Source organism: Zootoca vivipara, chromosome 3, assembly GCF_965207765.1.
Source record: "Zootoca vivipara chromosome 3, rZooViv2.hap1.1, whole genome shotgun sequence".
Lineage (NCBI taxonomy): Eukaryota > Metazoa > Chordata > Lepidosauria > Squamata > Lacertidae > Zootoca > Zootoca vivipara.
The window spans coordinates 109,893,558-110,037,736 of record NC_142586.1 but is presented as its reverse complement, the minus strand read 5'-3'; the positions used below and the strand labels follow the sequence as shown (position 1 = coordinate 110,037,736).

At 43.0% G+C, this 144,179-nt stretch overlaps 2 protein-coding genes across 7 annotated transcripts; one reads left to right on the top strand and one right to left on the bottom strand.

Annotated features, from left to right (window-relative positions):
• Positions 1 to 34,437: 34,437 nt before the first annotated feature.
• Positions 34,438 to 83,349, top strand: FANCL (FA complementation group L). Of its 5 annotated transcripts, none has more exons than XM_088666875.1 (15): positions 34,593 to 34,744; positions 42,925 to 43,298; positions 43,630 to 43,688; positions 48,518 to 48,578; positions 50,436 to 50,492; positions 56,352 to 56,449; positions 59,075 to 59,171; positions 66,204 to 66,272; positions 76,365 to 76,515; positions 77,308 to 77,391; positions 79,690 to 79,735; positions 79,815 to 79,896; positions 80,858 to 80,974; positions 82,473 to 82,544; positions 82,872 to 83,349. In XM_088666875.1, exons 2-15 carry the CDS (start codon positions 43,182 to 43,184, stop codon positions 82,905 to 82,907), a joined length of 1,146 nt encoding a protein of 381 aa, XP_088523001.1. In that variant the 5' UTR covers positions 34,593 to 34,744; positions 42,925 to 43,181; the 3' UTR covers positions 82,908 to 83,349. The 5 variants fall into 5 exon arrangements, with proteins under 5 accessions (XP_034966820.2, XP_088523003.1, XP_088523001.1 ...); XM_088666876.1 differs by lacking the exon at positions 42,925 to 43,298 and adding an exon at positions 47,894 to 48,020 and having other exon boundaries at positions 34,665 to 34,744; XM_035110929.3 differs by lacking the exon at positions 42,925 to 43,298 and having other exon boundaries at positions 34,438 to 34,744.
• VRK2 (VRK serine/threonine kinase 2) lies at positions 82,800 to 142,008 on the bottom strand. Of its 2 annotated transcripts, XM_035110924.3 has the most exons (14): positions 141,742 to 142,008; positions 138,303 to 138,443; positions 131,500 to 131,555; positions 130,119 to 130,188; positions 129,710 to 129,797; positions 128,906 to 129,014; positions 126,825 to 126,917; positions 118,390 to 118,522; positions 104,295 to 104,415; positions 95,113 to 95,171; positions 93,081 to 93,262; positions 84,920 to 85,087; positions 83,979 to 84,044; positions 82,800 to 83,220 (listed from the first exon to the last, which is right to left on the bottom strand). In XM_035110924.3, exons 2-14 carry the CDS (start codon positions 138,436 to 138,438, stop codon positions 82,978 to 82,980), a joined length of 1,524 nt encoding a protein of 507 aa, XP_034966815.2. In that variant the 5' UTR covers positions 138,439 to 138,443; positions 141,742 to 142,008; the 3' UTR covers positions 82,800 to 82,977. The 2 variants fall into 2 exon arrangements, with proteins under 2 accessions (XP_034966815.2, XP_060129125.1); XM_060273142.2 differs by lacking the exon at positions 83,979 to 84,044.
• Positions 142,009 to 144,179: the final 2,171 nt, after the last annotated feature.

The following is a 144,179-nucleotide window of genomic DNA, read 5'->3' as shown; positions in this document are numbered from 1 at the left end:
TTAAACCTCTTTTGTTGACCACCAGCATTAAGCTTTCTATTTTTAAGTTCGGAATAGAGTAGTTGCTTTGGAAGACGATAATCAGGCATCTGCACATGACCAGTCCAATGACCAGTCTATGAAGATTGTGGCCTGGGAAGAGGGGTGTGATGTAGCCAAAGTAAAGGCATGTGACAACCAGAAGATTGCCAGGATGGGAAGCTGACTGGGCTGAAAAATGGTACCCCACCCCACCCCCCAGCACTGGAATAGATGGAGCAATGGTTCCATTTGAGGCAGCTTCAAATAAAGTCCAGCTTTCTGCCACAGGATGAAAGTTCCTGTATTACAACTGAGTCTTGACAGTAGAAGAACCCAAGCAATGACTGAGCGACTTGACACTTTATTACTGGAGAATCCTGTGAAAGTATTTCAAAGTCAGTTTGATGTCTTGGAAAGAGAGTCTCAGATTAAGAAATGTCAGCCTGGTGCAGATTGGGAAGAGGAGAGAATGATGGATCATGTTATGGAGTAGCCAAGATGGCCCAGGCCAACACCTATAAATGTCCCCTGATGGAGTGATGCAACACTCTATATCCTTGGAGTGGAGCGCCCATTATAGACACTTCTGAAACGTTGTGACAAGGAACCCAAAACTGACACTGGCACATAAATCCAAACTCAGCTGTTCTGGGAGAAGACTTTCCTCTATTTCTGGATTGCCCTGCTGGTCTCGTCTGATGTTGAAGAGGTGTGCTTATAGCAGCTAAGCAGAGTATGACATATATAGTGCCATTCACGCTAAAGTGGGAATGAATGAATCTGTCCATTTCGGTTTCTCTTAGTTTTTCATTTCTCCAGTCTTAAGTTCTCCATATTTCCACATTATTTTGTGTGTGTTTTAAAGAGGTCCATATTGCATTTCAATTGCAAATTCCTCCTGACATCTTTGTATACAAATTTGCCTAGTATGCACATTTTCCCTCCAAATAATGGATTTTTTGTTGTTATTTTTTCTAATACAGTAGAACCTCTACTTACAACTGCCCCAGGTTACAAATGCTTCAGGTTACTAACCTGGAAGAGTTACCTCGAGTTGAGTACTTTGCCCCAGGATGAGAATGGCAATCGTGTGCCTGCGGCGCAGCAGCAGCCAGAGGCTCCATTAGCGAAAGCATGCCTCTAGTTAAGAATAGTTTCAGGTTAAGAATGGACCTTCGGAACAAATTAACTTCATAACTAGAGGTACCACTGTATATGCATTTTTATCAACACCTTACCCCAGTACAGTATATGATTTTTGGTACACATAACTTGGCTGGAAAACTACATTGCAAAATTTGGAGAAGTGCAAATTTTTCAGTATGGCTGTGTTTCGGTAGAGTTGGAAGGGACCCCAAGGGTCATCTCGTCCAACCCCCTGCATTGCAGGCATCACAGCTAAATAATCCCTGACAGATGGCCACTCAACCTCTGCTTGAAAACCTCCAATGATGTCCACCACCTTCCAAGGTAGCCCATTCAACTGTCAAACAGCTCTGGACCATTGGCCATGTTGGTTGTGGCTGATGCAAGTTAAGAGTCCAACAGGTTCTACATCCTGACTTTATGCAAAAAGATTAAGGTAAAAAAAAATTCCCAAAAAAACCCCCCTGAGTGCGATTTTACCCACTGGAAGACTGGGCAGGTTATATTACAGAAGCTTATTATTTTGAATAGTTCGTGTTTAAAAGTTCTCTTTGATATGGCAGGATGTCGTTTGACATCCCCTGACCCCCCCTTCCTCTCATATAAGGGAAGAGCAGATCTAGAATATTAAGAACGAGCCCTTTGAAGCTTGCAGTTTCCCTAGAGTTCAACGGTATCCGAAACCGTAGTTCTAGATAAGTGTTCTTGCTTCAGGCTTTCGCAGACTTATTACAAGCGTAGGCAGGACTCGCTATTACTGCGGTGGAGTACCCATTAAAACTTCAAAGCGCACACTTAATCTGCATTTTGCCCGTTGTGTAGCACAGAGCACTTATTTGAAAAAGGAGGGATGAGAGATTCTCTTTCTTTCTTTCTCTCTCTCTTTTTATGAAACTTCCTCTGTTTTGTAGGCTGAATTCCAAGGAAGGGTCACGGATGACATTAAGGTTTTGCAACCATCAATAAAGAGCCCAGATTCTGATCTTTCTTGCTTACTCTGGGCTTTGGGAACGTATGAAATAGCAGCCCACATTAAGACTGTGGAGCATTGCCTTGGTGCTGCCGTAAGTGTATGCAGACAGTCCGCTTATGGATAGAGGAGCGGGTTCTTAAAGCAAATTGCTAGTAAGCTGAGACTGGGCGTGCCAAAAGAAATGGATCCAAGGGTAGTCATGTTGGCTATGTTCTAGCACCATGGACAGAGGCAAGGTTACCCGGAATACCAGTCGATGAGAATCACAAGAGAGGAGAGCGTTATTGCCCCCGTGCTTTACTTGTGAGCTTTCCTTAGGCATCTGGTCGGCCGCTGTGAGAACAGGATGCTCGGCTAGATGGCTCTTTGCCCTGATCCAGCAGCCAGGCACTTCTGATCTTCTTATTGGGTATTCAGAGCTCTTCTTCTTCTTTGGCGATCACTCATAACCGAGTAAGATTGTCTTCCATAAACACGGTTTTAACAGTGAGAACGTACGTGATTGTGGAGGCCAATTCTGGATCCACACATCCTTCCACAGTGGGGGCATAGGTTTCCGGGCAGGAGTTGATCATGGTGAGGGTTTGTCAAGCGTGCCTTCCTCTTAGCATGTTTCTCCCTTTCGTCCTGAGTTTGAGCGTCTTCAAAGCCCTTGACACCTTTGGTAAAGGCTGTTCTCCAACTGGAGCGCTCGCAGGCCAGTGTTTCCCAGTTGTCAGTGTTTATACTACATTTTTTAAGATTTGCCTTGAGAGAGCCTTTAAAACTCTTTTGTTGACCACTAGCATTAAGCTTTCTATTTTTAAGTTCATTGAAGATGATGGCATACACAATGTTAGAAGATGAGCAATTAAATAGTCCTGAGATGGCATGTTGGATATTTTTAAGTTCGGAATAGAGTAGTTGCTATGGAAGATGCTAATCAGGCATCCGTACAACTAGAGCAGTCCAACAAAGTTGATGTTGAAGAACCATTGCTTTGACACTGGTGATCTTCACTTCTTCCAGTACACTGGCATTAGTTCGCCTGTCTTCCCAAGTGAGACACAGTTGATGGAATCTTTTGAGGAGTTGGAGATGGCATTTATAAGTGGTCCATGTTTCACAAGCGCACACTATTCAGCGGTATACTGTCTTTGAACCTGAAGGCTCTTCTTAGCTTTGGTGGCTGCCTAACTGGAAAATAAGAAGAGTTCTTGTGGATCAGACCAAAGGCCCACACAGTCCACCATCTTGCTTCCAAAAGTGGCTAACAAGACTTCCAGAAAGAGAACTCATCACAATAGCTATGCTCTATCTCCACTGGTGGAGGCAGGACTCTGCTGAATACCAACTGCTGGGAATTACAAATGGAGAGTATGCAAGTCCTGCTTGCGTGCTTCAAGAAAGGTATCTCATTGGTTATTGTGAGAACGGGATGCTAGACTTGTCTGGAGGTTCATGATGGCTGGGATGGGGCCAGTAGAGTCGCTTGGCAAAAAAAAATGTATTGTTATCAATTGGGTGAGGCAGACTAGACTCCCCACAATCTCTACATTCAGTGAAGGGTCAGAGTTTGCGCAAACTCATAAATTCCACCTAAAGGGCTGGGAATAACACCGGCTAACTTCCTCATGAGGCCTGCCTGGCAATGGTGAAGAAACAATTAGGCCCTCAATAGGAGTCATCAAGCAGGCAAAAGGCTCTGACGAGCACAGAGGGAGGTTGCCAGGGTAACAGGGGACGTGATGTCACCACAGGAAGAGAGGGCGACCTTTTGCCACAGAGGTTTTGAGAGCAGGGGTTTCTGGGAAGAAGGAGAAGGAAGTGGCCAGAACTCCATGTGAGGACTGAAGGGCAGCAGCAATGCTGGCTGGCTGGAGCAGACTGTTGCAGAGAGGCATGGTTATGGCACATAGGATGCCTCCGAATCCATCACTGCGCTGCTGGGAAGGAGAAGCACCTATTGGGATGTAAATGCTGTGAACTTTCCCTCCACAAAACTCAGGTGTAAATATGTGTGAATAAAACCATATTTCTTAAAGACACTGGTTTCCACTGTGCCTCATTTTCACCATGAAAACACAAACCCTAGTTAAGTGCCGAGAGCCTTGGAATCTCTTGCCACCACTCAGCAGAGATAGGAGTGGCCCATAACAGTATCTAAGCTGAAATGCAAAGAGAATTTGGGGCCTCCTGCTCAAGTTAGCCATGTGGGGCAGCCTCAAACATCCAAGTCATTTCAATTACATGTGTGTAATACACAAGGACATATCGGAGAGAGTTTTATAACAAGTAACATCATTCATTCCAGTGTTCCATTGAGTTTGGGCTTCTTCCGCCTTGATCTCCTGGGGGCACCCAGAAATTGATACTGAAATCCAAAAGAAAGCCTGATGAAACAGCGTTTCCATTGTTCCATGCAACTGTCGTGATTTATCTTTTGAAGAACTCAAAGGCACCACCCCAAGCAAAATCCCAACAGCACGATGACTACAATAGAAACGTGTGCTTACTCAATCTGTTACTGCATCTTCTTTTAACGTGGATTTAATGTTTCAACTGGTATATTAAAGTGTTTCCATAGCTTTGTGCTGATTAGGTCATGTTTTGGTAATGTAAATGTTCTAAGTTTTGTACCAAATTTGTATATATTTTACTGAATTACATTGTATACATTGTAGCAGCCTTTGGCTATAAGCAATAAACTTGATACCGATGAAACATAGATGAACACGCACACATACAATGCGAAAAGTCAAAGTGAGGAAGGAGGAAGAATCTGAATCCTGTACCCTGATTTGTAACATTTTCGTTGGCTTAATAGAAGGCATTGCATCCATGTGGATTTTGACATATTATAATGAATCTGCATTGCTTATGAAAGCAATATTTTATTTTCTCTCAGACAGAAATGTTCTTCATCAGTTTTTAGCATGCATTTAACTCAAGGGGCAACAGTTAATCCTCGATCCAACGAGATGAAAAGCCCTGGTTTGTTTTGCACTCTCAAAAACTCCTATCTCATCATCGCCTGCCCCCGAACTCCTCTGCCGCTGCGGCCTAAAACAAAATTGTGATTTACAACTGTATTCCACGTTATCAGAAAATAACACTGTTGTATCCCAGGGAGCTAGACCCAGTTGTCATATACGGTTACCATTGTTTCTTTGGAAATAAATGACTTCTGGTTATCACTGGCCACTCTGACATGATAATGTAAAATCATATTCGGGGCTGTGGTGTTGAAGGCGATAACGCGTGCTGCTAAAGTTACAAAACCGGCAAAAAATAACAATAAGTCTCTCTTGGATTCCATGCACATTAACACATTCAGATTCTGGCCACAGCAAACTATTGATGGCATTTTTAGGGACATTTCAGGCATTACACAGCTGCCAGACCATCTTTCCCAAGGGATGTGTGCTGGTCAAGAAGGCCCAGCCAATCACAGTCTTCTGGCAACCAGAATTTGGTTTGGTTCAGCATTTCAATGCGGAAGGGCCTGATTCACACTTGCCGAATTAATTCACATACTGAAAGGCAGCTATCATTTGAAATCCACGCGTCTCTGAATTTTGTGGCACACTTGTGCAACCAAATAATGGGTGCAAAAAAAGCACCTATTAGTGGAAAGTATGAGTAAGAATGTATAGATTAGTGAAAACAAAATTCAAAGTGTGTTAGATCTGCGGAAATGGTTTGCAAAAAGGTGTACATTAGGCAAGATTGCATCCAAACTTTGTATTAGGAGAAATGCGCACCAGGATGACAAATGTTATTGAAGACTTTAATGATGACATTCTTACATTCTTATTACATGGAGATATATTAGTCTATTAGTGTGCATTTGTCCCCTTGGTTTTCAGTTATGCTTTGAAATATTGTTTTGACATATTTGTGGTATGTCTCTGTGTGTGGTTTTCTACTGTATTTTGTTGTATGCTCTGCATGTGAATCGTAAACCACTCTGGGAAATAAATATTCAAGAAGAGGGTGGATTGGATGACCTGAAAGACTTCTTCCAACTATTGTGCATCAAAGAAACAAATTCTAACAGAAATTTAATGGGCCCACTGACTCTACAGCCAACATCCAAATAACAGAAATTGCTTCTGGAGCTTCATATAAATAAATGCAGCAGGCCTAAAATGAGCAAATGGAATAGATCCAACCCCACCCACCCCCACCCCGAAATGTCTCCTATGCAAACCAATTTTGTTCTGCGCTTTACATATTTGCCTGCTGCTAATTAAATTGAGCTCTAATTCCAATTAAAATGCTGGTTTTCTTAAACAGACCACAGTAAAATGACAGTGCCGTGCAATTTGGTGAGTTCTTACGTGACTGTTGTAACAATGGTTTGCCTGGCTTTCTTCCTCCCTGCCTTCTCAAAAGCCAATGAAATCAATGGGATTTTACCACCCACTTGGGGTATTGCAAAACTATTGCATTCTCTATTGTTTTAATTCTCCCCTTCTACAACTGGGCAAAGTGTTTCAGTGGTACGGATGTTTTTAATAGATAGTTTTGTTGATTTTATTCTTGCATTCCATCTCGCTATATGTCTATGAAAGTGCAGCTTATAAAACTCCAAAATATAATAAAGGCCCTCCTTTCTTAACTCAACGATGTGAGGCTGGTTGTGATGGCTGCACAGTTGGCGTGTGTTGGCTTTCACTGGTGGCTGGAGGAGAAATCCATAGTTGGATCGAGATAGAAAGCTGATAATAACCCAAATTCCTCCAGGCCTGAAGAGTCAGGTGACACAAGAGAGCCAATTGGCAATTGACATCGTGTCACCTGGTGGTGACAGTCATTCTTTCAGGCTGTATTGCAGAGGGAGAGAAGGACTATGCCTTTTCTTCTTCTGAGAGACTAGCTGGTCTCCACAGCTACAGCTGTTCCATCAATTTACCTGAACTGTTCCCAATCCAGCTAGTCGATAATGGAGGTGGCTACCCTGTGGGCCATATGGAGCCTACTAAGAGGTTTGAGGTAGCCTGAGAGTACAGGTGAAATATACTCAAGAGTCGAGAGTGAATTTCATGCTCTTTATTCAGCTTGTAGTCGTCAAAGAAGAAGAGAAGAATCCCTCTTTTCCCAAAAACATCTGCTTATATACATTATTTACACAATGGGCCTTGCATGATTGGCTACTTCAGGGCTACACCTGTGGGCCAATCAGGTTGTGGATTGACTTCTGGCAGCAGCCTGATTGGCTGCTCCTGCAGGCCAATCAGGTTGCGGATTCACTTCTGCCAGCAGCCTGATTGGCTGCTCCTGCAGGCCAGTCAGGTTGCTGATTCACTTCCACCTGGAATTGGATTGGGTGGCTCCTGCGGACCAATCAGACTGCTGATTCTGGATCCTATTGTTCTAGGATTCAGCTCAGTACATAAAAACAGGTGTGATTTAACTATAGCTTTAACTTTAAACTATAGCTTTAACTATATATAACCATGTCCTGGGAGGGTCCCTCAGCACACAGGTGTAGCCTTCCCCTTCATCAGTTGGTATTCCTCTGGCAGCCCAACCAGCTGATTGGCATCCCTCCCTCCCTCCCTCCCTCCTTCCTTCCTTCCTTCCTTCCTTCCTCCCTCCCTTCCTCCCTCTTCTGCTCTCCATGGTCTACCTTTTAAATCCCAGGCAACCCATGTAGGTTTAAAGCATTGTTCCAATCCTTTCTCCTTCTCTGCCTCTTGCCTGCTGCCCATCAGCGCTTGCACACAACATCGTAATTTCCTTTGACCCTGGGTTACATGAGGGCCATACGTAGAATTGAATCACTGGTTCAACTCAAAAGTTTCCATCCCCTATGGGGAAGTGACATAGCTCAGTGGTGGTGTGTCTCTCTTGTATTGCAGAAAGTTCCATCTCCAGGTATGGCTAGGAGAGACTCCTGTCTGAAACCCTGAAGAATTCCTAGCCTGTGTCAACAATACTGTGATCTGACTAGGTAGAAGGCAGCTTCCTATGTTCCCATTTAGTTTTTCGCTGCACAGTTAAGTTCTGAAGAGCTCCTGAACTCCTTGGAAGTGGTCCCCTTCTGTGGAATGCTCTCCTGTCTGGAGACACATTTAGGTTCTTTCTTGTACATTTTAATTTTGCCAGTCCTTTAAACGTTATTTTATATTTTAAAAACATCTTTTCAATAGGACTGATATTATAATAGCATTGATTTTAGCCTCCTGGATTGTTTGCAGCATTGCTTTTGGTTTTGCATTGCTGACGGGTGAGTTTTGTCGGCTTAATCTTGTGCGTTCGAATAGTTAGCAGATAGCTAATAAATGCAATAAACCAATAGATGTGGAATATAGTTTTGTTCCAATGACCAATGATGATCTCCGATTTACATTTGTCTTCTGCAACGAATTCATTTAAAGCCCGCGATTAAAACCCTTATGTTCCTTCGTAATGCAAATATGTCAAACCTCCCCCCCCCAAAAAAAAACCATTGCAAAGAAAACATCGTGAGGCTGGTGCCTAGAAATGATCTCCGGTTGAATTCTCAGTTTGTGCGCTAATTGTATCGGGTACGATTTATGCAAAACCCTGGGATCGGAAGGCCAAAGCTTTCGCTTCTATAAATGCAACAACAGGGCTTCCCGGAAGATAGCCAGCTTTAGAAAAGGAGAAGAAGAATGTTTATGAGTGAGAAGGGGCCTTTGCTAGCAGGTCTAGCTGCATAAGAGACATCAGATGTTTCTGCTGAGGAAAACTTCCCTGGAAGGTTAAATAGGCCATATGCCATCTCTTTTATTTCAAAGATGAGATGGCTTTTGAAAGAAAAAAGAAAACCCTACCTGGCTCCTTAATGCGAGGTCTCGCCACGTGAAGCAATCTCTCCAACACCTTGCTGTTGCCACGTGGATACTCCTTCCTCCCCTCCCCTGGTCTTCTGTGCATGTCTGAAAGACTGATAAATTAGTTAACTTCCAGGGTAAAATGTTGATGCCCTCAAAGGGCCCAGCATTTATGCAGAAGAGGGCGAATCCATCGGTCTTTGTCCCACAGGTACCCCCCAAGTTAATTTCTCTGCTAAAAAGCAAAGATGTGTGGCTGTTTTCCCTCGATCAATATGTTGATGAAATGCCTTTGAAACGCCCGCAGATCAAGGACCCCCTTTTCTGGCTCCGAGACTTTTTTGAACCACCTCAATTCGCTGTTCTAGCCACCCTGGGATCTGAGTGGAAGGAGTTCTCAAAGGTGTCTTAGAAACCCTTCCTGCTGCTCCTTGTGTTCTTCCAGCAAGACTTTCTGAAGGTTTGAGATGAGAAGAAGAAAAGATCAAGAACCAAAAGTGTCTTTTTCTCCGTGGTTTTTAAAAATCTTCCTGGGCACCCCTTGCTTATAACTAAAATTAAGGGCTTGCAACAGCAGTTTACAGGAAGAAGAAAAAAAAAGCTTCTCCCTGTAAGGGAACCCACGGGGGAGAAATAAGCAAAGTTTTAGTCCTTCAGTTACTCCAATAATTTCTTTATGATGTTTGAATGTTGTGTGTTTCACCCATGCCATTCCTTAAAGGGCTATCTCCAAAGGACTGTCTCTCCCACGCCCACTGCTATCCTGCCTGGGACTAGATATAGGCTGGGGGGGGGGTATACTTTTGCTTTTGCCATCACCTAACAAAGTTTGGGCTTCCATAACTTGCTACAGGGCACTCTCAGTGGTGGCACCTCAACAGCAGAACACATTTCCCTCAGAGGTCAGAGTGGCACCAACATTGGTTTGCTTTGGGCGCCGTCCAAAAATATTTCCCTTTCTCCAGCCTTTTATTATTATTAAATAGCTTAGGCACTAGAATATGATAGCTGAAAGGTGGAGGATGCTGGGTCTTATACTGGGATGATTAATTGATTTTATGTCAATGAACTCTTTGAATGTTTTTACCCACCCTCCGCTCCTTTTATGATGAAGGGTGGGGTATGTTACAGGGGCCAGACACAGAGGTCTGGAGGGCCACATGTAACCCCACTCCTCAATCTATCAGGTACTTCAAGTTGTGTCCTAAAATCTTTCTGGATTATATGCTTGTTTTCATGGTTTAAGCTGCTGTGTTTTAGCCTGTTTTTAATTATTACTTTCTTGCTGTTGGGGGGGGGGGGTATTTGCTGCTGGTATTTTTGCTTTTGTGATTTATTAAACTTTTGCTTTTATCTTCTTCAATGTGGATTGCAATTTTTTTGTTTCTGTTTCTGTAAACCGTCCAGAAAGCCAGTGTAGTTTAGTAAAAAGTTAAGTGCAGTCAAAGGTGAGTATGGGGTTGCGGTGCTCATCTCACTTTCAGGCCGAGGGAGCCGGCATTTGTCCACAGACAGCTTTCCGGGTCATGTGGCCAGCATGACTAAACCACTTCTCGCACAACAGAACACCGTGACAGAAACCAGCGCGCACAAAAACACTGTTTACCTTCCTGCTGCAGCGGTACCTATTTATCTACTTGCTCTGGTGTGCTTTTGAACTGCTAGGTTGGCAGGAACTGGGACAGAGCAACGGGAGCTCACCATCGCAAGGATTAAAACCGCTCACCTTCTGATCAGCAAGCCCAACAGACTCACTGGTTTAGACCACAGCGCTACCCGTGTCCTACTTGTAGTTTAGTGTAGCATAGTGGTTAGAGTAATGGACTAGGACCTGGGAAGCCGGGGTTCAAATCTCCACTTAGCTATTAAACTCACAGGATGATGTTTGGCTAGTCACTGTCTCTCAGCCTAAGCTACCTTACAGGGTCATTGTGAGGGAAAAAATGGGAGGTGAAGAACCACGTGCGCCACTTTCAGCTCCACAGAGGGGGGAAAATCCAGCATACCCTTCAAAGTTTAGAGAGGGTAAAAAGAAAAAGAAAGGGGGGGGAGATTAAATAGTTCTTTCAAATGCTCTAAAACAAAATATATTGGGGAGCTTTTCCATCTTGAAATCCTACTTCAACCTTACCCTTCCTGACCATGGTACAAAGTCCTTACATGCCTTTGGAAACTTCCAGACCACGCCAAGCCAAACTGATTTTGTCATCTTACTCACGGAAGCTGGACTTTGTCAACATGTTGTGACCTGACCTTTCCTCTTCAGCAGCTAGAATGTCAGGGTTTTTTGCTTTGTTTGCTTGCTTGCTTGGGGATACTGCAGCAGATTAGCCAAGGAAAAGACTTAAACCACTTGTGTCATGGTTTTTAAGCCTATAATATCTCTGGATAAAGGAGCAGACATGTGCTGTTGCATTCACATTCTGCTTGAGGGCTTCCCGCAGACATCTGGATGGCCACTGTGAGAACAGAATGCTCTCCAGGAAGTTTGCAAGCTGGGCTTAAACTTTGGGACCAATAGGAGGGTCGTTCCCCCCAAGTCAGGGTGGGGAGGGTGATGCATTTCTTCCCTGCACCCTTCCCACCCTCCACCTTCCAACCCTCCACATTTACACTGGGTAAAGGTCTGTTAGAACAGCAAAGAGGGCCCCCCCAAAAAAAGCTAATTAAGGTATTGGACCAAATTTTTGGCAGCAGAGTCACAGCATATGGGGAGGGTAGTGTTGACCCTGCCTCCCTCTGCCATGTACCCTTCCTTCCCCCCCCCCTACTAAGTTTCCATATGGCAAATAGGCTTTCCAAGTGTCCTATTGGGTCCACTCTGGGGTGGTTGCTTGCTGCGGTGCTGCAGAGAAGAGTGGTGAGAGGGGACAGTGCAGACCAGATGGGGAGGTGTCTCAGTCCACATCCAGCTCGCAGGTTGGCAGTTCTCCACCGCTGGCTTACAGACAGTCCCTCTCTGCTGTTTCATGCAGGCCACTGGTTTGACAGCATCACATGCCGTCTCTGAAGAGCGCAGACCCACTTTGACATCATGGCTAACATAGTAAGACAATCGGAGATGTGAAATACTCAAAGCATGCTGGTCCACAACTTCTTGTTTCTGTGATGCAGAGAGAAACTCTGAAAGAAAAGTTTGTTTCCGCGGGAAAGCAGGAAAAGTCCATTGCAGCTTGATTTCCCACTTATTATTGGATGCTGTTGGCACATCCAAATCTGGGGATGAACCATCTAATTTCCGGTGATACGAAGAAGCGCCACTGCCAAGCTCATTTAATCTTTAGAAAAAGCAGGGTTTTATCGGCTTCACTAACAACTTCTTTTGGGGGGGGGCACAATATACTCACGTGGCTCGATTGTGCCAAACACCCGTCTCCTCTTGTTATGTACTAGACATCGTTTAACGGGAACAGCCAGCATCCAGCAGTGATGTTGGATAATCAATCGTGTCTTCAAGGATAAAAATAAGCCGGACAAAATCTACGGTTTCTTCTTGCTTCCAGTGTGTTTGGGAAACACTGTTAATGAAAAATGAGGCGGATGTCCCCATTGCACATTTTTGGATTACTGTTTGGTGCCATCAATCTGAAGCCTAATGAAACAAAGACCACCTACAGGGGAAGGATATTGTGTCCATCTGACAAACAGCATCCGGCTCACTAGCTGGTTGCAAAGATGCAAGCTGGCATCAGCTGAGAAATTTCCTGCTTCTCATCAGGCGTAGCAAGCAAAGTCCCAAACTTTCCCCCATCTCCTTCCTGCAGGGAATCCAAAAAGGGAAACTCAACTGTAGCACAAGAGTGGGGAAGCTATGGCCTCTCACATGTTGTTGGACTCCAACTCCCATAAGCCCCAACCAGATTGTCCGGTAGTCAGTGATGATGGGAGATGTAATCCAGATTCCCCATCTCTCTGCTCTACAGTCTCTGTGTGAAAGAAGGTCCAGAGAATGGGGCAGCTCTTTCTATGCTTGAGTGATGCTCAGTGTCGAAGGCCCAGAACTGGGAATGTCTCCTTTCTGAAACTCTGGAGAGCCACTGCCAGTGTAGAAAAAACTTTGTTAGATGGACCAAGGATCTGAAGCAGTGTTAGGTAACGGTAAAGGTACCCCTGACCGTTAGGTCCAGTCACGGACGACTCTGCGGTTGCACGCTCATCCTGCTCTATAGGCCGAGGGAGCCAGCGTTTGTCTGCAGACTGCTTCCGGGTCATGTGGCCAGCATGACTAAACCGCTTCTGGAGAACCAGAGCAGCGCACGGAAACACTGTTTACCTTCCCGGTGGAGCGGTACCTATTTATCTACTTGCATTTTGACATGCTTTCAAACTGCTAGGTGGGCAGGAGCAGGGCAGGGAGCTCACCCCATTGCGGGGATTTGAACCGCCGACCTTCTGATCGGCAAGCCCTAGGCTCTATGGTTTAACCCACAGCGCCCCCTGCCCCCCAAAGCAGTATTATTATTATTAATATTATTATTAATACCCCAGCCACTCTGTGAGGCTCCCAACAGAATATTAAACAGAATAAAACATCAAACATTAAAAACTTCCCTAAACAGGGCTGCCTTCAGATGTCTTCTAAAAGTCAGATACCCTGTTTCCCCCTTTTTAATACGTAGTCATAAAGTAAGCAGGGTTTTTAAGCATTTGAGAAATATAAGACATACCCCCAAAATAAGCCATACTTCCGCGCCGTGGAAACCAACCCCCACAGGCACTTCCACTCACAGAGTCACTCCATGCGACCGTCACTGCAGGAGCATGATCAGCTGTGAAGCGGTGCTCCAAGAGCGCTGCTTTACAGCTGATCGCGCTCCCGCCTTGCTGGCTGCATCCCCGCGCTCCGCCTTCTCGTCCACCGCCGTCCCTGCCACTTCCGTGCTTGCCGCCACCGCTGGGCTCACTGCTTCTTCCTTGCCTGGCCTGGCCAATGAGCTTGGAGTGCCCTGCAGCGACGGGCGGAGCGCCTGAGCTAGCGGCCTCCACCTGGCCCGGCCAAGGACGCCTGCCACCCCGCTACCCGGAACCGGTGGCTGCTGCAGCACCAAGCACTCAAGAGAGCCCAGAAGCGCCCTGAGCCAGCGCCCTGAGCTGTAAAAACCGTACCGGTAATAATAAAAAAAGACATCCCACCGAAAGTAAGCCACCCTGTGTTTTTTCGGAGGAAAAAGGTTATAAGACGGTGTCTTTAAAAAAGGGAAACACGGTAGTTGTTTATTTTCCTGACATCTGAAGGGAGGGCAACTTCCTATGTTCCTATTCATGTTTTCACTGCCAGGTTAAGTTCTGAAGACCTCACTACCTTCTCAGTAGTGGCTGTCCCTATGTTACTCTCTTGGTTTGCTGCTGTCGTTCCTGCTGAACTAAATGGGCCCTTAATGTGATCGAGCAGGGCTTTTCTCAAAACGATTGCTTTACAGATTAAGAGACAGGTTGTTGTTGTTGCTGTTTTTAAAATAAAGGTATGGATATTTCACAATGAAAGCTTCAGAAAGAGGTGGAAGTGAACCGCAGGTGGCTTGCCATCAAATCAGTTATTGTATATTGTATATAACTACTGTGGAAATTCTAATTTTACAGCAATTTTATAGCATTGTATTTTAGAAATACAATGCTTGTTGTTAAAAATAAATATCCTAAAATGCAGAACAGATGCCCATTACTGCATCTAATTAATATTCTAAGAAAGCTCAGTGAAACAGAAATGTTTTCATCAGTGATAACTGCAATATTCCTGGTGCACCAGGGACAAGTCAAGTAACTTGCCATTTTCAGCAGGGAGTTCATTTGCTTCTGCACCTTAGTAGCACTGCTAGAATTGCCAGAATATTACTGCTTGTAAGGGTATCTCCAGGTTACCTGTTTATTGAGCATTAACCCTGATACATTTTCAGGGAGATTTAATGAGCATTTGGTCTAATCTGCAGAAACGTCAGACAAAATTGCAGGAAAGCAAGTATTATCCCACACTTCCCAGTGCCTTTCCCCATCCCTCTCCATATCACAAAAACTCTGATATTTGGAACAAGGTGCTTTGTTGTACAAAACTTCCCAGGCTGCTGTAATTATGCAACCTGAATTTCTTGGTATATGACTGCATCCCATCCAAAAACAGTCTGGAAGCGCCTTGACTTTAACAGGGAGAAGAAGACAATGCGAAATTATGGTTCACATTATTTGGGTCTCTTGCCATCGCTAGACACGATGGCAAACTCTTTCTGCTGGCCATGTGACAAGACCACTGCTGTTTTAAGTTTTTGCCTGACACACCATGTTATAGCTGTTTAGAAATCTACTCATCACCCACACATTACTAGGTTGTGCATCAACGTTATGGTTTTCATAATCAGTTTTTTGTTTTTTTAAAGGTTCCTGACAGCCTCATCTCCAGCACATCCTACTGAACTGGTCCACCTGTATGAACAATACTTAGGATTTATGCTTAGCAGGTGCAGAATTGTTTGGGGCTTTCTCGGTGTTGGTGCCTGCTGCAGAGGAGATGCTGGGGTTACTACTGCTTATTGTAGACCCTGTATCATTCGCCAGTACACAAGGAACTTTCCGGCTGACTTTGACTGCCATACTATCTGTAAAACAAAAATGTAATTAAATTTTTAAGAGAGATCTTTACAGTGTGGCTCTCCACAACAGAACTGGCACCTCTCCATGTGATAGACACACTCCCACCAAAGTGCCAATTCCATCTACGAGAAGCGCGTGATTGGCAAATGAAACGTGCTTTAGATTTGTAATTGTACGTATTTGTTTCTTGAATTTATACCCTGTCCTTTATCATCAAATGATCCTGGGGTGGGTCACCATAAACACATAACAAATAAAACAAGATTAGAAGTCTCGATATACAACACAATAAGACGACTCCAACGCTCCACTGTTAATCAAAACGCCTGGCAGAAGAGGAAGGTTCTTAGTTGGCACTGAAAACTATTCAGTGTAGTATGGTGTGCTTGTTTATGAATGGGATTTATACCTTGCCATTCATCCTAAGGTCACAGGGCTACATCAAGGAAGATAACAACAAAGGGCCATATTCACCTAACTGGTCCCATGTAAGACGGTCACCTGCCAGGGATTCATAAGCTGTGATCCCTGCCTTGCAGGGGGTTGGAATAAATGACCCTTAGGGTCCCTTCCAACTCTACAGTTCCATTATTCTAAGAACTTCTGCTAGCAAAACAGGGCCAATTGTATTTGCTGGATTGATTTCCATTCCAGACATGGGATGAATAAGCAAACATTTCCACTCCTGTTTCTGTTGGAATCCTCCAACATCCTCAGCTATTCCTTTTAGATGATTTTTTTTTTGGGGGGGGGTAGTACTATCTTTATTGAATATTGGCTTTGAATGCTTGTTCAAGCGGATAGGGCATAAATACCCTGAAGGGGGCATTATTAAAGCAGGAACAGGAAACAAGCATCTTTGAGCATTTGATGACATGTAGTGAAAATATACTGGGGAGCTGAAATGGGCCCAGAACTTTGTACAGTAACTAAGTCCACCAACCTTTTGCATCAACCATATCAACTCTATCCCCATGGCATGCAAAGTATGCAGAAACCTAACGGTTTCTGAGTGAAACTTTGAATGGGGAGCCTTGTTCATTATGACGAACTTTTGTAAGTCAATGGAAAAAAAATGTTTGCTGGATTCTTGTTAATGTTCTATGTGTCCTTTTTCGGATAACTCTTGTGCCAAAAAAATGCCTCTGCTGTTTACATCGTGCACAATTTATATAACTCCTCAGCAATGTTACTAATCACTTTATGCATATTTATGGGTGGGGTGCAATTTGTATATGTCCGTGTGCCTGTATTTTTACAGCCTTACGTTGATTAAGCTTAGAAGACGAGGGACAAATAAGGAGGTAGAGTTGCCAATTACTGCAAGATGAAATCTATTATCGCTGTAACAACACCCCCACTTTCCACAATCATACCTTTATATTTTACCCATCTCTCATTTCCTTGTGGGGAAACTAAATAAGCTCAGCATATGTGTACTGAAAAGCTAGTGTCAATAGACCATTTAGAGCATGGGGTTGCCAAGCATGTAGGATGAATTAGGGAGAGGTACCAGAAGAAGCAGGGACCCAGGTGGCGCTGTGGGTTAATCCACAGAGTCTAGGGCTTGCTGATCAGAAGGTCGGCGGTTCGAATCCCTGCAACGGGGTGAGCTCCCGTTGCTTGGTCCCAGCTCCTGCCCACCTAGCAGTTTGAAAGCACTTCAAAGTGCAAGTAGATAAATAGGTACCGCTCCGGCGGGAAGGTAAACGGCGTTTCTGTGTGCTGCTCTGGTTCGCCAGAAGCAGCTTTGTCATGCTGGCCACATGACCCGGAAGCTGTCTGCGGACAAACGCTGGCTCCCTTGGCCTATAGAGCGAGATGAGCGCCGCAACCCCAGAGTCGGACACGACTGGACCTGATGGTCAGGGGCCCCTTTACCTTTACCTTTTTACCAGAAGAAGCAGGTATTAGGTGGAGAAATGTCCAAGCAAACCAGCCCATACAATGAGAGCAAAGAAAGAAAATTATGCCCGTTCCCATTTATCAGAACTATCTTCTGTTTTAGATGCCGTGCTCCCTGGGAAATGAGTGTTGTCCTTCCAAGTACACGAGATTAATTGGCAGTAATTGAACACAGTTTGGAGGCTAATTATGTAAAAATTGATATTAAAGAATACTACCAAATTGATGGAGTTTAGCAGTTCATATTTAGTTTTACAAATTACATGAGTTGAGAGGCAGCAGTAAGAAACAATAAAAATCCGCTGAGAGCTGCTAAAGCAAATTAAGGTTTACTAGTCCTTTGAAAGACAAATGATCCACGCGCTTGTAATGTAGGGAGGGCAGTAAAAATTGTTCCTGACATTTACTATAGATTTAAAATATCAAATGGTTGCAGATGCCATATGTTGAACACATTTCATTTTTTCCCCCTCCCCTTTGAGGGTAAATGCTGCTTTATTCCAAAGGACAGCAAGGAAGGAAGAAATCTGAGACAAGAACTTCTGGATCCACGTTTCTGTTGCTGCAGCAGAAATACCTTAAGATCACTGGTTTTCAAACCACGTGTCGAAGAAAGCTGGGGTTCCTCCAAAATTTATCGGGGGTTCTCCAACAAGAAGGTCAATAAGAAGAGAGAAGCATCTCTGAGGGAGGGACTTTGGCTCAGTGGCAAAACAGCAGCTCTCCATTTAGCTCTCCCAGCCTCAGTCTCCAACATCTCCCATTTTTAGAATGAGATAGGAGGTGACGAGAAAGAACACCAGATAAACATGGGCAGTCAGAGTCAATGTTAGCTGGCATAGATATTAAGTTCCATCTGTTTGACTTTTTTACCGTTTTTGCTTAGTTTTTTTTTAAAAAATAATAATTATTGTTGGCCTGTTTTAAACTTGTGCTTCTTTTTCTATACTCTTGCAAACCACCTGGGAATCAATGTTGATGGAGTGGAACATGATTACTGGCAAGTGCTCTCCCAGGTCTCAAGTGCCGTCATTTCCCACCATTCCCCTAATTCCTTGGAAAAAAACCAACTCCAACTCTCATCAGCCCTGGCCAGTATAAACTAGAGAGCCATAAGTTTGCCATCCATGAATTAAACTAAGGTACCATGCTATTATCTACCGTATAGGAGAGAGAAATTGAGAGAGGTGCTATCTCCTGCCATATGGAAAATGGATATTACTTATTTTTACAATAGCCTGACTTGGTGGCTAAAGAATAGAAGTTGTCAGGTGGGCTCATTCAGTGCATCCTATGCTCAGGCAGTTATATCCCCCCTACCTGTCCACATGTAAGGAATTGTGAGCTGCGGGAAGGTATGACATGGGTACAGCACAGTCACAGACTAAGATGAAGATTAATCCCATGAGCACAGCTCACACTGACCCCAAGGGCCATACTTAACAGAAACTCAATGAGGAAGTCCCCTTCATGGATCACTGCCTTGCCGTGGCGAAGGGGCTTAAATAACTTAGAGAAGTTATGTTTTGACCAAACGTGATCCACCTGGAGAAGGAATTGGCAAGCCACTCCAGTATCCCTGCCAAGAAAACTCTATGGACAAAGACAACAGGCATATAAAAGTTATGACGCTGGAGGATGAGCCCCTCAGGTCGGAAGGCGTCCAACATGCTACTGAGGAAGAGCAGAGGACAAGTACAAGTAGATTCAGAGCTGATGAAGCGGTTGGGCCAAAGCCGAAAGGTCGCTCAGTTGCGGATATGCCTGGAAGCGAAAGGAAAGTCTGATGCTGTAAAGAAAAATATTGCATAGGAACCTGGAATGTAAGAACCATGAACCCTGGTAAGCTGGATGTGGTGAAAAATGAGATGGCAAGAATAAATATTGACATCCTGGGCATCAGTGAACTAAAATGGAAGGGAATGGGTGAATTCAGTTCGGGTGACTATCATATCTACTACTGTGGGCAAGAATCCCGTAGAAGAAATGGAGTGGCCCTCATAGTCAACAAAAGAGTGGCAAAAGCTGTAATGGGATGCAATCTCAAAAATGACAGAATGATCTCGATACGAATCCAAGGCAGACCTTTTAACATCACAGTAATCCAAGTTTATGCACCAACTACCGGTGCTGAAGAAAGTGAAATTGACCAGTTCTATGAAGACTTCATGGATCAATGCCTTGTCGTGGCGAAGGGGCTTGAATAACTCAGAGAAGCTATGAGCTATGCCATGCAGGGCCACCCAAGATGGACAGGTCATAGTGGAGAGTTTTGACTAAACGTGATCCACCTGGAGAAGGAACTGGCAAGCCACTCCAGTATCCCTGCCAAGAAAACTCCATGGACAAAGACAACAGGCATATAAAAGTTATGACGCTGGAAGATGAGCCCCTCAGGTCGGAAGGCGTCCAACATGCTACTGAGGAAGAGCGGAGGACAAGTACAAGTAGATTCAGAGCTGATGAAGCGGCTGGGCCAAAGCCGAAAGGACGCTCAGTTGCGGATATGCCTGGAAGCGAAAGGAAAGTCCGATGCTGTAAAGAAAAATATTGCATAGGAACCTGGAATGTAAGAACCATGAGTGGAGGTAAGCTGGATGTGGTCAAAAATGAGATGACAAGAATAAATATCGACATCCTGGGCATCAGTGAACTAAAATGGAAGGGAATGGGTGAATTCAGTTCGGATGACTATCATATCTACTACTGTGGGCAAGAATCCTGTAGCAGAAATGGAGTGGCCCTCATAGTCAACAAAAGAGTGGCAAAAGCTGTAATGGGATGCAATCTCAAAAATGACAGAATGATCTCGATACGAATCCAAGGCAGACCTTTTAACATCACAGTAATCCAAGTTTATGCACCAACTACCGGTGCTGAAGAAAGTGAAATTGACCAATTCTATGAAGACCTACAACACCTTCTAGAAATGACACCAAAGAAGGATGTTCTTCTCATTACAGGGGACCGGAATGCTAAAGTAGGGAATCAAGAGATAAAAGGAACAACTGGCAAGTTTGGCCTTGGAGTTCAAAATGAAGCAGGGCAAAGGCTAATAGAGTTCTGTCAAGAGAACAAGCTGGTCATCACAAACACTCTATTCCAACAACACAAGAGACGACTCTACACATGGATATCACCAAATGGACAGCATCGAAATCAGATTGATTATATTCTCTGCAGCCAAAGATGGAGAAGCTCCATACAGTCAGCAAAAACAAGACCTGGAGCTGACTGTAACTCAGATCATCAGCTTCTTATAGCAAAATTCCAGCTTAAACTGAAGAAAGTAGGAAAAACCACTGGGCCAGTAAGATACAATCTGAATCAAATCCCTTATGAATACACAGTGGAAGTGAGGAACAGGTTTAAGGATTTAGATTTGGTGGACAGAGTGCCTGAAGAACTATGGATGGAGGCTCGTAACATTATACAGGAGGCAGCAATGAAAACCATCCCAAGGAAAAGGAAATGCAAGAAAGCAAAATGGCTGTCCAACGAGGCCTTACAAATAGCGGAGGAGAGGAGGCAAGCAAAATGCAAGGGAGATAGGGAAAGATACAGGAAACTGAATGCAGATTTCCAAACAATAGCAAGGAGAGACAAGAGGGTCTTCTTAAATGAGCAATGCAAAGAAATAGAAAACAATAGAATGGGGAAAACCAGAGATCTGTTCAAGAAAATTGGAGATATGAAACGAACATTTCGTACAAAGATTACCATAATAAAGGACAAAAGTGGTAAGGACCTAACAGAAGCAGAAGACATCAAGAAGAGGTGGCAAGAATACACAGAGGAATTATACCAGAAAGATATGGAGGTCTCGTACACCCCAGATAGTGTGGTTGCTGACCTTGAGCCAGACATCTTGGAGAATGAAGTCAAATGGGCCTTAGAAAGCATTGCTAATAACAAGGCCAGTGGAAGTGATGATATTCCAGCTGAACTATTTAAAATTTTAAAAGATGATGCTGTTAAGGTGCTACACCCAATATGCCAGCAAGTTTGGAAAATTCAGCAATGGCCAGAGGATTGGAGAAGATCAGTCTACATCCCAATTCCAAAGAAGGGCAGTGCCAAAGAATGCTCCAACTACCGCACAATTGCGCTCATTTCACACGCTAGCAAGGTTATGCTTAAAATTCTACAAGGCAGGCTTAGGCAGTATGTGGACCGAGAACTCCCAGAAGTGCAAGCTGGATTTCGAAGGGGCAGAGGAACCAGAGACCAAATAGCAAACATGCGCTGGATTATGGAGAAAGCTAGAGAGTTCCAGAAAAACGTCTACTTCTGCTTCATTGACTATGCAAAAGCCTTTGACTGTGTCGACCACAGCAAACTATGGCAAGTTCTTAAAGAAATGGGAGTGCCTGATCACCTCATCTGTCTCCTGAGAAATCTCTATGTGGGACAAGAAGCTACAGTTAGAACTGGATATGGAACAACTGGTTGGTTCAAAATTGGGAAAGGAGTACGACAAGGTTGTATATTGTCTCCCTGCTTATTTAACTTATATGCAGAATTCATCATGCGAAAGGCTGGACTAGATGAATCCCAAGCCGGAATTAAGATTGCCGGAAGAAATATCAACAACCTCAGATATGCAGATGACACAACCTTGATGGCAGAAAGTGAGGAGGAATTAAAAAACCTTTTAATGAGGGTGAAAGAGGAGAGCGCAAAATATGGTCTGAAGCTCAACATCAAAAAAAACAAGATCATGGCCACTGGTCCCATCACCTCCTGGCAAATAGAAGGGGAAGAAATGGAGGCAGTGAGAGATTTTACTTTCTTGGGCTCCTTGATCACTGCAGATGGTGACAGCAGTCACGAAATTAAAAGACGCCTGCTTCTTGGGAGAAAAGCAATGACAAACCTAGAGCATCTTAAAAAGCAGAGACATCACCTTGCCTACAAAGGTCCGTATAGTTAAAGCTATGGTTTTCCCAGTAGTGATGTATGGAAGTGAGAGCTGGACCATAAAGAAGGCTGATCGCCGAAGAATTGATGCTTTTGAATTGTGGTGCTGGAGGAGACTCTTGAGAGTCCCATGGACTGCAAGAAGATCAAACCTATCCATTCTTAAGGAAATCAGCCCTGAGTGCTCACTGGAAGGACAGATCGTGAAGCTGAGGCTCCAATACTTTGGCCACCTCATGAGAAGAGAAGAATCCTTGGAAAACACCTTGATGTTGGGAAAGATGGAGGGCACTAGGAGAAGTGGACGACAGAGGACGAGATGGTTGGACAGTGTTCTCGAAGCTACGAACATGAGTTTGACCAAACTGCGGGAGGCAGTGGAAGACAGGAGTGCCTGGCCATGGGGTCACGAAGAGTCGGACATGACTAAACGACTAAACAACAACAACAATGAGGAAGTGGTTGTCCCATTATGGCTCCGTTGAGCACATAAGGAGAGCTGGGTGAAAATAGCTTCTGGAATAGATCTCAAGTTACTGGTCAGTGCAGTTATTATGCAGGCAGGGGCACCAGCCAGTCCTGGGTCAGGAATCAAGTGGAAAACACTGGTGGACAGAGATAGGCACTTCAGCACCCTGGACAGAGCCAGGGAGCAGGTTGCTTGTTCGTAAGAATGTAAGAAGACTATGGTACTCTTGTGCGTGCATGCTTCCCCCAGGCATGTGGTTGGTCACTATGAGAACAGGGTGCTGGACTAGATGGGCCATTGGCCTGATCTAGCAGGCTTTTTGTGTTTTTATAAATATGTATCACAATACTCCTGCAGTGCAGGAGGTCAGACTTGATAATCCAACTCTACAATTCTAAGTCCCTAATCAAAAGGTAACACCGTTACATCACATCAAAGCATTTCATTGTGTTACAGAAACACATAATACAGCCATAATTCATCTACATGTACACTACATAAAACTGTACATTCGTGCTACACAAAATTAATCTAGTTCAGTTGGTAGTACATGAGATTCTTAATCTCAGGGTCATGGGTTTGAGCCCCACGTTGGGCAAAACATTCCTGCATTGCAGGGGGTTGGACTAGATGTCCGTCGTGGTCCACTCCAACTCTACAAATTCTATGATTCTATGATACAAAACCTCCATATACACCTCCCAAAACAATCTCCTTGCACCCACCACATCACTCCATTCACTCAATTCCTGCTTCAGTTAAACACTCCAACAATGAATAACTAACCAATAATTTGGTTCAGTAAACTTGCGCCACTGGCCCTCCTGATCTGCTTGGCCCTTCTCCTGATCTATCAGAGTCATGACTGAGGTAGACAGCACAATAGAGGTGTGTTGTGAGGTTTTTTGTACTTGTATTGATTTGTCTTCCGTGGATCCCTTGTAACTTAAGAGAATATTCTGGGCCCAGTATTTACTGGGTGCAATGAGGGCTATTGAGTCTAACCAGCGCACCATACAAACTGTTTGCATATATCTCTACAGGGGAAGATCCGTAACAGCAGACAAGCAAATCTGGAAGAAATGATCTAGGCCAGTGGTTCCCAACAGGTTGTCCGGGGACCCCCAGGGGTCCGCGAGCTATGCCAGAGGGGTCCGCAAGATGCTATTAGAATGAAAAATATATTAAATATATTTCGTATGATAACAGATTTTTTGTTTTGGCCGCTTCCTGCATGAGCAGAGTCTAGCGCAAAACTAGAATTAGATAGAGGCAGTAGTTCTGCTGTATGCCGTTAGGCGGCGCTTTACAGACACTACTGTTTTGCAAAGAGGCAGTGCCGCATTCTACTAACGCTCACCTCCTCAAGATGCTTTGCGCGCGTCAGCTTAATTTGTGCGCTACTGCGCAGGTACCCTGTCTTCTCCATTCCCCTCCCTCCTCCCTGGTGTGCGCTGCCTCTTTGCAAAACAGTAGTGTTTGTAAACAAAGCGTTGTTTTTCGCGGAAGCTACAGTTCACGTAGTTAAAAATGGACCGTTGGTTAAAAAGTGGTTCGTTAAAACGACAAAGGCCTACAGATGAAGAGGAAGATAATGCATTTGATGTTCAAGCAAGTAAGTCAGTGACTCTCGAACCGATCTTGTCAGTGTCCATTGAACCTAAATCGTCGGCGTCCCTTGAACCTAACCCTTCCAAGATCAGTGTTAAGCTTACTGGAAAAATTAGATTAGGAATTAGGAATTAGATTTAGGATTAGGAATTAATGGGGGTCCTTGTCACAATAGCGGCTCGATGAGGGGTCCTTGAGAAAATTTTGTTGGGAACCCCTGATCTAGGCTAAACAGTATGTGGACAAAGGGGATGTTCACTGAATGCAAATTGCATTCCATCCTTATTGTAGGTTTAGGAGTGCTTCCTACATCCAACAGTGTCCTCATATGGTGAGATTCCCTACCCACACCACCACCAGAAGCCAATGACATGTAGGGTGGGCACTGAAACTCACCATCTCACAGAGGGCGGTAGCCAAATAAATTAATTGCACTAGCAGAATAACTTCAGCTTGCAAAACGAAGTTTCCCTCCTCTCCTCCTCCTGGGCAAATCTGCCCCAGGTAGTTGTGAGAACTTCCCAAACAAATGTAGGGAGTGTGGATGGGAAGGGGGAGGAAGAAAGTCCCATCGCATAAGCAGAAGTTGTTCCGCTCTTCAAGGAGTTACTTAGTGATACTTTGGATGCAATGCAATGCTTTGTCATGTTTTTAAGTCCTCCTAGGGGGAAGGAGAGGAATAACATTTCTGTAGTTCAGTAAAGGTATGTATAGCTGAGAGGCTAAGCAAATGCCATGCCTACACAAGACTGTATATTCAGGCCTTTGCAAACTCCAGGTGATGCAAAACATGTCTGAAACTGTGGTGAGCTGCTGCCAGTCAGTGTGGACAACATGGAGCTAGATAGACAAATGGTGTGACTTTGTATAAGGCAGCTTCCCATGTTCCTTTCAGGGAGTATATTCACTATTACAGCCATGCCAAGCTTTGGTACTAGTGGAGGAATCATGTCTGAAAACTAATGGTATAGAAGAAAGATAATTGCTTTATTTAATAAAAGCCTCAGCGACATGCTTTTTAAATTAAAAAAGAAACAAATATTAGAAGTTTTAATAAAAGAATACAATGCACAGTTGAATAAAAGATCTGTTACGGGTAGACAATTTTTGCCTACTAAAGTAGCTGGAAATTTTACTGCTAGCAAAAACTGGATGATGGCTTTTACTGGCATGAGATGTAGGACAAAGAAAAACTAAGTAAGTTATAGGTCCCAGCACTCTAGGAAAAGTACATGTGCCATGTAAAAACTCAATGGATGCCGAGAGAGAAAGCAAAAGCCAAGTCTGACCAGATGGTAAAATTGGATGTTACTGAATGACGTCACAGAACAGACCGGTCTGTATAATGAAACCAAGCAAGCCAGAAGTTTTTTTAGAGTCCAGGAAGACATGAATAGAAGTGGTGCATGAAAGAAAAGCACTCTCCTTTGAGAATGCTTTTGAGGAGATCATGTCTAGACTCCAAATGTTAAGAGGCTTTTCCATTTTGAATTCAGACCGAAGACTTTGGCGAGCCAAGCTCTGGGGTAAATATGCTGCATTCTGTGCTTCCTTCCAACAACCACTTTAGTAAGGCAAATTAGGAGTGTATCTGAAAGGGGCACTTGGAGAATGTCGGTTGAGTCTATCAGTGTCTACCCATGCAAGGAGTCCAACCCAAACAGGGATGTATCCCTGAAGAACCTATAATGCCTGACAGAGATGTTCTCTAGCCAAAAAGGCAGGCAACATACAATTCTAGGGCTTGAACCTAGAACCTCATGGCTGAAAGTCAGACTTTGACTTGGACTATGTGTGTCCAGACTCCTCTTCACAGAAGGGGATACAGGTGAGGCATGCAACATTACGCCTTGTGATTGGTAGGCTGTTTGAAGCATCAGGATTGGCTAGGCCATAAGTTCTTGCCTGGTTAAGAGAAGTGTCATAGTCCTGGTGCCAGATATCATAGACCATTGGTCTGAAAGACTCAGTCTAGCTGACCAGGACCTTTGCCTGCTCCCGACAGGTAAATTACGCTAGTCCAAAGCGCACAACCAAAGAAAAAGCAGTAGAAAGTCAGGCAAGAGTTTGAGTCCAAGGACAATGAAATATACTCGGAGTCGAGAGTGAATTTCATGCTCTTTATTCAACTTGTAGTAGCAAAAGGAGAGGAAAAAAGGGACCCGGGTGGCGCTGTGGGTTAAACCACAGAGTCTAGGGCTTGCTGACCAGAAGGTCGGTGGTTCGAATCCCTGCAACGGGGTGAGCTCCTGTTGCTCGGTCCCAGCTCCTGCCCACCTAGCAGTTCGAAAGCACATCAAAGTGCAAGTAGATAAATAGGGACCGCTTCGGCGGGAAGGTAAACGGTGTCTCCGTGTGCTGCTCTGGTTCGCCAGAAGCAGCTTTGTCATGCTGGCCACATGACCTGGAAGCTGTCTGCGGACAAACGCCGGCTCCCTCAGCCTATAGAGCGATGAGCGCCGCAACCCCAGAGTCGGACATGACTGGACCTGATGGTCAGGGGCCCCTTTAACTTTATTCAGCTTCTAGTAGCAAAAGAAGAAGAAGGGAAGAGAATGGCTCTTTTCCCAAAACGCCTGCTTACATACATTATTTACACAATGGGCCTTGCGTGATTGGCTACTTCAGGGCTGCACCTGTAGGCCAATCTGGTTGCAGATTCACTTCTGCCAGCAGCCTGATTGGCTGCTCCTGCAGGCCAATCAGATTGCTGATTCACTTCCACCTGGAGCTGGATTGGGTGGCTCCTGCAAACCAATCAGACTGCTGCATTTTGGATCCTATTGTTCTGGGATTCAGCTCAGTACATAACAGACAACAAAGCAGGCCCTCACAAAAGAGCAACAGCAACTGCTGCCTAGCCTGCCATTAGCCTTTCCTGCTTCTTTAAATAGGACTGCTGGGAGTTCACTGGAACCAAACCCGGTACTCTGCAGTTGTCATGACAATGCGTCCCAAAGTGCAAGGCAGGGGGTGAATCTCGATAGCTGTAGGAGTTGTCAACCAAGTTGCACAACTGTGTGCTAAGACTTTGCTATAACTGCTTTTAGCTTCTGCTGAACTCTGCTCAACCCACATTCCCAGTTTGTTCCACTTTGGCTGTGTGAAGAGATCAGCTTGCAAGTCAGCAATATATCTAATAACAATAGTCTTATAGTGCAATAGCCACGTCGCTTTTGTCTAATCAGCAACCCAGCCCTTTCCATCCCAAGGTTTTTTCTATCAGGTTGCCCTTCTCAAAACATACCATCAGTATCTTCTTCTTCTTCTTCTTCTTCTTCTTCTTCTTCTTCTTCTTCTTCTTCTTCTTCTTCTTCTTCTTCTTCTTCTTCTTCTTCTTCTTCTTCTTCTTCTTTTCTTCATATTGTGGTTTAGTTAGAAGCCTCTTTATTTTTTAAGACTTATTTTACTGTAGCATTATCACAGCTTAATTTTCATGCAGTTTAATCACATTGGGTTATAAACTAAAATATCTCGGTACTTATGATAGCATCTAGTGGAACCTACCCATTTGCTCCTTTTAGTACCCCTGACTCATCATCTTACTCTATATTCATTCATCAGTGTTTTAACAACCATTCTAAAAAATGTGATGTGATAGATAATTTGTCTAAACATGCTTGGCTTTATTCTCATCCTCTCTCTCTCTCTCTCGTGTGTGTGTGTGTGTGTGTGTGTGTACAAAGCTTTTGGGGCAGCATGCTTACTAGGAAGTAAATCCCACTAAACTCAGTGGGGACCTACTTCAGAGTAGGAATCAACTGCAATTCTTTTCATTCTATAGCAGTTTCCAGCTTTGTAGTTCTTCCATTTATCCTGAAAACAACCCTAGGAGGTCGATTGTGCTTAGAGCCTGAGCTGTCCAAGACCACCCCCAGCTGAGAAGGGCTTTCTGGCTGAGCGAGGCCTGGAAAAAGAAAAAACTCCTACATCTAAAAAAAAGTGAACACACAATCCACCAGGGTCGCAGACTCCATCACACAATCCATTTTTTCCCTAAATAGATCTTCAGAGAGAGAGAGAGAGAGAGAAAATGCATTCAAAACACCATCATTTGAAATGCTGCCAGAGTCTCTCACCTCCTTCCATCAGACAAAGGGGAAAGGGATCATTTCTACCAGTTATCCACCCTACCCCACCCCACCCTCACTTTCAGGCTGAGTACAGGGAACAGCTCAAATCTAGGAGTTCCTCCACTGCCTTCTCTCCCTACTGATTCCCAGACATTATCTTCCTCTCTTTCTTGGGAAGGGTAATAGCTCAATGGTACAGCATGAGCTTTGCATGCAAAAAGTCCTAGGTCCAATATCCAGGATCTCCAGATAGCTTTCCAGGTCTGAAATCCCAGAGAGTCACTAGAGGTGTGGAAACTTTGGCCCTCCAGTTGTTGAGGGGCTGCGGCTCCCACCACCCCTGACCACTGGGGATCTCCCCTGAGCCATTTGAAGCTAGATCCCTAGATTATGATATTGGTTACTCATTGCTCGAACAGGTACCTGAGATGCACATGCCATAGAGAGAAATGGGGGAAAAACTAAACAAAACATTTGCAAGTGGATTCTATTTCTGTATTGATGATTCTTTGAAAAGCCTACGTAAGTATACAGACAAAGGAATTTAAAAGCTACCTGGAGAGTTCTGGCAAATGAAAGAATAAAACTTGAAGATTGGAATGCTGAATTTTAAACCTGGATGAGAGAAAATCACTTTAGTCTGATAACCGGATTACGTAGAACAAAAAAAGGAGAGAAAATTAAGAACTGAAGAGCATAAAATTAAGGTGGAATGCAATTTGAACAGTAAGTACATGATGCAGGCTTTTATATTCATCTCCCCCTCCCAGTGTCCAACTAATTAAAATTACAGTTAAAATGAAAGAGACCAAACTTGTAAATATCTTTTTGCTAATGATGTTGTCTTTTTAATCATCTTTGCATTCAAAGACTTTTCTTTATTCATTTAGAGCCTTACAAATCAAATATTGTTTTGCTCCATTTCTTAAAATGTTTTCTCTTAAGCTATGAATTTGGAATTTTTCTTTTGATTTTCTGAGTTTTTACAACTACCCTTGTGAAATCATGTATTGTATCAATTCATAGGATCTTATTTTTGCTGCAGAATATATTTTGTACATGATAATGGGATTTAATTCAAGCAACCTTATTCATTTAGGAAGGTCAATCCATCTGCTCATATTATTCATATTTAAGATGCACTTTACATAAAAATGCAACAATCACAACCCAGTACTTTATTTGATCTACATTTATCATATGTATATGCACAATATACAAAATAAACAATGATTACATAATGGAAATGTGTTGAAAAAACAATGCTGATATGCTACTGGCATACTGTAACATTATTAAGAATCATATCACACGAGTGAAGTAATGAATAGACAGAAACTCACTTCGGTTACAATGTTCCTTGCCCAACGTTTTCTCTAGGTATAGATTGGAGTGGGGAACCTTCTTTTAGCCCAAGAGTCATATCCCTGGGCTTCTGCTGAAGAAAGGGTGGGACAGAAAGGCAATAAATAAAATTATTTTTGTCACCCACACATTCCAGTTTCTGGTTTCTTAAACTGCAGTGCCCTGAACTGGACACAGTATGCAAGGTAACAGAATAGAGTGTTACCTTTACTTTTCATGATCTGGACCGGGTAGGCAACCTATGGCCCATGGGCCACAAGCGGCCCACAGGGGTCGTTTAACTGGCCCACGAGCCGCCCGCGAACGAAGCCGCCCGCTCGGTGAGTCCCCGCGCACTGCGCTAAACCGGTGCAGCAAGGTGCAGGGACTCACTTCCCCAGTGCAGGAAATTGCGTCTGCGCATGCTCAGACGCCAAAAATTGCGGCCAAACTCGCATGATCAGTCCCACGGAGGGACCAGGTGTGGTAAACCTTGCCGACCCCTGGACGCTATACAGTGGTACCTTAGTTGTCAAACTTAATCTGTTCCGGGAGTCCGTTTGACTCCTGGAACGGTTCGAAAACCGAGGTGCAGCTTCCGATTGGCTGTGGGAGCTTCCTGTACTCAACTGGAAGCCGCGGAAGCCGTGTCGGACGTTTGGCTTCTCAAAAAAAGTCCGCAAACCAGAACACTCACTTCCAGGTTTGCCGGCATTCGGGAAGTGATTTGTTCCGACAACTAAGCCGTTTGACAGCTAAGGTACCACTGTACTTCTGTTGATGCAACTTAGAATTGCATTAGCCTTAATAGGTGAACTAATACCAGTGTACTGGAAGAAGCAAAGGTCACCAGTGTCAAAGCAATGATTCATCAACATCAGCTTCATTGGACTGGACATATGCGGGTGCCAGATTATCGTCTTCCAAAGCAACTACTCTATTCCGAACTTAAAAATGGAAAGTGCAATGCTGCTGGTCAACAAAAGAGGTTTAAAGACTGTCTCAAGGCAAATCTATATATAAAAAAGGTAGTATAAACACTAAGAATTGGGAAACACTTGCCTGCAAGCGCTCCAATTGGAGAACAGCCTTTACCAAAGGTGTCATGGACTTTGAAGACGCTCGAGGGAGAAACGTGCTAAGAGGAAGGCATGCTTGGCAAATCCAAACCATGATCAACTCCCGCTCGGAAACCAATGTCCCCACTGTGGAAGGATGTGTGGATCCAGAATTGGCCTCCACACTTACGGACTCATGGTTAAAACCTTGTTTATGGAAGACAATCTTACTCCGCTACGAGTGATCGCCAAAGAAGAAGAATAGCAACCACATCAAACCTGCTGACACATGTCTGGCTTCTGGCCTCCTAATAAACCCAGATCCTGTTTACATGGGCTGCTATCAAGCCAAGTGCCACACATGCTTTTATTTGACAATTATCCCACTGCAAATGGACTTCCTTTCCCTCTTCCCTCCCTGCAGCCTCTTCCACCTGCTCCAGAGGACTGGGGGGGGTAACCACCAAAAGATTTGGAAGGTGCAGGCGACCTGCAGGGAAAGGAGAAAGAAAATCCCATTGTGCAGGGCAGAAGCCTTTGTGCTAATGAGACAATGCTATATGCCAAACTTGGGATACAATGCTATATGCCAAACTTGGCATTTATCTGTGTTGAAATTAATCTCGTTTGGCCCAGTTCTACATCCTATCTTGAATCTATTTTTAAAACACAAGAACGGAGAGATTTACGGGCAGTAGGGAAGCTTTATTTTTTATTTTAAAAAGATGCAGTTATGTGGTTTAGAAAGATCATACTGGGGATGAATTTTGAAGAAGGGTGGGAACAGGCAAACAGGAATTATGAGCCAAAGCTCTATTTTAGAGATTCAGACCACCCCCGCCAATCATTTCTGAAGGGGAAAACCTTCAGCGGACAGTCTGGAAAACCTCCAAGTATTTTCAAGGTTTGAAAGGGATTAACAGCATCCTTTTGGGCCTTCCAAATCAGTACAGCATATGGATTGATCTGGTCTTCCGGTGTTGTCAATGTCTGTAATGGGAATATTTTTTGTAATTCAAGATGTAAATGAGGCATTAGAGAACCTATGTACTTTATGTGTAGAAGATAACTGATTTATATGGTTGCTTTTGGACACCTGCCAGGAAGAAATAATTCTTGGGAGCCAAGATCGTGTTCTGCATATGTGCGCAGATGAAAAATTCAAGGCCACTTGATGTTATTTTTAGAGAAAGAGGTCCGAAAATTGGAATAGATAGCAGCATGCAGGCCTGTGCGTCCTCCATCATCCTTTGCTAGCACAGAAATTCTTACCGGAGACAGAGTTCAGCATCCCTGTGAATCCTAAAATATTTTTTAAAATGGAAAGAGCAAGCTTCTAGTCCCTATAGCTATGACAATTGGCTTAAAGATGTGTAGGCAACATCTGATGGAACCTCAGAAAGTGGGGAGCAGTGGATGTGGCTTAAGAGACCTTTGTGCCCGAGTTCAACCCAATGATTTTTTTTTTTTAAAAAACCCAACTAAATACCTGATCCTTTTCTGCCCTTTAATCTATTCCTTGAAGTGGGCTGTCTCACTCAGCCTAACTGGTCAGGAAATGGCCTTATATAGAGTCCGGCCAATTAGTCAATCTAGTTAATCTAGTCCGTATAGTCAATCTAGTCTGTATACTGTAGTTAAAGCTACCGTATGGTTTCCCCAGTAGTGATGTATGGAAGTGAGAGCTGGACCATCAAGAAGGCTGATCGCCGAAGAATTGATGCCTTTGAATTATGGTGTTGGCGGAGACTCTTGAGAGTCCCATGGACTGCAAGAAGATCAAACCTATCCATTCTGAAGGAAATCAGCCCTGAGTGCTCACTGGAAGGACAGATCGTGAAGCTGAGGCTCCAATACTTTGGCCACCTCATGAGAAGAGAAGAATCCTTGGAAAAGACCTTGATGTTGGGAAAGATGGAGGGCACTAGGAGAAGGGGACGACAGAGGACGAGATGGTTGGACAGTGTTCTTGAAGCTACCAACATGGGTCTGACCAAACTGTGGGAGGCAGTGGAAGACAGGAGTGCCTGGCGTGCTCTGGTCCATGGGGTCACGAAGAGCTGAACATGACTAAACGACTAAACAACAACAGTTAAACAAAGAAACATAATTCCCCAAATCTAGATTACGACAGGGTTGCCATATTTCAAACAGTGAAAATCCGGACAGAAAAGTTGGTGAGCTCTCCCCCCCTCCCCAAGTTGGCAAAGTTTTTAAGGGAAATCGCCAAAATGACATGGGGTTGCCTTACGTCCAGATTTTCCCAGACATTTTAGTGATTTTTGGCCAGACACTGCTTCCGACTGCAGTATTCTGGATATGTCTGGGAAATCCCAGATTTATGGCAACCCTAGATTACGGCTCTTCTACAGCCTTGGGGCCCCAACTGCAAAGGCCCTGCTATTTTAGGGCGAGATGTTTATATAAGTTGAATAGGCAATAACGGAGCCTGGAATCCTAACTCCACTTACCCAGGAGTAAGCCCCACTGAATTTAGAAGGGCTTATTTCTGAGTGGACATTTATGGCATTTACCCATTAGCTCAAAAGACTATCAGAGCAACTTGCAAAAATCAGTACTGAGGTCACTTCCCTCAAGCTCACAATCTGAAAAGACACCACCACACATGGAGAAAAAAGAATGAGAGGGAAAACCAAGTTCTTTAAATTACATTTCTGAAAATGCAGGTTAAATGGGCTTTGCCCTAGAGCAGCCTCTCCCCAAAAGCATTCTTCCAGGCCATAACTAGGAGCAATCAGAAGTTTCCAACCCTTAATAAATGTCAGTAATAATTTTTCTCTAATTAAACACATTAACTTCACCGTCCCAGCTAAGTCCAATAATTTTATCAACCATTCCTCCACAGTAGGTGGGGTTGGATATTTCCATCTTTGTGCATGTCATAATCAAGCCTGTGCATGTCTACTCTGAAGTAAGCCCCATTGAGTTCAATGGGTCCTACTCCCAGGTAAACTGTGTATATAAGTCGCCCTTAATTCAAGGCCTGCAGTTTTTACTGCAGTTAACTTGATGTTTTTCATAGGTTTGTGCGTGTATATACGGTAGTATTAACTTTCCCAATGTTTGTTTTGAAGGGATTGTTTTTTCTGTATGTTTTTAATTGTCCTCATTTTTCTCTGTAAAGCAGCCTTGAGTCCCTGTCGGGGGGGAAGGTGGGGTATAATAATAATAGTAATAATAGTAATAAAGGACTACACCGAAATACAGCGCGAGCCAATATTTAACTGTATTTAACTTCAGCCCCGCCAAACCGCAGGCGGAAACTTATTACAGTACAGTATATACTTGCCACAACTGACTCGAAAAAAGGCGTGGCTTACCTCCAGCCCCGCCCCTCCACTTTCCTCCATGCGCGCGTTCTGCCCAATCACAGTTAGCGGCGGGAGGCACGGGGCGGATTCAAAACGAAACTGATTTCATCCCTCCCTGATAGAACACAGAACGGCGCGCGCGATGGGCGTGACCATCTCTGACCCCGCCCTCGACTCCCTCCCGCCGCACTCTTGGCCTTTCTTTCGAGCTGAGAGGGAACGGGTGTGGAGCGCGCGACATTGTCAGTTGCTTCTCTCGGGGCCACGCGCATGCGCCGCGCCGAACCCTCCCTCCTCAAGGAGGGGGGGAGAGAGATTGCGCCTGCGCGGTTGTGGTCGAATGGTTCGGCGGCGGTAAAAAAAAAAAACGTTTGCGCGTGAGGAGAGGAAAAAGCGAGCGGGCGGGAAATAGTACCGGTAATAACAATAATGGCTGCTGGTGTTGGGTCGCTGCTGCGAGAGTGCCCGCTCCTCCTGCCCCAGAACCGGGAGAAGAGTGTCTATGAGGGCTTCGTCACCGCCCAGGTACTGAGACGCTGCATTCCCCCCCCCCCCGACACACACACGGGAAAACGTTTAAGGTGCAGCATTCGACCATAACTGTCAAGTTCTCCATTTTTTTATGGGAAATTCCCTTATGCTGAATAGGCTTCCTCGTGAGAAAAGGGAAAACTTGACAGCTATGCATTCGACCCGAGGAGACAAGTGGCAGGGATAGTGTGAACGACTTACTCGCTACTTTTCTCCTCACAACAACCCCGCGAGGTTGGCCGGGAGCTTCATGGCTGAGGGAGGATTCGAACCCGCGTCTCCCGCGGCATAGGTCGAGGGGAAGGCGGAAGAGCAGGCTTCGTAATAGGCTTAAAAGGTGGTGGTGGGGGGGAGCATTTCTCTGCCTGAGAGCCGCTGGTTTCTTCAGATTGGTGGTCGCGGATCCAAGGCAGGTCGCTATGGATCCCTGCATTAGAAGAATCACAGAATTGGAAGACGTATCCGAGGGCCATCTAGTCCAACCCCTTGCAGTGCAGGGTGGTGACCTGCCTAAAGACCCCAGCGCCCCATTTCCAAATTTACAGTTCTGATTCTGTGCAACAGGAGCAGCCCTCCCCCCCTCCAGCATGCGTGCCCAGGTACAAAGCGGATCTCAAAAAGTTGAAGGTACCTGGAACGTTCTGTGTTGTTATTATGGTTTAATGACATTGTTGCTTATTAAATTTATTAGTCTTTCTGGGGTGGAGGGGTTGCCGCAGCAGCTCAGAGCGACTTAAAATATTTTAAGTGAATGCATGCAAGACCAGCTCCCCCCCCCCAAAGCATCTGAATGCAAATCAGAAATAATAATCATTTAGGCTAGATAAACCAATAGCCTGATCTGGTATATGATGGTAGTGTAGCAGCACCTTTGGAACTCTCTGCCTGTTGACATTAGGCAGGTACTATACTGCCTTCAGAAACCTTTTCTGTTTTGGTGGGGCTGTGCAGACACATGATTTAGTGACATATCTATTTATTTAAATATGTTTTAGATGCTATATTGTTTTTGTTGTTTTACCAGTTTTAGAATGTTTTAAATATTTTTTATTTCATTTTTAAATGCATTTTTATGACAGAGGTTTTTGCCACCCTAGGTTCCTTTGGGAGGAAGGTTGGGATATAACTTAAATAAATACATACATTAGTACTACTGTACTGCTATGCCTTATTAGTTGCATCTCACAATCCAGTTTAACTCACAAATATTAGTAACCTTCACAGTACGGTATTAATAATGATGGGCTGGATGGACAAGTAGGCTTCCTATCACTAGAGTAGGAAAGAAGAGAGCTCTTGTTTAATTTTCAATTTACACTGGTACCTCTGGTTAAGAACTTAATTCGTTCCGGAGGTCCGTTCTTAACCTGAAACTGTTCTTAACCTGAGACGCCAGATTTAACTAATAGGGGACTCCTGCTGCTGCTACGCTGCCGAAGCATGATTTCTGTTCTCATCCTGAAGCAAAGTTCTTAACCCGAGGCACTATTTCTGGGTTAGGGAAGTCTGTAACCTGAAGCGTTTGTAACCTGAAGCGTTTGTAACCTGAGGTATTTATTTGTTATTATTTATGCTCCACCTTTTGGGAATGCAGATCCATTTCAGGCAGTTTACGAATACATTAAGCTACATTTTAAGTAACCGCAGTTAACAATGCTGTTGGTGTTAAAATGTAGTCTTCCCTGCCAAAAGGGTGGTTGCAGTTAAAAAGAACACACAAACATACACACAGTCATAAAGAGCATGGAGGGAAATGGATACAAGAGGGAAATTAGTCTGACGATGCCAGAACAAATAAATGAGCTGCAAAATAAGTTCTTTAACCAGTTGCTGCCAGGCTGACCTTCCTGATGGTCTTGACTGGATAAAAGTGCTGCAACTGACCCAGTGGACCTTGATCCCCTGGCCGGTGTTGGAGGCTATAGTATGCATCAGGGCAACTGGAACAGAGCCACCTTCTTTAAGAAAGATGCAACAGAATGAGATGGCAGAATGGACTATATCTCTTCAAACTGCATTAAAATTGGGGTGAGCTTTCTAGTTGAATTCAGTAGTAGATCACCAGGGGGTTTGGGTTGGGTGTTCATCAATATGCGGATGATACCCAGCTCTACCTCTCTTTTAAATCAGACCCAGTGAAGGCGGTGAAGGTCCTGTGGGAGTGTCTGGAGGCAGTTGGAGGATGGATGGCGGCTAACGGATTGAGGTTGAATCCTGACAAGACAGAAGTACTGTTCTTGGACAGGGGGCAGGCTGGTATGGAGGACTCCCTCATCCTGAATGGGGTACCTGTGCCCCTGAAGGACCAGGTGCGCAGCCTGGGAGTGATTTTGGACTCACAGCCGTACATGGAGGCGCAGGCTACTTCTGTGTCCAGAGCAGCTGTCTACCAGCTCCATCTGGTACGCAGGTTGAGACCCTACCTGCCCACAGACTGTCTTGCCAGAGTGGTGCATGCTCTAGTTATCTCCCGCTTGGACTACTGCAATGCACTCCATGTGGGGCTACCATTGAAGGTGACTCGGAAACTGCAATTAATCCAGAATGCGGAAGCTAGACTGGTGACTGGGAGTGGCTGCCAATACCATATAACACTGGTCCTGAAAGATCTTCATTGGCTTCCAGTACGTTTCCAAGCACAATTCAGAGTGTTGGTGCTGACCCTTAAAGCCCTAAATGGCCTCAGTCCTGTATACCTGAAGGAGCATCTCCACCCCCATTGTCCAGCCCGGACACTGAGGTCCAGTGCTGAGGGCCTTCTGGCAGTTCCCTCGCTGCGAGAAGCGAGGTTACAGGGAACCAGGCAGAGGGCCTTCTTGGTAGTGGCGCCTGCCCTGTGGAATGCCCTCCCAGCAGATGTCAAGGCAATAAGCAACTGTTTTACTTTTAAAAGACAACTGAAGGCAGTTTAAAAGTTGTTTAAAAGAAAACTGTTTAGGGAAGTTTTTAATGTTTGATGTTGTATTGTTTTTAATATTTGGTTGGAAGCCGCCCAGAGTGGCTAGGGAAACCCAGCCAGATGGGTGGGTTATAACTAACAATTATTATTATTATTATTATTATTATTATTATTATTATTATTATTGGCACAGGATTCCACCCTTAAAATCATTAATGCACTGGCAGCTGTATTATTTGAAACAGAACTTTCTCTGTGTTTTCTTGAGAAATTGTTTAAGCAAAGGTAGCTGGCTGCACACAAAGTGCTGTCGAATGTACAAAGAGAAGATAGGGGGAAAAGAAAGCAACACCCCTTCACCCCCAGTTAAAGCACAGTTATCAAAGCTATTGTATGTCTAGAATTTACAACATTTGCGTATGGCACCATATTTTCCTGTAGGAGATTTTCTTTTTAAAGGTGTTTTTTAAAGTACCTTTCAGTACTTTAATGAAACACTGAATCATAGTTATTTGACCTTTACAAAAGGTCAGAATTACATCTGCTTTTATTTTATAAAAAAGGCCATTTAAATGTAATAGAAGTGAGAGTTACAATATACCATGGAGGTAAAGGTTATGGGGTACATTAATTGTGTTTCTGTATTCTTCATTATGACAGTTTCTTGAAATGTCCGTTCCTTTGTGCAAATGCTGAAAATAATTAAAACTCTGATAAGTGCTTCTAAACTTAGTTAAAATACTTCCCTGATCAGAGATTTATGAACTGTGTTGTGGAGACTTGACACCTCCATTTGTTTCCCAGATTTGGCCAATAGCATCCTTTACAGTATTATGAAACTTAATTGAAAGAGTACAGTTACACCTTTAAGATGAACTGAAATTATTTTACTGAAACAGCATGAGCTTTTGTAGGCAATTACCTACTTCATCAGATGCTAGAGTGGAACTGATTAGAAATTAGTTCTTATTAGAAAGAAGATCCTTTCTGCCCATGACATTTCACACTGCTTTAGCCAAGACAAAATGTGTGCTCTGGGGAGTCCTGGTAACTTGCTAAAAAGTGAGTGCAAACTACAGGCCCTGACCAATGCAAGTCATGAATTTATTAACCAACTTTAGTTGATTTTCCAGTTAGAATGTTAGACCACATGGAACCACACAAGGTTCAAGAAGTGACAGAATTTTGTATAGCTACCGGTATTTCTATGTATGGACACTATTCTGCCCTCTTGAGAATGAATAGAGGAAGGGAGGCAAATATACCATCAGGGCCTCTGCCAGTCCCTCTGCCACAGGGCGAAGGAATATCACCTGCACTGTGAAAAAGAAGAAGAGGGCTGGGAGAGGGAGTTTGTGGTGTTTTTTTTTTTTACCATCTGCTGACCACTGGATGGGAGAATTGTAAGCCTCCCTGACTGCCGTGTCAAAAACCTAGTGTATCAAATAATAAATAAATAATATTTTCAACCTGCAGATGCTCTATTATAGGTCATTCAGTGGCCTATAGCTTTAGCACATCATAGGAAAATTAAAACAATAACTTTAGCTTCCATGCAAATTAATGTGTTTTCCCATTTGTGGAATAGCCTCCATGGAATTCTATATACTAAGAGTGAAGTCATTCTTCATGAATGGATCCAAATGTGGTCAAAATGGTACCTCCTATGTATAAGAGGAAGGTGTCAGAAGACTTGAGGGAACCCCATGGTATGCAGAACTAGAGAAAAGCTTCACAGGGCAGGGAGAGAACTCTAAAACAGTCCAGTAAAGGCTAAGCAAATGTAGAATGGTGCTGAAATACAGCATCCCAGAAGAGGGCGTGGCTGGCTGGCCGCATCCTTGAACAGTGAGGATTCTACATGTATTACTTGGATGCCCAGCATGGTTAGCATCCTAGGCATGTGCCTTAACCCTTTGCATCTTTTAGCTTCACTCCCCAGGTGATTGTGAAAAGCGGTAGGGCTTCATAAGCACATCAGAAGAAGCAAAACTTGGTGCATGCTAGCTGCCCTTGCTAATAGAAAAAATTGCCTTCAGTGACTGGAAGGTATAAGAATGCTGAGTAACAACATAAGGAAAGACCTGCCAGGAAGCTAACAGTACAGTGGAACCTCGGTTTATGAACACCTCGGTTTACAAATTTTCGGTTTATGAACGCCATGGACCCATCTGGAACGGATTAATTCACTTTCCATTACTTTCAATGGGAAAGTTCGCTTCAGTTTATGAACGCTTCAGTTTATGAACAGACTTCCGGAACCAATTATACCCATGCTTCGGGTTAAGTACGCTTCAGGTTGAGTATACCGCGGACCCATCTGGAACGGATTAATTCACTTTCCATTACTTTCAATGGGAAAGTTCTCTTCAGTTTATGAACGCTTCAGTTTATGAACAGACGACCGGAACCAATTGTGTTCATAAACCGAGGTTCCACTGTAACTGCAAGCATGCATATTGGTCAACTCTAATTGAATTCATTTTTCCAATTTAACAACTGAAGAAGAAGTACAGTAGATTAGGAAAAAACTAGAACATGGGACTTTTTATTTGGAGTTTCCCCCAAGTTTGCAATGAGTAAAATGCCTTTTAAGATTTTCGCTAGAATGTATAATATGAAGGGTTTTATGTAAGTCAATTTTCAGCATTAGAGAATAATAAATTCCATATCTACTATAGATATATATGTCATTCAAATCCATTACCTTTTCTGCACCTAAAGGGTGCTTCCATTTTCATAAGAGGCAAAAATGTCCTTGATTGCTTCTGAAGTGCTGTTTGTCTTTGGATAAACTTGGATCTAATTTAAGATATGCTGGAAGCAAGTGTCCTATGTCTGTCCTTTTGACCTGACTTCTTTCTTGGAAATGACCTTTTTACCTCTCCTCAAATCCATTGTGACAGGGCACCCTGCTACATACTCTGAAACAAGCAGCTCCTTGTCCTGCCTTGCTGGAGGATAAAATGGTCAGAAGGCACTGCAAGCCTATACAGTATATGTTTTTATGGGAGTAAGTTCCATTAAAGAGCATGGGTCTTCTGAGTAAGCCTATGTAGGATTGCTCTGTAATAGTGCAATCCTATTACTATGTCTGCTACTTAAGTATGAAGTAAGACTAACTTCAAGATATCCAAGTCTTCTGTAAATGTTAGTATTTATAATTCAAATTGCAGAAGAGCTAAACATATACTCCTAGCCCAGAACTTCCAGGCATACCGTAAGCAACTTAATCAATTAAATACTTCTCTTGTGGAAGCAATCATTTTGTAAAGGTATAGGATTGCAGCCTAAATTTCATAAACATACCAAATAGTACAATTTTATTTTAAAAACATTGAAAATTATGCAACTACAGTCATACCTCGGTTTAAGTATGCCTCGGTTTGAGTATTTTCAGTTTAAGTCCTCCGTGGACCTGTCTGGAACAGATTAATCCACTTTCCATTACTTTCAATGGGAAAGTTCGCTTCAGGTTAAGTACGGACTTCCGGAACCAATTACACTCATACCTCAGGTTAAGTACGCTTCAGGTTGAGTACTCCGCGGACCCGTCTGGAACGGATTAATCCACTTTCCATTACTTTCAATGGGAAAGTTCGCTTCAGGTTAAGTACGTTTCAATTTAAGAACTCCATGGACTGTCTAGAACGGATTAATCCACTTTCCATTACTTTCAATGGTCTTTAAGGTGCTACTGAAGGAATTTTTTTATTTTACTTCGACCCAGACCAACACGGCTACCTACCTGTAACCATTTCAATGGGAAAGTTCGCTTCAGGTTAAGTACAGACTTCCGGAACCAATTGTGTTTGTAAACCAAGGTACCAGTGTACTGCATATATTTCAGTTTCCACCAGCATTTCCATAGTCCCCCATTTTCATTTGTTTCCCTCTGTGACTTCAACATTTCCAGAATTTTTACATTTCTGTCAGTATAGTTTCTCATTCTGCTTGGCAAATTAAGAAATCTGGCTCCTGATCCACAGTGTGGACATCACTATGTTGTATTGTACATGCTTGAGTTCTCATCCTATAAGAATTCTGAATAATACAAGCCACTTAAAAAGGGAAAGGGGGAAAAAGAAGTGAAGCAGACTTGCAGAGAGATAAAAGAATGTGGGCTATGTTAAGATAGGGCCTTTCCACACAATGAGAGGCAAAATGTTTCCTAACCGCATCTCATCCGTTGTAAGATTTTTCTACAGTATTCAATCCGGCAATGGATTGATGATTGATGTCCCTTCAATGTGATGTGGGGCTCGGGAGGGAGAGAGAATAACTGCTACTATTTCTGTCTTCCGCCTTCACTTTCCAAAGAGTGTTATCTTGTGCAACTTCCAAAGAATTTAAGATTTTTGAACCCCAAACATTTAAAACCATGGGGCAGTCAGGGTTAGGAAGTAAATAAAAGAAGATCACACAGTGGTGCAAAAATGTGAAGTGTCTGTAATACTTGCACACCTGCATTTTCCACATCAACCACTTATTTATATACCGCTTATATGACAAATTTCTAAGTAGTTTTCAACTATAAAAAGTTAAAAAACACACACACTTAAAACCCCAGTTAAAACTGTAAAATCAGAAGTTCAATTCAGTGGACTGCTTATCTAAGCTGATGGGGCCTCCTGTTAACAGGGAAGGCATTCTATTGCTGCCAACCATGTTATGGTATGCCCTCCCTGTTGAAATATGAAAAAGCCTCCATCCGTTACCTCATGTAATTGTCAGGCCACAGCAAAACAAACCAAGTTCTATTAGATGATTGTAGTGCCCTTACCAGACAGTGAAGAGGAAGGCAGTTTTTCAGGTAATCTGGTCTACGGTTATTTAGGGCTTTATATGGAAGTACTGCAAGCTTAAAAGTGGCTTGATGGTTATAGGCAACCAGAGCAGATCCCTCAGCCCTGGTGTGACACGTGCCTGATAAAGAGCACCACTTAGCACCCAGGCTGCAGTATTCTGCATCAGCAGTAGTCTCCAGACCAACTGCAAATGAAGCCTCACACAGAGCACATTACAGTAGGCCAAATGTGAGGTTGCCAGTGCTTGTGTCACAGTGATCAAGATGCCCCTGTCTAGGAAAGGGTGCAGCTGACGTAGCAGCTGAAACTGATAAGTGCTCTTTGCCACAGACCACCTGGCCAAAAATAATTCCAAGAACATCCCTGAGCTGCATACCTGTTATTTTTCAGTGGGGGTGTAAGCCCATCTAGGTTCTCCAATTCTCCAATCTGGAAATCACTTAACCACAGTGCTTCTATCTTGGCAGGATTCAGCTTCAGTCTGTTTGACCCTCATCCACTTCACTACTGCACCCAGGCCCTAATTCAGCTCATTGTTTCTATAATGCATGTTCCCAGATATAAAATACTGCACTGAGTGCTTGGAAAATAAAACATCTGCACAACAAGAGCATGGTTTTGAGAGAAGATGGGTGATACAGTACAGATGATAAATAGATCAACAAATTAAGTGTGTGGAAAGGCACTGAGAACCTCATTAGATTGTGTTGAAACCATTCTGCAAATGGAAGAGCTTCTGTACATGGAAATGACTCCAGCAGAGACTCCCTGGAGGAGAGGAAATGCTGCAATTTTTGGTATCCTTGTTCCCCTGCATCACTTTCCACACTTGTTCTGGAAGGTACGCAACCCTCTGTTGCAGCTTTTAATATTGTATGCTTATTCTGGTTCATACTAGGTTTCCCTCATGGCTTGTTGTTGGTCAAGTTGCTCCTGCTGCTTTGTACTGACCTCTTATCCAACAGTAGCCACATTTCTTTTGGTATTTGGCCATATTTTTTCTATTATTTTATTGCCTGAGGCTTTGAGTTGTAAAATAGTAAAAAAAAAAAAATGTAAAAAAATAGGTCAAAGTCTACTTTTAAAAAATTCCTAGATATGCCTTAGCATTCCAACTGTGCTAAGTTGATATATTTGTAGATATTCTACCTAATGAGATGCTACTTTTCCAGGGCAGAGACTTTCACGTAAGGATATTGTTACCATCGGATCTTCAGTTGAAAAATGCCAGGTAAGGTGCATGATTTTTTAAATATATTTTTGCTATTTTGCAAGATAACCTTTTCATTTTTAATAATATGTCTTGTGTGAGAAGTAGTGATGGCTCTTACAGTTTGAAGAGATTTCCGGAGTATCAGCAATTTTAGTTGTTAAATGATTGTTGCTAATTAACTTTGACACCAGTAAGATTTAGTGGAACCAGTCAAGGAAGAGCATGGAAAAATGTAGGAAAATGAGCAAGTATTTTCTGATTCTGCAGACCACGGAACAACCACAGAAGAATGTAAAGTTGAATTTGGTCTGAAAGTAATCATATTGGGGTTACTCTTGTACAGTCAGCGACTTTTGCAAAGCTGAAATGTCTTAAGTGAACTAGCCAGGGAAATGGCATTGTAGGTCTAGTCAGTAAAGTACTGGGGCTTCAGTTGGTACCACCATAGCTGCCAAGTTTTCCCTTTTCTCGCGAGGAAGCCTATTCAGCATAAGGGAAAATCCCTTAAAAAAAGGGATAACTTGGCAGCTATGGGTACCACCCCCAACCAGTGGGGGACAGAGATGCTGTGGTGCACACACCTCCAGTAAAATATGGCTCATAACATATTCAGATGGCAACTATACTGACTTGCATGTCATGCAGATCCCGAATTAGGTGGGTTTGTGGTAACACATGCAAATGAGTGGGATTTTGTATATAGAAATTGTTTCACACCAACTGATCATCATAATGTGGGAGCTGCAGCATGCTTAAATTTAAAGTGGCTGTCATACATTTTGAACTGGTATGCATTAGATCAGAGATGTTACAGTTAGAGACAGGTGGGGGAGTGTGACGATTACAATTTTTCTCTTGAGGACACTCAGGTTTTGCATCATGGTTTGATTGAATATCATATTCCATGCATTTCAGGCAGAAACATGCACCCAGCACAGCTTGACTGATAATTCTTTGTGGGGTTTCCCCCCCCTTTACCTTGAGTATGAGATTTATCTCACTTTCTTGAATTATGTGGAGCTATGTTTATCATGGTACAACTTGTTCAGTTCTCTTCAGTGGAATAATTTGGATTACGTGGATTTATCCTGTAAAAGGGTTTACAGATGTTCTGCTTGGGGCAGGGATTGAACATGTGTGCAAGTATTGTTTCCATAGCTTTCACACCTGCAAATGTGTAGGGGCATACACCCTTCACTGCCTGCACTGTTGTAAACTCCTGTATCAGAAAAGCCTCTGATTCTGAAAAATCAGTGATTCTGAATGTGATTCCTCTCTCTGTGTGTGTGCATACCTTTGGCTTTTACATGGCTGAATGTAGTTTACTGCACAAAGGGTAAGAATCTGTTACTCTGCACACTTTAGTTTCTGGATCCACCCATTACTGACATGCCATCCTGGAAGTTCGTCCTTGAGAGAATGTGACCCTTGGATTGAAAAAGGTTTCCTCCCCTGCCCTATGTCAACTGTAGATTATGCTAATATTATTTCAGTCTGTCTGAGTTCATCTAGGGCTGTGGAAAATTTCAGAAAGCTAATTTGGCTTGCGGAAAGGTGTTAAGGTCTGTGCTTCTTTTATGATAAAACACAAGAACCTTAGTTTCTTGTTTCAGCACCTAAAGCATGCATTGCATGCTCTGAAACGTGCATTGCTCTTTGAGATGCAAAGGTTGAATGGAATTTGTGCTTCAATTCAATGAATATAATGGGAATAAAAGCTGATAGGAACGGTTGGTTACCCAGGTTATGAGGAAGGTTATGAACCCTTTAAGTGAAGCTGAATGGTCAGTAAACACTGGCTCTGTTTCTCTTTTTTAATTATGCCTTCCTAGATGTTTAAAATAAATTAAGTACTCATGTATGTTTATCTTAAAATGCTGGTTTGAGATACTGAATTCTGTGCAATCAGGCAACTCAAAGTTATTATATCAGTTAATACAAATAATGGTATAATACAAGCAACACATGGGCGACACACAATGATCTCCAAATCAATTATGCAATATTCAGTATATATTGTTTATCAAACCTCTGAGAAATATATATACGTATATAAGAAACTTACAAACTAACAATTCTGAAAACAACCAGTTGATATCTAATGCCAATACACTATTAAATGTTTAATGCCATCTGAATGTCCAGTTCTAATATGTTTTCCAGATGTAAAACTCAGTCTTTTGATATTCTTTTAAATAAGTTCATAGAGATACCAACACAGATAAGTTTGACGTTATTTCCAATACCATGAGGTGCTAATGATGTTGTAGACAGATGTTACTGAAGGTAAAAATGAAGAGAAGATGTAAATGAAGAGACAGGGTGCCGGCGTTTTCCTCCTGTTTCGGCCTGGCAGTCCTGTTATTTAGGGTCCCAGCTTTTGCCCCCAATGGGGCTCTTTGACTTGGTGTTTCCGCCAGCAAGTGGGCATTATCATGGCTATTATACTAGTTCCTGGTTTCTATGATTTTGTTTTATTAAGCTTGTTGCATTGTAATATTTTAATGTGAACCACCTTGGTATTTATATTTAAGATGAAAAGCAGTATAATAGTACTGTGCAAGATGCACACAAACATCCAGAGCAGGACTTTCCAAACTTTTCATGTTGGTGGCAAACTTTTTAGACATGCATCATTTCGCAATACAGTAATTCAGTTTTACTAGCAAACCGGAGGTTAAACTAACCCCTTTCCAACCCTCTAGCAAAGGGAATGGCGGAAAGCAGGGCTATTCTATTGGCTCAGCAGTTACATTTGACTTGTACTCTCTATAGGGAAATTGTTATCTCTGATCCACTTTTTATACATACAAGATTAAATATTTGTGCTTCTTTAATTTTTATATTTAACTTTTTATATTTATATATGGAACTCTATTCTATTCTATTTGTTAAATTTATATACAGTACCGTCCAGTAGCACCTTAGAGACCAACTAAGTTTGTTCTCGGTATAAGCTTTCGTGTGCACGTACACTTCTTTGTATCTGAAGGCAACACTGGGTGTTGAAATTTTGCACCCCCTAACAATTTTGTGCCCCGGGTTCAGGTTAAGAACGGACCTCTGGAACGAATTAAGTTTGTAACCCGAGGTACCACTGTATTGATCTTCCCAAGCCACTCAGAGCTTTTTGCTTGCTTATTTGCTTAAGAGCAGGGTTAAAGCTCTCAAATAAATAAATTACAAAAAAGGCAAATAGTTTTAGAGGAGACAAGAAGGAAGCATTTTTGCCCCTGTATTTTAAAAAAACTTCTGATTGTGGTTGGCGTAGTATATAATCTGACAAGCATTTCCATTTTAACAAAGTATGGATAGAAGCAAGCTAACAGAACATTCAACAGACTGAATAATCAAATGTTCTTTAACACCGTTCTCACCTAGTCTCTCACGTATGGTAGCCCATTCACTCCCCATCTCTTACTTTCACAGTACCACTTGTGAAAGGAAGTTAAAATATATAGTATCATTCCATGCTAAAATAAAATATAGTCCAAAATTGGGGGTCGTCTTATATACAGATGGTGAATGCACAGGGGTTGAAGAAAAAAAAACACTACGAAAGCTTCCACCACCAGAGACATACTTCAAGGGGGAGGCGGGTGCAGCTTCCTGCAAGCATTGCCGCCTCCTTTCCCCCTCCCCAGCAGCACACAGTGAGCTCTTTCTCAGGCGTGCACACACGGGCGCAGGTCTTTGTGCTGCGCCACAAACAGTGCAAGGTATAGGGTGGCAACTGGAGCCCTGTGGCTGCACCAACAACTCTATGAGAGAAGTGCAACCTGGGCCTGCTTCACCCCTTTGGTCGGCTTGCAGTGTCGGTGCCCTGGAGAAAGCCAAAAAAAGTTCAACAGGGTGATCGCCCCCCCCCCCGAAAGCTGAACAACTTCTATTTTTTTAAATTTTGGGTTAAAAAAAATAGGGGGTGTCTTATACGTGGGGGCGTCTTATACCCGGAAAAATACAGTACAGTGGTACCTCGGGTTACGAACACGATCTGTTCCGGGATGCAGTTCGTAAGCCGAAATGGTCGTAACCCGAAGCGCCATTTTGCACGTGCGCAAAGCGCAATTTCTGCGATTTTCACGCTTTGCACATGCGGCAAAAATACTTCCAGGTTTGCGGAGTTCGTAACCGAGGTGTTCGTAACCCGAGATGTTTGTAACCCGAGGTATGACTGTACTTCCATCTGAAGGTGAATATTGATTTTCATTTTTATCGTTCAGGATTAGAAGGACAAACAGCACTTTCAGTTTTATGGAGACTGGTTTTCTTCATGTTTTGTTGTAATGATGCTACGTTTTGCAACCTTGTGATCAGAGTCAGAATTGGAAATTACCTGCACCATGTATGGTAAATTTAGGTTATAGAATCAGGCTTTCTGAAATTATGTTGCAATCAGAAATGTGTTCTACAATGTACTACTACTTTGATTCTAACACTATCCACTCTTTTGAAGCGTAATAGAGGAAAGTGAAGCTCTCTCTCTCATGCATTAGCCAATTGAAAGTTTAAAAATCTTAGTATGTTATACTTCATACTTCAGTTAACATGCACCTTTATAAAGTGCACTGAGAAAATAGCAATTCCTATAAGATAATACAGCACTGTTCCAGAGAATATTAGGCATTTTTATAGAACACATTTGGTAAACATATACATTTGAAATTCATGTATTATGGTAGATGACATAACATACAAGAAACTAAAATTTCTTAAAATAAAGGATGTGTGTGTGTGTGTGTGTGTGTGTTTTATTTTCCTTTCCGTGTACATAAAACTACCAGAAAGCACTCATTTTAATGTTAGTCTTCCAGTTTACTTCATATGGATTATTTTATGTTTTGTAGGATACAGTGTAGCTGGTATTTGAAAAAGTTGTTGGATGGATACCAGCAAATTCTAAAACAGGTATGTTTGTGAAATGTGTTGCTGAACTTACTGAATACCAGTAGCTAGTGATGTTATAAATACTTGAGAAGGCCTGTAGCCTACAACCCATTTGCTTGCAAGTAAATATTTAGAGCGATTTTGTCATCTTGTGTAGGAATGCTTCAAAGTAAATGAATTTTTAGATCACAACAGAAGTGAGTGCTTATGACCCTGACCCTGAGTAGGGGAAGCTGAATCCCACAATGAAGTCTTTTTACCATCTACATGCAGCCGTTGGGAGAGATCATCAGGGGGTTTGGGCTGGGTGTTCATCAGTATGCGGATGATACCCAGCTCTACTTCTTTCAAATCAGAACCAGTGAAGGCGGTGAATGTCCTGTGTGAGTGCCTGGAGGCGGTTGGAGGATGGATGGTGGCTAACAAATTGAGATTGAATCCTGACAAGACAGAAGTACTGTTTGTGGGAGACAGAAGGCGGGCAGGTGTGGGGGACTCCCTGGTCCTGAATGGGGTAACTGTGCCCCTGAAGGACCAGGTGCGCAGCCTGGGAGTCATTTTGGACTCAAAGCTGTCCATGGAGGTGCAGGTCAATTCTGTATCCAGGGCAGCTGTTTATCAGCTCCATCAGGGTTACGCAGGCTGAAACCCTACCTGCCCGCTGACTGTCTCGCCAGAGTGGTGCATGCTCTAGTTATCTCTCGCTTGGACTACTGCAATGCGCTCTATGTACATTTGAAGGTGACCCGGAAACTACAATTAATCCAGAATGCGGCAGCTAGACTGGTGACTGGGAGCAGCCTCCGAGACCACATAACACCGGTCTTGAAAGACCTGCATTGGCTCCCAGTACGTTTCCGAACACAATTCAAAGTGTTGGTGCTGACCTTTAAAGCCCTAAACAGCCTCGGTCCAGTATACCTGAAGGAGCGTCTCCACCTCCATCGCTCTGCCTGGACACTGAGGTCCAGTGCCGAGAGCCTTCTGGCGTTTCCCTCGCTGTGAGAAGCCAAGTTACAGGGAACCAGGCAGAGGGCCTTCTCGGTAGTGGCACCCGCCCTGTGGAACGCCCTCCCACCAGATGTCAAAAAGAAAAACAACTACCAGACTTTTAGAGGACATCTGAAGGCAGCCCTGTTTAGGGAAGCTTTTAATCTTTAAGAAATTAGTATATTTTAATATTTCTGTTGGAAGCCGCCCAGAGTGGCTGGGGAAACCCAGCCAGATGGGCAGGGTATAAATAAATAAATAAATTATTATTATTATTATTATTATTATTATTATTATTATTATTATTATGGAGTGCTATTCCTTATTAGAGAGGGGGAAGAATGTGCTCCAAGCTTGGTTGACTGATAGTGTCTCTTTGAAAGATCTGGCATTCTGACTTAATGATGATGATGGGAGGACAATGTGGGAACAAAGTCATGGCTATGTAGCCATCTGCTTCACTAAATGTTTTCTTCATGGGAGGAAGGGCTGTAGCTCAGTGATAGAGCCTCTGCTTTGCATACAGAAGGTCCTAGGCATCTCCTGGTAGGCCTGGAAGAAGACCCCTCTCTGAAATCTTGGAGAGCCACTGCCAGACAATACTGAGCTAGGTGGACCAATGGTCTGACTTTGTACAAGGCATGTTGAGTGAGATACTTTCTAGGAAACACTTCAGAAGAGATTTGGGGAGTTGTGTGTAGAGATGATATTTCTCTCGAAATGTTGAAGCCATGGGAGCATTTTTTATTTCTCACTTTCTGCAAAATGGAGTCCTGTCTAGCTTTAACAGCTTTAACTCACATGCTATATGATTAAAAGCAGGCCAATGCAATAATATTAGCACAAAACATTACATGAAATAATTAACAAAAAGTAATTGTTTTTCAGCGGTTGCAGCATTCTTCGGATCTAGTCAGTTTCATGGTGGAGTTGAAGACTGTTTTGGTGAGGAACTATATTACAGAGAATTAGTGATCCTAATTTGTCTCCTTACTGTTTGCTTTTACTTACTTCTACAATAAGCAAGATACCCTATTTGCTAATCTTCCATAATAATTGCAGTTTTCTGGAATTGTGCTGGATCAGCAATTACTATTGCTTATGTAACCTCTTTTTACAAGTTACTAGTTAGAAACTGGGATATGATTTTCCAAATGCAACTGTTTTAAGATACAGTGGTACCTCTACTTACGAATTTAATGTGTTCCGAACGCACATTTGTAAGTTGAAAAAAATTGTAAGTTGAATCCCATAGGAATGCATTGGGAGAAAAAATTCGTAAGTAGAAGCAACCCTATATAAAAATTCGTAAGTAGAAAAAATCCTATCTAAACCGCATCAAAAATGGCAGATGGAGCTCCATTCGTAAGTAGAAACATTCGTAAGTAGAGTTATTCGTAAGTAGAGGTACCAATGTATGTACAAACTAACACATAACCATGTAAACAATAGCAGAACCATACATGGAGCATATTCAGTATAAAAAACTAATTACAGAGATGCAGTTACATATACAGTAGATCCTATAGACCCCAAACCACAATGATGAGTGACTCATGGGAGGGATGCTTATACAGTCGTACCTCGGGTTGCGAACACCTCGGGTTACGAACAACCCGGGTTGCGAACTGCGCAAACCCGGAAGTATTTTCGGCGCGCATGCGCAGAAGCGCCGCGCGCAAAGCGCCGTTTTCAGGTTACGAACTTTTCAGGTTACGAACTGCGATCCGGAACGGATCGCGTTCGTAACCCGAGGTACCACTGTATGACACTCTATTTCTATAATTTTTATTTTTTTTATAAAAAAAATGAGAACCAGTCTGCATCAAAATTGGCTGATTTGACTTTGCCCTGGACTATTTGTCTGTATCTAACTCAACACTCAGTTAAAACAATGTTCCATACATTTGCAAACCTCTGTTATTTTCATGGCCTTCAAATTTGTGGAAGATGGCTGTTTGAAGTAGAGAGCCTTTTTTGATTTGTGGAGACTCATACGTTTTGGAACCTTCTATTATTATTTTTAATAAACATTTTAATTAGATTTTCCAATTTAAATATCTAATCCATTTTCAAATTATACAAATTATGCAAATATCAATTAAACAATTAATCCAAATCCTCTGCCAAATTATACAAATTTGTCGACTTCCCATGCTTCAGACTCAGAAGGCCTAGCCCTAGAATCAAAGAATCATAGAGTTGGAAGAGACCACAAGGGCCATCCAGTCCAACCCCCTGCCGAGCAGGAAACACCATCAAAGCATTCTTGACATATGCCTGTCAAGCCTCTGCTTAAAGACCTCCAAAGAAGGAGACTCCACCACACTCCTTGGTAGCAAATTCCACTGCCGAACAGCTCTTACTGTCAGGAAGTTCTTCCTAATGTTTAGGTGGAATCTTCTTTCTTGTAATTTGAATCCCTTGCTCCGTGTCCGCTTTTCTGGAGCAGCAGAAAGCAACCTTTCTCCCTCATCTATATTATAGTCCTCCCTCTTATAGTCACTGCAATTCTTTTCAATATAGTCCACATCTTATTCCATAATCTATTATTATCTTCTTCTTTTCAAGTCACTGAGTTTTTCTGGCAAGCAAGATTAATCAAACCATATATGATTTTGTGTGAATTTATGCCATAATTCCCTTTTATAAATTTAGCACTGTCTCCTCGCATGCTGGTATCTTGCCAAGTCTATCCAGAAATCCAAAAATCCTTTTCACAGTTGGCAACCACAATCTTCAAATAATCCCAATAAATCAGATCTTAAAGCCTCTGTGATGATTTTCTCCAAGCTGCCACACAAAGCAGCCTTTTCAGGGGAGGTTTTGCCGAGTCACAACCGTATACACACATCTAATGTCATTATTTATGGCTCCCTCCCCCTTTGACTGCTGTTGCAGCTGGCTCTGTCTCTAAGATGGCGGAGGCTGTTTTTGTAACTGCGTCATATCTCAAACATTTCTTGACAAGTTTCCAACTGCTAATGAGCTTGCTTCTCTCAGATGTCCATAAATTTAGGGAATCTTTAGCCACATTCCAGGCAAGTCCCAAATTACAAAATTTAATTATTTATATTTTCAATTCACACAGTCTATATATTTAAAAAACCATATTACCGCAATACATTTCCAACATTCCGATCTCGCTTGCTTTATAAATGCTGTATATGGCTCTTCCAGAGGGAGGTTTGTTAAGTAAATAATAAAACACAATTATAGAGTTATAGCCTCTCGCCTTCTGCTCCGTCACATACCATTTCTTGCCTTGGTGGAAAAACATTCCTCAGTTATCTTGTTTTCTCAGTGGCTGTGCTTTGCAGAATAAATCTCCTTCCTTGTCTGAAGCATGTCCACAACTCATATCCAATTTCTCTCTTAAGTCATGGAGCCTGGTTAGCTCGTAAGAATCAGCGTCCAGGAGATCCAGACTCACACAGGGGCTTTCCATCCAGTGCCGCCAGCCCCTCCTTCCAAAGTTGAAGCTGGTGATGGGCATCTGCGGATGAGACTGCGTCTTCCCGTCCCCCCGGGGAAGATTTCGGGAGGCTGCGTACTCCCATTACAGCCTCGTTAATTACCCTGTGCAGGCCAGAGAGATGTTATTGTCAGCCATCTTCTACAGCGCTCAGGCGGAAGTCCATTTTGGAACCTTCTAAACACAGAGTGGAAAAAACAATGACAGAGGAAGCAGAGTTAGTGTGGCCATCCCCATTGTGCCCCTCATGTGTTTATTTCTTGGATTGGTAACCCCTGCATAGGGCTTGTTTGAATAGGCAGTATCTACCTTAGCTGAATATCAGATTAGAAGGGAAGAAAATGGTTACCTCTTAACTTCATTGCTGGCCATAAAGGAGGAGTATGAGGCAATGTGCATAGATTAATTTACCTGCCTATTTAAGTTCTTGGGTATGTCATGTGCAGCACAGTATTACTAGTGTAAGAATATCTCTTTATTGCTTATATATCCATCATAAAGGTGATTCCAGAGCTAAAAAATGAGAGGCATGCTTTATTTTGTTCTTATTTTACCATGACCATGGTTTCTGATTTATAACTTGCCAAACAGAAATGGAATAGGAACTGACCATTGCAAGGTGAAATCCAGTTGCAACTTCAAAAGAACCACAGTTTCATTCCTGTGAAAATGTTAAATTTCAGAACCTGGGAATTTGGATATTTTGGAGAAACCTGAGCTATTTTCAGCTGAATCTAAAGAGGCTCTCTATGACACTGTTTTTTAAAAAAGTACAATTGAGAGTACATACACACTTCGTTTGTTTGAACTTGCTTTTCTTCAAATATTTTTCCTGTTTGCTGATAATGTTTAGTGCTGAGGGCTTTTATAGACTATCATTTTTAGCACAGTGAATGTGCAGCAGTTATATACTTGTTGCTGAAGATCCAGATTCTTCTTGAGTAGCATATCATATTTTTCCAGCACTCAGGCAACAGTATTTTGTTGCAGGTTAAATGATACGCTTTTGTGCATTTCTTCTGCAAATGCTGTGCGAAATGATACTGCTACATGAGGGCACCTCTTGGATAGTGCTTCTGACTGTCTACTGATGAGCAGCATAATTCCCTTCATATCTGCACTATTTTATGACTTCTTATAATTTCTTTTAGAGGTTGATTGCTCTCTCATTGTGCCACTCAAGTGTGTACGTGCCTATGTAACCCTTTTAAGAAGAAAACTGCAGACACCAGCAAGGATTTCATGTTTCTTTCCCTCTCTCTGCAAAAATTCTACCATTTCATGATTTTTCTTCTTCTCTTTTTTACCCTAAGAGTGTGTCCTCCCCTTCCTGAGCTCTGAAGCACACAGATCTTTTTTTATTTTTCTGTTTAAAAAAGGCAAAACCCACAGCTAACCCATGCAGCAAGGCTATCATTTGCAATCCATTAGGTGTGGACAGGTGGTTGTTCTGCTGCCAGTAGATTGTGGCAAGGTGAAAGGCTGAGATTTATCACCTGATAAGCTCTTAGAACTTAGAAACTGCCATGATGCTTCTATCATACTACTCTTCATTTTTTAGGATGTTTCATATTAAACTTGTTGATAGCTCTGAGCTTCATTTTCTGAATCATACTGGAGTATATTTCCAGAAGGAACTTGGTCAGTGGTTGTGAATTTTCTAAATACGTATTTCCACTAGACATAGGTTTTATGTACCCCTTTCTCTTCACGATGTCCTTCTAGTTAGAGTGTTTGAGTGTTCCCATTTTTTTTAATCTCTGAGGCATGCTTCAAATTTGTATTCATATATGCATTGACAATGCCTGATTAAAAATGTGGAGAGATTTCTACCAAAGGGTTCAAAAGCAGTTTAATGGACCCAACCTTTATTAGTATGAGGACCCCCTTTTAACCGGGAAAAAAATGCAAACCCCCTCATTCCAATTGTTGCAATTTTAGGCTTCATTAATTGAGAACATACATAATGACAAAAAAAAATCTATTATGAATTTAATACGGTATAAAACCAATGTAGATCTATACAGAAGACAGCGCACACTGTGCTGTCAAATGAGCAATTATGATATGGTGCTATCTTGTACTTGTCTACTCAGAAGCAAGTCACAGTGAGTGCAAATTGGACTTACAGTGAGAGAAAGAAGTATTTGATCCCCTGCTAAATTTGCCCGTTTGCCCTCTGATGAAGAAATGACCAGTCCATAATTTTAATGGTAGGTTTATTGTAGCTGTGAGAGACAGAATAACAACAGGACAACCCCCAGAAACTCAGAAGATAAAAGTCAGAGATTGATGTGCATTAGTCGTAGAACAAATTGGCTCTTGAACGCCGCAAACCCGAAAGTAAGTGTTCTGATTTGCGAACATTTTTCAGAAGCCAAATGTCCGACACAGCTTCTGTTGCTTCTGATTGAGTGCAGGAAGCTCTTGCAGCCAATCAGAAGCCACACCTTGGTTTTCAAACTGTTTTGGGAGTCGAACGGACTCCCAGAATTGATTAAGTTTGAGAACCAAGGTACCACTGTATAGGGAATAATTTGTAAACTTCAGAAGACAAAATCTGTGTCGTGGTCCCCACCACATGTTTTGTGGAAACGGAAGGCACAAAGAATGAACAAAAGAGAGCAAATTGTGTAGTAACAAAATTTGGATGAGAAGAAAGAAACGGGGGGGGGGGTTCCTAGACTCTGGGTGCAAAGAGTACAAGAGTTATTGGGAGAAAAGGGGGAGGCTGATGGAGGGAAATAGTTTTCTTCGGGAGAGGCTGTTCAAGCAGAGTCTGTTCCTCAGTGCTCTTGGAGCAAGCCCTGTGGGAGTTGTGGTGTCAGCTGCTGCTACGGATATCTCCTCCATGAGGTGCTTGGAATCCACTGCTGGCAGACCTGAGCAAGCAGGCTGAGCCATGAGCTGAGGAGTGGAGAAGCAGGAAGGGACCAGTTCTGTGGTGCTGACAAGGCACTGCCAGCAAGGCTTGAGGTGTAGAGGAATCAAACCCTAGCAAGTAAGTGTCCATAGCCTTCACACACTTACCTCAGTGTAAGTTCCATCGAATACACTGAAACTTCTGGGTAAACGTGCATAAGATTGCATCCATAAGCCTTGCTGAAAACAAGGAAACTTGTTTTAGTTATGAGTGTCTTTTGAATAGACATATAGATTTGCATTGTTAGCCATGACTAACCTTAGCTGGATTGGGATTCGTCTGAATGTATACAATCAGAATGAATATATATCTATCTATCTCTATATCTCTCTTTATATATCTCTATCTATTTATTGTTTAACACTTAACACTTAACAAATGTATAAGATGCTATATTTTTCAACAGGAAGTTGCTTTGAAAAACACACAAGAAGTTCATGCGCCTCCGTCTCCACACTATTACTCTGGTGTCATCGGAGATATACAAACTTTGGGATGGAATAAGTATGTCATGTTTAATAATTGTGATCTTCAATAAACTGTTTAGTCAATTTAACATACAACTTCTGTTTAAATAGTTTTTGTTATTATAACTATCCTTTAATTAAGTTCTTAACTTAGATTTTTTGAAAGGCCTTAAGAAGAACCTACAGGTCAAATCTTGTTTACAATTGAAAGTCTCTTCTACAGAGTTTATGTAGTATGGAATTGGGATTCCCCTCAGGGTAGTTAAGGGTAACTGGTCTTTGACTCCATTCTTTTTTGCTGGTTTCCTCAAAAAGAAAAAAGAAAAGAAAGAACAATTTGAGAAAGTCAGAGCTTAATTATTTCCCCTCTTCCTTAATTATTATAGGGTAGACAGAGGAAGGGGATCTTCCAGAATAACAGGTGCAAAACACTACCCTAGTTTCACAGGAGTATTCACTTCATTCTTGGAGGAGGTATATCATGCCGTGCCTTCATAGAAGTTACAAGGCTTTATCTTCCTGCCTGTATCAATTGGCTGGGGAAGGGTGGCAACCTCCAAAGCAGTTCTGTGGAACCACAAAGGTAGCAAAATGCACATAGGAGAAAGCAAGGGGTAACCTCTGGAGCTCCTCTGGAGCTCCAAATCCATCTGTACAAGTAACATTTCTTAATGCCCTCCCATGGACAGAAATCACTTGTCTCAAACCTGGCTGACATAGAGAAAAACAACTTATGGTACAGAGCCCCCACAGAACCCCACCCTTCACACACCCCTCTTCATTTTCTATTGCAGAGATCCACACCTTGAATCCTTATCTGGAACCATGGAGTAATAGTTATGTATTGCATGTAGAAGGACTCTGTAGGTTGTATTCAACTAACTTTTACTTGGAGACAGAGTTAATGGACCTATGTCAGTCAGTTTATGCAGAATACAATTTCATTGATTACAACCCTACGAATGGAAGTGGAGGAAGTGGTGGACACTGCTTCTGCTCGGGTTGCCATATATCTGAAATTTCCTGGATATACCCGGAATACTGCAGTTGGAAGCAGTGTCTGGGCGGAAATTGGCAAAAGGTCCAGGGAAATCCGGGCGTATGGCAACCCATGTCGGCAGTGCCATTTTTGCCAATTTACTCGTAAGAGCATCTGGTTTGCATGCAGAAAATCTATAGTTCAGTCCCTGGTATTTTCAGGTTAAGCTGGGAGACAGCTATTTCAAACCCAGAGAGCTACTGCCAGCCATAGACAATACTGAGCTAGATGGACCAAGGTTATGACTTGGTATAAATATGGCAGCTTCCTATGCTCCTAACATTAACAGTAACTTTGAACTCAGCTGAAAGCAAAGCTTCTTCTTGCACCCAGTTCTGTTTGCATTTCTGTTTTGTCCTACTCTTTTACAGTGGAACTTCTGTATGCATAATCTGTAGTGTGACTTAAATCTTCTACCTGTTATCCATTGAAATTTCACATAACATGAAAGTGGTCTTGTTGCCACAATGCAAGATAATGCTTTCACAAAGATTACTAATCATATATAAATTGCGGTGCTGAATTTCCTATAGTACCTGTATTTATAATTTGTTGACCAGAACAAGACAATCCAAGCATGTAATATCGATCGTGGCCTGACTGCTAGCTAATGGATGAGCACTTATACGTTTTATTATGTGTTTTGTATTTTAAATATCAAATAACTTTATTTTAATATTTTGTAAGTCACTCTGAGACATTTTGTAAAAAGTGATGAACAAATATTACATATATTTAATAATTATAATTGTCAGCGGGACTCCCTACAGGGAGCCTCCCCCCCATCATCCTGACCAGCACTTCGCCCAGCGAGAGAGAGAGCAGCGGGTCAGGCAGGGGGGGAATGAGGAGTGGAGCAGAGTGGGGGAGGGAAGGCTCAGCGAGGTATCGGAGCCCCTGCACCGCTCAAGCCAACTAGTGGAGGAGGGACGACTCAGCGATGTATCAGAGCCCCTGCACTGCCATAGCCAACAAGTGGAAGAGGGAGCACAGCCACTTCCGGCGCCCAAATTGAGGCACACACCCAAACGCAGGTTTAGGGGGTGGCGTTTTGGGGTCCCCAAGCTATTATGCTGGCCCCGGAGCAGAAGGGCGCCATTGCCAGATTCTGCGAGTGAGTAGGAGGTCATGTTTTCTGCTATCTGCACTGTAAATAGTATGCACAATAAAACCCTTAAAGACAGAACGGACTGGAACGTCTTTACCCGGGAGTAGCCACAACAATCACCTGACAATAATGAAAAAAGTTCATTGAAGAAAGAAATCCAAGCACAAAAGTCTTCTACTTTAAGAAACTGCAAAAATGGATCAAATAGTTGACAGGAAGTTTAATGTGTAGATAAGTGGAGGCTGACAAGAACATGCTGTGTGTGCCAAAGGTTCCAGTGATGGAAATCTGAAACATAGTGCTCACTGACCACAGCGTGAGCTCTGACACATAATGTAAATAACTCAGAGATATATGACTGCATTAAGCAGCTGGCTGCTGTATTTCAGTGATAAATCTGCAACAGCAGAAAGGGCTGTCATACAGATTATTTCTGATTAATATATTTGTAACAGACTAATAGGGGTAAGGCATAAATGAAATTACACAAGAACTTGTTTCTTTTCTTCTTCCAGGGTTGTTTTTGTAGATCCTTGTTTTAGTACCATCAGGTTAAAAGCAGAAGATTCCTGTGGCCGGGAACATCTAATAACATTGAAATTAAATCCAAAGGTGAATGAATGTTTTTATGGTTTGGGGAATGGGGAAGTACATTTCTAGGACTTGTGCCTCAGATATATTTTTAGTAGTTGATCAGTTGAGTAATAATAAAATTGATATATGTTTAAGCAAAGTTAAGAATCGTTATTAAAGACAGATACCTTTGTGATGGATGTAATTGCAACCTGTAGAAGTTTCTGATAGAAAATAACTATCCAAAGTAAAAATTCTACATCAATGGTTTTGCCAGTAGAAACTATTTCATATCCTTCTGGCTTGGTGTGGGCTGTAAATGTATCCATTCGCTTCATCATTGGTCAGTTTTGAAGCCCTCTAAAGATAAGTCACCCAGCAGGCTTTGTATTAGCTGAATGTTTTCCATTGAATTTTAACTACCTAGAAGTGGCCTTCCCTTGAATAAGAAACAATTCCCTGCATATGGATTACCTGGCCACAATTGTGGCTCCCTGGCATGTGTGTGGAGCACAGGTTACAGATTCCACCCCACCCCCCACCCACCCACCCACCCCCGAAAAAAACTGCTGCTAGAAGATAAGGGCAGTAAGCAAACCACATTGACACAGTAAGATGGTTTGGAAGGAAAGAGGTCTAAATGACTCCTACGAAGCATTCTTCTGTAGCTGGCTCTGGCATGTAGTTATTTGTTTGCTTTTCATTTAAAACATTTCTGTGCTATTCTTTAGTTAACAAAACTCCCGGAGTGGTTTGCAACAGTCATAACAATATCGGATGAAAGAATATAAATTAACAATGGCAGAATATTTTTTTAAAATTCACACACACACACACACACACACACACACACACAGAGAGAGAGAGAGAGAGTGTTAAAAAAACACCAGCAACCAGTAAACATCAGATTAAAACCTGCTTGCATGCTGAAAAGACTGGGTAAATGAAATGTATTTGCCTGCTATTACTGAAGAGCTCAGCCTTACTGTTTGTTGTACTATGTATGCCGTAACAAATCTCCATGTTGTCTATATAGATGACAGATCAAGAAGAGGCTTGAGACAATAATGGCAAGGTTGAACTTGTGGTCCTTTATCAGCATATACACTATTCATTTTATTTTTTAATTTATTTTGTTAGAAAAGAAAAGAGACAATGACTGTTGTCTGCTCTAGAAGGGACTCTTCACCAGCTATGCTTAGTACCATGAGACTTCTGTAAAATGCAAATACCTGTTACTTTCTGTGAGTCAATCAAGTTATCCTCAGCACTAACAGATTTGACCTACTTAGAGTCTTGACAGAGGAAACCCCACACTTCCTGCACTGCCATCACTTGTAGTCACATCAGTGCTTATTAGCATTATTTGAGAATTAGCATTATTTGAGAACCCTCCACTTGACATATGCATAAAGAATCCTCTTTCTTGTATTTCACTCATCACCCTAGGGGGGAAATTGAATCCTAGTGGTACAGCCATGTAGATTCTGCTGGTAATCTATGTCCCCTTTTTTATAGGAATTCCCTCCCCAAGGATACCATCACCCTAAGCCCTCATGATGAGTCAATCCTAGGTTAGATTGTTGCAATCGTAGACAACATGAGTTGTGGGTTCAAGCCCTATATTGGCGAAAAAAGGATTCCTGTATCACGGGGTTGGACTAGATGATCCTCGTGGTCCCTTCCAACTCTACAATTCTGTGATTCTATAAGATTTCATAAGGAGCCTTTCAAGTTACCCACCATTGTCCTAGTGCTGAGGCCAGCCTCCTAATTTACTACAGCCCTTCTGACAAAGAACCTGTTCCTCTTCCTCCCACCTTTGGATATGTAATATTAATGCTTAAACCTTTCTTTCTTTCTTGAGCTGCTGTGTATTTACTTAACTTTCCTTTTTAACCTAATTCATGTCCATCTGACATCTGCTGATTTCTTTTCTCTCTATTTGGCACTGGGGCCCTTCTACCTCTACAAGCTTTTAACTTTAACATCAAAGTTTCTGGTTCAATTTAAATATCACCTGCATAATTGACTTCTTATTTCTGCAGCAACCTGTATGTCAGTATTTCCCTTTTGTAACAAATTGTATATTCTTAAATTCGAGACCCAATTTGTGTTCCTCCTAGATACTGTATGTGAACACTAATATGTAGGTTAGGTCACATGATTACACTCACCTCGAATTGGTAAAGGTAACCCTCCGGGGAGGGCATTCCACATGTCTGGTGCCAGTACTTAAAAGGCCATTTCTCCAGTCACCACCTCCCTCATGTTCAGACAGTGGGAGGATTTGAAGAAGGGCCTCTGATTATTACCTTAATACAGTGGTACATCAAGTTACAAAGGCCTCAGATTACAAACGCTTCAGGTTACAAACTCCACTAACCTGGAAGAGTTACCTCGAGTTGAGAACTTTGCCCCAGGATGAGAACAGAAATCATGTGCCGGTGGCGCAGCAGCAGCAAGAGGCCCCATTTGCGAAAGCATGCCTCTAGTTAAGAACAGTTTCAGGTTAAGAACGGACCTCTGGAACAAATTAAGTTCGTAACTAGAGTCACCACTGTAATTGAGCAGGCTTCTGTGAGAGAATATGATCCTGTAAATAGATGTTGGTAGGTTCAGGGCAATGGTAGGATTGTCATCTCGGTCAGGTGGAATTAGACCTGTTGCACCTTCAATTTAATCTGGTGACTCCAGTCCTCTGAGCCCAGTCTCTTTTAATTCATCTTACAACTCTCACTTTAAATCTTTAAATCAAAATTCTGATTTCTTTAAGTTTAATGAGATTACAGGGTGAATGCTAAAGCCTTCACTGCATCAGTTAAAATGTTCCTTGCAAAAAATAGTGTTCCCATTAAGTAAGATTCTTGCAGAAGCCAAGAGTGTTGCACATTCATAGCACTAATTCTTCATAGCTTTGTTTTATCTAAAGTGAGTATGTTGTTGGAAAATGAAGTAACTATTTTAGTTTTACTGTGCAATGACCAGATTATGCAAGTTGCCAGTTCTACCTAGTGGTCATCAATCAACTCTGTTTCACAAGATTATAGTGATGAAAGGATCAATTGTGTTTGTCCTTTTTAAAAATGTGTCTGGCATTTAAACTTGCCAAGGGAGAAAATTAATATATAAAACGTGTGCTTGGTGACACGGGATTTGATTTCTGGTAATATATGTAATAAATACACTGTGCAATGATGCTCATTCATATGTTATTTTTTATTTAAAGAACGTCAAGCAGAAAATGTTTGTGCATAGTCCACCAAAACTAAATTTATTTAATTCACATTTTTTAAAATTCTGCCATTGCAATCAATAGGACTTATGGTACTGAAAAGTGCAGAGTTTTGACTGGATCCTTCCTGATAGTATGCTAAAAGGTATGCAGGGGTTCTGCATTTTTGAAGAGCTGTTCTAGTAATCCTATATACATTGTTTTTTCTTAATAGGTGTTAGAAGGTTGTGTCCTTCCTGTCTTGGTGTAGATGTGATACTACCGATCTAATCATGATGGGGAGAGTACTACAGGCTTCTTTTCTCTCTCCTTCCTGTTCCTGTCTTTGTGAATTCTACTCTCTTCCATACTTGAGGGAGTTTTATAAAATATGCATGATGGAAGGAATATGGATAGAATTTTCTCTTCTTTCTCTTCTATAGTACTAGAAGTCTGTTTATATATACAATGAAATGGATAGGCAGAAGAATCAAGACGGACAAAAGAAAGCACTTCTTCTCATAACACATAATTAATTTATAGAATTTGTTCCCGCAAGATATAATGATGGACATTGGTTTAGATAGCTTTAAGTGAGGATTAGACATATTAATGAAGGATAAGATTATCAGTAGCTATTAGTCATGATGGCTAAGTGAAACCTCTCTGTTCAGAGGTAGTATATCGCTGAATATCAGCTACTGGGAGCAATAGTAGGAAACACCTACTGCCTCCTGTCCCGCTTGTGTGCTTCCTGGAATCCTCTTGTTGAGCACCATTGGAAGTAGATTGTAGGATTAGATGGACCATTGGTCTGATCCAGTAAGAGCTCCATTTATGTATTTATGTTCACCCCATTCTCTACTTTATGTTAGCAAATGCTAACCAAAGGCCTAAATCTCAGTGGAATGATAATCCTGTATCTGGATTGCACAGCATCAGATTTTATGAGAGTGGTGAAGTGATTGAATGTTCCTCCATACAAAAAGCATTTCCTGCACATGGACGAGAAGCTGGAACCCTCCCTAAAATTTAATTGATTGTGTGGACTCTGAAGTGGTATAGCCCAGACAAATGGATTAGTTCCTCAGTGAAAACCTAGGCCATAAAAAGGAGGGCTGGGATTTGGAGAAAGAAGTAGCCTATAGGTAACTTCCTGTCACCTTACCAAAGTTATTATTCTTGGTAGCAATTCAGCAAAGAAGTATTGACATGTTTGAATTCTTGGGGCTGGGGGCTCCGCTTAAACTCTGTTTTTAGGAGGCTACATGATTTGCTACCAAGAATGGAAGTCAGAGTGGAGGGCTTGTGGGCCCTTTTCCTCCTCTAATTCAAGCACTGATTGTAGGCACTGCATTATTTTAATAGACACCATATGAATGCCTTGAAAAAGGACTATCGACTAGTAATATTTGTTGAAAATGTCCATGCTTTTTTCATATCTAGTACAAAATAATATGTTACTATATGTAACAATCCAGGTTTTATTGAAGACTACAGTGAACTCCCCCCCCCCCCCCATTCAGATCCACGTTATTGGGCTTGGTTTAATTTTCTGAGTCCATCATTATGGCAATACGTTAAAAACATAAATAGAACTCATATTCTTAAAAGCATAGAGCAAGCCCACACCTTTCTTGATAAGTGAAAGAGAGTGGTGTAGTCAATCCTGTAAAAGGAAAGCAGAATGTTAACTGACATCGGGTTCTTTAAACTCAGAAGAATGATTGTGTTAGTTTCTTGGGCAATTCTTTGTATTTTGTCTTTAAAAGGCTGAAAATAAATGCAGATGTGCTTGAGCATGGGGTTGTGTGTGTTAGTAGGTATAAAACACATTTTTAAACCATTTAGGTCTTGCATCAATTTATCAAAATTGCAGGCATATGATGTTTAGAAAATCTGGAGTACTTAAGCATACAGTTAGGAGTACTTGTCTTTTGCACAACTGCAGTCCTAACCACAGGGTGTAAATCTCACTGATCATCTCAGTAAACATGCCTAGAATCACATACTTATTGTTATTCATTTTCCCCTTCCGTTGTGTGACGTTTTAAGAAACATATACCTAACTGGTACTGAGTCTAGACTAATTTTCACACTGACTCATTTCTATTCTATTCTAATATATTTTCTCTCTGATGCAGTAAAGGCTGAAAAGCTAATAGTCTGCACATCTCAACCCAAACTGCCCTCTATGGTCAATCAATTGTCAGGAAGTGGGATGACTTAATCCAGACATAGGCAACCTTGGCTCTCCAGATGTTTTGGAACTACAACTCCCATGATCCCTAGCTAACAGGGCCAGTGGTCAGGAATCATGGGAGTTGTAGTTCCAAAACATCTGGAGAGCCAAGTTTGCCTATGCCTGGATTAACCCAACACCTTCTGTCCTAAAGATAAGGTGTGTGGCGGAAGAAAATGGTGCATGCCTTCCCTTCTTCGGCTGCATTTCCCTAACCACTCCCTCTTCATTTTGTGACTTGTTCAAAAGTCATTAGTGTAACTGACTGAAAAGAGCATGATAAACTGACAAAGCATAAGAGCTTTTGCAAGCTATAAAAGTTTCCTTTAAAAATGGAAAGTACAGCGGGGGACATGAACCATGGTAGGCGTAATAAAATATAAGTGTAAATTTGAATACCAAGTAGCCAGAGAAATAAAAATAAATGTAAGTGTAGCATAGGTGAGGAGCAGGTGTGAGAATCAGTGAGAGATTACCAGAAGCGGATATAAAGTTATAGAGAAGCTAAACTTCATTACCATAAAAGCCAATTGGATGTGGTCTACTACTGAATTAAGTTTAGCAGGGACCATAGCATTAGAAAACAAAGTAGAAGGATAATACATTCAGAGTAGTAGATGGCAAGTATGCAGGATTAATGTTGGGTGGATTCATTTGGGAAGGTTTAAGTTGTATTTATATTTAACCTCACTTCCTCTTAACACCTCAAATGTTCGTGTTCTGCCTTTTAATCAAGAGTTTTATGAAGGTGGATTAGGGGAAAGGTAGTGGTCTTTTCATCAGTGCTTCTCTTTCAGTTTCAAACTTGGTTTTTTACATTGCGTTCAGTTGCATGTACAAGTCCATCTTATATCAGTAGGACTTGCATTATATAAATATGTATGTATGTATGTATGTATGTATGGTATGTATGTACAGTTCATGTGAGCACTGGAATCAGTGGAAATTGGAGCATTAACTTCTGTTATGCTGGATCAGTCACCTCTTGTTTTCTTCCCATAGGTTCCAGAACACTTTAGTTATGCATATGGCAGTGTTGTTAGGTTTATTAAGTTTAAAACTCATCTTGGGGCTCAACTTGTGACAGGTGGCCAGAAGATTTTTTGTGACAAGAAAATGTCCTACTTTGTCTTTGCATATATAGAAAGAGATTGTGTAAAATATTATATATAGGATGCACATAAGGCAGAAAGCCTTTTTCCTGTTAACATTCTGTGCTTCCCAGAGAGGTCTGCTTTGAAACCCCAGAATACCTGGTTTGTTCAAATTCTATTTACTCTCAGGGGTGGCCCATGTCTGCGCTGCCCCTTCTGAAGCCTTGTTTATTGGGGTTATGCAGCTTCTGTTTTCAGGTGAGATCTTGCAATAATCCTGTGAGATTTCACTGGAAGCCACTGCAGCCGATTCTCCAGCAGGGGGAGCACGCCTGTAGTGGAGCCTCTTGGATTCTGCTGCCTGAGGTGGCTGTCTCACTCTGTCTCATGGCCCTGTTTACCTTTGTCTTCAACTTTGCATTTATTTAAACTAACCTCAGCTATGTGTATGCTTACATTGCAAAAAAACAAACACCACTCATAAGGTGTAAAAATATTGAACTTCCACACTTCTGTCTCAGTATCCCACAGAACCACCAGATTGCCTTGTGGACTTACCAGTTCAGTTCACTTTCTCCTGGATTCCAGAGGTAAGCGGCCTTCCTCCTTTTCCCGGTTATAATGAACTTACCTGCTTAGCCTTCTGCAGGTACCTTGTCTAACATAAACTTGAGCTCTCTTCCTTTGTTCCATTTATGTGAAAAAAATAACATAATGAACATTTTATATTCTATGTAAACCACTTAGAGGCTAAGTGTGATTAAGCAGTATATAAATCCTGTTACATAAATAAATAAACAAACTTAATTTTGTATTTAGTATTAATAGGACAAAATCCAAAGAGTCAGTGGTCAATTTTTCTGCACTTCATAACAACAACAACAACAACAACAACAACTGTTGTTGTTTTTGTTGTTGTTATACCCCAACCATCTGACTGGGTTGCCCCAGCCACTCTGGGCAGCTTCCAATGAAGTATAAAGGAAAACATCAAACATTAAAAGCTTCCCAATACAGAGCTGCACGCCTGGCCCTTTAGGAGCACAGTTACCTCATTCTGGACTTGGGAGTCCCCCAATGCTGTCTACAGAAACAGTATGGGGGAAACCCCGGGTCCAGAATGGGGTACCTTCTGTCTACTTGGGACTCAACCTCAATTTGTTAACCACCACCCATCCACCGGGAAGTCTTGAGCTGTTTCAAATGCAATGTTCAATATTAATGAAGCTCAGCTGTCCAAAGAAAAGTCTTCAGATTCCATTGGCTGGCACAAGATCCTTGCATGCCAGGCTGTAGATGATTAATATTATTATTGCTATTATTTTAATTTAAATAGCTTCCTATCAATAAATATTCCCTGGGTGACTTCCAAGTAAACAATATATAATATGTAAAGCAAACAATGAAAGACAATGAGGAAAATTCTGTGCAACAGACAGCCATTATTTAACTGAATATACTGTTTAAACTATTCACATCACAACTCTGATATACACTCCGCCGCCGCCCCCCCTTGCACTGCTGTCCTATGCCATTTGGGACATGTGGGGGAACAAAAGAGTGCAACATCAGGGAAATGGAGGTGATGCAAAGAATACGAAGAGTTGAAATGCTAGTAATTACCTTCTCCAATGAGAGGAGGATATTATGAGCAATTTCCTTGAGATTCGTGGTGACTCAAAGGTTGAGGAATCAGACTGGATACTGGGGCTTCTGTAGTGGCTAAGCATCCTCTTCTGGCACTACTTACAGGCTGTATAAATTGAAAAGCAGACTATGTTTCGTACAGAGAAATTACTATGGTAAGGGGACCGAAGGCATGCAACCCTTCATAGGTCAACCTTGAGCCCCAAACTCTGTGGTTCCAGGCAGGCAACTAGGTTCTTTAGAAATTAGAACTCTTCAAAAATGATGAAAGGTCAAAAAATCACCAAGAAGTAAAAATGAAGAGTCATATTCCTGTAAGATCCCTGAGTAACCAAGGAAAAACAAACATGGGGAATAGACAAGGGCTCAGGGGAGGGGGGGAGGGTGACTAGCTGGGGTTGAAGCAACCTGTCCTGGAGATGAAGTTTGGAAACATTGCATTTCCAGGCAGATTGGAGAACATTTCTTGAGAACAAGCACTTAAGTCAGTTACCTAAGGGGAAGGGTTATATGAGACAAAAGGGAAATGGGCTGTGTCCAGCAGAAGGAAAGCATTGCAAGACATGCTGAATGAGTATAGATATGATGATAAAAGTTTCCCACCATAGGATGCAGAGGGTAGTCAGGATGGAACAGTGAGGGATCACTGTTCATCTAGATCGGGGATAAGGACCCTGGAAAAATGGGGTTAAGGAGCTCCAGCCAACATGCATACATATATTCAGACATAATTTTAATTGCATCCCATCTTTCCACAGTTCAACCCATGTGCAAGGCGTGGGTTGCACAGCATCTAGAAACACATAACAAAAGTAGTCACAAATAAGATATGATATGGGAAAGCTAAACAAGCTATGATACGGGAAAGCTAAACAAGAGAAAGACATAGCTCAGTCGATGAGTGTGTGATTTGAATGCAAAAAGTCCCAGTTTCAATCTTTGGCATCTCCAGGTGGGACTGGGGAAGACTCCTGTCTGTAATCCCAGAGAGTTGTTGCCAGCCAGTGTAGACAATATGGAGCTAAATAGTAGACTCAGTATAAGGCAGTTGGATGTTTCTAATAGTGAAATGACCATCATAATGCATTAGACATACAACATACAGAAATCACCTTGGGTTTAGGACTGCATAGCTTTTGTGAATTCAGACTGAAAGACAAATCAAATAATTGTCATTTCCATACTTTTCCATTTTTGTCATGGGGGCTTGAGCTTCGCTGAGAAATCCACCTTTTTTCTTTCTTAGGTGCAAGTGCAACACACTGACTGATACTAAAATTTTATCCCATGAGCAGCAATCTAAAGTGATTTCACAAATATTTTGATGTCTAAAGGTGCTGAAAATCTTTGAATTTGAATTCAATATAATTCTTTATATGGGGAGCTGGTATTTATGATGGCTGTAAAAAAATATTGTTACTAGGAATCATTTCATTCCTGTTAAATATAGAAACTTGACTACTATATATGATTTGTATAGAATTAATAGTTTGTCCTGTTCATGGGATGCCCCCCTCTGGTAAGAATGCAAAATACTTAATTTCCTAAAAGTTTCTCACATTGAAATCATTATTTTGCTTATTTTTTTAATGTAGTGCTGTCAGAGAACATGGTGCTTTACAGAGCAGAATAAGCTCTGTCATGCATGGCTGTGTGGTTTGTGAAAGTTCAGGGTGCACCAATTTGGAGAAGTATTACAAAAGGCCTGAAAAAAGCATCCATATTCAGTATCCTGCAAATTCCCCAGATGGGATTTTGGGCACCTTAGGTTATTTTATCAAGGGTGTGCAACCCTTTCATAATTTGAGGCATCTGTATTGTTCAGTGTTTTAGACAATGAGCACTGCTCCCATCCATGCTTACATCCCTCTTTCTGTTTCCATATTTTTCTTCTTCCCAAAAGTCAGTATTCTGTGGCTCCTGAGCATGCTCTATCCTCACTAATATGTTTTAGGGTTTTGTTTTTGTTTTCATTTTTGTACTTTTGCAAATCTTGGAGCTTTCCCGACCTGCTGATATTTCTGTCTCACGTGTGGGCTGTGCAGTCAGACAACCTGTCTACATATTGTTTTTCATCACTCACAAAGAGAGAGAAAACAGTGAAGTCTTTTGAAACCATCAACCAGGACATTAAGACTCAAGAGATAAGTCCCATTATGCTTACAATTCTATATTGGAATATCAAATTTGGAAAATGTTGCATTGAATGCCTCAATGCCTTCAACATGTGCTGTGTCAGGAAATTTGGGCACCGCAATGTAGGACAGAGTCTCCAACAAAAATGTGCTCTCCCAAGCCCACATTCCCAGCATGTTTGCACTCCTGTCTCAGTGATGTCTGCACTGGCTTAGTCATGTCCACAGAATGGAAGATGGCAAGATCCCCAAGGACATGCTCTACAGGGAGCTGGCTTTAGGCACTAGGTCTGTTGGCAGATCAACTCTGTTTTACAAAGATGTCTGCAAATGTGACGTGAAGGCTAGCAACGTCAGCCCGGTTGTGTGGGAATACCTTGCAGACAACCACAAGGCCTGGAGAAAGACAGTTGGGCCATGCATCCAGAGGAGGAATGACCTCTGGGGGGAGTGCAGAGAGAGGAAATGTCATGGTGGATCTGCAGCAGCACAACCGGATGCCTTTGTCTGCCCCAGCTGCAACAAAATATGCCTCTCCCGTATTGGTCTCTACAGCCACAGCAGACACTGCAAGCTTCCAACAGTTTGACTTCCCCCTCAAAGAAACACTCTTCCATTGTCTCCCAAGACAGACGGACGCCAACCAAACAACTGTACAGTATTGAAAACATTAAACTGCCAGGTTTTTTATGGTGATGCAATCTGCATCTGCATAAGAAAACTGCAAATGATTTTTTTCCTTGTCCAATATTATTCACAAGTACAAACAGCTGGATTTGCCCCTTGATTCTAAATGTCCAGGTGGATGGTTTTAAAATACTTAGCTGTTCTCTCTCTCTTTGTGAGTAATGGAAAACAATATGTAGACTGGTTGCCTTTTGTTCTAGATATTTTGGGTATTCAGCATGCATGTGCTAGTTCTTGATAGGTATTTACTTCTTACATCTGTAGGTCACCTTAATGAAAACATTGGCAAGACCCTTAACTCAAACAGTGCAAGTGTCACTGTTAGAATACCAGCACACTCTAGTTAAAGGGAATGTAAATAGATTTCAGGTACCATAATTGATTTCCCCCACTAACAGCTGTTTCCTATTTCATCTTCTAGTACTTTTGGACTTTAAGCTTGATGGTTGTCCCCCCCCCCCCAACTCTTTTTTTTAATATATATAATAATAGACATGGCTTTATGGCATCTGTATTAAAAATGGGTAATTTTCCTTATGGTCCCTGTCTTCCTGCTGGGTTGATAATGTTTTGATGTATTTTTCTTGTGCTCTGATGAGAGGTCTGCTGCTGCTGCTCTGACATATTCATTTGGATGAATAATTATAACGTGCACAATGTCAAGCTGAAGATGGTAGGGTTTTGTGCGTCATGACAAGCCTAGTAGCCAGTGCAGGTGTCTCACAGCATGATCAGTAGCAGCCAGTGTATTCTGGCTCAGAGGAGACATTTTAGAGTAGTCAGAAATCAGCACCAAGGGCAAGGCGGCTGCCATTGTTTCATGTGCCAAATAAACCAAGAGCTTCCCAATGACAAGTGCGAGTACATTTACTTACTTTAGATACATTATTATTTTTCTAGTTAGCCTGATAAATTTGCTCTCTACTCGGTTTTTGCCAAAATATGCAGTTAACTGCATATATTATTCAAGGGACCTTATATTAAAGCCCTCCCTTTTCCTCTGAATTTTTAGTTAAAGTACATATCCAGTAAAATATGCGATGCAGGATCTTCAAAATAAACCTGGTGTATTTCTAGCTTCTATTGCTAAGCCTGCAATGGAATTGTGGAATATTGAATCAATAAAACACACAAAGGCTTGGATGGTTGACAAGGGGAGTTTTTTTAAAAAAAGATTTCAGATCTGATGCTTTTTTTTCTTTCACTGGTGGATATATCGGAAGGATCGGGAGGGGTACTGAAGAGGGGGTTCAGCTTGAGTAAATGACAAATGGAAACCATTTTCCAGGCAAATCTGAAAGAATCATAAATTACTAGGAGAAGAGACCTAGCGGGTCATCCAATCCATACCCCTGCTGTGTCAGAACCTGTTCACTGCAGTGCATTTTTCTCATGTTTTTGTCTTAATCTTCCAATCAATGTAGTGGATATTGCCTAGCCTAGCAAGTCTTTCCCTCCATTATTTAGTTGAAAGGAATTTAAATTTCTTCTTAAGTTTTAATCATGAACACTTTCTCTTAAGTTCTGTAATTGGGAATCCAGAAGACGTACTGCAAATCACTGAAGCATCTAAAATCTGTGTATCTGTGTTGCAAGATGCAGTTTAAAACTTGCAAATGAATGTTGCCGGGATGAACAACTGCATCCCTTAAGCCATAACAGGTTTTTTTTTGGGGGGGGGGGGACCTTGAGGAAGCAAGAGGGAGAGAGCAAAAACTTTAGACACTCTGCTACATCATTTCCTCTAAATAGTGAATTCAGTCAAGTGCCTGATCAGTTTGGACGCAAACTGTGTGCTTCTCGGGTACTTGCTATGAATGCAGAAGCAACTAAGTTCGTAAATGAAAAGAAAATGAATTTTTAAAAGACCCCCAAAGCTACTTGACAAAAAGAGGCATGGGAGACGCTCTAAAGATACCAAGGTTGGAGGGAGACTGGAGTCTATTGATTGTCTGTAGTTGAGGTAAGGAATGTGAGAAAGAGTATTGAAAAACACCTCTCCCTGCCCCACAAAAGGAGGACAGTATCCTGAAGGGGGTTAGGCTTGGGAAGGACGCATGCCATGAGATTTAAAAACAAAATAAATGCCCCCTTTCACTGTCCTGCAATGTTTTCTTTTTCTCTTTCTCCATCTTTTTCTACTCACACCTCCAATGCTCTGGTGTGGAGCTGGCAATCTTCTAGCGCTATATAGCACAGCAGGAGTACAAGAAAAGTGTGAGGAGGTGGTCACACTTTTGAACTTCTCTGCAGAGAACTGCACAGAACATCTAGTTGCTTCAGGTAGAAAACCTGGGGTTGGAACAGGGCAAAAAGTGCTTTACATGTGAGTAACATGTGGATAGCACTAATTTCTAAATATGGATATTTGTTGAATCTCTGTGTGTGGAAAGAGCCAGATACTTAGTATCTTTCAAGAATTTTATTTTACCACCATGATCTGAGCCCAGCATTGGCCATCTGCCTATCACTTTGCCTTCCTCCACCTTGCAAGACAGCAGCACTCTTCTCTAACTGTTAGTTGTCTTGGGATATTAGAGATTAAGGTATGAATATACTCTGGCTTCTAGCGCCGGTGAGGTCACCAGGGGCCAGTACAAGATTGCACTTCCTGGCCCCATCAACTGTGTAGTGAAGGAGCAGCTGTTCCAGTGCTTGCTTATAAAATATTAGGTGCCTTATAATTGTAATAATTATTACTCATGTCATTTCTATACTGCTTTATACTTTTAAGGAAAAAATCTCAAACCGGTTTGCAACACATTAAGACATCAAATAAAACAATCCTGAATCACTGAAAAAAAGTCAAACATAAAGTACACATTTAAAGCAACATAATTAACAGGAAACTAATTGTCTTGAAGATTTCAAATAAGTGTTAAATAAGAAAAAATGGAAAGTGAAATGGTGCAGTTCGCTTTTCCTGCTCAGTTCCTGTTTGCAGTGGCTCAGCCACTCCTAAACTGAACATGGTCCTTAAGCATGCCTACATTTCAATAGATGCCAGGATTGGAGATCCAAGCCCAACACCCCACCCCTCTGTTCTGAACAGAGCAGAGGTGCAAAGAGCTTCTGGTCTTTGAGTGACGGTGGCTGATACAGATGCCCTTTCCCTGGGCACCAATGACACACCCTCAAATTTCCAAATTTGCCTTCTGGTTCCTAAAAGGCTCCATCTTACAGTACCCCGGAGATGGTGATGAAGGACAGGCAGATGTGTATTTCGAAGTTAAAATGCTTGCTTCCCTGTGTTAATAGAGGGCTGGGGGGAATTAAAAATGGGATATGCTTTTCTTTCAAACTCTGCAGGAATGTCTTTAAGTCCCAAACAGCACTACAGTCTGGAGCCCTTGAAAGAGCCCTCTTGTTGCGGGGCTGGAGATAATTAGCAACGTTTTGTTGTGGGTCCCTGCTTGTTCATATTCTTTTAAAAAAATGCAACTAAAAAAAAATCATCCCTGTTTATTTTGTATAAGTCAGCTTTATTTGCAGGTATAATAATAAATCAGTTGGTAGAATCCAAAGATGACGTTCTATATGCAGAATACATCTTCTGCTCCTGGAAAGGCTTTTAAGTTGCACTAGATCATTTTGTGAGAAAAGAGAAACTAATTCTGCTGGATGTTTGGGAATTGGTAGCATTATTTTCCTTTGGCTTGTACTATTGGGACTTACTCTGTGCTGCTTGTCGTTTTTAATACTGTATTTGGTGATTGGTCATTAGCATCACATTCGAAAGGGTCTGGGAGAATGTGATGGTAACAACCAATACCAAGAGGAAGGTCTACCAGGCTTGCAATACCAAGAGGAAGGTCTACCAGGCTTGCATATTGAGCTTTATGGAAATGAGAGATGGGCAGTGAGAGATGTTGAGCATCACATTGCAGGACAGAGCTCTCCCAAGCCCACGTCCCCAGCATATTCACACTTCTTTCTCAGCTATGTCTATGCAGGCTGGATCCGGTCCACAGATGGCAGGATCCCCAATGACATGATTTCTGCGGAGTTGGCTTCAGGCAGCATGCCTGTTGTCTGACCAACTCTGCATTACAAAGATTTATGAAGGCTGTGAACATTAACCCGCCTTGTGGGAATCGATTGCAGACAACCACAGCACCTGGGGACAAATCAGTCAGGTCATGTATCCACCGTAGTGACCAGAGGAGGAATGACCACAGGCTTGTGCATCTGCGCAACCGCATACTTTCATCTGCCCCAGCTGCAACAAAACATCTCTCTCCCCTGTTGGTCTCTACAGCAGCAGGAGCTGTAACTCTCCAACAGTTCGACTTAACCGTCAAAGGCACACACTTCCATTGTCTCTTGAGACAAATCGATGCCATCCGGTGACTCATACCAGAGTTTCACTGTAACTTGTCCACCTAAAATCATGAAGCGGCAGACTCACTCTATTCCTTTACCAAGTATCTTGTCACACTGTGAATCACAGATAAAAATGGAATCCATGCAAATTGCTTAAAGGGGAAATGTTCAGAAATAAACTGGTTGAAGTATAAAATGGATGATAAATTCCTCCATGATTTGCATGACAAAGTAATGCAGCTGATTTTGAGATAGAGATTTAGATATGCATATGGAAAGTCAGTTGGCGACATCAATGAAGCATGCAAATAAGATCAGATGAGCAGATCACTTTAAGAAAAGATTTGGCCACCTTTTAAGGCACATCATCGAAAAATTGCAATTAGTATTAAAATTAATTGGATTTCAAAATGTATCTGTGGATTCTAATCCCTTGATGTTTCTTTATTTCTACTGGAAACCCTTTGAATTCCCTAAAGATAAAGATAAAAATGATTATTAGAGGATTTATCTGTATGTGATGTAGGGAAATGTGAAAAATCAAAATGGAAAGCATCTGTTGCAAGTACCAGAAAATTATGCTATTAATTTAAGTGTCATCAGAGCACAAAAGATCACATTCCAAGACAGTGTGAAAATTATTAAAATACTGGAAATAATAGTACTTAAGATGAAGATATTATGCTCTAAGATCTGGTTAAGTGACTGACACTATTATATCACTTCAGGTATTATAAAAGTAACAAAATGCTTTTAAAGATAATAAGCGTTACATTTTGAGATTGGCAGTATTCACACTTTTCTGCTTAAGTGCTTTCTCACTTTAATATAATTTAATAACAGTAGGGGGAAAATCCAACATTTTCTTTCTGAAGCTCTGCCCTTCCTTTTTTCAATATTTTTCATGTAACAACAAAAAACAGCATCTAAGCAATTTTTGCAACACCCAAAACTTTATTTTTGCCTTTTGACACTATGGTTAAAAGACCTGTATTTGTTCTTTACTCTTAGAAGATATAATTTCAATTCATGATGCTTTAGAATTGAATACTACATAACTCTGTTAAAAATAATAATACCACACACCTAAAATACCTTGCTGCTCCATAATAAAATGTATATATACATGTATAAACTCTGACATTATACAATTTGGTGATATACGGGCTCTACCAGATGTCCCTGCTAATTCTGCCAAAAGACCCTGGGGTCTCCCAGAGTCTAATTTAAAAGTGTGTTGAATGTAACAGGAGAGCAACCACACAAGTTTCTCTCTTCCTCCTGAAATGTGAGTCAGCAGTTGGTTCTTAGCACACATTTCAGTTAGGTTCCCCACCCCACCCCAAAGCCCACATTATTGGCAGAAGATTATACTGGATACAGTTGTCATGGGATTCCTTTAATTGCAGCATATTTCTAGGCTTCCTGGTATTCTAAATCACTTGATGTTAATTGTGTTGTGCTGTATGGGTTAGAGGCCTTGCAGTGCAAACCAGAGGTAAATATCAGATGTTCTTGGTGGTTGTTTTTTCATTGACCACTGAATCCATTTGTTATGAGTTAAAAATGAATTTTAAAAATAGCTTTGAGAAATAAGCCATGTTTCCCCTGCTTTCAGCATGGAATACTTTGTATTGGAATCCCCCCCCCTTTTAATGGTTTGAAAGGTGACTCATAGCATACCTAAAAATGCAGCATTTGTGTGGCCTGTTCAAAAATCTAAAGTGTTTTTTGGGGAAATTCCAGTCTTTTCTCCCCCGCCACATATTTTACTGTTGGGTGTATGCTAGACTTTAAAATGTTGGAACAGGCTGTTATTAAAAAGCTATTCTGTATTGCTGTTGGTAAAGTGCCATCTATAAAATTTGTTACAATTTCCTTCTCTCTCAGAGCTCCTTATTAAGCATTCACAGTCAGTTCTTGGCAGCATTGGAATCATTGAAGGAGTTTTGGAATGCTCTAGATGAAATTGATGAGAAGACCTGGGTACTTGAGCCAGAAAATCCCACACGGAGTGCCACAATGCGAAGGATTGCCGTTGGTAAGAATAAAATGGACAACTTCATGTTGACTTCAGGTTAATGGAGATCACAGAAACGGAAATGCAAGACGTTTAAAATTATTAGTTTTCATGTGAAAATGTGGCTTTAAAACAGAACACATTGATTAATATCAGCTATTAAATCTGACATCGTTTCACGAACAGTGCAGTATCAAATCACAGTATGTCAGAATTTAGATTGCAAGTTCCTTGACTAACTTTCAAGTTCCATAGAATTCAGTAGGATTAAAGCAGAACTCTTTAGATCCCATCCCTTGGTTTTCAGATGGTTGCATGCAAATGTCACAGCAAGTGCTGTCACAGAAGACTCGTTGCATGCCTCTTTCAAGATTCTACCTGCCTTCCATAGCTTTTTTGAACATGTGAATTAAGAAGTATTTAACTTTTTTAAAAAAATTACACCTGCTATTTGAATAATTTGGTGGCATTTTAATTGATTTAAAGTAGTTTTAATCGATACCTCTGACCAATGAAGCAACTAGCTAATGTAAGCCTAATTATTTTTAAAAATGTTCTAAATAAGAAGTGGGAAAGCAAAGCATGTGAAATGGATAAAACAATTTGAAGCTAGTAACTTTTGCAGTAGCAGCAAATGTTAAAACTGAAGAAAAGGTCTGATGTATTGTTTTTTGAAATGGCCAGCACATGTTTTGGGCTCAAAGCCTAAACTAAGATTGCTCTTGCAGATTCCTTTTGTTTGTGTGAAGTTTACTTGAGTAAGGATGAAACTATATGTAGTTATAGCTCTGTTTATCTACATGTCTGTTCCAGGAAACAACATTTCAATTAATATAGATGTAGATCCCAGACACCCCACCATGCTTCCTGAGTGTTACTTTTTTGGAGCAGACCACGGTAGGATGACTCCTATTTAAAAATCCATTTTGTCAATCATAATAGATTTTCTGTCGCAGTGTATATCACTTTTTGCTTACCGCAGGTTAACTTTATACTAAATCGAGTCTACTTGTTTCAGGCAGACCAAGCTAGAATCACACCATTGACCTTAATTTTTTGAAAATTGTGTGTGTTGCTCAGAAAAACGTTGAAGATTCAATACATTACAAAACAATTTTACACTGTTTAATATATTGCCAGCCTGTTCTATAAGATGTATTTAGCTGCAAAAAATGCTACAGAGAGCTATACATGTGCTGTATGTCAGTTCTCAATCCATTGAAACAAGCTGCAGTAAAACCCTGGGAACTAAGGTTTGGCCAAAGGTAGATGGGTTTCTGGTGACTAATATGCCCTAAGATTTATTCAAAGCTGAGTTGTTTCCAGTTCTGTCATGACATCTCTGCTATGCCCATTTATTTGTTTAATGTTACATTGTGCAGTGGGTATGGTTTAGAGCAGGCATAGGCAACCTTGGCTCTCCAGATGTTTTGGAACTACAACTCCCATGATCCCTAGCTAACAGGGCCAGTGGTCGGGGATCATGGGAGTTGTAGTTCCAAAACGTCTGGAGAGCCAAGGTTGCCTATGCCTGGTTTAGAGGAAGCAGCCTCATAGGCTAATGGGAGAGGTCTGGCAAGCTGAATTTGGCCCATGGGCCAGAAGTTCCCTACCCCTGCTCTATCATGTCCCCCTTACTTGCCTTTTTTCTAAATTAAAAAGGCCTAAGTGATGTAATCTTTCCTCATAGGGGAGTTTGGGCTAGCTCCCCAATAATTTTGGCTGCACTATTCTGCCCCTCTTTTGAACTCTATTGTATCATTTTTTTAGATGCAGTAAATATAATTGTACACAATGTTCAAAGTGTAGTCACACAATAATATTTGTATAATGGCATTATGGAATTGGCAGTTTCATTTTCAGTCCCTCCCTTTCCTGAGCCACCAAATGGAATTTGCCTTTTCACAACAGTTGCATACCTTGAGCTGATTTTTTTCTTTGAGGCTGCAGTCACTGCCCCTATCAGCATATCTGTGAAATTAGGAGTTTTTACATCCGTGTGCATCGACTTGCACTTATTTAGTTTGAACTCCACTTGCCATTTTACTAGCCTGTTCAGCCAAATTGGAGAGCTACTTTAATAGTGAATAATTTACTGGTAATAGCATCCACAAACTTTTCCATCTCGTGACTCTTTCCCTCAAACTCTGCATCATTGTAAGCAAGTTAAAAAACAGAGGACCCTATATAGATCCATGGGCAATATCTGTTTAAAATCATTTATATCCAGATTTTAACCCTCAAGAAAATCATAGTGGTATACAATGAATGCTAGTGATGTGCTGGAAATGTTTTTTAGGTCGGGAGGGGGGGTTGTTTTTGTTCTTTTACCATTCTCTATTAAGCAATAAAAAAAAAGGTATTCAAAGGGGAGGACAAATTTCAGTAAAAATTTCATGGGTTTTCGTGAGTGTTCTTTCATTCTACAAATAAAATCTCCCATGGTCTCCACTCTGCAGGCTTCCTTAAAATCCCATGGCATCTATGATTGGGCTTTCTTGTAAATGCCATTCAGAAATGTAATAACTAAACATTTTATGTCTGTATACATTGTGTCTTGCATTGCAAGTTTACAGTGGTGCCTCGGGTTACAGACACTTCAGGTTACAGACTCTGCTTACGCAGAAATAGTACCTCAAGTTAAGAACTTTGCTTCAGGATGAGAACAGAAATTGTGCGGCAGCGGAAGGAGGCCCCATTAGCTAAAGTGGTACCTCAGGTTAAGAACAGTTTCAGGTTAAGAACGAACCTCTACAACGAATTAAGTTCTTCACCAGAGGTACCACTGTACTTAAAATCAACAGTGCAGGATACAAGGTGCCCAGTTACATGATGTGTTATATGCAGCACGCCTAACCTTGCAGTGCATGGACTTACACATCCAGTTGCCTTGTGAGCCAATATGCAGAAAAGTGGTGTATGCATAGAAAAATAAATACATGCCTGATAATTGAGAATTAATTCTCTGCTCATCAGGCAGCCTGGGGGTGCTATTGTTTTTATTATGACTGTGTTGTGCATTTTGTGTATTTATGATGTAAAACTGTGATATATAAATTTAATAAATAATAAAAAAACCAGCATAAAACTTTAGGATATAGCTGCCCTGCTCCTCCTCCAGTCCCCATTGTCCCCTTTGAAGGAAGTCTGGATGCTTTTGGGAGTAGTGCCAACACATATGATTTTTATTTTCAGTGGTAAATCCCTTGAAAGTAAAGTTGAACAGCAACATACACCTGTGGTAAGTGTGTTTGGTTGTAGACATTTAGTTCATAGCTTTGTTGGGAGTGTTGATACTTTATTTTCCTTCTTCTTTTCAGGGATCCAGAACTCAGTTTACTACAAAATTTGAAAGAGGTTTTAGAAATTGATTTTCCATCTCGAGAAGCTCTAGAAAAATCTGTAAGTTTCTCTGTGGTTATTACCGCATGTTCATATTTTGAATACTATGGCAAAAGGGAACTCTGTAGCATAACAAAATAACAGGAGCATTAATACATGTGATAAAGACATCCAAAATAAGCTTCACTTCATAAGTTTTAAAGATTTGTTAAAATGTTTACCTTGGCTCAGTAAGAGAGATTTGAAATATGACGGAGTACAAAAGGGGATATTTATTTATTTATTTATTTATTTATTATCTTTAAAATTTGTATACCGCCCTATACATGTAGATCTCAGTGCAGTTCACAATAAAAAAGAAACCAAATACAATTTACAATAAAGGGTCGTTGCATGATCGTCAAAAATTCATTGAGATTTATTCTTAATAAGGACATGATTAAAGCTCAAAACACATTGCACACCTAGTGATAATGTAATGATACTTCACTCTTAATTGGAAAATTTCCACATCAACGATTTTCCACAAGATGGTCACTAGTTCAAAGCCAATTGAAACGGACTACCTGGGGTAAACCAAGCTCTTCAGTCTGTTGGTATCTCATAATCTGCATTCTGGAGAAATATTCTTAATATTTGTGGGTTGGCACCATTAAGGACTACAGCTCCCATCATGCCTGACCATAGGCCATACTGGCTCATAGTTGGAGGCTGCAACACACTGGCCACCCCTGTTCTAACAAAAGACCATTTCACATTTCCCTCTGTGTGCGAGGAAAAGGGATAATTCCTGCTACCTACAGATAAATGTATTAAAAATAAAGGGTCAAAAAGCATTTTCTAATCAGTTGGGGGATGCCTTCAGTTGATAACAGTTTTATAGTCCTTAAAAAATGATCATAAATGGACTCTTGTACATTTTCTTATAAATAAGCCAACCGCAAATGTAATTGTTTAAAATGGGTGAACCAAGTTGACATTCTTTATTCTATGTGCTCGAGCTGTGTACCATGTTTTTCAGGACTTCTCTATGGATTGCGGAATCTGCTACGCTTACCGTCTTGATGGGACTATTCCAGACCAAGTCTGTGACGACCCCCGCTGTGGCCAGCCTTTCCATCAAGCTTGTTTATATGAGGTAGAGCAATTTATGGTAGCGCTCTAGGATTGTGGAATGGAAAATTGATGGGTGGGTGCATTCATACGGGCACTCTTTTGTGCTGTTATTGAAGAGGAGGCATTTTTTCCTACAGCGCCCACATCCGCAAAAAAATAAATAAATAAAATCTGAAGAATGCCTGTAGATCAGGGGTCAGCAAACTTTTCCAGCAGGGGGCCAGTCCACTGTCCCTCAGACCTTGTGGGGGGCTGGACTATATATATTTTTGGGGGGGTGAACGAATTCCTATGCCCCACAAATAATCCAGAGATGCATTTTAAATAAATGTAAAAACACGCTGATTCCCAGACTGTTTGCGGGCCGGATTTTGAAAGTGATTGGGCCGGATCCGGCCTCCAGCCTGTTTGCCTACCCATGCTGTAGATAGCACATTGAAGCTATTTGTACTTCTGATACAAAGCAATCTTACATGTTGTGTTTGATCACACATTATATGCCAGCCAGCATATAGGCATGTTTCACCACAGATGTGTGAAATTTCAAATTTTTGGATTAAGACTTACAGCACAGGAATGTTGTGCTGCAAAGGAATATGCAAAACATCACAGAGTTCCAGTTGGGGTTAAATTGAAATTGTAAAGTTATTGTGCCAAAACTGAATAGCCTGGAGCATATACTTGGTCTTGAGTAGTGTGTGCCAAAATGGAGGTTGAGAATAATAATAATAATAATAATAATAATAATAATAATAATAATAATAATAATTTATTATTTATACCCCGCCCATCTGGCCGGGTTCCCCCAGCCACTCTGGGCGGCTTCCAACAAAATATTAAAATACAGAAATCCATCAAACATTAAGATGCCTTCTCAAGGTCTGGTAATTGTTATTCTCTTTGACCTCTGGTGGGAGGGCATTCCACAGGGTGGGTGCCACTACCGAGAAGGCCCTCTGCCTGGTTCCCTGTAACTTGGCTTCTCGTAGCGAGGGAACCGCCAGAAGGCCCACGGCGCTGGATCTCAGTGTCCGGGCAGAACGATGGGGGTGGAGACGCTCCTTCAGGTATACTGGGCCGAGGCCATTTAGGGCTTTAAAGGTCAGCACCCACACTTTGAATTGTGCTCAGAAACATACTGGGATCCTTAAAAGATCCCTGTTGATTAGTTTACTGGTAGGGACAATACTTTTGTTCTCACCAGGACTAAGTGTTGCCAAATATCCTCAGCTTGGCATTTGGCAAATAGATTGGGGGCAGAATTAGATATTTCTGGAGCTCTTCTACTCAGACGATGGGGGCAGGTTTGTCTCCTAAAAATGAGGACAACCAGTTACCGGTACACCAAGCTTTGATTTCTCTGTCCTGCTAGTCAAAGGCTCATGCTGTGAGCAGCCACCTGGAGAGTGAGACTGGGCAACACGATTTAAGGCCTTGAATAGCAAGAGAGCTTGCTGTATTTGAGGCCTATTCTTTTGAGTCATCCTGGGACTTGCCTAATAAAATGTGTTTCTCTGTAGTGGCTGCGTGGACTTCCTTCCAGTCGGCAAAGTTTTAATGTCATATTTGGTGAATGTCCATATTGTAACAAGGTAAGGAAAGCAACGTAGTTGCCGGATAATTGGAACTGTTTCTGTATGAGCTTAAGTTAGGGTTTCAAAATACAATTGAAATTAGCTTGTCTTCTTTTAGGAGAGTTTACTGCAAAGTTACTGTCGTGCACATACTTAAATCTCAGAGATACCGGTGTCTCTTGATACAGAGCGGGGGGAAACAATTCCACTGTTTGAGTTAAAAATTAGGGGAGGAGGAATTATTCTTTGTAATAAATACCTTGGAAAATACTGTAAGCAAAATTCAAGTACTTTATTGATTTTTCAATCTGTAACAACTCACCTTGCTTTGAAAAACCATTCCAGCCAATAACACTGAAAACGTCTATGAAGAAAGTCTGAAGTGGAATTTCAGAAGCCTGTAACTATGTATATGTACAGTCTTAAGAATGCTAACACATTAGACATAATATCAAAGAAAATACACAGAAAGCAGTATTAAGAAGAAGAGGACAACGATGGTCATAGTGTATTGGTACAATTCTTCACGAACCCCAGACACTTCATGAAGTCCAGACGCCAAAGTGCTGCATATAGAGGAGCTATTCAAAGTCTGAAAATGTTCTGGTTGAAAGGCTTCAGAACACGTAACTCCTATGGATTTTTCCTCAATTTCCCGGAAGGTGCTGCAGATGGGTTGTGGTTCTCTACTTTTCTGAGAAGGAAGAAGAAAACAAATTTATCCATATCTTCAACAGAGATCAAATATATATATGTGTGTGTGTGTGTGTGTGTGTGTGACTTTTTGTACAATAATAATAATAAACTCATGGTACAAATATAATTGGCTAAGTGTAATAATTCACCGGACACATTTTTAATCTAACAGCTTTTCGATGTCCATTATCTCAGTTATTCTTTTCACAGACAGCCATGGGATGCAGGAGCTGAAGCCTGACCCAGCAGATTCCTAGCCCATTGCAAAAAAAGCCATACCATTGTCATACAAAGTAATCCTACTTGTTTGGATCTCTTTAAGACTGAATTTGTTTAGCCAGCTTCAGTAATAAAGCTGTATGCTGAGCATCAGAACTTCCAGATAAGGGAATGCCATCATAATTTTTTACAAGGCAAGTGGGGGGCGTTACACCTATTCAGTCAATCTTGCTACATTCAGCACTCCCACTATATCAGTATGTAAGTCCCTATGGTTTTACTTTTCCTCCAGCTTTCTCAGTGTTACATACCAACCTCTAGTTGAAACGAGTCAGGGTTATGAAACTTGCAGGACAATTAACAGCACTCCTCTGGATAATTCAGTGATTGAGCTGGGAAAGAAGGGCTCTGGTGGTCCTTGCGGTATCTTAGACCCAAGTTGCTCAGGGCTTCACATATCAATAGAACCATGAACCTGGCTCAGTAGCCTATGAGCATCACAGATGCTTCAAGCTGCCTGCTGAACTGAGCACTCACCTTGACTAACTCCCTCCTGTAAACATCGGTTGTGGCTCCAGCTGGCTTTCCTCCAGTCTCAGTGGGCTAGGAAGAACAAACAGAACTAACCAGTAATAAAAGCCTTTAGAGTAAGGCTGAAGTTGTTGGTGTTTTTTTTGGGGGGGGGGGAATACAACCAGCAGCTGGCCTTAAAGTAACACATTTCTTGCCTCGGGGAGAACATAGTTAATAGGAAGATCTATTAAGGTGACACAGGTGTATATGCAAGTTCGGGGCGAACGCCTTTGAAGTAACAGAATTGCAAGGGTCCTTGAGGGTCATCTTAATTCTGTTCCGCTTTTAGTGGAGATCTAAAGGGCTCAGGAGCAGGGGGTGCCCACAGAAGCTGTGCCGCCATCCCTGGGTTTACAAAGCCTTCATGTGTGGTGGCTGCTTTTCAGCCTTCCCCTCTCTCCCTCGTGCATAGCAGCATATGCATGGGCCAGGGCACAGAGTAAATGATTTTGCAGTTAACCCAGGTATGTGTGGAATACTTGCATTGGTATGGGCTTTAATGGGCAATAGCAAGTCAGACCCAGTTAGCAGGGGATAAAAAATCATTAACCTTTCTAAATTTCAGAAGACCTAGCAGTTAGAACATGAGAAGCTATACTACACTAACTGGTCATATTGGTTTAAATGAGTGTGAAAAGGGGAACATGTTAAGTTCTCAAGGGCCTGTACCATTTCAAAGTGGTGGAGCATCACAGCATCCATCAAAATCCTGCCCCCCCGCCCACCCACGACTTATGGGCAACATACATTGCAGGAAAAATAACCTTTGTTCAGCGGTTTCTCACCTGCGCTTAATATTTCCCAAGGTGTACAGGGAGTGGGGGGATGTACAGCTAGAAAAGCAGGACTTTTCCGCAAGCCAGGTAGAATTTAATGCAGCTATTTTATTTATTTTAAGAACTCACCGCTTCATTCTGAAGCTGCTTGCTCAGCCCAGCCAGCATCTGCTCGTCTTGTCCTTGGCTGCTTTTCATTCCCACAGCGGCTCTTCTACGATAGGAGAGGTCCTTGCTTTCGAACTCCTTTCCCTTCTCTTCTTTAACTTGCCTTGGCACTGGCTTTGGCAAATCAACCTGTTAAATGTGCAAGTTGAGTGACTCGTGCAGCTGCTACTCCTGCTTTACAGAATCTGTTCCATTGACTGCGGCTAGTGTGTGAAATGAATGGCTTCTGCGCAACTTCTAGCAAAAGCATCACTAATCTGCCAACACAAGGAACCGCCAACATTTAGCGCGAGTTGGAACTGCACAGGGCAGTCGTTTCGTTGAGCTCTTGAGCAGAGTGCTTGCACTTGTGCTATCCTAAGGGGCAACATTATTTATTGTGAAAATTTGTTCCAAGGATTCTTAAAGAACTCTTAGATGAATGTTATTAACCTTTACTGGATGCAAAACCAATAAGTCTCTGTCAATTAAGCTTGCATTAACTATATCTAAGTAAGTTGTTTTTATTGTGGTGATTCTAATTAATGTCAGTGCCTGGAATGAGAAAATAATCACTACTTATTCCATTAGTGAGGTGATCTGACCCGCCCTAAATGGGGCGACAAATTTCTCATCTTCCCCATAATGCTGATATACTTGCTCTCGGGGCACCCTGAAAGGTCATGCAGCCCCCCCTGCCCACCCGAGAAGCTGCATTTACATTAAAAATGTTGGCTCACTGATAAGAATATCGTTTGTCAAATTTCTAGGTTGCCCTCCCTGGGATTATTTTATTTTTAACTTGCAGCAATGACATGTAGTAGGGTGAACTGAGCAATACGGTGAGTGAGCTGCACTCTTCAAGCAACAACGGAAGTGTGGATTTCCCATGTCCATTCCTTTACAGGAGGAGAGGGCAAAAGGCAGACTGGGATCTGCTGGTCGATGGCTGGGTGATTTGTAATAAATAGGCAAAGGCTTCCAAATTTCAATAGCAACGAAAAGGCTTACCTCCCCCCCCCCCCAAAAGGAAAGAATCTGCAATAGTTGATATGCATTTATTCTTATATATTCAGGTTAAGGCAATGTACATCTTACGGCAGAGCTAGGGAACCTGTGGCCCTGCAGATGATGTTGAACTCCTGTCATCAACCTCACCAACCATGGTCCTTAATCCGGGCTGCTAGGAGTTGTACTCCAACAACATACGGAGGGGCACAGCTTCCCTGTACCTGGCTTATAAGGTGAACTGACCCATCCTATGATGGTGACTGTAATTTGTTTTAAATTCTTGTATTATACCTTGTAGCTTCGGATGAAGGGTAGATAATAAAGGGGGTGTGCATCTGAACCTGTACAGTCTATAGCCACAGTGACTAATAACCACTGACAGGCCTTCTCTAAGTTAATTTGTCCAATCCCCTTTCTATGGAGTTGTAGAGTTGGAAGGGACCCTGAGGGTCATCTAGTCCAACCCCCTGCAAGGCAGGAATTTCAACTAAAGCATCCATGAAAGATGGCCATCCAGCCAAAAAAACCTCCAAGGAAGGAGAGTCCACAAGTCCCGAGGGAGTCTGTTCCACTGTCAAACAGCTCTTACTGTCAGAAAGTTCTTCCTGATGTTTAGTCAGAATCTCCTTCCTTGTAACTTGAAGCCATTGGTTTGAGTCCTACCCTCCGAAGCAGAAGAAAACAAACTTGTTCCCTTTTCCATGTGGCAGCCCTTGAGCTATTTGAAGATGGCTATCATACCTCCTCTCAGTGTGCTCTTTTCCCAGGCTAAACATGCCCAGCTCCTTAAAGTGTTCCTCATAAAGCTTGGTTTCCAGACGCTTGATCATCTTGGTTGCTCGCTTCTGCACGCTTTAAAAACACCTGTGCCTGCATCCATCAGTACACCTTCTGGCATCAAGATGAATAGCCTGCTTCACAACAGACGTTTCAATATCTAAATAGCCAAAGTGACTAGGTGCCTTTTGCCACTATAATCGCATCCTTCAATCTTTGCCTGCTCCACACTGGGAATACAGAGCAGCCCTTGCACCACTTCTTCCTAATGCACAGGCGTCAATGGCAACAAGAAGGTATTGTTAAAGTACCCCTGGACGGTTAAGTCCAGTCAAAGGTGACTAAGGGGTGTAGCGCTCATCTTGTTTTTCAGGCCGAGGAAGCAGGTGTTTGTCCAGTTTTCTGGGTCAAGTGACCAACATGACGAAACCGCTACTGGCACACGGAGGACCGTGACGAGTGTCAGAGTGCACGGAAACGACATTTACCTTCCTGCGGCAGCGGTATCTATTTATCTACTTCCACTGGTGTGCTTTTGAATAGCAAGGGTTGGGAGAAGCTGGGACAGAGCAACGGGAGCTCACTCCATTGCACAGATTTGAACTGCCGACCTTCTGATCGGCAAGCCCAAGAGGCTCAGTGGTTTAGACCGCTTCCCCTAATGTATTATATCGCTACTTGAGATCAGGTATGTGGTCTCCCATTCATCCAGAGATGTGGTGGGATTTCTAGCTTTGTAGGTTGGAGTTTTGAACAGTTAACGGATAAATACTTCCAGTACAGGCTAATTTGGAGCCATTTTTAATCTGATCATGTGGCAATATATGCAAGATTATTCACTCCTCCCTCAGAATCCAAACTGATTATCGCCTTCACTGTATTCTGTATGGCTACTCCATTTTCACCTATACAATCATTAACTGAATTGGGGGTGAAGTACAATGCTTTTCCAACTCAAAAGCAGTTGAAGCTTTTCACAGAAAATGGACTTTCCTGCCTTTATTCCCTATTTGCCGATGGTTCACAACACGCTATATTTTAGAATACCCTCGAGTCAGAAACAGCTCTAAAATCTGAGACGATGCAAGGTATGCATTTCATGCTAATGAAAGAGGATATTTGAAATCTCCACAAAAAACTCAGAGGATGATGGGGACGAGGTTCAAGTCATCTGCAAACAGTACAGTTCTCTCCCTGACCTTGTTATTGGCCATTAAAAATACTTCTGCCTGTGTCTGAGGAACAGAAGCTGTGATAATTGACACTCCTCGCTCGTGGACTTTAAATGGGGTTATGCACTTGCAAATAGCAAATACTATTGCAGATCTCTCTTTTCTTGCAATCAAAGTTCAGCAACATCTAGTTTGACATCAATATCCAAGGTAAGTTTTAAGCTAAATACAAAACGTAATAGATTTCTGCGCTTTTGGAGGAAATGGAAGGGGGGGGGAGGAACTGCTTTGTCCAGCGGCCTATTAGAGTTTCAGGGGATACTCTCCATAACCCAGCCTGTACGAAAACTTAATCTTTCCAGAACCCTGGAATTGGGATGAATAGTCCTTTTTCTAAACATTCTTCTATGCCCCCCTACTTGTTTGCTTGCACAGGAGCTGGACACAGAGCAGGTGTGAGGGGTCCTGGCCAGTTCTCACTGCATAGCTCAGTTGGTTAGAGCCTGGTCCTGATAACGTCAAGGTTGCAGGTTCAATCCCTGGATGGGATACCTGTATATTCCTGCATTGCTGGAGGCTGGACTAGACTAGATGATCCTCAAGGTCCCTTCCAACTCTACAATTCTGATTCACCTGATTGGACAGAAAGCCTGTCCAGGAGAAATGAGAAACTGTTCACCTTCTGGCACCGTGCCCTTCTTGTCTAAACAAAATGGCTGTGTTACACTCATAGTCCCTAGCCCCAAAATGGGTCACAGTGTCCTGTTGGCATGTGCTATGACCTTTGTACGAGTCCAAAATTGGATGCTTCCCAGCCGTTGTTCTGCCTTCCAAAGCCGGATAAGGGAGGTACCGGTCTCTGACAGAGGTCTAAAGCCCTCCCATCTCCTTCCCAAAGCTGGACAAGTGCTAACTAGGCTTTGGGAAGGAGGCAGGAGGACTCTAGGACCCTGTCAGAGCTTTCATGCCTCCTTCCTGAGGCCCAGTGATTATTAGGATTTGGGATGGAGACAAGAAGGCTCCCCCTTGGCCTCCGCACCCTGTGCAGGGGAACCAGTCATGGTGCCCTAAATCCGCAACTTTATGATAAACAATGAATACACACCAGCAAGCCAAATCTGCTTGTGCTGGACCAACAACCTGGCTTTTCCTAAGGAAATGGAACACACAAGATCCATATCAAGATCTGGAGAAGAGAAGGTTAAGGGGTGATATGATAGCCATGTTCAAATATATAAAAGGATGTCATATAGAGGAGGGAAAAAGGATGTTTTCTGCTGCCCCAGAGAACTGGACACGGAGCAATGGATTCAAACTACAAGAAAGAAGATTCCACCTAAACATTAGGAAGAACTTCCTGACAGTAAGAGCTGTTCGGCAGTGGAATTTGCTACCAAGGAGTGTGGTGGAGTCTCTTTCTTTGGAGGTCTTTAAACAGAGGCTTGACAGGCGTATGTCAAGAATGCTTTGATGGTGTTTCCTGCTTGGCAGTGGGTTGGACTGGATGGCCCTTGTGGTCTCTTCCAACTCTATGATTCTATATCACAGAACTAGTTCATTGAGGAAAGATGGTGGGTTAGGCTTGTTTCTCTCGGGTAGCATCTCCCAATGTTGCCCGGCAAATTGCTTTCAAAGTGAACGGAAGTTTAAGAACATAAGAGTCTGCTGGACTGGGCCAGTGGTTTCCACCTAGACTAGCATCCTGGCAGCTCAAGTGCTTATGGGAACTCCAAGCAGGATCTGAACACAAGAGAACTGTACCCCTCCTGCATCTTCCAGCAGCTGGAATTCAAAAGCGTCCTCCCGCCGCCAACTGTGGAATTGTTAAGGTGACATCTGGGAAAAGAGGGTCAAGTTTGAAGAAGAAAAAACACTTCTGGATCACAACCACTGGCTAGGACCCCCCAAATACCACCAGCATCATAGTTCTAAGTCCATGTTCATTGTGTATCAATAAATCAAACAGCAACCACACAGCAAAGCAGTTTTGAAATGAAGGGAAATATCCAAAGTTTGCAAAATGGCTTGGTAAGGGGGAGTGGTCCACAGTTTGGGGGTGGGAGTCAAAATCCCAGGGCAGGCAAATTGTGCAAATTCCTAGGACTACTGAGAGCACTTTGAATTACAGCTGTTGCTGCTTTTTTTTATATAAAGTTCTAAATGGTTGTCTAAAGCAGAAGAGGTAACACAAGTCACTTCTTCAATCTAGCAGCAAAAATATATACAGCCCAACGCAAGTAGTTCTGACTGTAATAGGCAGTAGTTACTAGCTCTTAAATCTCCACATTTAAGAATGGGCGAGGGGAAATCAAATTGGCCGAACATCAGAAGTTTAGAGAGCAGATGCCTTTTGTGGGGGGGAAATGAAACTTACATATTTCAATTAACTTTAGAAAACTACAACTTGCAGAAACAGAGAGACACTGCTCAAATTAGCATAGATTAAATGGTGACCACAACAGCAAGCAAACTATTGTCAAAGAAATGGCTTTTTGCTTTGTTGTAAAAGTGATAAAAAAAAATACCAAAGTCTATAAAACTCTGGGGGGAGGGGGGAAGAGTCTTGGTAATTACCAAGATCAAAATCCAGTAGCTTTTTATTAAAGATGAACTTTTGTTCTGCTTTTCTACACAATGTAAATAGTGCTGACAATTGGGTTTGCAAAGGCATTCGCTACAATAAAATGTAATTGTATCATGAGAGAAAGGTGACAATCGGGAGATCATGAAAAAATTACATATTCTCACTGGTAGTTAATTAGCCATGCAAAAGCCCCTCAAACAGAGATTCTCTTCTATTAGGAATGATTACTATGCAGACCTACAGATGTCAATACTGGAGTCATTCAAATACTTCTTTCGCTACTAATTGAAGGTTGTAAAGCTCTGGTGCCAAGGTTTGGCTTCCAAAGAGCTAATTTATGACTAGGCGGCTATTTTATGTCTTCAGTTGCAGCAGCTACAGAACTCAGCAAATCAGAACCATCTGTGCGCCGGGATTTGAATCGCCATTCATCTCGCAGCCCATCAGTCGCATTAGTTTGCATCCCGCATTTTTTTTAGCTCATGTACCATTCTGACAGTCCAAAGTTCATGGGGAATATTAAAAATGAACCAACCCCTTGGCCCTGCCATATTGTGTCAGCAAAGGCTGCGGGCTCATATGGCTACTAACATCCCCGGCCGAAGCTCCTAATCAGGCCCTGTAAATACTTCTAATTACACCGGTCTAAGTTTATTAAAAACAAAGGGGCTTGTATTTATTTGGTGGTTAACTGTATATTGACAGGACTGGGAGGTGGAAAGGGAAGAGCGTGGGGCCTGTTGGCATTAAAGCGTTGTGCGTCTCAAAAAGCGAGCATGCGCCAACATTCAAGGAAAGCGGCTTCTTGAAGGCCAGAGCAAAAAGAAAGACCCAAGTAATTTTAGGGGAACAATGGTTGCATCAATAAAGGCAACTCTGCTTTTGATCCGTTATGAAGGGACAGCTGTCATCCAAAGCGGTCTCTTGTGAACAACTTTGGCACTATCCCACTGCACAGGAAGCAAAAAAAAAAATTTGCACAAGTCTTACTGTTTGGAGCCATGGTTCCCAATGTGGGGCACACACACCACAGGAGGGCAATTTGATTTTTAAGGGGGGGCAATCCAATAATAATAATAATTTATTATTTGTGCCCCACCCATCTGGCTGGGTTTCCCCAGCCACTCTGGGCTGCTTCCAACAAAGATTAAAAATACATTAAAATGTCACACATTAAAAACTTCCCTGAACAGGGCTGCCTTCAGATGTCTTCTAAATGTCAGGTAGTTGTTTATCTCTTTGACATCTGGTGGGAGGGTGTTCCACAGGGCGAGCGCCACTACCGAGAAGGCTCTCTGTCTGGTTCCCTGTAGCTTGCTTTCTCACAGTGAGGGAACCGCCAGAAGGCCCCCGGCGCTGGACCTCAGTGTCCGGGCAGAACGATGGGGATGGAGACACTCCTTCAGATATACTGGGCCGAGGCCATTTAGGGCTTTAAAGGTCAGCACCCACACTTTGAACTGTGCTCGGAAACGTACTGGGAGCCAATGTAGGTCTTTCAGGACCAGTGTTATATGGTCTTGGTGGCTGCTCCCAGTCACCAGTCTAGCTGCCGCGTTCTAGATTCAAACTACAAGAAAGAAGATTCCACCTAAACATTAGGAAGAACTTCCTGACAGTAAGAGCTGTTCGGCAGTGGAATTTGCTGCCAAGGAGTGTGGTGGAGTCTCCTTCTTTGGAGGTCTTTAAGCAGAGGCTTGACAGCCATCTGTCAGGAATGCTTTGATGGTGTTTCCTGCTTGGCAGGGGGTTGGACTGGATGGCCCTTGTGGTCTCTTCCAACTCTATGATTCTATGATTCTAGATTAGTTGTAGTTTCCGGGTCACCTTCAAAGGTAGTTAGTTCCACACAGAGTTATTAACAGTGAATGGCCTTTTAGGTTTCCTCCACATGAATAGAAGTCCACTTTTTGAATAATAAGAATTATATGTCACCAGGGGGGAGTGGGAGGCATCAGGATTTTAGAGATGCTTAGGTGGGGCATGGCCAAAAAACAGTTGGGAACCACTGGTTTGGAAGGAAGAAAAGAGCTGTGGGTCAAAAAGGAGTTAGGGCAGTTTCCCTCTTCTTGTAGGATGGCATCCAACCTCTGAACATAACCCTCAAATCTTTCCTTGGATATCGACAAACAAATCAGCCTTATTAGCACAAGGGCACCTGTAAGGGCACTTCATCTCCTTGCCTCAGCCCCCCCAAAACCTGTTCTGAGGGTCCCCAAAAAACTCTGGAGCCTATTGGGGGGCACAGGGATGTGTGGGGAGAGGAAGCCCCGTTGCATGGGATTATGTCTTTAGGTGCAACCCTAAACATGTACTTTAACATTTTACATCATCAGCTCCTTCCTTGAGTTGAGAAGGGGAGACTCCTTATATACTGAATCTCTAGCTCCACACATTAAGTTAGTGTTGCTTAAAAGAATAGTGACATTTCCTTTGTTGGCGATTAACTTCCAAAGAGTAGCATTTTTTTTTAAAAAAAAGTACCACTTCCACAAGCGTCACTTTCGCCCACATGTTAAATTTAGCTGTCAGTGAAACTATTCTTTGACATGTGTTCTATTTATCCAGCCTTGACCAAATCCAATGGCTATGTACTTACTTTCTTGTGTTTAGTAGCAGATTCATTCAGAGGTCTTTTGGCAGCTGTGAAATTCAGTGCTCCATTGCAACAGACTCCCTTGTGTTCCAGACCATCCAGGAAGATTTTCTTTAGTGCTTCATAATCGGGCTTTTCCTTGTACGCTAAATCAGATGCATTTTTCAAAAACCTGGCTATTTCACCTATAGAAACACAGCATTCAATTTGTTTGAGGTCAGGCATTTTGTAAGGACACAAGAGCTCTGCTGCATCGGACCAAAAGCCTCTCTGGCCTATGTGAAACTTTCCAAAGTGGCCAACCAGATGCTACTGAGAAACCCCCACTCTTTCCTTGGCCGAAGTACGCAGACATATATTAGCAAGTGTTGCTTCTTAAATGACTTGGAGGTCACCAGCTCTGTGATGGCCATGCCTAACTGCATTTGCGTAACCAGCTATTAAGGTGGCGGGCAACTGTGAAACCTTGTGAAAACTAGTGTTAACACTTAAACTTGGCAACGCAAACCGAAACAGGGGAAGCTGATGAGGCTATAATGCTATAAGCTAAGCACAATGACCTTAATGGACTTCTGAGTAGAAGAGTACTGCTGCTGCTGCTGCTGCTTTTAAGCAGTTATAACAGCTTCAAATACCAAATCCCTAGCCAGGTAATGAAGCGATGCAACCCTGAGTATAAATAGGATTGTAGTGTTAATCTTTCTGTGGAGTGCAGAAGAGTCTGTGCGAGGTCTGTGCGATATGCAAAGGACCTTGGAATGCAACCTAGGTTTCATAAGCTCAAGTAACGCAAGCATGCATCATAAACTCATTTTCAGACTTGTGCCAATAATGTTGCTCAAAGGAAAATCAAAAAAGGAAGCAGGCAGCATTCAGGGTTGATACAGAGCATTTGCGAGCATAAGATCCTGACAAAAGAGGAGCAGGCCAATGGACCATCTAGTCACGCATTCTGTTCTCCCAAGGGCCAACCAGATGCCTATTGGAACTCGCAAGCAGAATCTGAACTCAAGAGCAGTCTCCCTGGGGTTTCCTTTGTTGCAAAAGCATTCTTCTTCTCCCAGGCCTTTAACTAAAGAAACATCCTATGGCCTTTTAAACAGAAAGGGGGATATTGTTTTTGTTATGCATTTTTGAGTTTTTCATATTGTGATCTTTGGACGCATTTAATAAATAATAATTAATTATAATTAATAATAATATATCCTGAATCTTCCAACATTCAACTTCATTGGATGTTCATAGACATCTAGACATCTAGAATATTAGCCTAGCCTAGAGAAGTCCTGGTCACAGCCAAGGTACAGTGGTACCTCGGTTTACAAACACAATTGGTTCCAGAAGTCTGTACTTAACCTGAAGCGTACTTAACCTGGAGTGAACTTTCCCATTGAAAGTAATGGAAACTGGATTAATCTGTTACAGACGGGTCCGTGGAGTACTCAACATGAAGCGTACTTAACCCGAAGGAATGAGTGTAATTGGTTCCAGAAGTTCGTACTTAACCTGAAGCAAACTTTCCCATTGAAAGAAGTGGAAAGTGGATTAATCCATTCCAGACAGGTCCACGGAGTACTTAAACTGATACTCAAACCGAGGTATGACTGTAGTTATGTGTAAAGAAAACAAATGCTCACAATTTGCAATGTGGCCACGCAAAACTTCGCTTAAATGCCGTCTACAATATCCTTGTATTCTTTGTTGGCTACACCTTTCCTTCCCTGTTCCAGGTCAGAGGTGCTTCTGATGTGAGCCAAAGAAATTGCTGCTGCTGCTAAATTTGAGTAGTTTTGAATTCAAGCAGGTTCCTATGGAAGAGGGGTGCACAACCAGATGTTTCTGGACTACAAGTCCCATCAGCCCCAGCCAGAGATCAGGAATGATGGGAGTTGTAGTCCAGAAACATCTGGAGGGCGACAGCTTGTGTACCCCTGATCTGGAAGGTGGCAAGCCTTCTGACACTCCAATTCCAAACCATAACGGGCTTCAAAGGTTGATTTCTGAATCAGAATGTTGGTCAATTGGCTCAACTTACTACAATCTGTTCCCACGGGAGCCCATCTTGTCACTGAATCTGGGAGCTCGTCCAGGAGCCTGAAAAAGTGAGAAGGCACAGAATGTTAGATCAGAAGGCAGCAAAATCCGAAGGTTGTCAGCGACGAGATGGGGAGGCAAAGCAGATCAGCCTTCCTCTTGAAAGCTGGAGACTGCTGGAAATTCGGGAGACCTGTCGGCCAGCAAATCACTCCGTGAGTCTCTCTACCCACTGCGTTAACCCCCTTTGAACCGTGTGACTATAAGCACCACTATAGCCTGAGCAGAATTATGGCCAAGGAAAAGTCTTCTCTTTCCAGAGCTCTTGCCAAACGCTTTGCAGGGTGATGGAAGAAAGGAATCCCCTCGCAAACACAGACCACCCTGCCTCCATCCAGACTGTAAAGTCTTTCCCATGCCTCCATCCAACACCTTGACTTTACCCCCAAAGGCACACAGCTCCATTGTCTCCCAAGGCAGATTGAGGCCAACTACAAAGCATTTTGGTCAAGCAACGTTCCTATCACCCACACCACATATGGAAAGGCATAAGACTCTTGTATTTATCACACTTTGGGACGGCCTTCCCCAACCTTGTGCCCTGCAGATATTTTGGATGGCATAGCCATCAACAAACAAACAAATCTGATCTGATTTTCACGCTTACTCAAATCTGCTCACTATAATGTGTGAAATCTGTCATAGCCTTCTTGGCAAACAGATGGGATAATTTAGGGCTAGGCTCTCGCCTCTCATTTCTGTTGCGGAACAGAACTTCTTTTGTCCTGAATCCTGCACAATTTAGCGTCATCGGATGGCCCTGGGTTCTAGAAACATGAGGAGTGATGTGCGGTAAGCAAGCCTGCATGGAGATTTCCCCAGAGCTTTCTTTCCCAGTTTTTCTCCTGTTTCGTAAATTCATTCGTAACAACCAACGGAGGCCAGTATCAAATACTGTAGTAGACAAGCCTGGCAGTTTGCTTACTAAATGCAAGTAAAAGAAACATGGTAAATTAGATCACCCTCTAGGGCATCAGAAGATGTTCCGATGTAAACTTAAAAATCTCAGAGGCAAATTATGTTATTCAAATGGTCCTAATTTGCATAGGATGTGTTTTGTTTTCCCCAGATTGTAAGAGTGGGAGAAAAAACACCTCTCTATCCATTTGCACCACACCATACTAAACAGGTCTGGAAACACTGCTTTATATTGGGGGGGGGGGGAGGAATAATAACCAAATCCAGGGTGCTTCACAAAAAGCAAGAGCACATGCTCTGCTTTAAAGTTTAGCCCCTTGTCATAAAATATAAAGCTGTGCACACCAACACCTAAAGAGCCATGGCAATATTCAACTCATAGAATCATAGAGTTGGAAGAGACCACAAGGGCCATCCAGTCCAACCCCCTGCCAAGCAGGAAACACCATCAAAGCATTCCTGACAGATGGCTGTCAAGCCTCTGCTTCAAGACCGCCAAAGAAGGAGACTCCACCACACTCCTTGGTAGCAAATTCCACTGCCGAACAGCTCTTACTGTCAGGAAGTTCTTCCTAATGTTTAGGTGGAATCTTCTTTCTTGTAGTTTGAATCCATTGCTCCGTGTCCGCTTCTCTGGAGCAGCAGAAAACAACCTCTCTCCCTCCTCCATATGACATCCTTTTATATATTTGAACATGGCTATCATATCACCCCTTAACCTTCTCTTCTCCAGGCTAAACATACCCAGCTCCCTAAGCCGTTCCTCATAAGGCATCGTTTCCAGGCCTTTGACCATTTTGGTTGCCCTCCTCTGGACACGTTCCAGCTTGTCAGTATCCTTCTTGAACTGTGGTGCCCAGAACTGGACACAGTACTCCAGGCGAGGTCTGACCAGAGCAGAATACAGTGGTACTATTACTTCCCTTGATCTAGATGCTACTCGGTTTATGAACACAATTGGTTCTGGAAGTCTGTTCATAAACTGAAGCGTTCATAAACTGAAGCGAACTTTTCCATTGAAAGTAATGGAAAGTGGATTAATCTGTTCCAGACGGGTCCGCGGAGTACTTAAACTGAAGCGTTCATAAACTGAAGCATGGGTGTAATTGGTTCCGGAAGTCTGTTCATAAACTGAAGCGTTCATAAACTGAAGCGAACTTTCCCATTGAAAGTAATGGAAAATGAATTAATCCGTTCCAGATGGGTCTGCGGTGTTCATAAACCGAAAATTCATAAACCGAGGTGTTCATAAACCGAGGTTCCACTGTACTCCTATTGATGCAGCTCAGAATTGCATTGGCCTTTTTAGCTGCTGCATCACACTGCTGACTCATGTGAAGTTTGTGGTCTACCAAGACTCCTAGATCCTTTTCACATGAACTGCTCTCAAGCCAGGTGTCTCCCATCCTGTATTTGTGCCTTTCATTTTTTTTGCCCAAGTGCAGTACTTTACATTTCTCCTTGTTATAATTCATCTTGTTTGCTTTGGCTCAGTTGTCTAATCTGTTAAGGTCATTAACTCAAGCAGCAACGCAGTTAGTGTGTTTCACTAGTGAGGTCAGCCAACGCACATGGCACTCCCTCATACTGATGCTGCCCAGTGAGGGTTTTCAGCTCAGTCCTGTTGACTGATGAGCAATGTTTTGCCAAACCGGGGGTTAAGAATGTGGTGCCCTCCAGTTCCCATCATCCTTGACCATTGGGCAAGCTGGTTGGTGCTGATGGGAGCTACTAGGAGATTGGCAACACCTGGAGGCAGGGCCGTCTTACCCATAGGCACCAGGCGTGCAGGGCACCAGGGCTCTCAGGGGCGGCAGGCCAAGAGTCTGGGGAAGAGCCTGCCCATCGGTCGGAGCGCTGCGGTGGGCTCTTCTGCTGCAGGCAGCTCTGCACCGCGAGTTTGGGGGCAAGTGAGCTAGTGAGGTGCTGAGGCAGCCGGCCGGCCGACTCTGCCCTCCTGCACACCTGGGATTGCTGTAGGGTCATGGAAAGGCCCGCCCAGCGCATGTAGCTTACACCACGAGGCACCTGGCTTTGCTCAGACGCCAATGCTTTGGGCTGGTTTGTTGCACTGGGCTCCTCTGCTGCTTGCATTCGTTGCCCACCCCCAGGTGCCCGACAACTCTGGGGAAACTTTCCTAAAAAGAAGGTCAACAACTTTGGGGCATGTGCTTAAGACAGCCCTGCCTGGAGGGTGCAGCATTTGCTACCCCTGCCTTAGACAGAGGATCTTCCCAGTCCAGTTACCTGAAATTCTATAATGACATCATTGCTCATGGGGATAGCTCAGTTGGTTAGAGCATGATGCTGATAACGCCAAGGTTGCAGGTTCGATCAGCTGCATATTTCTGCATTGCAGGGGGTTGGACTAGCTGATCCCGAGGGTCCCTTCCAACGATTCATTACTGATAAAATATTGTGCTCTACCACTGAGCTACAACCCTTCCTTCAGCCACCACATTTTTGAAAATTAAAAAAGTGCAACACGCACACACAGTCGTGTATACAGATTTAGTTCGGAGTCTTGGGGAGGGGAAAAAAGAAGTATCATCCCTCCAAGGGGTTAATACTTGGCTGTAGAATTAATAAAGAAGCTTGATGGATTACATTGATCGGATACTGAATGGCACTAGGGGTGGTCTGTGAGGGACTCTAATGATCAGAAGTTCTAAAGCAGGGGGGGGGAAATAATATATATATTAAACAATACTGTACAAAGTCAACATTTACAGATGCAATCTGTATTATCTGCAGCCTGCAGGCTAACTCCCCCACCCCCGCTCTCTGCAGAGAGCCAGTGCCAAACTGAATGCACAGATTGATTTCTGCAGATCAGCTATCCCCATTGTGTACCTCTGTTGTGACTTGCCCTACTTAAAAGTTTGCTGCCTCCGCCACTCGCAGCACCTCCATCGCAGCGTTGCTGGTCTTTGGCGTGCCGAGCAACCGGCTATGTGGGGCCACAAGCAATTAGCTTCCTCAAGTCCCACCAGTAAGAGCAAAGGAGCAACAACAGGCAGTGCATTTAACCAGGGCTAATTACAGTACGCATGCTGGGTGGAGGAGGAGAAGGGCGAGGGGGAAAAGGGAAATGCTAAATGTTTGTGTTTCCCCCCCTCCCTATTCATGAAATGCTTTCCTGAAAGCACCCAAAAGAGATGAGGGAGGAAAAACACCCAATAAAATCATCTTCAAATATCCAAAGGACTGTCACATGGAAGAGGGAACAAGCTTGTTTTCTCCTGCTCTGGAGGGTAGGACTCGAATCCAACTCCATAATTCTTAAGGGGGCGGGAGGAGGAAGCAACAGCATTTAGACTGTGGCTCTCTGGACATTGCTGGGACTCCAGCTCCCATGAGCCTCAAGTGATGCTGGGAGTTGTAGTTCAGCAAACATCTTGAGGGCCACATCTCCCCCACCCTTAATTTCATGCAGTTTAACTGCTAGTCCTTGGTCCTGATCAAGCTGCAGAGATATTCATGGCCTTTATATCCGAGCTTGATCTCTGCGATCATCTGCAGGAGTGTCGTTGGCCGTTCCCCAGGTTGGCGAGATTTGTATGACAGTAAGTAACTAACCCCCCCTTCCCCAGTTATTGACCCAGAATTATGGGGTGCTCTGCCAACAGTGATTCAATGGCCGCTTTCTGTCTCTGCTTTTAAACGCTTGCTGTAAACTTTTCTATTCTGTCAGTCTTCTGCAGGCAATAAGGAACACACCTTTCTGCAACAGCTAGCTGATTTCTGATTTTTAACTTTTTATATGGTTTTACTGTGTGGTTTTATGCATAATTTGTTGCAAACGGCTTGGAGATTTTTGTATAACTACCTAACTATGCCCTTTGAGCCAATGGAACAAGTGAGCTACCTGCATAACTTTCTTCTGCTTTCCAGAGGGGCTGTTCAGCCACAACTTTTAACGTGATTTGCGCGGTGGTGGTGGGGAGATACGACTTTTCCCCCAAAGTTACAGGTGGGTTGGTCTAATGCAGTCGGAACAAAATAAAAAAATTCCTTCTAGTAGCAAATGCCAACAGTGCCCTTTAGCTCTCTATATTGGACAGACAGGCCAAACCCTACGCCAAAGTAGGTAACAGTAAAGGGACCCCTGACCATTAGGTCCAGTTGTGACCGACTCTGGGGTTGTGGCGCTCATCTCGCGTTATTGGCCGAGGGAGCCGGCGTACAGCTTCCAGGTCCTGTGGCCAGCATGACTAAGCCACTTCTGGCGAACTAGAGCAGCACACGCAAATGTCGTTTACCTTCCTGCTGTAGCGGTACCTATTTATCCACTTGCACTTTGACGTGCTTTCGAACTGCTAGGTTGGCAGGAGCTGGGACTGAGCAACAGGAGCTCACCCCGTCGCGGGGATTCGAACTGCTGACCTTCTGATTGACAAGCCCTAGGCTCTGTGGTTTAACCCACAGCATCACCCACGTCCCTACACCAAAGGATAAATAGACATAAATCTGACATCAGGAATCACAAGACAGAGATACCAGTAAGAGAACACTTCATTCTCCCAGGACATTCTATACAAGATCTCTTAAGTAGCTGTCTTATTACAAAAGAATTTCAGAAATAGATTGGAAAGAGAAGTTGCTGAAAATAGATTGGAAAGAGACGTTGCTGAATTGCAACTTATTACCAAACTTAAAACCATGGAGAGACCTGGTCTGAATAGAGACATTGGATTCTGATCTCATTATACATGATAAAGCCATCTCACCCCTTGCTTTTTCCTGTAAGACCAAGTGCAGTCATTAACAGTCGTCAACAGGTTTACCACACCTATCAGTCTATCACCTATTCCCACCACCCTTCTGAGTAATACCGTTCCCCACCCTCTCACTATATTTAAGGGTCTGGTGACTTCTGTTTCAGTGTATCTGAAGAAGTGTGCATGCACACAAAAACTCATACCAATGACAAACTTAGTTGGTGTCTAAGGTGCTACTGGAAGGATCCCCCCCCCAAGTTTAGTTTATGGACAAATTTTAAAAATGCTTTCAGGCAACAAGGTCCCCTTGATTCTTAACCCTTAAAATGTCCTGGGCTGGTACATATACAGGCTGAAATCGTAGCCATATAGGAAACAGTAGTAAATATGAGAGACACAGAGAGAAAGAGACAAATTTCACAGAGTCTTCTCTTCACTTTGCCCAGTTCCGCCTCCTTAAAGATCATATGGAGGGATTTATGTAATTCCACGCGTAAGAATAAACCCGACTTTTGGCAGCAAAGTAACCAAAATCCCACACCAAAAAAAACCAACAGAATTGAGCAGGCTGGATCAAATTTAATCAAATCAAGCCGGCGTGCCACTGTGATACACTGCACAGCATGCTGGGACTAGGCAAACCTGGGTTCGAATCCTCATTCTGCTATGAACAGCTGACTTAGATTACACTGGGACATGGCCTGTTCATCTTTGCAGGGCTGTTGTGAAAGCAACATGTGAGCCAGCCAGCCAGCCATGGCTGGAGAAAAGAGTGGGGTTTATATAGGCAATTTGTACACCTCAATCAATTTCTATCTGAAAGAAAGGCTTTCAGGAAGAATGATTTCATTTGGCAAATGCCAAATGTGAGGGCAGATGTAGAAATCAACCATATGTAGAGTCCAGCCTAGCCCTGCATACTTCAATGGTGCTAGTTTTCCAGGTCGAACCTTGCACCAGATTTTTACGTTTTTAAAAACAAGCGTTTAAAAAGCATTTTAAAAAAAACAAAACCCAAGCTGGAAGAGACTGACGAATTTGTCAGTTTCAGTTCCTCGTTTTTTCCCCCAATTTTAAATTCAAGATTATTATCATCATTAGTCCTAACCAACATTTGGCAGCATTTCTCCCAATATGCATTTTTTTTAAAAAAAATCAAGACTTTTTACTATTTTAGCTTCATAATAGTTAAAATAGCAACCTGGTAAGAATTATGAAATAACATAAATAAATAAATAAAAGGGGTAAGATAAAGCAACACAACACACACACACACACCCCAAGGTACAGAGCCAATACTTCATAAAATAAAATACATTCTCAAGAGACTACAGTGATTTAGATGTTACAACGCAAACCAACCTGATAAAGAAAAATACAAAGCAAATGTTGTGAATATCAAAAAAGGGTCATGTTTCATTGGAACTTGCCATCCCCATGATTGGCCTGCCATGTAAGTTAGAAACGACTACCAAATAGAGGCAAAATCCATAGCTTTATCTGCACCTCAAGATACTCTTAATTTATAAGTCAATTTTTCCAGTAATGAGAATAAACATTAGATATTTGGTTCAAAAAAGTTATTTTTTAAAAAAAAGCCCCGAGAAATCCTTCCAGCATTGTGATGTGGTCAAATGAGCAGCTACGAAAAGCAACGACTGTAAGTGGTTTACATAATTAAATCCACATATTTGCTCTGAATGCAATTTTGCCTAACGTGCACATTTTTGCAAGTGCATTGCTGGAAATTAAAAACATTAGCAACTAGTCCAACATATTGTTCTCACAGTGGCCAACCAGATTTTTATTCTTAGTACGTATTTATTTATACCCCGCCTTTTCCCCTGAATATTACATGTGTGTGTGGGGGTGCGCTGTTGTGTTCAGATCCTGCTAGCAGGCTTCCCACTGAAATATCTGTTTGGCCACTTTGAGAACAGGATGCTGGACTAGATGGGCCTGATCCAGAATGGGTTGCCTGTGTTTCAATTTGCATGTTGTTGCGGGAAGGGCATATCAGGGAGCTGCTGGAAATTGAACCTGCAGCCTCATACATGCCAAGTTTGTTAGGATCGTCCTACTCATGTGCAGGACCCTGTCAGAGACACATGCCCAACTGGCATGTTCTCTCCCTCCTGGTCGGTTGTTCGGGAGCTTCAAAAGCTTTCTCCAGCCCAAACATCACAGCGACTGATAACAAAAGGCATCAGCATGCTTAGGCGTCCTGCAGAGTATTTGCAGTTCACGTAACAGAACTCAGTAGCACAACATTCTGGCTAATCTACTTTCATTTACATATAATACACTCGGAGCATTCTGCCTTAGCTCCTTCCTCTTTCTCATCAGACAGCAAAAAGAAACAAACAAAGGACAGTAGTCCCACATTCCGGAACACGGTAGTACAAAAAATCCTGTCTCCGTCACTTCCCACTATGTGGAATGAAAACGTACACCGTCATGTGATAGACAACAATCCCATGACTGCAAACACGGAGCAGGAATCCTAACAGAACGATTGATAACAAATCACTGTCATCTGCCTGCTAGCCAGAGCAAGACTCAGGACAGACTGGCCCATATCCACCCAGTGGTGGAGCAACAGCTACAGCTCTGATCATAAACTCATTTAGACTGTCAGCTGTCCATTGAAATAGACAATGCAAGAAAGAGGTGACCCTCACCAGCCTGCAATAAGGAATGTACCTTAATCCCCCCATCTCCTGCAGCTGCTCCTCATTCCTGGAACTGTGTGTGGTTATGTAAAGAAAAGGCACTTTTCATATACTGAAAATTAAATAAGGTTGCAGTCTTAAGCATGGTTACTTGAAAGTTAAATTAGTCAAAATCACATTAAGAGTTACTCCGGAAAATGCATGTTTAGCAGTGTGGGGAGGGAGCATTTGTTAACATAAAGTGCTCTGATATTTGTCTTTTGGAAATCTAGCAATGGGAGAATGTTCACCCCACTCGCCAGAAATGCATACCCACCCACCCGCCCTTGTGGCCATCACTGTTCTCTGGTTTCTTGATCATTTGAGAGCTATTTTGCAGAATTGTAGACTTGGAAAAGGACCACAAGGGTCATCCAGTCCAACCCCCTGTAATGCCAGAATCTTTTTGCCCAACGTGGTTTTTCAACCCAGGACCCTGAGATTAAGACTTGTGGAATTGTTGAAGGAAATATCTATCTCTTTAAGTTAGGAACATTGGAGCAGGTACCTCAATGTTGTCTGCACTGAATGGCAACAGCTCTCCTCCCGGGGTTTCAGACAGGGGACGTTCCCTTACCTGGAGATGCCAGAGTTCGAACCCAGAACCTTCTGCACACAAAGCAAATGCCCCTGCGATCCTTCCCTTCAAGCTTCCCTCCCCATTTTACAGATGCAACAATTTCACCATCATAACCTGCCCTGAGCTTTGGAGGGAGGTGAGAATACCCCAAAATACGTGTTAAATATATCATGCTTCTGTTTTTTGTTTTTACTTTGCTTTTGCATCCCGGACGGCATCAAGGTTCCTCAAATTCCGCTCCCAGGGCAGATTCCCACACATCCACTGGAGCATGCAGAAGCCAAGAATTTCAAGGTCTCCTCGTCTGGATGGAGCTAAAAGGAGAGAGAAAGGGAGGGAGAGAAGGAATGTAAAGAGCACTTTTAAAAGGTGGGGATGGAAAGAGACAGGGGGTGATGTTCAATTGGTCCCCCTTATTTGTGAGGGAGGGAAAGGGAGAACTGGAAACTGCGGTAACTTGAATCTGCAGTTCGATGCAGCAGAGCAACAGGCAGAATTGTGTCCTGTTTGTTCAGCTGCCCCACGAACTCCGGGCGGCCCCAAATTTTGGCTGCGGCCCACAGACAGGCAAGGATTTGTTGCTGCTGAGAGAGGAGAGAGGGAGAGGGTCAGTTTCCTCACCTCTTCAGACTCCATCCTTCCCTTTAGCTTGGCCTGTCACATGAACTTGATCCCCGTGGCCTCTGACATGCTCCAGACAGCCCATAACCCAGCACCGACACTTTCTCCAAGAGCCAGGCAGTAAAACAAAGAAATAAATGTCTGCTGCTAAATTGCTAACACATGTTTCGGGAAGTCCATGGGGTCCACACTGGTCATGTGGAGACCCTTCGAGAGCAGACTAAACAGAGATGGCCTTCCCTGCTCCAGCAAGCAAGAGGCGTCTGGCGGGTGGAAGGCAAGGCAACAGTGCGCTCTAGTGGGCAGACGAACTCCGGCAAGATGCGCAGGGAAGTTCCCTCGTATCGGCTGAAATCATAAAGCCCACTTGGCTCTTCGAGCGAAACTGTCAAAATTCAAACCTGGGTTTCATTTCCAAAGCCTCGAACGCAAACAGTTTCAAGGGGCACAGTCAACTGTGGCTGACCTAAGTGGCAAGTTGAATTAAACATATGCATGCAACACCTCCCCCTTTTTTCCCTAGCAACATTAAACCCAAAACACGTATTTGCAGGCAGATAGCTGAAAATCGCATGACAGAACGGTTATTCCCAAGGGCAGAGGTCATGTGCACAGAAGAAAAGAGTCAGGCACACAGTGTAATCTGAGATGCCCGACATCCATGGCCATTTTAAGCTTCATTCTCAAACAAATATTGCGGGAGCAAAAGCAGAATTCTGCATATTTGGAGCTTGCTCTTGAATTTAGGGCACATTCAGGCATACTGTTTGTTGAACGTTCACCCAGGTCTGTCTTCAGGGAGAGTAGATGACGTCGGCTATTTTACGAAAATTCATCCCAATTTCTTCGAGGGGCAGTTAGGTGATGTTGCATCCAAGCAAGTTTTGCTTCTCGGTGCATTCTCCTATCACTTCTTGCAAAAGGTCTGATCTTTGGGGAAGGGAGGAGGTGGTTTGTTGTACAAGACCTCTCAATGAACTATGATTGTGAGATCTGAATTTGCCAGGACATTGACTTAATCCCAGCTAAAAACAGCAACAGTCTGGAAGCACCCATATAATAGAAAGAGGGAGGGGGGAGGTTGGGGAGAGAATATAATAATAATAATAATAATAATAATAATAATAATAATAATAATAATAATAATAATTTATTATTTATACCCCGCCCATCTGGCCGGGTTCCCCCAGCCACTCTGGGCGGCTTCCAAAAAAACAGAAATTCTAAAATACAGAAATCCATCAAACATTAAAAGCTTCCCTAAACAGGGAAAACTAGCCACGAATGCTTTGACAAAATCCATTATTAAGAATTGTGCATTTGCACTGAATTTCAGTGCAAATTTCAGTTTCAGTTATTTTGACGGTGCAATGCGTTCCCGACCTCTCTATTTGCATCCTGCTCTTAGAACAGGAGAGCTCGTGTTCAGGGAGGGATACAGGAGAGTACCAGAGACGGATGACGACCCTCAGAGGATGTGGCTGTTAACCCAACAGGTTCTGTATTATGAACTTTCATTACAGGAATTCCAACAGAGACCCCCTCAGCACTCTTTTTAATTATAAGAGTTGACTTCTTGGAAGTCCAGTTCTATGAGACCACTGTCCCTGTTATCCCCCCCCCCTACTCTCTCACGCACCTCTCTCTGATATGATGAAAGCACATAAATTCTTAACATGTTCTCTCTATATTAACTGCTGCTAGACTATCGGATTATGAAAGGCCCTTCCATCTAGCTGGATGCCATTTTATCCCCTGGGGGTCATTTCTATCCTACGCCAGCCTCGACTGTGTCCGAAATCCAAAGGCTTGGCGCGTCTTGTATAAAAGCCAGCCGGCCTCGTCTTTTAACACTTGCCATACTGTTGTCGTTTCTCGAGCCGTAGTCGCCGTAATTAAAATACAGTAGGGCAAAATATTTCCATTCAAGTTAATGCAGCACTCCTCCCTACACACACACACACACAAACACACACACACACACACACACACACACACACACACACACACACACAGAGAGAGAGATTTTCCTGCCTCACAAACCAATTATGTTGGTTCCTTCATCATTCTCACTCCGCTTTCTCCAAAAATGCTGCTCTGGTACCTATTTTGTCTTTCCCAGAGGAACGACAGCTAAATCCTCTGGATGAAAGTTGTCAGAATTATAATGATCCAGTTCTCCCCCACCTATGCATGTGTGTCTGTGTGTTTCAGTTTTTTATTAAAGTTTAAAATCTTTTACATATGAATTCCAACTTTCAAATGTCTGTGAACTTTAACTTCCTGCCTTTCCCTCCATGCTGTTCTTAACCCCATCCCATTTACAAATGGCATTCTAATAAACATTTTCCCCCAAGACATATTTTTATTTCAAATATTATCATTTTCCTTCCACTCCTCCTATTTCAAATCCTGCTCATGATTTCCTCTGATATTTTTTTCCAGATATTCCAAAAAAGGGCTTCCATTTCTTCATAAATAGTCTGTCCTATTGGTTTCTTAATTTTCTGTTAGTTTCACCAGCCCCGCATAGTCCATTAACTTTAAAATCCATTCTTCCATGCTGCTGCTGCTATTTATTATTATTATTATTATTATTATTATTATTATTATTATTATTATTATTTGTATACCACCCTTCATCCGTAGATCTCAGGGTGGTTCACAACATACAAATATTCCTCCTCTACCCCCAACTGAAGATGCAATTTGATACGAAGCCAGGAGGAAACATTAAGCCATTTAGAATCCCGTAGCTAAATTATTGCAACCCTTCTTCAGGAGAAAAAGACCCCAGAGACACAATTTTCCTCCACTTCAGCACACGATGTACCTATACCCAAGCTGCTTTGAAATCTTTTTTTTTAAAAAAAAAAATAAGATTCCCCACGATGCATTTGGCTTTGCGGTTTTTAAATGTATTTAGAACTTGCACGTTTGAGACATTTGGGAAGCTGGCGTGTTTTCTGTGCTCTCTGTTCCCTGACAGAGAGGAAGAGGGTCACCATTCGTTTTATTCACTCTAGTCCTTGTGTGCATTAGTGAGCACACACACAAAATAAATAAGTATGCAAACTGCCAAAGATGAGAGGGCGAGAGGAAATTATTAAGGATGCCTTGAGACAAGTAAGCTGAACAAGTACCAAAGAGGAAGTTTTAATGCATGGCATTTATCAGCTTCCTTGTGTTATTTGTCAGCCTGCTTCCTTGAATAAAACCTACCTGGTCTTCATTTAAAAGTAAATAACAAAAAGTCACAATTTCTAAGTAAATCATTTCATAATGCATTGATCCATACCCCCACATCAAAATCCACACAATTTTTATACAAAGGTGCACATATTTCTTTTGCGCTGCATTTCTCCTCAAATCAGATTGTGAGGGCAGAATATTTATACTGTTTTAAAAGAAATATTGGCAAATTATTATGCTGTTACTGGGTGGGAAAGGTTGGTTAAAAATCCAAGAGACAGTGTTACTGAGCACTTCCTGTCAATTTCAAAAAGGATAAATTTCATTGAGGATCGTGTTGCTTCATTTTTAAGATGTCATAAACAAAGTGACAATTCTGATAATTTCATTTCTAGAAAATCCAACACTTCCTCTCTATAATCCGTCACTTTTACAGGCCTATATTTTTCCCAACGAGAAACCCAACTCTCATTTAGAATCAGATTAAGTTCAATTTCTCTGTGGACAAACCAGAACTATGGGGGGGGGGGAGGGAGTAGGCATTTGAAAATTGTTTTGCTCGTTAACGACATAATTCTTCAGTGACCGTTCTAAGCCAAGCCAAATAAATTTGTGTGGGGTGGAAGAAGTCCAGGAACAGGAAATGGCACGCACCAAGTAAATGTCCATAAATTGGCACATTTTACAGCCGATGCATACGCAAAATCAGATCACGCTGAAGAGGAGAATAGCAAGCTTTACAGAAGCGTCACTACTGGGCAGAGTTTTCTTTTGTTTGACAGCCGTGGCCAAATCATATCTGTGATGTGTAATTTCTAGAAGAATGAAACAAGAGCTGTGCTGAGAGGTATTGGCGGAGGATGGCAATGGCTGTGGGAACTTAAGACACCAAGGTTTAGTAGTCTAATGGTTTCCTAGGAAGGAACAGAGCTTTAAGGAGTGACAACGCATGCGCTTCGATGACCTCCCTGCAAATGCAGAATCTGGCCATGGGAAAAGGGGATGTGGTAAAACCTTTTCCAATGGGGGGCCTTGCAGTTGTGACATTCCTTCCCCCAGGAGACGTGCATGGTCCCAGCAGCCTCAGTTTTCAAGGGAAAACTTTTAGAAGTTTTTATTTCAACTGCATTTTATTAAATGCTGTGCTCCAGGTTAACCTTGACCACTTCGTTTTAAAAGGGGCGTAACGTGGGTTTTAATTTGATGGTACTATGCGCCACATCCTGTTTGTTTGTTTTGTTTTAAACCTCTTGGTAAATAAAATAAAGAATCAGCATCTTGAAAATCTCAGCTTTAAGGGTTCCAGTACCAAAAGCTATAAAAAAATAAAAGGTTTCAATAATAATAATAATTCATTATTCATACCCCGCCCATCTGGCTGGGTTTCCCCAGCCACTCTGGGCTGCTTCCAACAAAATATTAAAATGGTCCGTTTAACATTAAAAGCTTCCCTAAACAGGGCTGCCTTCAGATGTCTTCTAAAAGTCTGGTAGGTGTTTTTCTCTTTGACATCTGGTGGGAGGGCATTCCACAGGGCGGGTGCCACTACCGACAAGGCCCTCTGCCTGGTTCCCTGTAACTTGGCTTCTTGCAACGAGGGAACCACCAGAAGACCCTCGGCGCTGTACCTCAGTGTCCGGGCTGAACGATGGGGGTGGAGACGCTCCTTCAGGTATACTGGGCCGAGGCAGTTTAGGACTTTAAAGGTCAGCACCAACACTTTGAATTGTGCTTGGAAACATACAATGTGTGCTGATATCCTGGTGATCTGGGTTTTTTTTTATGGTGGTGGTTCTTCAGTGCCGCACATAATTCTTTGTGTGTATTTCCTTATCCTGAATAATTATTCTTCTGTAAGCCTCAAAGGGCAAACATGCTTCATTTGCATAATTAATAGAAATGGCACTAATTTTATTTTGATTTAACCCACAACCGCCAAAGCATGGAGTACCCCCATTGTTCTATTTTCATGGATACATGACTCTGCCTTAGGAGAGGGATTGGGGTAGCTGGATTATTTTTAAAAAAAAAAAAAAAACACCAGCAACTACAATGTTTGATCTATTTAACCTACTACTGCCCCCAATGACTCTGCAATGCTCTAAAGCAGGGTTTTTCCAATACCTGCCCCCTGGACTCTTTAACCCCGGATGCCAAGAATTGAACTCAAGACCTCATGTGATTTCCTTCCCGAGCTCTAGCCTCCTCCAATTCATGGTCCTCTGAAGCCTGATGTTGGCAACAGTCTTAACAACAGAGATTCTACTAGGGTGCTCAAAACCACTCTGGGTTTATTTCTAAAGGAAGAATACATCGGAAAGGGGAGAGGAGTTGGGAGAGACATGCAGGGTTTTTTTTTTGTTAAATATTAGCTAAAAATACAACAAATATGTACTCCAAGGTTTTCAAACTGCAGGAGAGATTCCTGGAGTTCCTCAAAAACTGATCAAATGCCCTTGATTTAACAAATGATCAGTAATCTTAGTCCAAAACCCAGCCACATCCTTTCTGGTGGGGACTGGTCATTCAGAATGCATTCTTATGTTTTCTACTTTTAGTGTCTTTTTATGATTTTCCATTTTATACATTTCAATAATTTTACAATCATTTTTTTTTTTACATTTCAAAACTTGACTTCCTTCCCCCTCTTTCTGCAGTTCCTTAAATTTATTCTTCATATTTTCTGCATATCCAAATTAACTTAATTTGCTCATTTATTCATCTACTTTAAATACACACCCTTATAAACTGCAGGTTATTACAGTCATCCTGCCAGTATTCTTATCTGTTTACAGTTCATTTGTAAATATTCAATAAACCATTTCCATCCTTTTATAAAAAGTTGGTTATCTTGATTTCTTCTTTTTTTTAAACAAAATAAAAAAAATTCATTCCAGCAGCACCTTAAAGACCAACTAAGTTTTTATTTTGGTATGAGCTTTCGTGTGCATGCACACTTCTTCAGATTTCTGCATATTCCACAAGTTTTCGTATCTATTCTTCTTGTCCTGGGACTTCCTTCTTCTTTCCATTTTTGGGCAAGTAACATTATTGCTGCTGTAGCAGCATACATGAATAGATTTCTATAGAGTTTGGGCAGTTCTGTCTCTATGATTCCCAAAAGTAATTCTATTCAGAAAAGTTTTCAGCATGCATTTTACAAGCTGAAATGGAATGCGCCTGCTGAATCTTTTATAGGCAAGAAACTGGCCCAATGACCATTTAAAAGCTCCATTTCTCGTTGTTATCAGATGAGTCTCACAAGCTTGGCGAATCATCATGCCACTTTAAACCACTGTGAAGGAATCCCGGGCATTACAGTTTGTTAAGGGTGCTGAGAGTTGTTAGGAGATGGCTAAACGGAACCATAACTCCCAGACTGGTTTCCCAGTCCATCCCCTTTCCTGGGGGACTCTGGGAACTGTAGCTCTGAGAGGGGAATAGGAGTCTCTCCCAGGTGGCGCTGTGGGTTAATCCACTGAGCCTAGGGCTTGCTGATCAGAAGGTCGGCGGTTCGAATCCCTGCAACGGGGTGAGCTCCCGTTGCTTGGTCCCAGCTCCTGCCAACCTAGCAGTTCGAAAGCACATTAAAATGCAAGTAGATAAATAGGGACCGCTACAGCGGGAAGGTAAATGGCGTTTCCATGTGCTGCTCTGGTTCGCCAGAAGTGGCTTTGTCATGCTGGCCACATGACCTGGAAGCTATACGCCGGCTCCCTCGGCCAATAATGCGAGATGAGCGCGCAACCCCAGAGTCGGTCACGACTGGACCTAATGGTCAGGGGTCCCTTTACCTTTTAACCAGGCATAGGCAAACTCGGCCCTCCAGATGTTTTGGGACTACAACTCCCATCATCCCTGACCACTGGTCCCTGTTGGCTAGGGATGGTGGGAGTTGTAGTCCTCACAGTGCTTTAAATTTATGCTTCAGGTCCAACAACGCATCTCTCATCACACACACCAGCCTCTCTGCCTATTTAAAGCCTCGTGCCTGAGAATGCCCCGGTATCACTGCAAAAACGCTTGTGCAGAAGTGCTTCCGCATCGCTTTGTCGAATTAATAAAAAGCATATTGAGATGAAGATTCCCACCTCTCTTAGGAAAGGAATGAATCTCTTAGCATCAGCTGTGTAATTTACTTGTTAAAAGCAATTGGGCAGGAAACAGCACCTGAACTCTTCCTCCCCACCCCACCCGACCCCACAGCCAGCCAAGCCAGCCACCCCCTTACAGATAAACACACTGGAACAAATTTAATTCAGACAGTTCATATTCCTCTTATGTTCATCAATGGTGGCAAATTAAAACCAGTCTCATGCACTCCGCGTGCAGGGCCCAGAGTATTTAAAAGAAGCTCGATATGTTAAGCGCAGTATATCTCCAGAGAAATTAGGTATTGACTGCATGCCTCAGTGAGTAGAAAATCTGCAAAAATCCATTTGCCACATTGATCCAAATATTACTTTTTAACACTACTAACAATGTAACAAATTTTTAAGAGGTATGCTTGACGCAGGTATAATTCTCTTTAATTATCAAGGAACAAGCAAGGAAGGCAACACTATTTGCACAACACGGCTTTCGGGAAAGAAAACGAATGCTCCATAAGATCTGGGCAGATTCTGGGATTAAAATTGGGGGGGGGGAGAAAAAGAGACCCAAGCCAATCGTACGGTTGCTTAGACCATTGGTTTCAAGCACAAAGAATTGAATTTGGAGGAAATAGGAGCCCCCAATGCCGAATGTTTATCGCTCATATAGCATTTTTATGGCTTTACAGCTATTTTATCACTTCTGCCGCAAGGTGGGCTGTGATTCTGTTTAAGACCGAGACACAAACAACCCCAGTTCTGCATGCAGAGCAGGGGGGATTTTAAGGAACACAGAAAATCCGTCTGAGGCAGAGCCAGTCCCTGAAGCCTCCTAGCTCACCTGTGTTGACTGACAGCAGGGCTTCAGACAGGGGACTTCCCTGGAGATCCCAGGGATTAAATCTGGGTCCTTTCCTATGCAATTCACATGATCTACTGCTGAGCTGCAGACACCACCCCACACACTCTGCACGTGGTTTAGGAGCAGCCAGTGATGCAATGCAGGCAAGGGGTGCAGTGGCAGGGAAGCCCATGTGCGTGTTCAGAGATACGGCACTGCACCCAGAACGGTTACATCTTAGAACCCCTTTTGGTCCTCCTTTCTATTACAGTCTATCATCATCGCGAATGGACTTGGATGCATTTCGAGACAAACTGGGCCACTTACAAAGCACCTTGGACTAAGGCATGCAGTTTTCCAAAATGCCAAACAGGGGGTCTAAACTGGACCTTGTGATTGATGCACGCTCCTAGTTTCTAGGCCTCCTAGAATTGTACATTCGGAGAGGACCCTGAGGGTCATCCAGCCCAACCCTCTGCACGGCAGGAATCTCTGAAGCATCCATGATTGGTGACCACCCAACCTCTGCTTAAAAAACTCCAAGGAAGGGAGAGTCCACCACCTCCCAAGGGAGTCCATTCCACTGTTGAATAGCTCTTACTGTCAGAAAGTTTGGAATGAATCTCCTTTTTTGTAACTTGAACCCCAGAGTTGGCTGGGGAAACCCAGCCAGGTGAGCGTGGTATAATAATAATAATAATAATAATAATAATAATAATAATAATAATAAGGTAAGGGACCCCTGACCATTAGGTCCAGTCATGATCGACTCTGGGGTTGCGGCGCTCATCTTGAGTTATTAGCCGAGAGCACCGGCGTACAGCTTCCGGGTCATGTGGCCAGCATGACTAAGCCGCTTCTGGCAAACCAGAGCAGCACACGGAAATGATGTTTACCTTCCCGCCGGAGCGGTACCTATTTATCTACTTGCACTTTGAGGTGCTTTCGAACTGCTAGGTTGGCAGGAGCTGGGACTGAGCAACGGGAGCTCACCCCGTGGCAGGCATTCGAACCGCCGACCTTCTGATCGGCAAGCCCTAGGCTCTGTGGTTTAACCATTTTATTAATGGATGGATTATTATTATTATTATTATTATTATTATTATTATTAATCCATCGGATCAAGTCCTCATGAGCACAGAAATGTCTGCTCTCTTCATCAACTCACTTCCCCTTGGCCAAAAATAATTACCCCCACATATGCAAAAACAAACAAACAAACCCATAACCCATAGGGGTGGAGCACATTACACAAATGCATTCAGGCTGAGCAACTACAACTCATCACATAATTCAGCTATTTGAGTGGAGTAACTATTTCCTATTCCCTTGAACCAGGGAAATAGTGAGCGCTCAAGCGCCATCCATTCAGGAGCCGTTTTTCACCTGATAATTCCTTTCATAGACTAAAGCAGGTGCCTTTTACAGAACAGGCCGTGCCTGCCTGTCGCACAGCATCAGTGGACTTAACAGATTTCCACCCTCCTCATCCCACTGCACAGGCCAGAAAAATGCTTGCCCATTATGGCCCCTTTCCTCCTGAAATGCTTCCAGCAGGTCAAACAGTGCAATTGTCTCAGCACCAGAGAGGCGCAAGAGCCCCATTTCATTCTTCCTAATGACCAGCGTTAAATGACTGCAGGTCTTAACAGTGCTGGCAAATTATCAAGGCCCTCTACATTACATGGTCAATGGTCCTTTTAATAGAAAAAGCAATAACGTATAGCTGTTTGTGCCAAGTAAAACTCGTTAGAAAGTATTAGTTTAAGATAACAGTTCAGCAGCTATTAACGACCACAAATGTTTGCCGACGCGCACGTTCCCTCTTCTGGTGGGCAGAAGGTAGGGTGGGAGGAAAGAGAGAGAAAGAAAGAAAAGGCCTGCCCCTTTCCCCTAAGTATGGACATTATTGTTTATACAAAGCCATCAATGTATATGAGGCTTGAAGGAGGAACCTTGGAGAATGGGCAACAGCTCAGTGGCCAAGGGCATCTTTCGAATGCAGGGTCGATGCCCGGTTATCACCAGCTACAAAGTTTGCAGATAAAAAAAGCTGGGAAAGATCGAGAGAGCTGCTAAAGTACACAGTACTGGCATATATCAGTAATCTAACTTATGTGCCACATTTCTCTAAAAGGAGCTTACAAGAGGGAGAGAGGGAAGACAGGGGCAAGGCCAACAGCAGAATACAAGGCATGGGTAGGATCTGGCCCAATCGCCCTCTAAATCCACCCCACGTACGGTCCGGGAATCGGCGTGCTTTTACATGAGTAGAATGTGTCCTTTTATTTAAAATGCATCTCTGGGTTATTTGTGGGGCATAGGAATTCTTTCATCCCCCCCCCCAAAAAAATAGTCCCCCCCCCCAAGGTCTGAGGGACAGTGAACCAGCCCCCTGCTGGAAAAGTTTGCTGGAAAAGTTTACAAGGCAAATGCACCAACACTGACTTAAGTCCTTAAAAGCCCCAAACAGCTTTGGCCCTGTATACCTGAAGGAGCGTCTCCACCCATATCATCCAGCCCGGACACTGAGGTCCAGCTCCGAGGGCCTTCTGGCGGTTCCCTCACTCCGAGAAGTGAAGCTCCAGGGAGCCAGGCAGAGGGCCTTCTTGGTAGTGGTGCATGCCCTGTGGAGCATCTTTCCATCAGATGTCAAGGAGAGATGTAACTATACAACTTTCCGAAGACATCTGAAGGCAGCCCTGCATTGGGAAGTTTTTAATGTATGGTGTTTTGTTGTTCTTTTATATTCAGTTCAAAGCTGCCCAGAGTGGCTGGGGAAACCAAGTCACATGGGCAATGTTGCTTATCTCCAACTTTCATCATCCCTGACCATGCTTGTAGAGGCTGATTGAAATTAGACCCCAACAACATCTATAAGAGCAGGAGGTAAAGGTAAAGGGACCCCTGACCATTAGGTCCAGTTGTGACCGACTCTGGGGTTGCGCGCTCATCTCGCATTATTGGCCGAGGGAGCCGACGTATAGCTTCCAGGTCATGTGGCCAGCATGACAAAGCCGCTTCTGGCAAACCAGAGCAGCACATGGAAACGCCGTTTACCTTCCCGCTATAGCGGTTCCTATTTATCTACTTGCATTTTGATGTGCTTTCGAACTGCTAGGTTGGCAGGAGCTGGGACCAAGCAACGGGAGCTCACCCCGTCACAGGGATTCGAACCACCGACCTTCTGATGAGCAAGCCCTAGGCTCAGTGGTTTAGCCCACAGCGCCACCTGGGTCCCATGAGAGCAGGAGAGTTTCTCCTAAAGGTTCCCTGAAGATCAGAAGACACAGAAGATCAGGGCCTTTAGTGTGGTTGCCCCTGTTCTGTGGAACGGCATTCCTGTCGCTATTCAACAGATGCCTGCTATCCACACTTACCAGAAACAACTGAAGACATTTCTGTTCCGGCAACCTTTCCCAGCCATGTGAACAGGTCTCTGCCAGGGGTGTTAACTCAGCAGAACTGCTTTAAAATTTATCCGATATTACTTCCTATGTTTGTTCCCAATTTTTTCTTAGCTGCTTCTGTTGAATTCTGTGCATTGCCCCAAGGCATTTGTGGAAGGCAATATGGTAACATCTGGAAAGCACATGTTTGCTACCCACAGATTTTGGGTGGGGGGAATCAAATTTAAAAGCTTTATAGAAGAGGCAGGGGTTTTTTTTGGGGGGGGTTGAAGCTGGTAGGAGAAAGAAAGGAGGAATCTTATTGGCAAGTTGGGAAGAAATTTGAGACAGAACTCCTAAAGAGCACCTACTCCCCTCCCCCAAAAAAGTCTCAAGTTAAACAGTAGTCAAAGTTTGGCAATAATCACTTTTATTTTTTCCACACTAGCATAACATTAGAATTGACTTTGTGTCTTGCTGACATAGCAACTAAGAAAGTCGCGTTGCATTGACCCTCATCGATTGCAAGCAATGCAGCCATTGGGGGGACGGACAGGCTCGCCCAAGTGCCATATGTTTTCGATATTGACCTTTTTCTCTTTTTCTATGGCTCTTTGGGCCGGCTATTGAATTTGGACTGCAGTGTAATAAACAGCTGAGGTTTAATTAATGGTAAATGAATACAAGACACAGGTTATGACTTTAACTAATTAGGGAATTGTTGAATTAAGTCTGCCTTGGAATGCAAGGCAGTGCAATCAATATCCAATAAAAGGACTATGTATGTAATTTACCTGCAAATGTGTTTCCAATACCGTCAAAGTGAGTTTAAATAAGTAAGATATATGAAAGGCTACTGTGGGGGGGGGCGTGAGGGAGCAGGGGCGGGCAAGAATTTTTTAAAAAGTTAACACTTCACATAGCTTGCAAAATAACGAGAAAAGATGATGAGCTTTAGGAAGTTTAATCAGAAACGAGGAGAGCCGTCTTGCCGAGAGCACGGCATAATATAGTTGGAAAGGGGCAAAGTGATCACTGACTTCGGCCAACAGGTGGCCTGTAGGTAGGAGGATTCCTGTGTGTTTTGGTATGAGTAGTAAAATAAGACAAGGTAGAGATGAAGCCGCAAGGTTTAATCTCTGCTGAATTAATTTAGCTTGCACTCAGTTACAGACCAGTCCCCTTTTTTTGTGTGTGGATTTTCCCTACAAATGCACAAATATTCCACGGGTAAATTGTACACGTTTTGTAGGCATTCTTCCCATATAGCAAAATGCATAATTATTATTAATTTTTTGCATTCTTTTAGGGACCAAAGGTGCACTGCAAAATCTAGAGGTGCACATAATTCAGAAATGGGGAATCTCCCCAACCCCACCCCCAGCTGAAGGGCCACATTCCATTCTGGATAACCTTCCAGAGGCACATACGAATGATGGGCAGGGCCAGAGACAAAAGAATGTGTAGTCCTGAATTTAAACTTCACCTTATACAGTCGGCTAGTTTCTACACACAGTCATCCCGCCACCTCTCTATTCTCACATCCAGACAAGCAAGAATCATCATCAGAGATTAAGGACACACACTAGGCAAATTTATTCAGGAATGGTGTCAATCAAGGCCAGTGAGGGGCGTGGCCTGAAGAGAGGCTCAATGGCCAAGACAGAGAGGCCTGGAGGGTTGGGGGGGGGGATGCCCGAGATTCTCCTTTCCACGCATCTAAATCTGCAAGTAAGTCCAGTGATGTCAAAACAGATTCATCTGCTGTAAAAAGCAGACTGAAAGAGTGAGAGTTCCACTCTACTACTGATCTGATTGTACAGCTTCACAGTGCACGACATCAAAGTTTACTTAAAGGCAGTAATTTCCTTTCTTTAAAAAAAAAAGGGAAAAAAGAAGTTCTCTTCGCCTTGCAGCATTATTCAAAATTCACTGTTCTGTATCATGCTTTCTCCCTTGCTACACTACAGATTGCCACACTGACTTAGGGGGACAGGAAGTCGCCACACAGAGCCCCATAAACCCACGGCTGCTCCAAGTGTGCTTCACACCAGCCCAATTACTCATTTCTCCTCCCCGAAATGTGTTTGAAGGGGTGAAGGAAGACTGAGGGAGGAGGGAGGTGGGGGGGGGGAGAGGGAGAGAGCAGCCTACCTACTCCCTTGTGGGCATCCAAGCTGGTAAACTCTATGGTCCCATTATGGCCCTTCTTAGGATTTTCCCGATACTCTTTGTGGTTCCCATCGGGACAATATCTGTAGGCGAGTCCATAATCAGCAAGATAAACCTGGAAGACAAGAGGAGAGAAATGAATGATGTTTTCGTCCTCTGGAAAAAAGTATAACCTTTCTAATTAAGCTGGAGGAAAACGGTGGCTTGAGGAGACTCTCAGATCTGCATTTTATTAAGCCAAATGGCATCTCAGGATAAAATATGTCCATTGAGGGGCTGTTAAGAGCTACCCTCGCCCTCCTGAATTGCGTGCCTCTTCCATACCCATTCTTATTTCAGAGCAGAAAGGAATTTTTTGTCTGTTTTGCTCCTAAGCTATCTTCTCTCCAGGTGGGCCTCCAGACATCATAAAGTGCAATATGTCTTTTATCTGTCTCCATGCTGCTTATGGGACCCCGTCTCCTCCTTACTAAACACACTCACACACGCAGGCACGACAGATCTTGTCTTTCAACAGCAAGCCCCTTCGACAAGTTCATAACAGCCGTGCTTACAGAAAAAGGACAGAAGGAAGAGGAAAGTTTTTCACAAACACCAAGCGTATGCCATACTAATTTTTCCTTCTGGTGGGGGGGACAAAAAGTCTCCAGGAGAGAACATCTCTCTGTAGTTGGAACAGAAGCTCTTGAAAGTTTTCCAACAGCCACACACAACCCCCACCCCCCGCAAATAAACCTGAAAAGGAAGGCCCCCAGGTTGTCAGTTTTGCCATGTCTGAATTTGGCAGAAATAAGGAAAGAATGGTAACCCTCTAGGGGTGATGTCACAAGCAAACCCAGCTATGGTCTCAGCACTTGCTGAGCACTTGTTTAATGAACTTTCACACAGAGCATGCCAACTTGACTTGGTAACCTCTATGTTTGATTACTGCAATGCATTATACATGGGGGCTGCCTCTGAAGACTGTTTGGAAACTTCAGCTGGTGCAGAAGTTGGCTGCTAGGTTGCTCACTGGGGCAAGATGGTGTGAGCATATTACACCAATCCTGGCCCAAATGCACTGGCTGCCAAGTAGCTTCCAGGCCCAATTCAAATAGCTGCTTTTGCCCGGAAAAGCCTTAAATGTCTCTGGACTGCAATACCTCAAAGACCGCCTCTCTCCATATGAACCTACCCGAACCTTGAGATCATCCTCTGATGAGGCCCTCCCTTTGTGTGTCTTCTCCATGTGAGGTCCAGAGGGCGGCAACATGGGAAGGGACATTATCTTGCGGTGGATCTCCATTTGTGGAATGCTCCGAACAGGGAGGCTTACCTGGCACCTTAATTACGTAACTTGAAGTACCAGGCGAAAACATTCCTCTTCTCCCAGTCCTTTGGCTAATTAAAGAATCAATGCCCTTTTAAATTTGAGGAGGTATTGTCTTTGTCTCTTATAAGGTAATGTATTTTTGTGTTTTTATTTGGTAAACTGGCACATGATCTTTGGGTGAAGGGTGCTATAGAATTTTAAATAATAATAACAGTAATAAGATCAGTCTACATCCCAATCCCAAAGAAGGGCAGTGCCAAAGAATGCTCCAACTACCGCACAATTGCCCTCATTTCACACGCTAGCAAGGTTATGCTCAAAATTCTACAAGGCAGGCTTAGGCAGTATGTGGACCGAGAACTCCCAGAAGTGCAAGCTGGATTTCGAAGGGGCAGAGGAACCAGAGAACAAATTGCAAACATGCGCTGGATTATGGAGAAAGCTAGAGAGTTCCAGAAAAACGTCTACTTCTGCTTCATTGACTATGCAAAAGCCTTTGACTGTGTCAACCACAGCAAACTATGGCAAGTTCTTAAAGAAATGAGAGTGCCTGATCACCTCATCTGTCTCCGGAGAAATCTCTATGTGGGACAAGAAGCTACAGTTAGAACTGGATATGGAACAACTCCATGCAAAAATGGAGGGAGGGGGCAGGGCCACCGCAAAGGAAAAGGAGGCCATGATCAACCAGAACGTCCCGGGGATCGACCAGTCGATCTCAATCGACCTGTTGGACAGCACTGCTGTACATCACAGGGTTTGGGGAACTTCTGGTCCACAGGCCCCATCTGACCTGCCAGAGCTCCTCCAGAGCATGGAGTACAGTGGCCAAATTATTCAAACGGGGTTGTAGCTGGCGAACCAGCCAGAACTATTTAAAGAAAGGCAATCCTCACCGCCGAGGCCACCTGAGCCTCCTGGGACAGTGTTGAATCCAGGAGCACCTGCAAGATGCAGACCTGCTCCTTTCAAGGGAGTTCAACTTCCCACCTACCGGACAGGCTACCCCTTGCGCTAGACTAAACATGAAAAGAAACAAATTATGGAGTTACAGCACCACCGAAGGAACAGCCCAAAGTATTCGGAGAATAAGCACCTTTTAGAAGCTTGATAGAATAAGTGGACATTAAGCCTAGGGCTTGCTGACGATCAGAAGTCTGGTGGTTCGAAACCCCGTGACAGGTGGCTTGGCCCCTGCTCCTGCCAACCTAGCAGTTCAAAAGCGCATCAAGTGCAAGTAGATATTTAGGTACCGCTCCGGCGGCAAGGTAAACGGTGTTTCCGTGTGCTGCTCTGGTTTCGCCAGAAGCGGCTTAGTCATGCTGGCCACACGACCCAGAAGCTGTCTGCGGACAAATGCCGGCTCCCTTGGCCTATAGAGCGAGATGAGCGTGCAACCCCAGAGTTGTCCGTGACTGGACCTAATGGTCAGGGGTCTCTTTACCTTAAGCAGCAGCAGCAGCAGCAGCCACTGCCCTTAAGGCTATGCTCCCGACCAACACCTTTGAAGCATCACCAGCGTTAAGAAAACCACTGCATTAATTTGCAAGCTGCTAAGTTGGAGAAACTACTTTCCGCATCACTCTCTTTAACTAGTTTTGTGATGTCCTGGCAGGCAAATCCCTGCCCGGGGGGTGGGGGGGTGGGGGGTGGGAGGATATGAACAGCACCAGCCTGACCTTGCTCTTAATTTAATTATATTGCTCTTGATGGGTTTCTTTCTTTTCCGTCTCCCTTTTTCTTTTCTCTTTTTCTACAGGAAAAAAAAAGGCAGCCAGGCTATCTGGTAGCTGATTCTATTAAAATTACTGACTCCTGTTTGTGCTCCCGGCAGATTTAGAGTCTTGGGATGGCTGGTCTGTGTCTTAGGGGGGGGGGCGTTTCTTGCTGCTGCATTTTCTGTGCCTATTTGGAGCGTGTCACCGGGACTGCAGCTTTCTGTTCCTGCAGGGGCAACAGCTTTTAAAGATTATACTGATTATATTTCTCACCTGACGACCTGTACAAACTGCAATACAAAGATTAAAGACTGGAGGCGGCGTTTGGAAATCTGGGACAAGGCATAAAAGTTTTGTCAGGTTGACCGACTCTTATTTCCTCCCGTATCCTCCAGCAGATTCATGCTGCTTGCTACCCAACCTAGCCGAGCTAGAAAGACAATAATGCGTCAACTCACTGTGACGGAAGAGGCGACTTAAGTGGAACTGGCTGGCATTCCCATGTCATTGAGTTTAGCAATGTAAGAGGCAGCCTTACCCAAATATTGCCTCCATCTAGGCACAGAAAGCTATCCTTTATTTTATTATTTGGAAATCACGAACTGTGGCTAGCCAACTGCAATTCTGACACTGCTTAAATGCGGGGGAGAGGGCACACACTTTAGAGCAGGGGACAGCAAACTTGTTCAGCAGGGGGCCAGTCCACTGTCCCTCAAACCTGGGGGGGGGGTTGACTATATTTTGGAGGGGGGGGTGAACGAATTCCTATGCCCCACAAATAACCCAGTAATGCATTTTAAATAAAAGAGCACATTCTACTCATGTAAAAAACACGGTGATTCCCAGATTGTCCGTGGGCCGGATTGAGAAGGCGATTAGACGGGATCTGGGCCCCGGGCCTTAGTTTGCCTACCCATGCTTTAGAGCACTCTCCAAAGTAGTTTAAGCAACTTTTAATGGGACAGAAAGGATGCCATAAAATAAAACTCTGAAAGAAGAAAGATTCCACCAACCCTACGACAAAAAGTCATAGATGTAACGAGACAGGGAGAGAGAATTTTGGTCAGAAGCGAGGAAGCCCTTCCTCAGTGTAAGAGCGATTTGGTCAAGGAAAGCGGCAGCTCAGGCAATTGAGGAACCACATTCCTTGAATATTTCCGAGGAAATGCTGAATGAGCAACTGCGGTGGATGTTTCAAGTATTTTATTCATTCATCAATTCAGATTTCAATTAAATCTTATTGTAATTATCTGATGGCTCAAGGCATAAAGCACTTGCTTCACACCCGATCCTTAGCGGCTACACGGAACTGAAAAATACATAGAGGTCCGAGGAGAGCTTCGAATGCTGTTGCCAGGGCAAAAAGCTCAGCACCCTCTCCTGATGCACTGCAACAACCCTCAAAGCGTTAAGAGGCTTATTGATAAAAAAGAGAGGCTCTTTTGCCCTGAAGATTCACTCAATGGCCTAACTAACGCTTCCCTGCAAGTGAATGAAATCAGCAGCAAGCTGACCTTCCGGAGGTCAGCAGATTCCGATCATCTTACAATTCCCAACACATCATTTAGGAGGTCAAAGGAAAAGAAGAGAGCTGGTTTTATTTGGTTGCCTTTCTCACTCCCATACATGTAAACAAATTGCTGTTGTTGTTGTGTGTGTTCTGCATTGCCTATAACGCTGGGAACATTTCAGACAAAAACAATTATAAAACACTTCTATATAAGTTACATAGGATATGATTGGAAGTTGCTGTTATTTTATGCATTGTTTGTATTTTTTTTCCTTTTCTCCTTATTGTGTCCTTTTTCTGTTTTTTGGCCTTTTCATTTTTATCATAGAGATGAAAAACATGTAACAAATTGCTTCCCTGCTTTCTTTTTTTGATTTTTGTATGTAAATATATGTATGTTTTTAACAATTGAAATAAATAAAAAACATTTTTTTAAAAAACAAGTAAACAAATAATTACTTGCTTTACACACACCCCATTGCTGTTGTTGTGTGTGTGTTCTGCATTGCCTATAACGCTGGGAACATTTCAGACAAAAACAATTATAAAACACTATAATACATATATATATATATATATATAAAAGCAGATATTCTGGAATGTACATTTCCAGCAGAAATAACTAAAATTCCAACACAAACTTTCTTAGTTATTCCAAAAATTTTAACATACCACTTGACTGTAAAACACGAAAGAAAGAAAAAGCCCTCAAGGCAATTGTAAGAAAGCTTTTCTTAAACCTGGTTTGGAATTAACTACGTCTTAGTGCTCAGTTGGTTAGAGCACAGAGCTGATAGCGCCAAGGTTGCAGGCTCGATCCCTGTATGGGGCAGCCACATATTCCTGCATTGCACGGGGTTGGACTGGATGATCCTCAGGGTACCTTCCAACTCTACGATTCTAGGATTCTATTACCCTTGCCTGCCAGGATGGAGACTTCTGGCTACCATGGGGCCTGCTGCCTCCCCCCTGCATTTTTGCATCTGGCCTCACTTATCCATAGCATGCTGTCCTATGAAAGAATCTGGCCCTTAGGATTTTCCCTTCCTCACCCTGGGGTTTAGTGTAATTTCTGAACCTGCAAAGCCGGCAAACCAGAGTCTAAAGTCATGCACTTAACTGTTGCCTTGTTTGGGAGCCTTTAGGCAGTGCACACAAATATAGGCACTAAATGACAACATCAAAAGGAGGTTCAACTCCAACAGAATTATCACAGACTAAGGATCCCAAAGAGCAATCCCGGTCAGAATTAAACTCCAATAAATTATACTAAACACAACCTAGAATCATAAAACTGTAGAGTCTGGTTGTCTAGCCCAACTCCTTGCAGTTTAGGAATCACAGCTAAAGAAACCTTCACAAGCAGGGAACTTAATGTTAGAAAAGCATCACAACTATAGAAAGAAGATATTGAGGGGAAGGCATTACAAACACAGAATGTATTTCATCCTTTCATATACAGTGGTACCTTGGTTCTCAAACTTAATCTTTTCCGGAAGTCCGTTCCAATACCAAGGCGTGCTTTCCCATAGAAAGTAATGCAAAATGGATTAATCTGTCCCAGACTTTTAAAAACAACCCCTAAAACAGCAATTTAACATGAATTTTACTATCTAATGAGACCACTGATCCATAAAATGAAAGCAATAAACAATGTATTGCAGTTACACAACCAATGATTTGGTAGCTGAACTGGGTTCCACAGTCACACACAAAAAAGTGTGTCAAAAACAAAAATGCAAAATAAATAGCAAAAACAGACAGGCCTCAGCGTAGCCCTCAAAACGGAAGTGTGGCACTCAAATTGGAAGCGTAACAGTCAAAACGGAGCTTGTTCGGCTTCCAAAAAAAGTTCGCAAACCAGAACACTTACTTCCGGGTTTGCAGTGTTTGGGTTCCAATTTGTTCGAATACCAAGGTGTTTGAGAACCAAGGTACAACTGTATATTGTTTTAGTCAAGAGAGCTGCCACATAAAACCCAGCGATATATATTGCTTTGTTAGCTCAGCAATAAATCTGGATCAACAGTATATTAGCAGGCCAACTTAATTAGGCCGCAGAACTCAACGACGGCATTATTAGCAGCAAAGCGGCAATCAACTGCGCTGCAAGATGCCACACCTGATCACTCCAAAGCATTGCGTCCCTGGGGCGCAAGGAGTTCTCATCCACTTCAGTGGCATTTGCAGACAGGGAGTCTCATCCAACTGGCCTGTGCATGGACACAAAGGCCAAGGTGTGCATAGGGAGCTGAACAAAGGATTTCAAGCTGCAGGGACCACTTTGAATGCAAGTCCTCACAGTGTGTGCAAAGCTGCACCCAAGCCTTTAGCGTGCATGCGCTACACTGCTTTAGCGTGCATGCGCTACACTTCAAAAACACATCCGCCTACTGCGCTTTCAACTCTTAAAACGTTTCCTTATGATTATATATAAACCGTCTTAAGTTAAAACAAAAAGAGAGAGAAGGCACTGCTGTTTACTCGTAGTGCAGTCACAATTTTATTTGTTTGTTCCATAAAATCTACATACTGCTCGATTATAAAAGAACCTCAAGGCGGTTTTACAGAAAGAAAAGATAACGTAACAAAACCATCACTAAGAAAAACGAGTTAAAAGGAGCAACAGACTAACAAAACAGGTTAAAGCTCACATCGGCTTTCTAAGCATCTGAGTAGGTTTGCTGTCTAAATGAAAGTGTTTTATGCAGCTGCCAAAGAAAAGAGTACAGCGAAGGAGCCTGACAGATATCCATAGGCAGGGAGTTCCAAAGTTCAGGTGCTGCCACACTAAAAGATCAAGTTCTTAGTAACGCAGAATGGGATCAAAACAGAGATTGTGCTAGGGTTATGTTTTTAAGGGGTATTTTTTTGTTTCAATTAAAGAAAAGCAGCTCTGATTTTGACCCAATATATGTAAAAATATATTTTAAAAATTGGAAACAAGATGTTCAGGTAGGCGAAGGATAGATGCCGAGATGAGTCCCCTCCCTTTCTGCTCCCGTTTCTAATGCCAGCAACTGCAGCAGCGCCAATCCCGCCAATCCAAGCAGTTGAGTGCGCTTGTATGGGGTAAGGCCAGGGAAAAGGCAGCGTTTGCACCCACCCCAGTACTGGGATGGCCCAAAATGCTACATTTTCCTTGTAAAGAACAGGTAGGGGGCCTCAGCCCTGGGTTGCTTAAGTGCCAAGACTGGGCATCCCTCAGCCTTCCCTTTTAAAGATCACTCCCTATAGCACAGACAGAGAGTTTTATAGCCTGATTAGATTGAACGATAAAGCTGCAGGTGCTGGTGGAAGGGTCGTTGGCGAAGGAGGCTGCCTCAATGGTGATACACCTGTCTTGCATGCAGAAGGCCCCCGGGTTCAATGCTGGCATCTACAGGTAGGACTGGGGGGAGCCCCCAGTCGCAAACCCTGGAGAGCGGCTTTTGGCCAGTGCAGACTATACGGATCTAGCTGGAACATTGGACTGAATCACAATAAGGTCATACTCAGGTCATTTCCTGTCATTTAGCTGGCTGGATCTGGCCCGTGGAACAAATGCCGGCGACTCTACAGAGCCATGCGATTCCCCACAGCAAAACAAATGAACTAGAATCATAGAATCGTAGAGTTGGAAGAGACCACAAGGGCCATCCAGTCCAACCCCCTGCCGAGCAGGAAACACCATCAAAGTATTCTTGAAATATGCCTGTCAAGCCTCTGCTTAAAGACCTCCAAAGAAGGAGACTCTACCACACTCCTTGTTAGCAAATTCCACTATAGCACACACCCCAACAAAACAAACCATGAACTATAGCAATGGACTATAGCACACACCCCAACAAAACAAATTTAACAATGAAGCAGGTGGGGGGGGGAATGTGATGCTTACCTCATGTGGATTTCTGTAGCCCAAAAGCAAATTTCCTGCTTTAATGTCCCCATGAACATATTCATGTTCATGTATGTATTCCAAAGCATCCAGCTAGTGGAGGAGAGGGGAAAAGACAAATTACAAAGGAAACGAGGAGTCATGCTGATATTAGGCCAGTAGGTCAGCCAGTTTTAGTCGGAAAGCAATAAGCTAAAGAGGAAAAGCAGGCCATTTTCTTAACTCAGGATGAAAAGTGGGGGGGTGAGGGAGGCATTGAAATTTTGATCTTAAACCAGTGATGGGCAACCTTTTGAGCTTGGTGTGTCAAAATTCGCCAAAAAACCGGGCATAACTCGAGTGGTGTGTCACTTCTAGAAAAAACCCATAATTTCACGATATTTATAGTTTAAATAACAAAAATGTATAATTGAAATATATAACTATATTTAATAAACTAAAAACTAATTATTTAACCAAACCAAACCAAAAAACCCTTATTTATCACAAAGTGCCCAGAGTTGTTGAGCTTTTTTGGGGGGGGCTGCTGACCAAAGTTTTGGAGGGTTTTTTTGGGGGGGATGCAAAAGTTGCTTTGCTTTTGGGGGGTGCCCCAAAGCTGCTGCGCTTTTTTTGGGGGGGGGAAGAGAACAGAAATAAATGCCAAGTAATACCTTCGCTGAAACTAATACGCAGCACCGACATAGTCTGCCAAAGCGCCAAAAACCCAGCACAGAACGGGTTAAAAAACGAACGCTGTTACACCCAATCATAGTCTGCCAAAGCGCCAGAAAAAAACAGCACAGAAAGGGTTGAAAAACCAATCTCTGGCTACCAGCAACAACAACAACAACAAAAAAGGATCCGGGTTTTAACAGCGGAGACAAGCTGTAGCGGAGGAGACAAGCTGTAGGAGGAGCGGGAGAACAAATGGGGGAAAACAACAACAACAACAACAGCGTGAATGGGCCGAGGGGGCGCGTGCCAGCAGTGAGGGCTCTGTGTGTCACGTCTGACACGAGTGTCATAGGTTCGCCATCACTGTCTTAAACCCATCTACAGTGGTATCTTGGGTCACAAACACTTCGGGTTGCAGACTCCGCTAACCCGGAAGGAGTACCTCGGGTTAAAAACTTTACCTCAGGATGAGAACAGAAATTGCGAGCCGGCGGCATAGTGGCAGCGGGAGCCCCCATTAGCTAAAGTGGTACATCAGGTTAAGAATGGTTTCAGGTTAAGAATGGACCTCCGAAATGAATTAAGTTCGTAACCAGAGGTACCACTGTATGAGGTTCATGGCTGAGGACAGCCTCCCCAGCTACCACAATACACAAGCTCCCCAATATCAATGAGTAAATAACAAGTGATGAAAAAAAATGCATCTCAGTAACTCGTATCAACTTTATTCAATTAAATCTGCCTATGGAAAAAGACCCAGGTGGCGCTGTGGTTAAACCACTGAGCCTAGGGCTTGCTGATCAGAAGGTCGGCAGTTCGAATCCGTGTGACGGGGTGAGCTCCCGTTGCTTGGTCCCAGCTCCTGCCAACCTAGCAGTTCGAAAGCACATCAAAATGCAAGTAGATAAATAGGAACTGCTATAGCGGGAAGGAAAACGGCGTTTCCATGTGCTGCTCTGGTTTGCCAGAAGCGGCTTTGTCATGCTGGCCACATGACCTGGAAGCTATACGCCGGCTCCCTCGGCCAATAATGTGAGATGAGCGCGCAACCCCAGAGTCGGTCACGACTGGACCTAATGGTCAGGGGTCCCTTTACCTTTACTTTATGGAAAAAGAAAGCAATGCGCTGTATTCAATGCTACCCCTGATTAAAGAAGGCCCATTAACGTTGACAGGCATGGCTAACTTGGGTTAACATCAATGGGTACAACTTGGTTGGATACAACCCAATATTTCTGAAGCAATATGTAATTCCTTTAACAATAACTTATGAAAACGGTACAGCAATCTGCATCTGGATAACGTTGCAGAACTTCCCCATCAGAGTTAACCATCAGGTTAACAGTACACAAGCATCGGTTAGAGACTGTTTAGACAACACACATTTCCTTCAAGCTTCGCACTGCTAAGGGCCCAATACCCACCATGCGGACTCCAATCTGTAGAACCGTTCCCTTGCTGAACTTCCGCCCTCCTCTTTCAAAGATGCTTTGCAGGTCCTCTCCTAACCTTTCCATCACCATAAATCTGTAACTATATAAAACACACACAGAGAGAGACATAAGCATAGGATTGTCATGGCTTGTTGCCTTGTATTATAAGCAACAAAATGTATTATTCTTTTTGTATCTTTATTTATGTGCCACTTAATGTTAAAATAGGCTTCTACGAAGTATAAAAGCCCCTTACACTGGCATTAAAATATAAGCACCCACAATAAAACAATCCTATTAAAACCATACAGCAATTCAAACCAGGGACTCAGGCCGAGAGATCAAGGGAAATCCTGTGTACACAGGTCCATGTACTAGGACTGCACTAAACTGCCTTTTAGCAGATTAGATCACTGGACTAATGCTCTAGTTCAGTGGTGGCCAAACTTGGCCCTCCAGCTGTTTTTGGACTACAACTCCCATCATCCATAGCTAACAGGACCAGTGGCCGGAGGTGGTGGGAATTGTAGTCCCCAAAACAGCTGTAGGGCCAAGTGTGGCCACCACTGCTCTAGTTGGTAGTTGGGCTACCCAAGACCCTTCTAATCTGAGAGGCCAGGGGGACAGTAGCTAGGAACTTCAGGCTGCAAACCATGAGGTCTACGAATGACCTAAACAGCTTCCTCCTCCTTTGGAGGAAATGGACAACTTAACTCCCCACCCTCAAAAATGCTAATTCTTATTCACGTACATTGTGTGTGTGTATGTGTGTGTGTGTGCGTGTGTTTTCCTTACCTTTTGCCATTATGTTCAGTCTGGCCAGCTCCCCAGAAGAAAGGAATTCCTAAAAATGTCAGTCGTTTCAGCTTCATCCACTTCTTGACTGGCAAAAATGTAAAGAATGTAAATTTTTTTTAAAAAGAAGTTTCTTTTTTTTATATGAAAAAATATGCTTGCTTGTTTAAAGTTTTTTAAAGAAACAGTTGGGCTTAAGGTTTTTATTTATTATTTATTCTATTTATACACTGCCCTTCCTCAAAAGATCCCACATGTTTTGAAACTGTTAGTAGACAATAACAGCAAGAAAACAATACATGCAACTACATTTGCGGAAGAGAACAACCGTGTGCTTCTGTATTTGGAAAAGCGTTATTGCACAGTAAGAAGTGTGTAAATGCTTCGACTCGTCCGCCACTCCACTTACTATGCTCTTGTTTTGCAGCTCGCTGGTAGAATTTCAGTTCAGAAAACAATGGTCCGTTTTCAAGGTATTCCTGCATTAAAAAACAAAGAAGCAAATGCATTGAACACATCCTGTTAACGAGATGTCACTCAAAACTAGGGCTGGGTGATATCTGTTTCTCAACATCATTGTATATCACTACCTAAACATCACAATGTCTTGAGAGTTCAACAAGGGTTGGAGGCACCCCAAAAAAATTTTTTAAAAAACCTCAGGCCACAAAGCTTCATACAGTTACACATTTTAGGCCAGGCATGTCCAACTTCCAAGAGACTGCGATCTACTCCCACTATAAATAAAATGGCAGTGATCTACCCATTGAATTGACCAGAGTTGTTAAGCTTTTTCTTTTTGTGGAGGCTTCATCAAAGTTGTTGAGCTTTTTTAAAAAATTAACCTCACAGGATCGTTGGAAAGAAAAAGGGAAGGCTGGTGGTTGTCCTTAGAAGGAGGATGTGATAAAGTTGTGTAAAATGAATAAAGAGGATAGATAATGGGTTGTATCCAGTGCAGGACTTTCCTATCCTCTGCCCATGTACCCCCAGAGTCTATCCTAGGGGGACCCCCCCTCCCAGCCCACTGGAGCAGATTCTGAGGGGGCATGTTTAAGGAAGAGGAAGTTCTCTTGTGGACACAGGTCTCCTTCCCTCCAAACCCTCTCAGGTGTTGAGATAAGTAGAGGAGGGACTCTTGGCAATTCCACTGTGCCCCAATCAGGGTGGTGGGGTGGCCCAGGAGGGGGCATTCCTCGTGTCAGCTCCTAGGTTGTGGAACTACACACTCCCCGCCCCGTGTACCTGGCACCTCCATTCTTGCAGATTCCATCGTAACTGTAAAACTAGAGTAAGAATTATTACTCCAGTACGGATGAAAATCAATACTAGAAGGTACATCAGGAAATTATGCTGTGCTGTTAGGGGCAGGGCCTATAGACATTCTGAAATTGCATTGAAAACGAGGCAAAAGTAATAATAGAAGCCTCATATGTAGGGAAAGCAACATTTATTAGTTGTTCTGTGGTGCTTTCCCCATGTTTTTGCAGTATTGCCACCTGGAGGAGCACTCCAGGGACAAAACAAGCAAACAAACCCTGGAATGCTTGTGGTATGCAATGTTACAGGATTTTAGCAGGAAGTTACAGGGCAGGAGACAAAGCAGTCTGTCTACCCCCAAGATATTTGCAGGCGTAAACATTACTGAAAGCACAATCAAGTATAACCGCCCCAATATCACCGTGAACGCAAATCACCACAAATGCATAACAAAAGGGAAATACAGAGAGTTACAGTAACTTTCAGCCCTTTGCCAAGGAAGTTGATATTTAAAAAGGTATGAAAATTACCACTTTAATGACATGATCTGCAGTGTCTTCTACGGGAACATCAAGGCGAGGGGAAGCTGCAGGACAGAATGTGGGTGGAAAGAGAGAGAGAGAGGTGGGTTACGGATGAATTGATCTCTCTAGCTATGAACAGAATTTAAACTAAGAATCAACAGAAACAATATGACAAGTCCCATATAGACCATACAAACAACACCATTTATTTAAATGCTTCTCTAAACAGATTAATAACTAAACACCTCTGGGCAATATGCACAAATAATTTAAAGAACTCGAATAGTATCATAAAATCAAAAACATAGTAACAATAACAATAACAATGAAAATATCTTCTCACTGCATAACAAGAACCTCATGTAGACCTCTACCCGTTTTCTTCCTTACTTCAATTACTGCTACAGTGATGCCTCGCAAGACGAAATTAATTCATTCCGTGAGTGGTTTCGTATTGCGATAATTTTGTCTTGCAAAGCACGGTTTCCCATAGGAATGGGGGGGGGAAGAGATTGCCAAAAAAAATCGTCTTGCAAAGCATGGCCATAGAAAAATTAGTCTTGCGAGTCACCAAAAAAAACGCGAACCCCTTTCGTCTTGTGAGTTTTGCGTTGTGCGAGGCATTCGTCTTGCGAGGTACCACGCCCGTTTCATCAGATGAGACAATGAGGCCAATAAATAAATAAAAATCTGCAACTTGCTCCAAAGCCATCCAGTGAACAAGTGGCTGAGCAAAGACCGGAACCCAAGTCCCCACAAATTCTAGGAGGAAGAGCAGGACTGGGCAGAAGTGGGGAAGGCTCTCCACCCCATGCAGCATGGCAATATGACAAACTGCATCTGCCAAAATTCCCTATTTAGCTCCGACTGCACTGCAGGAATGAACTGCCATGGGCAACCATCGATTTCCAAATGACTTTGGGGTCTTCTTCCCCACCCCCCACCCCCAATGTGGTTCTTCTCTAGGTTCTGTGGAGCAGAACAGGGAACAACTGCACTACTTGTACCCCCATTTTTCCACCCAAAGACGGGCAATGAGGCATTAAGGCAGTGGGTTGGGGTGGCTAATCTGCGGCACTCCATATGTTGCGACCTGAATCATCCCTAACTATTGGCCATTATGGCTGGGGATGATTGGAGTTGGAGCTCAGCAACAACCTGATGGCCAAAGGTTAAATACCTCTGCTGTAGGTCCTGCTAAACTAGGGGTGGAGATACCCTGTGGCCATCCAGATGTTGCTGGCCATGCTGGACTGGGGGATTGATTAATAATAATATTTTATTTATATCATCCATAACCGGGCTCAGGGCGGCTGACATCAAAATAGAAATACATCAAAACATAAAATTCAGCAATTGACTGAAATACAGCTTAAAATCGGATTAAAATCAAATTAAGATCAGAAGGCAACCGGCAAATTATGACTATAGGGGTTGGAAACCTTAGGTACTCACCAGGCTCAGCTATTTATATGAGCCGGTGAGAGGAGTTAGAGAGGCCTCATATATATAGGGTCTTGTAGGAGGAGAGGGGTCAGACTGGGCCCCAACCAAAGGCCTGGTGGAACAGCTTCGTCTTACAGGCCCTGCGGAAGGATGTCAAGTCTGCAGGACCCTGGTCTCTTACGGCAGGGCGTTCCACCAGGCTGGGGCCAAGGCCGAAAAGGCCCTGGCACTGGGTGAGGCCAATCTAACCTCCTTGAGGCCCAGGACCTCCAAGATGTTACTGTTTGCGGGCCGTAAGGTCCTCCGCAGGGCATATGGGAATTGGAGTCCAATGACACCCAGAAGGGCCACACCATGGGCATCACACTAAGGGCAATGCTAAAAAGGAACTGGTCCTCGAGTGAAGTTGGAGACTAAGGCCAAATTTACATGAAACTGATGCATACCGTTAAGTGCTTCTGTCCTTATGCAAATATTATAATTAAAATTAACTTTAAAGACTTAATTATCTTAAGAATAGGAGACTTTCAAATATCTTTATTAAAATGTAACTGGGACCGAACTGATCAAGAAAGAGACAGAACTATTGAGTTAAAGCCTTTAACTATAATTAATAAAGCCAAAATTACAACCTTACAACCAATCATTATTTGAAATACTGTAAAAAGAAGAAACTTATCTGTTAAAGGAAGAAAAACAGATTGTTGAGGAATAATGATTTCTTCAATAAAATTAAAATGAACTGAAGATAATTGAAGATAGTATCATTGATTTTGAATGATTAGCACCTTCCAAACAAACCCAATTGAACTGGACTTTACCAATAACTTTGCACGAGGCCTTACGTCTGATAATTTTATTTTATGAACTGAAAACTGAAAGAAAGGAAAAGGAAAAATCAGCTGGTTAAGAACACTGAAGAAGATGAGATAGCAGCAATAGAAACTCAAACCTTTTGCTCCAGTAAAATAAGGATAAAAAGACAAATAATCTGCAACTGAAACTCTTCTCACTTTTTCTGTCTTATTCTTCACATACTTTCTTTCCCAACTTTTAAAGTTAAATTGACACTCTCTCTTTACAATTCATGATGAAATCATTAAAGATTACATGACTTAATGTTAAAGGCCTAAATCACATAATATCATAATTGTATATATGATTATATTATATTATATTATATTATATTATATTATATGCAGGGATATCTGCTTCTTTTGTTTTAATTGTTCAGAATATTTATAACTCTATATAACCTTTTAAAGCAGAAGTTAGATGGCCATCTGTCATGGATGCTTTAGCTGAGATTCATACATTGCAAGGGGTTGGACTAGATGACCCTTGGGGTCCCCTTCCACCTCTACGATTCTACGATTCTATAATATATATATATATATATTATTATATGCTTGAGCGAGCACATATGCAGGAAAGGCAATTTGGCAGGTAAACTGGTCCTATGCTGTCAAGGGCTTTCTCTTCTAATAGTAACGCACTGAGCTTGACCTGGTAACAAATCAGCAACGAGCAGAGAACCCCGGGCAGAAACGCTATGCGCTGGCAGGATCCAAATGCAGTTTCCAGGTCAAGTGCAAAGGAAGCCTCACAACAACAGAGTGCACTGCGGCGAGCCAACCTTAAAAGCCGCCAATGCCTGAACTGATGTGGTCCAGAAATGGTCAAAGCTGTCATACCAGGCACAGAAGGTAAGAGGCGCTTCCAGCCACTGAGATTACCTGCGCCTCCACGGATAAAATGAATGCTCAAATGTTGTATGGATGCCGCAGGTTAGGAACATGGCCGAAGATTCCCTAACATGAGTCACAGGTGGTCTACCTTGACTGCCTTACCACCACTCACTGACTCGCTCCCACAACTCCAGTTTCCTTCCACCTCTAGCTACACCTTCCTATCCTGCTAGAATGCAACCCGTGTGATTTCCCAAGTGTTAGGCTTTGGGAGAAGCTTGGAACACCTCTTTTTTACATCTGCCTTCCAGATGTTCTGCACTACAGTACAAGTCCTGTCAGCCCTAGCTAGAACACGCTGGCTGGGATTAATGGGAGTTGCAGTGCAAAACCCCTCTGAAGAACAAGCTCGTGAGAGGTGGTGTAATGGAAGTAGGATCTGATCCTACTATACAAATGCGATTAACCAGCTTGCAAGCAGCTGAGTGCTACAGCGTAAGCTGCCTCCCTCCCTTCCACATGGCTTAAGAAGCTGGTCACCCCTATCCGACAACCTCTGGAGAACAACTTCAATGCTAATGGTCATGTATGTACATATGTACAAACACAGGTCCTTTACACCAGTGGTCCTCAACCTTGGGCCTCCAGATGTTTTGAGACTACAATTCCCATCATCCCTGACCACTGATCCTGCTAGCTAGGGATCATGGGAGTTGTAGGCCAAAAACATCTGGAGGCCCAAGGTTGAGGACCACTGCTTTACACAGTAAGTTAACCCTTAGGTTTATTTCTCCTTCACTTGAATGAAAATCCTTTAACTCTACATGAAATCAAAGATAGAACTGAACTTTCTGGAGATGCTAGGGATTGAACCTGTGACCTTCTGCATGCAAAGCTGACGCTCTACTAGTGAGCTACAGCCTTTCCACAAACGAAACCCGTATGCATCAGCTATTCGACCCACCTAAACCTGAACTGCCTCTTGCTACTGGTCTCGCTCTGCTCTCCTATCTAGAGAGACTGAGCCCAGGATGTTCTGCATGCAGAGCATGTTCTTTGCCACTGAGCTATGGCGCTCCCCCACAGCTTTATTAGTTTTAATAAGCAAGCAGCAACATTGGAGCACATTTCTGGAGGAAATTGCCATTCTCCGCCTCCCCGCTCACTGACAGCCTGGCACCACAGCACCCAGAAGTCCGACAAAGTTAACTTGCTGGTTTGGTCTGCCAGCTGGAAACTGCCAGCTTTCACTTCCAGCGGTTCATTTTGGTGGCAATCGTCTCTTGGAATATAATGGAGAAAAGTGTCTGCCATAGATCTTAGGGAGCCGGTTTTGCAGGCAAAGTTTGCACACTGGGGGAGAGCAAAAAAGCTATGCCTATTGGCAATTAAATAGAATTCCCCAACTCCTGTCCACAGCTGATCTCACTGCTGCTGCTGGAGGTTTTGGCAACAGATGCTCATTTTGCGAACACTGATGGCCTCAAGAAACGAGTGTTCCTCAGAAATTATTCTTCTTCTGGGTTTACATACTGGAGTGTTTCTCAAACTTAGGTCCCCAGCTGTTGTTGGACTATAACTCCCATCGTCCCTAGCTAGCAGGTCTACTGGTCAAGAACGATGGGAGTTGCAGTGCAACAACAGCTGGGGACCCAAGTTTGAGAAACACTGCAGTAACATCACAATAACCATGCTAGGAAGGCATATTTCAGAACCAGAAAGTTTTTAAAAATGGCAAAGGTTTCAAACTCAACTTAAATATGGTCCAGTAGACCTTTGTCTTTCTAAAACCACGACATTGTGAAAGTCTTAACATGCACGAAAGACATTAACTGAAGCTCATTCTGTGGATAAGCGTTTTACTTAAGCTTGAGGCCTGCAGAGCTCAGGGGAAATATTATGTTACTTTTGAGAGAAGATCTATACAGACAGAGCTATCTGATATCAAGGCTGTAATTGTCTAGTAACGTCTTCTCTCATGGGCTTCGGGGGATTCCTTCTGCTCTCCCCATAGGTCTATGTTTCTGTGCACCCATCTTCTTCACTGTCTCCTTCGTGCATGTAATCAAGTCAGATCCTGGCTGCAAAATCTCTCACAGCCACAAAACAGTCAGTCTTTCAGCGTGACATGATTATTTGGGCGCATCCAGACAGATGCCAATGATGAAGTGAAATTCAATCTATTGTTATTGGCATCTGTCGGCCTTGAGAGACAATGGAGTGTGCCTATGGGTGTGAAGCCAAACTGCTGCATTAGCAGCACTGGAGTGACCTCCTCCCCAGGCTGGGCAGTGTGTATGGAGGCCCTGGGCTGCCCAGATGACCCCTCCCGGCCTTGCTGATGTGATCCAAAGGAAAGCAGAGAAATATGTTAGGCACTAGCTTGGCTGCAGGAGTTGCTGGAAGGAGGCGTACAAGGCACCATCCAACCTTCTTAGGGATTTCATTCCAGTGTTTACTCCTTAGCCAGGGGTCGGCAACCTAAGGCCCATGGGCCACAAGCGGTCCACGGGGGTCATTTTACTGGCCCAGGAGCCACCCCCAAACAGAGCCACCCGCTCGGCGAGTCCCCGCGTGCTGCGCTAAACTAGCACGGCACGGCGCAGGGACTGCTTTCACGGCATCGGAAATCGCGTCTGCATAGATGACGGAAATTGTGGGCGCTCACGCCCGGCCGCAATTCAGCCCACAGAGGGGATTTCGCGGCAGTGAGCTGGCCCAGGGAAGGTAAGCCTTGCCAACCCCTGCTTTAAGCCTTTTCTACTCCTGAAGTTATCCCACAAGGTGGAAGCGATTTCATTTGGCCACTGTCTCTTAGGCTCGTTGTTCCTTATTCAGTTAAACAACAGCACGGCTGCAAGCCAATGGGTTAGAAAGAGGAACCTGCATAAATCTTTGCTATTAGGTGGATTACGGACAATCCAGAAGGATATGTTTCCCTTAAATTGGCACCGAGTTGTGGCACTGGCTGTGTTGTGGAATTGGCACCTAGACCCTGTTGAAACTGGCATGCCACCTTCTGAACGGGCACGGGGACAGGACAGCAGATGGCCAGGAGCTGAGATGTGTCTGAAGACACCATGCATAGCCCAGTTAAGCTTCCAGTGCCAGGACAGACATCCAGAAATCCCAAAGCAATTCACTTTTGCTCCTAAAGGTTAATGTCAGCTCTGAAAGTCAAACACTGGTTTCTGAAGCTGTGGAAGTCAGGAATATCACCAGTGTTGCTATTTAGGGTAGTAGTCGTGAGCACCCAGAAATTACATATTACCAGCATCTGTGCTGGCTTAAAAATTGTATGGGAATAATTTAGAGATGGGAATAGGGTAATCTAGGATAGCCTTCCTCAGCCTGGTGTCCTTCATATTTTTTGGACTACAGCTTCCATCAGGCACAGTCAGTGCTCAGAGATAACGTAAGTTGTCACCCAAAATGTCTGGAGGGTACCAGGTTGGGAAAGGCTGATTTAGGAGCACAGTTCTCATGTACCCCCAACTGTGCCTTATGGTTATAAAGTTGTGTATGAAAGCAACACAGAGATTGAACTAGTTAAGAGATGAAGCCAACAGAGAGATTGAAGAACTAACTATTATAAGGAAGGAAAACAAACACCCAGAAATCACCAACAGCAAAGGCAGTACATTGCAACGACTCAGGTGATGATCTATACTTTACCTAGGTAGATTAGGCCAAATCCTCCCTGGCCAATCATACGCCCTAGTCTCCACTCTCTTTTTTCGGTATCTTTCAGTATTACCCCTTCTTGAAGAGGAGTGGGGAGCTTGCTTTTTCCTTGCCGTTTAGGAGGCATCACACCTGAATGGGAGAAAAGAAGGAATGCAGTCACGCATGAAAAGTTCTTTCATCTATACATTATTTACTGAATGCCCCACTCTACCCAGTGCTCGAAATTAGCCAAGCGCCAGGCACATTTTGCACCTGGATTTCAACCACTTGCGACCAAGTAATGGCACCTGGTATCTCCACTATCTGGGGAGATCATTGGATCTGGACTGTTTTCACATACTAATACCCTTTCCTGTAGAATTCTATCAGTTATATTTTATCTGTACAATTGGAATGAATTTCTAGAACCAAATTGCTCCCCCCCATCACGGAATTTGTTGTTGTTTAGTCGTATCCAACTCTTCGTGACCCCATGGACCAGAGCACGCCAGGCACTCCTGTCTTCCACTGCCTCCTGCAGTTTGGTCAGACTCATGTTGGCAGCTTTGAGAACACTGTCCAACCATTTTTTCCTCTGTCATCCCCTTTTCCTTGTGCCCTCCATCTTTCCCAACATCAGGGTCTTTTCCACGGAGTCTTCTCTTCTCATGAGGTGGCCAAAGTATTGGAGCCTCAGCTTCACGATCTGTCCTTCCAGTGAGCACTCAGGGCTGATTTCCTTATATAAATGTGGGCTGTCTGTAGATCAAGTGACTTATCTTATTTAAGTTCTCAAAGCTCTTAACCTAGCTCAGGGTTGTCATCTGAACTAGCCACATGTTTAACTGAGAATCAATCACAGTCAGTCCACCATTTGAAAAATAAGACTTTAGAGCAGTCTTGCCCCAAAATGGAAACTAGACATTCCATTTTGGCAACTGCAACCTTGACTTAAGGAGCCAGACAATAACGCTTATTCAATGGAGCATTCGCGAATTGTTAATTTGTTGATATAATGTTCATGGACATTTATTAACTCTTTTTAATAGAATTGTCATTGTAGTCCAACTATTGTTATCTATTGCTGTTTACTGCTCATGTTATGTGTTGTAAGCAGCTTATATGTGTATGATCATGATTTCCTATTTGGCCCAGACTGCATTTTTTTTCTTTTTTAAAATTTGTTAGTTGCTTTACCTTGCAAAGTGACTTAAAACAAACCAAACAGACAGACAAAATCCTGACACAAATACATTAAAACCAAGAGGAGAAAGAAACACATTTAAAAATAAAATTTTAAAAATCCCATCCCCTTATGCATATCTACTCAACACAACAAAACTTACTCCCAACTAAGGACATAACCACATCATGCATTTAGAGCACATTCAATGCACATTCAATGCACATGACTTCACCCAAGGAATCCTGGGCACTGTGGTTTGCTAAGAGTACTGGGAATTGTAGCTCCGCGAGGGAACTACAGTTCCCATGGTTCTTTGGGGGAAGTCATGTGCTTTAAATGTGTGGCGTGGATCTGCCCTAAGTGAGTATAGGACTGCAGTTGCAGTCATTTTTTAAAAACAAAACAAAACGAGCATCTCCCCACTCAACTCCCAGGAATCTTTGCAATACATGAGCCACACCTACCTGCACGCTACTACCGGTAGCAAACTCAATTCTCCAAGTGAGCACTGCCACTCCTGCACAAAAGGGATGCACCACAGAACCTATGGAGGGAGGAGACTAAATTTTGCAGAGAATCCCAGCCCTAAAAAGGAGTGAGAAGAAAACTCAAAAGGGAACCGCCCAAAGCAGCTGAAAGAGCATGCCTAGTGGATGCAGAATATCTGTCTTTTCCTAAGGGAGGGGGGGAAAGTGGGGAGGAATGGAATGGAGTACCCTGGAAGGGGCTGGCTGGCTGGCTGAAACCACCACTCCACTGCTGCAATATTTCACTCCAGCTTCCACTTCCCAAAAATCTCAGCAATTCTTTTGCATTATAAAAATAATAATACAGTGGTACCTCGGTTTATGAACACAATTGGTTCCGGAAGTCTGTTCATAAACTGAAGCGTTCATAAACTGAAGCGAACTTTCCCATTGAAAGTAATGGAAAGTGGATTAATCCGTTCCAGACAGTCCGCGGAGTAACCGTTCATAAACTGAAGCGAACTTTTCCATTGAAAGTAATGGAAAGTGGATTAATCCGTTCCAGACGGGTCCGCGAAGTACTTAAACTGAAGCGTTCATAAACTGAAACATGGGTGTAATTGGTTCCGGAAGTCTGTTCATAAACTGAAGCGTTCATAAACTGAAGCGAACTTTCCCATTAAAAGTAATGGAAAGTGAATTAATCCGTTCCAGATGGGTCCGTGGCGTTCATAAACCGAAAATTCATAAACCGAGGTGTTCATAAACCGAGGTTCCACTGTAATCTAAATTTGCAAAGAGCCTGAGGACAGGAGGGTGGGAAGAGGACCACAGAGTCCATTATTTCTTTGATGAAGCTGAGGAAAGACATTGCCAAGCTTGGGGTGGGGAGCTTGTGCCCCACCAGATACTGCTGCCCTCCCAACTCCCACCCACCAGCCTCAGCTGGAACAGCCAATTTGCCAGGGCTTCCTCTTTCACTGGAGAGTCCCCCCCCCTAAAAAATAAATATTTATTTGGCTTTTCATATTCATGTTTTACAATCACACCCAAGATACAGCACAAAAACAAGATTCCAAAGAACCCCCTGGACTTCCAGGGGTGGACTAGACGACTCCTGGGGGTCCCTTCCGACCAGGGCCGGATTTAGGTCTGATGAGGCCCTCAGCTATTGAAGGTAATGGGGCCCTTTATATGTCCAGCTGTCCTCTGTCAGCAACAAATTGTAGCTGTTTTGTGTGTGTGTGTTGAATATATGCTCTATGGTAATTTATGGACCTAATAGGTATCTAAAGCCATTTGCACGTAACAAAATATGTATTTTATCCAAGTAATTGCTGAATTGAAATACAATTAGGAAGAAGTATATTAACAGTGAAATAATTATTAAGCTCCAACTTAAAATAATTGGGGGCCCATAACTTACATCATAGGAGCCTACACAACACAAAACCTGTACTGTATGTAGGTTTTATTTTATTTGGTTTTTTTCTCTTATATATTGGAAATGCACATCTAGGGTGTTTTTTTTTCCTTTAATTTTTTTGGGGGCCCCAAGAGAGTGGGGCCCTAAACTATAGCTTGTTTAGCATATTAAGTAAATCCGGCAGTGCTTCCGACGCTACCATTCTATGGTTTTGGGGGGGGGGTTGCGGTCCTGCCTCCCCCTGCCCTGGCCTAGCTCAAACTTTCAAGTCACCCCAAACTTTCAGGGTGGGGGGCCACCCTTATTCAGCGCCTAATTTTGCCCCCTCCTTCCCTTCTTCTGGAAGAGACCGCCAAGTCCCCAGCCTACCGCGGAGAGAAGGCTCCGGGGCTCGGGAAGGTCTCTCTCTCTCCCCGCTGGAAACTTTGTATCCTCCTCCTTTCTTCCCCTCCTTCCTCTCCTTCCTGAGGCGCCGGGCGAATGGGCGGCCGAGCGTGACGGCAGCCGGTCAGAGCGCCGCTCCCACGCCAAGGAGCCTCGTCACGTGGTCCGGCAGGACGCACTCCAAGGAGTCGCCGGCCGGCTGCTGGGGGGGGGGAGGAGCGTCCGCGCGCGCGCGCGCCCCGCCCCGTCTCCGAGAGCAGCCTATCGGAAGCGGAGGCGGCGGACAGGCCTCCTCAGCAAAACAAACACCCGGCTCCAGCGCGCGCGCGCTAGGGGCTATCGCGGAATCGCGGAGTTGGAAAGGGGGCGCTAGGGTCATCCAGACCAACCCCAACCCCCGGGGCCGGGTTTAGGTTTGATGAGGCCCTAAGCTACTGAAGGTAATGGGAAAACAAAACAAAAAAATCCTTCCAGTAGCACCTTAGAGACCAACGAAGTTTGTCATAGGTATGAGCTTTCGTGTGCATGCACACTTCTTCAGATACACTGAAACAGGTAATGGGGTCCTTTATATGTGCAGCTGCCCGTTGTCAACAACAAATTGTCGCTGGTGTTCTTTTGTGTGTGTGTGTGTGTGTGTGTGTGTGTGTGTGTGTTGAATATATGCTATATGGTAATTTATGGACCTAAAGCCATTCACATGCAGAATGTAGGCACCCTATATAAAGAAATGAGCAAACCAGTGATATTTTAGGGAGTAGGTGGGGCCCATTACTTACAGCCAGGCATCCCCAAACTACGGCCCTCCAGATGTTTTGGCCTACAACTCCCATGATCCCTAGCTAAGAGGACCAGTGGTCAGGGATGATGGGAATTGTAGTCCAAAACATCTGGAGGGCCAAAGTTTGAGGATGCCTGATCTATACAACACAAAACACTGTTGCTGTATGTAGGTTTTATTTTATTTGTTTCTTATCTTATACAGGTGAAACTTGGAAAATAAGAATATTGTTGAAAAGTGCATTTATTTCAGTAACACAATTTAAAAGGTGAAACCAATATATGAGATAGATGCACGACATGCAAAGCAAGATATGTCAAGCCTTTATTTGTTGTAATTGTAATTATGTGTCGTTAGGCGTGTCAATTATAAACATAATGTAATTAATGAAATGTAATAGCGATGTTTATTTTGTTTATTTTTGTATTATTGTAACTATTTGTTTTATTACTGTGGAATTTCCGAAAGAAAGCATTTGTAAAAATTAAAACTAAAATAAAAAATAAAAAGTTGCATTACTGAAATAAATGCACTTTTCGACGATAGTCTATTTTTCCGAGTTTCACCTGTATTTTGGAAATGTACATCTGGTGGGTTTTTTTCCCTTTAAATTTTTATAGATTGCTTAGCTGATACGTAAATCCGGCACTGATCCAGACCAACCCCCAACCCCCACCTTGCCAGGCAGGAATCTGTCGCCCAACCCTGGTCTCGAACCCGCGACCCAGAGATTAAGATCGCTCTACCAACTGAGCTTCTTTGCGCCTGCCCTCGTCTAGCTGCATTAGGAAGATGGATCGAGAAGGAAGGCGCCACCCTTGCAAACAGTCCAAGAATCCTAGAGTTGGAAGGGGGACCCCGAGAGTCATCTAGTCTGACCGCTTGCAATGCAGGAGTCTCAGCTCAAGCATCCAGGACAGAAGCAAGCCAAACATTTGCCCCCGCTCTTTAAATCCTAAGCACTTTGGTTTATTTTATTATTAATCTGCTGCATTTTAGCCTGCCTTTTCCTCCAAGGAGACTGAGGTGGTGCACACAGTTTCTCCTCCTCCCCATTCTATGCTCACAACAGCCCTGTGAGGTAGGTTAGGCTGAGAGTGAGTGACTGGCCCAAGGTCATCCAATGTGCTTCGTGGCTGAGTGGGGGTCGGAACCCTGGTCTCCCTGGTCCTCGTCCAACACTCAAAAACTACTGCACCACACTGGTGCACAATTAAACTCTGGAACTCCCCGCAACAAGGTGCAGTGACGGCCATCGACTTGGCTTTGAAAGGGAATGGGACAAATCCATGGGGGGTACGGCTTGCCAATGACCACTAATAACGATGGCTCCATGTTTACCTCCAGTAACAGTCGGTATGTCTCTTGAGTACAAGTGAGCTATAGTGGGCTCATGAGTACTGTACTCTTATCCCAATCTTCTCAATCTTCTCAAAAGCATTTGGCAGGTTGGGGAGCACAGAATGCTTGGCCAGATGTGACCTGGTCCAGCAGTGTGACCCAGCAGTGTGCATCTTACGTTCTTAATGCTAAACAACTTTTTTGATCGTTGATACTGGAGCTATTTAAAAACGTGTGGGGTATAAATAGTGAAGTTATCATTCTGGAATGGGACGCCCCTACTTTTATCAGAGAACTGTTG

Coding starts and splice junctions, on each gene's coding strand:
- FANCL (XM_088666875.1), top strand. CDS start 43,182: ATGGAAGAGCTTCTGTACATGGAAATGACTCCAGCAGAGACTCCCTGG. Junction 43,299..43,629: donor TTCCACACTTGTTCTGGAAG/GTACGCAACCCT, acceptor CTACTTTTCCAG/GGCAGAGACTTTCACGTAAG. Junction 82,545..82,871: donor AATGTCCATATTGTAACAAG/GTAAGGAAAGCA, acceptor AAACCATTCCAG/CCAATAACACTGAAAACGTC.
- VRK2 (XM_035110924.3), bottom strand. CDS start 138,438: ATGCCTCCTAAACGGCAAGGAAAAAGCAAGCTCCCCACTCCTCTTCAA. Junction 129,798..130,118: donor AGCTGCAAAACAAGAGCATA/GTAAGTGGAGTG, acceptor CATTTTTGCCAG/TCAAGAAGTGGATGAAGCTG. Junction 129,015..129,709: donor ACTGAACATAATGGCAAAAG/GTAAGGAAAACA, acceptor TGTTTTATATAG/TTACAGATTTATGGTGATGG.